The following is a 144,179-nucleotide window of genomic DNA, read 5'->3' as shown; positions in this document are numbered from 1 at the left end:
AAACTAGGTCACATTCACAGAATTTGGAGGTTAGGACATGAGTATTTTATTTTGGGCATCACTTACTCAACTCACTACAATGTTCATCATCTGTTTAAGTAAATTTGATTTGTTTTCACATTCAGTAGCTATAGACCACACCTTGGGATGTGAATAGGATGTGTATCTTCCATACAACCAAGAAGGAATGGAGTTTGCAGGAGCACTCACAGTAGGGAGGAAGTCCTCTCTAAACAGTGCGTTACTGGCCCACATGGTGTCTCCTCAGGATATTGTCATTTTTACCGTACAGTGAAAATATGGGAATTATATTTCATGCAAAGAAAGCTTCACACAAAGCATCATTTTCACCCTAGGATTTCAAGGTAACATAATACTTTCAAAAATATCTTTGATTAAAAACAGGTAAAGTACACTTGGGGAAAATAAGCATGCAAGGTCTGAATGATCTACCATCAAGGTATTAATGGATTTTGTTGAAAAACTTACTGAACCACTGTTGATGGTTATTTATGAAAATTTACTGAAAACTCGGAAATGACAGAATTGAATGCCAACACTGTATCAATTTTCCAGGATAGAATGAACTGCTGTCATGATAATTATGGTTCAGTAAACGTAACTTAAACCCTTCAATAATGATACAGCTATTAATAAGAGGAGCCTGTAAAAACCTCTCAAAGGTAACACAGTCGTGAACAATAAATAGAATTGCTTTATAAAAATTATGACAGATGGAATTTAATAGCTTTTTTGATAGGATTACCAAATTAATAGACTATGGAAAGGAAGTGATTATAATATATTTTTATTTTATTATATGTGATAGTGTCTTCTGAAATTTACATCAATTCAGATTTTCTGGAAAATGAGTAGTGCCTGGTGGGTTGAAAACTACTGAAGTTCTCAAACAGTGAGAAATCAACAGTAAAGGATGCAGTTAGGGGACAAGTAGGCGATTGTGACCCATTTGGGTTTAAAGTGAGGCTGCATGTTAATGACTCATTTGGGATCTTAAAGAGATAACTTTATTGCTAGAAACTTTATCAGTTTAGAAAAATGAAAAATTTAGTACATTAATGCATGCCAATGCAACCAGCAAACAATGCCCATTTTTCCCTTACTTTTTTAAAAATTTAAATTTGAAGAGAAATAGCAAGGTAATAGAATCTGGAAATAAGGTGTTTGGTAGCTAAAAGTAAGATAAAGAATTTGAACCTGGGCTTTAACTTAACTGTGAATACTGTCGGATGTAAGAGGCTTTCTGATACTTTGGGTTCTTTTTTCATTTTTCAAAGGAGATATTTTAAAAGATATTTCCTTGTTTTAGAGTATGTTTGATTCTTAAGAGAGGTTTCCAGGGAATACTTGACCCAATAGACAGGAAAGAGAGTTTTAAGTTTGAAAGAATGTGAATCACATTAGTGGGAGTTAGGAGTTTGGATAGGAAAGACAGAGAAATAGGATCATTGGTCTGAGAATTGCAATTGAGAAAATAATTATGTCAGAAGTATTGCATGAAAGATAGTATAGCATTAAGCATGAGATTCACCAAGATTTTATTTATTTTTATTTATTTTTAATGTTCATCCGAGGATGTGTTTATTGATTCTGGAAGGAAGGGAAGAAGAGGGAGAGAAAGAGAGAGACATTGATTGGTTGCCTCCCGTATGAGCTCAGACAGGGGATCAAACACACAACCTGTGTGTGTTGTCTGACCCGGGATTGAACCCACATCCTTTTGGTGTACAGGACAATTCTCCAACCAAATGAACCACCCAGTCAGGACCACCAAAATTTTAAAAGACATTGTATAATTATAAGATAAATAAAAAATAAAAATACCAAATTTTATGTATAGCACATGCTTCATATGTAGATAGCATGCAGGAAAGAGGTGAAGGGGATATTTTAAAATTATAACCACTATGATTTATTATTGTGTGTCATAATTATGAATGATCTTTATTTACTTTTTATGCTGGCTTTTAAAAATTTTTTATAAAGCAAATGTAATGCAACAATAATCAACCTTCTGAAAACCTATAATTTTTACATGCACCAATGAAGTTGCCTTAGGATAGGACATAAAATCACAGGAGTTAACAGCAAGCAATTTATAACTATTTATTTTGTGTTAAAAATGTAATAGAAACTCTATGTACCTTATTTTCTTTAATCTTTAAAACTATCTTTTGAGATAGATGTCAATTCTAATTGTCCCTTTGCAACATGACCTTGGGTTTTGGACGACACATTGATCAGAAAAAGTCAAATGAATAAATTGGAGAGACACTTCAGAAAAGAGAATGAATAAAGAGGTTTGGGTACCATTTTATGTTGAGTCAGAGGGTTCTGTCAGGCATAAATGTGGTCAAAAAGAGATAAAATAAGGACATACTGTGACACTTATTTAAAGAGCAGAGAGAGCAGGTAAAATTGGTGGAAGGTACTGAATTTTCATGAGACAGTGGGGCATTAAAAAAAAATTCCATCAGGGATTTCTATTTAAATCTGCTGAGGAGCCTATAGTTTGAAAACAAATATTTGGTATTTTAATATTTAATGTTAATACTTGTCAGTAAAGCTTTTGCTCTGTACTAGCAAGAGAACCTGAATGCATTCTAAGAACACATGTGGAAATACAGAAGTCAGAGCAATTTCCATGGTGACACTAGTTAAAATTGGGAGATAACCCTTGATAACGGATCAAGACAGTGAATGCTAAATCTATTGGAAGATAAACTAATACGGATGATTATCAGACTGACCATAGCCTATTTATCAGGATTAAGGTCACAAGGAGAGTCAACCAAAATTATGTCACTGGTTGGGATGCAATAACATACTAAACCACCTCTAAAATGTTCATGAAAAAAAAAATCAGATCTAAGTCTGATCACGCCTCTAGATTTAACATTCAATTCCAAGCAATAGAGGAGACAAAGGAAATCCACAAATAACACAGAACAAAAATCTAGTTTAACATATTCATTGCAAGGAAAGAAAAAGCAGGAAGAACGCATCGACTCAAAGACAATTAGGAGGAAAAATGCCAATTACTGGTAAGAATGTGCAGCAACAGGATCTCTTATTCATTGTTGGTGGAATTCAAAGTGTTACTACATTCATTTGGGAAGAGTCTGTCGGTTTCTTACAAAGCTAAATAAAGTCTTACTAGACAATGCCGTGAATGTGCCCCTAGGTATTTATTTACCCAACTGATTTCAAATTATGTGCACACATAAGTCCGCATGAAATCTTTAATAACAGCCTAATTTATAATCACCCCAAACTGAAAGCAATCAAAACGTCCTTCAGTAGGTGAATGCATAATTGAATGGTGGGACCTCCATGCAATGGGGTATTGTTCACTTAAATAAGTGATCTATCAAGTCGTGAAAGGCATGGATAATATTTGATGCTTATTTCTAAATGAAGAAGAAAGTTTCAAAAGCTTATATACCATACGATTCTAATTATTTGACATCCTGGAAAAGGCAAACTGTGGAAACAGTAAAAAGATCAGTGGTTGTCAGGAGAAAAGGAGAAATTTGGGAGGAGAAAGAACTTGAATAGGTGAAACAAGACTTTTTTAGGGTGGTTAAACTATTCTGTACAACACCATATGTGGGTATGTGACCGCAAGCATTTGTCAAAACTCACTGAACTTTATATCACAAAAAATGAGCCTTAATGTATACAAAGTTAAAAACTCATTTGGAAAGTGGAGGAATTCTGTGACAAAGTGCAAAATGTAACAAAGCATCTAACTCTATTACAAATATACGAAACAACTCACTGAAGGAAATGGGGGAAAAGGGTAATAACATTAAGTAAATTTAGAAATGAGCTGAGTTGGAAAAACAAAGATAAAAACTATACACAATATGCTATATGCCAGCTGATAAAGTTGTTTTCCATAGGGATACGGGCTAACAAATGTGCTACTAGAATACCTGGACCCTGGAACTGACGGCTTACATAAACAGATGGTAGATGATGTAAGCCAGGGTTCTTACTGCTGCAGTGGGAGTTTATAGACAAGTGGGAAAGTGGCTAGAAAAATGCATGTGTTAATGCATTAGTGTTAGTGACATCAGTAAAAATTAGTGTTTAGCTTAATATAGATATTGATGGTTACAAAGAAATTTATAGATGTATATATACGTGGATTGATATACATGTTTCTTTGCTCTGCCATTTGAGAAGCATAAAATAAGTGATGCCCTGTAACAATGAGCGCACCTAGTAGCCAGATCTTGGTTTCTCACACCACTCTCTCATAGAAGGAACAAGCACCCATAAGGAAATGGCTGATTCTACAACTACAAGAGAAGCATACAAGATAAGTCTGGAGCATCTTATAGTGCCTGGAAGTAAGGGAGTGCTTAAAAACATCAACGAAAATACAATGATATAGGTGTGTCAAAGGGACATAGAAGCCTACTGAAAGAATTCCCAAACACTCTCCATAGAACTCTTTCAGCAGCAAAATAAATAAAGTAGGACTGAATTATAAATACAAAGTGTTTGGGGTTGTGACCCAACATATAAACATTCAGGATTCCATATTGATATGAATCATTAAATAAATACATAAGTGGAGAAGTAAAAAATGGGCCACATGAAAGATTTTTAAATACTTATGTAGGTACTCTGCCCTAAGAAGGTGGAACATAATTACTACTCTTTCAGGGTGGGCTGCAAGTAGTGACTTCCTCCCCCCAGAGTGCTGCTGCATGGCAAAATGGGAGGTGAAACCGGACAAACACAGCCTCGGCAAGGTGGTCAAGGTCAACATTAACAGTGATAAGCCACGTAGATTGTATATACTTTTGATTCAATGTGATGAAAATGGCACATATCTCTGTGATCTTCTCCCCCAAATCCATAGCTCATTTTAATCATACGAAAATATCAGAAAAATCCCAGTAGAGGGACATTCTACAAAATGCCTGATTAGTGCTCTTCAAAACTGTTAAAGCCATGAACTAAAAGAAAAGTGAGATTTTGATGATGGTTTCTTTAGCTGCACAGATGCTTTTGAATTTGATGTGTTCCCATTTGTTTACGTTTTCCTTACTTTCCCTTACCCTAGGAGATGCAGCAGCAAAAATATTGCTATGCAAGATAACTGAAATTTTACCGCCTGAGTTTTCCTTTAGGATTTTTTACAGTGTTGTGACTTATATTTAAGTCTTTTATTCATTTTAAGTTTATCTGGTGTATGGTGTAAGATGGTAGTCTAGTTTCATTTTTTTTTCGCTTGTACCTGTCCAATTCTCCCAACATTATTGGTTCAAAAGGTTGTCTTCACCCCATTGTAAAGGGAACTCACTATGTAGGAAAACATACATCAGACAAGGGTTTAATCTCCAAAATATATAAAGAATTCATATGATTCAATCTCAGGAAGACAAACAATCCAATAAAAATGGGCAAAGGACCTGAATAGACACTTCTCCAAGGAGGACATAAAGATGGCCCATAGACATATGAAAAATGCTCAACATCACTAGTCATCAGAGAAATGCAAATTAAAACCACAGTGAGATACCATTTTATATGTGCCAAAATGGCCATCATTAATAAATCAACAAACCACAGTGTGAGCACGGATATGGAGAAAAGCAAACCCTACTGCACTGCTGGTAGGAATGCAGACTGGTATGGCCACTGTAAATAACAGTATGGAATTTCCTCAAAAAATTAAAATGGAACTGCCTTTTGACGCAGCCATTCCACTGCTGGTAATATATCCTAAGAATCCAAAACACGAATTCAAAAGAATACATGCACCCCTGTGTTCACAGCAGTGCTACTTATAATGTCCAAGACTTGGAAACAGTATAAATGCCCATCAATATATAAGTGGATGAAAATAATGTGATACTTTACACAATGGAATACTATGCAGCAGTAAAGAAGCAGAAATTCTCACCTTTTGTGATAGCATGGATGGAACTGGAGACTATTATATTAAGTAGGATAAACCAGTCAGTGAAAGACAAATACCATATAATCTCACTTATAAGTGGAATCTAATGAACAAAATAAAGTAACGAGCAAAATAGAACCAGAGGCATAGAAGCATGGAGCAGACTGACAGCTTTAAGAGGGGAGGGGGACGTGGGGGCTGGTTGGAAGAAGGTGAAGAGATTAGTCAAAGAACATGGATGAATGACCCCTGGACATGGACAGTGGTGCAGGGATCGACTGGGGGGCCGGGGCAGGCTGGGTGGGAGAACGCTAAAGGGGGAAATTGGAACAATTATAATAGCATAAACAATATAATATTTAAATTCTAAAACAGTGAAAAACTCTCACAGCCCAGAGGAGTCAAAGGGGACATGATGACTGAATGTGAGGTGGTATTTTGGATGAGATTCTGGAACAGAACAAGACCTTAGGAAAAAAACTAAGGAAATGTGAGTGAAGTATGGACTCTGCCTAATAATATTATATCAATATTGGTCACTAATTCTAACAAACGTATCATAGTAATGGAAGATGTTAATAATAGGGGGAACAGGGTGTGACACCTGAGAAATTTTGTACTGTGGCTGGTGGAAATAGGATTCTTTTGCCAAGTCATAGGAAATGCACTTTGGGGATCCAAGCACAGGAGGATTTGAAGCACAATGGTAACATTTATTGGAAAAACAAAGAACTACCTGCAGGTGCTCTATGTCTCATCCACAACCAGGTGACTCGGCTTTGTCCTAAGCCTGGTGAGCCCCACAGCACACCAGGAAGGTCAGAATCCTGAACTGTGATGCTGCCATCCTGGGCTTCGGTAATCCAGCATCGTCTCTGCTCCTGGCTGTGCTCCAGCCTGATGGCCTCCATGCTTGGGCCCCTACTTTGGTCTTTGTGAAACTTTGATTATATTACATTGGGCATGGACAGGAGTGAGATTTCTTTCAAACTAACAAATCTTGTTCTTATTCTTTAAGGGCTTGTGCTGGGTTCTCCCCCAACCACTCTCTTTCCTGAATCTTCCTGGGTTCAGCAAAGGAATTTTCCCTTTATTGTTTCTCCCTCCTCCCGTAATCCGAGCTAATGGGCCTATTGTCCCCCTGGGAGACTGGAAAACCAGTTCTTCTTTCCCACTGTGGGATTAAGTTCCTCCAGCAGAGGGTGAAGCTGGCCCCTGGGGAGTTTGTGAAGCTGTAGCTTCTTAGTCAGGCTTAATGTCTGATTCCATTTTCCTCCTTCCTTTATTAATAACTAACTAGTTACCTATGCTAACAGTAACAGTGTTATTTTCTCAAATTTTTGTACATGTAAAACTCTAAACATAAACTGCAAAAACATATATATTTTTTAATTTAAAGACAGTCTAAGATGTTTATACTAAATCTGTGGTACCTCTCTGGCTAGTGATTTAAATAAACCAACTCTACAAAACAGAAATAAAACAAAGGAATTTGAATAGTGACTAAATGATGTTACTACAGAGTTATGTTGGTTGTTTTAGGTATGATAATGGTATTATGATTTTGTTAGTGAAAAAAATCCTGATTTTTTTTTTCGAGTTGCATGAGGAAGTATTCACAGAGGAAATGACATTTATAATCTGGTTTGGAAGGAGGAAAGGGGATGAAGGAAGTTTGCATAAAGCAAGTTTGGCTATGTATTGATAATTATTTAAAGCAGATTCTGGTTTGGGGAGTTTATTACACTATTCTCTTTACTACTGTTTATATTTCAAATGTTTGATAATCAAAAAAATTTTACATGTATATGCAAGGAAATGGAAGAATTGGGAAGTCCTGAAAAACCACTGTCGCGGGTTACAGTCAGTGTGGTGCAAATCCATTTTGAGTTTTATTTCTAACGCTATCCAATTTTGACGGTGCTTATGTCCTAAATGGTTTTAGATGTCTAGAAAGAAACATACGGCTCACACTTAGAATGATTTCTGAGGGCGAAGGGAAGGTTAGTCTCTGGAAAATGTTTGATTTGACTACTGCTGAACCATTTCATCAAAAGCATTTTTGTCTCAAGCTCATCCATAGCACTGGTCCACCAAGCAATTCATAATCCCTTGAATAATTTTATAGAAACAGTTGCCATAAAAGTTTTTGTTCTATCTGTGAGCCTTAAGTTATTTCTTCAAAAACAGACATTAATCCTGTTAGTTTTTGTTTTTATAAACTTGCTCTTTCTTATTCACCTTGTACTTAAATATCTTTATGTATATATCTGCCTTTATGTGGAATGAAAGTATTTTTCTTTGAAAATTTCCACGTGATAAACAATCATATAAAACACTGCCATATGCATTTCGAAAGATACTAGATTCTGCTGCTAAAAACAAGGTAAATCCAGAGATGACCCTTACATTGTAAAAATAGTTCAGCCTTAATTTGGTAACGGTGTCACTGTTGTATGGGAATGCATAACAACCAATTGTGCCTAGTTGGTGTTTGCTTTGCTCTTTGTCATATTTTTGGTAACTGTAAACTGTAATGTTTTGCAGAGTGTTAGGGAGGATATGGCCACAGCAAGAGCAAAGGCTGAGTTTTTGGCAAACTCAAGGGATCATGATGCCAGCCAGATGATTTCAAATGTATTCTAGGAGCTCACTTGAGAATAGATATTTTATTACCTTACTGTTGGCTGAAGTAAGGTTTATTTATTGAAAAATGTCCAACTACACGTACTAATGTATAAAACCATTGCTTATGCTATGCAATTCTGCGAATATTAAGGTCTTCTCTCCCTCCCTTTCTGGCTCATTCTGTCTCTGCCTTTCTCTGCCTCTATTTATCTCTCTAAAAATTTGCTGGTTGAGTTGGAAGCAATTTTCCCAAGGTCACTGTTGATTAGTAGCAAAAATAAACTAAACTCTACGGCATTTTTCCACTAAATCTTAATGTCTCTACTAAGCTTTGAATATTTTTATTTCATTCTCTTAGCATGATCCCCTTCAGAGAAAACACCAGCGTATAGGAATTTTATTTCACTTCACACTACATCTGTTTCTTTTCTCATGTGTGTTTATGTGTATGTATTTGCTTTGCAAAAATATGTCAGAAGAGGCAGACAAAAAATGCTCGCGAATAGACAAAACCTAGACCCTGAATAAATGTCAAATTTTTTTCACATGGAGTCTATACACAGTTATCTCACCTTTGGCTAATTCCTTCCTCAGTAATTGATCTCAAAAATGTACTTATTTGTGGGTAGAGTTGCTGTTGTCCACCTTAATAAAGACGAAAACATCTTCACAAATTCATTATCTAACACCACGATCCGCTGCCTGGAGGATCAAACACTAGATGTTGACATTCAGTGCTCTGTTGTCCTCCACTGTCGGTATTATCGAGTACGATTCCTCAGCATAGACCACGTCTACTCGTTCTCAACCGTCTTAACCTTTTATTCCTGTTCACCTCACTTCAGTGAGTTCCTCCCTCCACCGTCGCTGTTTTCATCTCTAGTCTAACCCTAGCCACCCCTTATAGGGACCCCTTACAGTGGAATTTTCTGCCTTCAAAAGCCCCCACAACTTCTTTTTCCCTGAATACCTGCAGCAGGAATTCATACCAGTAAATATAAGGACCTCCAGATTGCTGGCACTATTTGCACAAAAGCGAGTACTATGTATCTTTGTATGTGAAAGCCAAAAGTAGATATGGTATAAATGTGAGTCCAGTAAACAGACAGTTTTCCAAGACACAGTGTTGCAACCCAAACCCCAAATGGTTAGTGGTTAACAAGAAAAAAAAGAAGTAAAATCATCAGCCTGCAGCAGTGTTCCCTAAAAGCTCATGAATCATGGATCAGCTGAAAGTGTTACATCATAATCCCTTTGGGAGCTTAAAAAATTATTCAGAGCACTACCCCAGCAGGTGTGATGCTGATTTGTGGATGTGCCTTGGAATTCGCAAATGTAGCCACAGACAGTCAGCACTGAGGAAGGCATTTGTGTTCGTATAAAATTGAAATTTTCTAGCTTTAGGCAGAGAATTCCCACCATAGCTGTGCATTGCAATCACCTCGGATGCTTTCAAATCAAGCCCATGCCAGGGCCTCACCTCTGGAGATGCTGGTATGATTAGTCTATGTTAGGCCCTGGTAGTGGCATTTTTAAAAGCTCCCAGGTAGTTCTGATGTGCAGACAAGGTTAGGAACCACTGAACAGACATTATTTTAAAATTCAGTTCAGTCTGTCCAAACCACTTGAAATGTATGACTCTGACCTATAATTTAAGCCATTTCTCATGCTTTTTCTCTTCCTTCTCTTATCGCATTCCACCTCCTATCCAACCAGGAGATACTTTCTTCTTTGCTGGAGCAATCCCCTCTGCCCCAACTTAGTTTTTAAGAATTTGTATTTGATGAAAATGGCTAGTGCAGTGATTTCACCCTGAATGCGGCCTTCAGGGAGAGGGGAGTGGGTGTTGGGGTTTTTGTTGCACAATTCCACCATCCTATTTATTTTCTTAATGAGCAAAGGAGCTGAAAGATTCTTTTAAAAAATGCTTTATATACCTGGATAACGAACTGCCTGTGGTTTAATGTTCGTGGGAACTAATTGTTTGCTCATGTCTCAAGTAGGGCAGCAGAGAAGAGAGTTTCAAAAATTAAAAAGAAAAACAAATACATATCAGATTGCCTGTCTCCTGGCAACCCAAGTTGCCTTGTCCCCTCAATCCATGATTGTCTCTCTCTCTCTTTTTTTAATGTGAAAACTTCATGCTCTCTTTCCTAAGAATTTATCACCTTTGCCAGTGTTGAGATTTAGCTTTGGAAATGTTTCAATGCTAGGTCAAAAGCTGCAACAAATGCTTGCTTTTGAATCATTCTGTCATATATTTGAGACCTGATTCTGATGCATAATTCATCATCTCCAAATGAAAGAGAGCAAAACATGTATTTATTTTTTAAAGCCAGCCGAACATCTGTCCCTTTGCCTCCTCACAGATGTGTGCAGGTAATAGGTATGGATCCACTCATCCCTGGGATGTAGCCGGTACATGCACTGCAGTCTCAGATAATTGCAATGGAGAAAAACAAAGAGAGGAATGGTCTATTCTGGTCTTTGATTAATTGGGTCCTCCAGGCACTAAGGACTAAGCCTTCTGGTTTTAGAAGCAAAAGAATGTAATGCCCAGAAGACAAAAGTCTAAGGATGCACACAACCTCCGTCCATGGGAGACTGTAGTACAATTTGTGGTTGTTATCTTTTACATTAGCCTACATGTAGGGCTTGCATTTGTATTCCTATTGCAGGGCCTTCTGGGTATCACCAAGGGGGTGTTGGTGAGTTTTGGCATGTCAGCATCAATTAACTGGCTGTTATTACACTGATATTCCTGAAGGAAGCAATGCCCAATGGGTATTGCAGCACAAAATGAGCCCCAGAAAGTGTCTCCTTTATTTTGTGGGTAGGTCTTTACATTTTAGGCCTTTGGCATGAGTTTTTGAGTTTGTAAGCAGCCGAAGAGCAGTGTGGTGGACAGACTCTTGGGCCGCACCCAGCTAGCCCTACTCTCTGGTGTCCTCACGCTTGTGTGATCCCTTTGCTCTGAGTATGGGAAGGACCTGTGGCTTTCTGCTAACCAATACAAATCACAAAGTCATGGGTGTCAGTCCCCTGGCCAGGTTACGTTTTACAGCAAAGATGGGGGGATGTTTCCCCAATTCCACATTACGACATCATGGGAGACTTCCTCTTAGCAGATGGATACTCTCTTTGTGGGTTTCATGAAGCGAGGGGCCATGCCGGAGAAGCCCAGGCTGCAAGGAATGACAATGGGCTTTTGGAAACCGTTAGTGACCCTTGGGAGACGAGGGGGGCTTCCAGCTGGCAGTCATCAAAAGTCCTGGACCCATCAGTCACATGACCACAAAGAAAAAAATTTGCCAACAAACTGAATGAGTTTAAAGCTGATCCTTTCCAATTAAGCCTTCAGATCAGAGTGCAGCCCATCTGAACTGTTGACTGGAGCTCTGTGAGGCCAAAGCATAGGACTGAACTAAACCACATCCAAAATTCCAACCTATAGAGTCTGTGAAAAAAGGTATTTGAAGCCACCAAATTTACAGTAGTTATGCAGCAAAAGAAGATTATAATATAATATAATATAATATAATATAATATAATATAATATAATATGTAAGAGACTTCCTGGGGACTTTAAAACTGGGGTAAATAAATTATCCTAGACAGCATTTGCTTACCTAAACCAGATAATTAAAAAGATGACAATTTAAATCTGCAAAAGATCATAACCTTCTAAGTTGGCCATGGGCTTTATTATTTTGGAGAACTTTCACTCATTCCTACCAAACACCAAACTTTGGGGAAAAACATAAACTTTTATGTTCTTACCTGTTCTCACCATAGCAAATTGGCTTTATGTGATTCCATTTTTTTGGTATTCTTTCTCATAAATTTTCATCACAGGGAAGAGAGAATAATGTTCATTTGTCATCAATGAAGGTATTGTTTCCCATTCTGCATTTCCAAAGGATCTCTTTTGAAAAGTAACAAAGGGCTTCATTACAGAAGCTGGGCTTCCGGGAGTGGATAATATATTCACTTTGTTATTCACTGTTCAGTTGTTATAGCTCTAGGCAGGTGTCCCCATCTTTAAAGTAGGACAGTCGTATAATGTATTTCTGATCAGAGGCTAGAAGGGAGGTTGCAGCCCACACAATGCAGAAATTAATTAGGCACGCTGGTTTGTGAAGGAGGCCAGCATTGTTGCACACACGTGTGGGTTACAAGGTTCTTAGAAAGATACTGCTTCATTTCCTTCTCTGTCCAGTCACATTTTTCTGTTTGTTTTACCTACCTTAAAAATGTAACTTAATTATTTTTTCTTTATATAATTACTAGTATACTACTAATTTTATTTCCTATATTCCTCTGGGCTATAATTGCAGAAAAGTTAATAAAACATAATTTAAACTGTCACATGATACCCAGACAGGAGAAAATGTAATTCTATAAATGATTGTAGCCGGACCAACATCGAGGTTTGTTTTTACCAAGTAGAGGCGTTGACAGCCTCTGGCAGGTCTGCTCTCCTTTTATATAAAATAACTAATATTGATATTTAGACGTATTTCTACCAGGTGGCCCTTGTTTTTCAGCCGTAGACTAAATCTGCATTTCAAAAATAATAGCACAGTATATTAAAAAACTGACAGTGCTACACGTTACTAGCACACACACACACACATGAAATGATGGATATGTGGATATGTATCTACCTACCTAGCTACTTATGAACTCTCAATTTAATTCCATTGATCTATACATGTCTCCATATTCCAATACTGCAGCTCTATGAACTACTGTGGCTTTGTAGTAACTTTTGAAATTAGGAAGAGCAAATCCTATAACTTTGTGGAGTTTTTTTTTTTTCAGTTTTGGCTATTCTAGTTCCATTGCACTTGCAAATGAATTTTAGAATCATCTAGTCAGTTTCTGCAGAAAAGGCAGTTGTAATCAACTCTAGTATCAACTCTGCAGAGAAGGCAGTTGTAATTTTGATAATCAACTTGAGGGATTTTGCCATTTTAACAATATTAAGTCTTCTAATTCATGAACAGACTATCTTTTCATTTATCTAGGCCTTCATTACTTTCTTTCAACAATGTTTTGGAGTTTTCAGTGCGTAAATCTTGTACTTCTCATCTCTTGCTGAAATAAATTTATAAATTTATTTATTAAATATTTTATTATTCCTGATGCTATTTTAGATGACATTAGTTTAACTTCATTTTCAGATTGTTCACTGCCAGTGTTTAGAAATACAATCAGATTTTATATATGCATCTTTTTTTTGTATATGCATATTCAACTTGGGGAACTTGTTTATCAGCTCTACTAGTTTTTTTTTTTTAAGATTTTATTTATTCATTTTTAGACAGAGGGGAAGAGGAGGAGAAAGAGGGAGAGAGAAACATCAGTGTGTGGTTGCCTCTTGTGCGTCCTCTACCAGGGACCTGTCCTACAACCCAGGCATGTGCCCTGACTGGGAATCGAACTGGCAACCCTTTGGTTCGCAGCCCGCACTATATCCACTGAGTTACACCAGTCAGGGCTCAGCTCTACTAGTTTTTGATGGATTCCTTTAGTATTTCTATATACAAATTCATGTTGTTTGCAAATAGAGATAATTTCCTGTTTCTTGTTCAAATAGTTATCCCCCTGCGGCCCCCCCACCACCACCGCCGTAATTTTCTGACCTGCAGGACAATATTAAATAGAAGTGGAGAGAATGGACACCCATACCTTGTTCCTGATTTTAAATGGAAAGTCTTCAGTCTTTGCCCATGCAGTCTGCAATTACTGTGGGCTTTCACAAATATCTTCATTGTGTTGAAGAAGTCTCTTCTATTCCTAGTTTGCTGAGTGGTTTCCTCCTGAAAGTGCGTTGGACTTTGTCAAATGATTTTTCTATGTCTATTGAGACTGGGTTTTGTCCTTTACTTCATTAATCATGTAGGTTTTCCCCTCTATTAATATGGTGTGTTCTGTTGATCGCTATTCCCATGCTGAATCATTCTGGAATTCCTCAGACAAATTCCGCATGGCCATGATATAGAATGTTTTCATAGGTTTCTGGACTAGTTTCTTAATATTTTGTTGAAGATTTTGTGGCAATATTCATGAGGAATGTTGCTGTTTAGTTTTTGTTTTCATTTAAAAATCTTTGTCTACTATTGTTACCAGGGTAACACTGGCCCTACAGCATGAATTAGGATTGTTTTCTCCTTGTCTAATTTTTGGCAGAGTTTGTGAAGAATTGATGCTAATTTTTCTTTAAATGTATGACAGAATTCACTAGTGAAGCTATCTGATACTTTTCCTTGTGGAGTTTTCTTTTTTTTTTTAATTACTAACTCAGTTTTTTTCATATGCCTAGCCAGAATTTTCATTTTTATGAATCCTATTTAATAGTTTTGTGTTTCTAGAAATTGGTTTATTTCATCTATGTTATTTTTCATCTAAGTTAATTATTGACGTTCAGTTGGTCATAGTAAATCAATAAAATCGTTTGACTTTCTCTAAGGTATGTTTATATCTGATTTTAGTAGTTTGAATTTCTCTTTCTTTTCATTTGGACAATCTGTCTAAAGGTTTGTCAATTTTGTTGATTATTTTTTAACAACATCTTTTTGTTCTATTGATGTTCTCTAGTTTTACTTTCTGTTTTCTATTCCACTAATTTGTTCTGTGATATTTATTAGTTGACACCTCTACTTGCTTTGTTGTTAGTCTGCTCTTCTTTCGCCAGCTTCCTAAGGCAGATTGATCTGAGAACTTTCTTTGGTTTTGATGTGGTATTTGTAATTATAATTTTCCATTAAAGACTACTTTTACTGCATTCAGTGAGGTTCGGTGTTTTGTGTTTCTGTCATCTCCCAGTGTTTTCTAATTTGTTGTGATTTCTTCTTTAAACAATTGGTTGTTTATGAGTGTATTGTTTAATTTCCACATTTATAAATATCCAACATCTCCTTTTTGCTTTACTCATTTCTGTGTCATTCCACTGTGGTCAGGGAACATATTTGGCATGATTTCAACTTTTAAAAATATGTTGAAACTTGTTTTATGGATGACTGTCCTTTCTGTCCTGGAGAATGCTACGTGTACTCGTGAGAGCCACACATATTTTGCTGCTGTTGAGTGGACTATTGTATTGGACCATTCTGCGTGGTGTGGTCCCAGCTCCCACTCAGAGATGCACAGGACCCACGCCCATGGATAGGTTCTCCTGTGGGGAATCAGGCCTGCAATGTATCTAGGCTGCTAGGAGTCTTACTTTTTGCTAAAACTCCCTCACCCTGAATTGAGGACATTTACTGCAAAGCAGCTTCCTAAAATCCATGCTAAACCTTCTAAGAATGAGTGTAACTGGTCCAACTACTTTTGCCTTTTCATTTGCAAATATCCCTCTTCTATGATGTGATTAGCAGCACTGGCTCCTTTGTTTTCTGTAAAAGGTAACCACCTAAAGCGAGCCTGTGCATAGTTAATGAGGATCTTCTTGAAATGTGCCCAGTAAGACAATAAAAGCTCATTGGAGCAAGGGCTGAGGTTTTTGCTCCCCTTGAAAGAGAAGCCATGCTGTCCCTTTTTCTCCACCAGACTCGGTAGTCCGTGTGAATGTCTCATTTCATCCATAATGACTCAGACACTGTGGGTCAGTGTCTGCATCAGACTATTGTATAGACATCTGTTAGGTCAACATGTTCTTGGTGACTCTTAAAGTGTTTTCTTGCAGGCCTTCTGTTTTGTTTTTCAGTACATTATAGAACTGTAATACTGAAATCTCTGACTCTGATGAATTGAATTATTCATTTTCCCCTTCACTTCTGCAATTCTGTCAGTTTTTGCTTCATGTATTTTGGGACTCTCTTGTTAAAGGCTTATAGGTTTATATTTGTTATATCTCTTAATAGGTAGCTGGATTTATCATTACTAAATGTCTTTCTTTTCTCCACTGAACAATTTTGTCTTCAAGTCTATTTGTCATATATTAGTATACCCCCTTGAAGATCCTTTGTTTGTGTTTCATGGTATGTCTATTTTTCATCTTTTTCACATGCTACCTATTTGTGTCTTTGAAGGAGTATAGAGTTGGATGATTTTAAAAAATTCTTTATAATAATTCCTTCATTATAATTGTAACATTTAATCCATTTAAATCTAATATAATTGCTTATAAAGCAAAATTTGCACCTGCCATTTGTTATTTGTTTTCTATGTGTCATATGCATTTTATTAGTCCATTGCTCCATTATTCCCTTATTTTGTATTAAATACATTGTTCTAGTGTACCATTTTAATTTTCTTTCACTTAGTTTACTATATTATCATTAAAATTACCTTTAATGGTTGCTCTGGGGGTTACAATTAACATCAAAATTTATAACAATCCATTTTGAATTAATACCAAATAATTACACTAATTAGACAAATAATTATACTAATTAGACAAATATGTCTAAACTACTTTTATAACCCCATTCTCTCCTCCCTTCTTTATGCTGTTATTGTATTGCAAATTACATATTTATACATTGAATATACATCATTCTAGATTCATGGTTCATACTTTATCCACTTTTCTTTTAATCAAATTGGTAAGAAATTGTTATAATCAAAAATATATTTTTCATTTATCTTTCATATTTACCTGTAAATTATCTTTAGTGGTGCTCTTTAATTCTTTTTTTTAAAGATTTTATTTATTTATTTCTAGAGAGGGGAAGAGAGGGAGGGAAACATTAATGTGTGGTTACCTCTCAAGCACCCCATGCTGAGGACCTGGCCTGCAACCCAAGCATGTGCCCTGACTGGGAATTGAACTGGTAACCCTTTGGTTCGAAGGCCAGCACTCCATCCACGGAGCCTCACCAGCCAGGGGTATATTTGATTCTTTTAAAAATAATTTCTATCTACTTCTTGATATCCTTTATTTGATTAGATATGACTTCAATGTTTTTCTTTATTTCTCTAGGCATGGTTTTCTTTAGGGCTTTAAACTTGCTTAATATAACTGATTTAAAGTCTTTGTCCTGAAAAATCCAATCTCTGGGCTTCCTCAAGTCCAGTTTCTATTGACTGCTTTATTTTTCTATGGGGCATACCTTCTTATTCCTTTTCATGACTTGCAATTCTTTTGTTGAAAAATGGACAATTTAAACAATATAATATGACAACTCTAGAAATTAGATTCTTCCCATTTCCCTGTGTTTGTTGCTGTTATTGTTTGTTTAGTGAATTTTCTGAATTAATGATGTGAAGTCTGTACTCTCTGTCATATGTGGCTATTAAATTCTCTGCTTAGTTAGCTTAGCAGTCACTTGATCAGGTAGGTATTTCTTTGATTCTTGGAACCAGTAAGTCTGCCTGTCTCTGTTGAGTGCTCTATGTGTGGGTTGGCTGTTTTGAGCACTCAGCCAGACAGTTTATAACTCTATATTAACTTTCAATTTCTGCTTTCAGTAAAGGTTCAAGGTTGATCAGAAGTGAGAGGTTAGGGCCTTCTCGGGTCTTTGATGAGCATATGCACTGCCCTATACATGTGCATAGCTCTCCACTTTCCCAGAAATATTTTTAATGTAAAATCTTTATTATATTTGTCTATTTCCATTTAGTTCCCCTACAACCCCCTACCCCCAGCAATCACAACACTATTGTCCATGTCCATGAGTCCCTATTCCTTTTTGCTCAATCTCTCCACCCACTAACCTCTTCCCCTCAACTAGCTGTCATCTTGTTCTCCATCTATAAGTCTATATCTGTTTTGCTTGTTAGTTCAGTTTGTTCGTTAGATTCCACATATGAGTGAAATCATATAGTGTTGGTCTTCCTCTGACTGGCTTATTTCACTTAGCATAATATCCTCCAGGTCTACCCATACTAGAACAAAGGGTAAATTTTTCTTTTTTTTTTTGTGGCCAAGTAGAATTCCATTGTATAAATGTTCCATAGTTGTTTTATCCACTCATCTACTGATGGACACTTGGGTTGCTTTCATTTTTTTTTTTGTGATTGTAAATAATGCTGCAACGAGCATAGGGGTACTTATGTTCTTTTGAATTAGTGTTTTGGGTTCCTTTGAAAATATTCCCAAAAGTAGGATTGCTGGGTCAAAAAGCAAACCCATTGTTTAACTTTTTGAGGTGTCTCCATACTGCTTTTCACAGTGGCTGCACCACTCTGCATTCCTACCAATAGTACAAAAGTGTTCCCCTTTCTCCACATTCTTCTTTGTCAGCAGTTGCTTTTTTTTGATTTATTGATGATAGCCATTATGACAGGTGTGAGATAGTATCTCATTGTGCTTTTTATTTGCATTTCTCTGATGACTAGTGATTTTGATCATCTTTTCATATGTCTATTGGCCATCTGTATGTCCTATTCAGGTTCTTTGCCCATTTTTTAATTGGGTTGTTGGGGTTTTTTTGGTATTGAGTTTTGTAAGTACTTTATAAATTTTGGATATTAACCCCTTATCATAATTATCAGCAAATTTATTCTCCCATTCTGTGGGTTGTCTTTTTATTTTGTTGATAATTTTTTTTTTTACTGTGCAAAAAGTTCTTAGTTTGATGTAGTCCCATTTGTTTTTCTTTTGTTTCCCTTGCCTGGAGACATATATTTGATAAAAAATTGCTACAAACAATGTTCAAGAATTTGATGGCTATGGTTTTTTTAGGATTTTTTTTTTTTTTTTGGTTTTAGGTCTAACATTTAAGTCTTTGATCCATTTTGAGTTTATTCTTGTGTGTGGTGTAATAATAAGGTGGTCTAGTTTCATTTTTTCCACATACATGTCCAATTTTCCAACACCATTTATTGAATAAACTATCTTTAGCCCAATGTATGTGCATGCTTCCTCTGTCAAATAGTAATTGGCTAAAAAGGTACAGGTTTACTTCTGCATTCTCTATTCTCTTCCATAGTCTATTTGTCTGTTTTTATGCCAGTACCAGGATCTTTTGATTACTATGGACTTGTAGTATAGTTTGATATTAGGTAGTAGGATTCTTTCAACTTTGTTCTTCTTTCCCAGGATCAATGTTGCTATTTGGGGCCTTTTCTGGTTCCATATAAATTTTTGGAATATTTGCTCTAATTCTGTGAAATACATCATTGGAATCTTGATAGGGATTGTGTTGAATCTTTAGAGTGCTTTGGGTAGTATGGACATTTTAAAGATGTTAGTTCATCCTACCCATGAACATGGTATGTGCTTCTACTTATTTGTATCTTCTTCAATTTCTTTCTGCAATATCTTATAATTTTACAAGTTCAGGTCTTTTACATCCTTGGTTAGGTATATTGCTAGGTATTTTATTCTTTTTGAAGCAATTTTGGATGGGATTGTTTCCTTAATTTTCCTTTTTGTTAGTTAGTTATTGGCATATAAAAATGCAACAGATTTCTGGATGTTAATTTTGTATTCTGCTACTTAGCTGAATTCATTTATCAATTCTCATAGTTTATTGGTGGAATCTTTGGGGTTCTCTATGTATGGTATGATGTCATCTGCATATAATGACAGTGTTACCTGTTCCTTTCCAATTTGGGTGTCTTTTATTTTTTTTCTTGTCTGATTGCTGTGGCTAGGACTTCCAGTACTATGTTGAATAATAGAGGTGAAAGCAGACATTCCTGTGCTGTTTCTGATCTTAAGGGGAATGCTTGTAGTTATTGCCCATTGAGTATGATGCTGTCAGTGAGTTTGTCAAATATTTTTGAGCTTTTCAAACCTACTTATGTATACCCCATTCCCCAGCTTTTCTTTCTTTTTTCCTTATGTCCCAACTTAATCTTTAATGTATTTTCCCCATTACCATTTAGTCTCCTTATAATCCCCTTTCCTTATACTGTTGTGGTGATTACAACAATAATCACCACACTCTTGTTCATGTCCATGAGTCATTTTTCCTTAGCGTTTTCTATTAATGTTTTTTGAGGCCAAGAGTTTGCCCTGTTCTATGGCACTTCAGTCTGCCACAATTTTAACAATTGCCTCTAGTTTCCAGTAAGTGCCTCAGAGCTAAGGCTTTTTGTGCTATGTGTGTTGAGTCAGGTTAAATAAAGTCAGCCCTGCAAATGTGGTGTTTTAGTAAGCCAACAGACGGATTAGATAATGAAAATTCCCTGGGAACTGTGCTCTGAGGAAGCTCTAGCCCCATTCTGCTTCCTTCAGTTGTTTATCGGTGTGCCTGCAGACTGTCAGTGTTCAAGGATACTGCAGACGTGAGGAGGGAAACCTGGGAAAAGTGAAAGTTAAATCGCCATGGATCTTGGAGTTCTTACTCTCAGTTGTTTTTCTTAAGCATTCTCTGGATTGCTCTGAACCTTTGATAAATTTAAAGAGTTCTAAGAAAGTTTTGATTCTGTTTTTGCTAATATTCTTGTTGCTTTAATGAAGGAGATGATTGGGTTTTAATTCAGTTCTTGCTCTATCACTTTTGCTGGCTTCTGCATCAGTGAATGAAGCACTTGTATAAGCTTCCACACACTTAATATGACTTTTCCATAAATTATACTAAATAATTACGGTATATTTTAGAAATGATAATTTTGAGAGATGGAGACAGAGAGCAGAGCTGTGTAAATGTATATAAGCCTTCATTAAACCCTTGAATGACATTTGCATGCTCTTTATTTAAGTTTATGACAATACTGAAACTTCTCTGGACTGTTTATATCTCAATATTTGGTTAAATGGTGACTTAGAAAGAGATGAACCTACTTACCCAAGAGGTTTGAACTAAAAATGAAAGCTTGGTTGCCATTCTTTTATTTAGACACTAAGAAAGAAAGTGCTGCCCTGGCTGGCCTGGCACAGTGGATTGAGCACGGGCTGCTAACCAAAGCATCGCAGGTTCACTTCCCAGTCAGGGCACATGCCTGGGTTGCAGACCACAGCCCCTAGCAACCGCACATTGATGTTTCTCTCTCTCTCTCTCTCTTTCCCCCTCCCTTCCCTCTCTAAAAGTAAGTAAATAAAATCTTTAAAAAAAAGAGAAAGAAAGTGATAACTACAAAGGATATCTTGTCTCAGAGAGCATCAGCAATATATTGCTTCTGCTAAAGCAATAACTTCCACATTACTCCTGTGGTCCCTATACATTATTTACTAATTAACTATTGACTCAAAAATTAATCAATCAACCAAATACCAATTAATAGTTAAAAATTTAAAGTATACAAGTAAAAATTGATAGATAGGAAAAAAACAACATATGAAGGGAAAAAAAATTAAACTAACTGATTCTACCACCAAGAGATGATCACTTCTAATACATTGTTATATATTTCCAGACTTTCCAAGGTACATACATATGTAGACATGTTAGGCAAATTAACATTTATGTAGAATGTACTCACTGAAATGTATTATATCTCATTTGTTACTGTTTCTAATGTAAAGTATATTCTCTATATGAGATGTACATTTGCATTGTTAATGGTTTATTATTAATTTAGACTCTACTGTGATTTAAAGAATCACAGCTCTTGGATATTAAGCTGTCTATATTAATCCCTATCATTAGCATTATGACAAGCAAAGAGCTTGAATACAACTTTGCATACTTGATCATTTATTTTTAATGACAAATTTACAGAGTTGGAATTCATGAATCAAATGCCTTCTATTAGGCTTTTGTTACATAGAACTAAATTTCCAGTATGTAGCATTGTTGGGAACCGCCCTGACTGGTATCAGAAACTGAAACCCCCGCCTAGGCTAAGGCTAAGGGAACGCCCTTGGAACCGTGAGCCGGCAAGGAGACAAAAGCTTATCTTCCTGGCAGGAATGCTGCTTCTGCTGCTTTGTTCATAACTGAACCCCCAAAAGCTTGGTCGGTTAGCCAAAGACGGGTAAGATTCCCCACGGGGGGAACAACCCAAGCCAGGCACGATCACTTTGGGAGGCCCCCCAAAAGAAGGACTTGGGGGGCTGGAGCAAAAGGGGGTGATGGACCCTCGCTCCTCGGCTTTGACATAGCCTGAGTTCTCAGCATCCGGAAGAAAATCTCCTTATCTCTCGGTGGCCTTAGTTCCCGCGCTCCACCTAAGCCTGAAACAATGACGGGGAAGTACAGCTCGGTACTGGGAAGTGCGGATTTCCCGGGGTGATCAGGCCTAAGAAAGGATATGTAAATTACTGTGAAACCTTCTTTGTTCAAGAATGCTCTCAGTTGAATGAGGAGGGTCTTAGGAGGAAGCTAGTTTGTTCCTCAGCCTTACAGCTCTTTGACCCCCCAACTCAATAGACCGGCAGAGCTCTTTGTTTTCTATATTCCTTACTTCCCCTAATGAGTACTGTACTTTGCCTGAATTATTATGCAAAATGAGCCTAATAAAAGCAGGTATGGACGGTGGATCAGCGCGCTCCCCACTAGGGGGGGTGGCCATTCTGTCCCTACTTCCCCACAGAAACTAGTTTGTCTCTGTGCATGTGTTGTTTTTTCTCGCGTGTTTTGTCGAGCCATCCACAGTGTTCCGTGGTCACTGCTGGCCGGTGACCCACGCGCAACATAGCATAGCGATTTGTATTCTAAAAGTAGATTTTGAATATTGATGATCCCTGACTGATGATCCTTTGACTTACTATTTTTATATTTTAGATAGTGAAAAAGCAATATGCATTCAATAGACACTGAACTTTGAATCTTGAAATTTGATCTTTCCCCAGGCTGCCAGTATGTGGTACAATGCTCTCTCATGGTGCTGGCAGTAGCAGCAAGCCCCAACTATGAGTCAGGCATGTGATCGTGAGGGTAAACGAATGATACTCTACAGTGTTCCATGTTGCCAGTGAATTTTGGGTATTTTGTTCTAAGCACATTTAAGGTAGGCAAGGCTAAGCCATGACATTTGTAAGTTAGGTGTATTAAATGCTTTTTCAACATATTTTCAATTCATGGTGCATTTATTGGGATGTAACCACATTGTAGGTTGTGAAACAAATGTACTGATATTTTTTAAAAGATTCAATTCATTTATTTTTAGAGAGAGGGGAAGGGAGAGATAAAGAGAGGGAAACATCAATGTGTAGTTGCATTCTCACATGCCCCCTACTGGGCACCTGTGCCCTGACTGGGAGTCGAACCTGTGACCCTTTGCTTCGCAGTCCAGTGCTCAATCCACTGAACCATGCCAACCAGGGCCATCTGTAGTGATTTTAACACAACAAACAATGTTGGATCTTACCATTAACTTTGATCTTTGCCAATCTTTCTTTTCTACTATTTTAAACAGCATCAATTTGAAAAAAAGAGCTTGTTTTTATCTGTTTTTTTTTGTTTTGTTTTTGGTATTGCCTTTTGTTTCCCTCCAATATTTTCCTGTTCATATTCTTTTTATCCCAAATGCTTTGCAACATTTTTTTAGGATATTTAGTGTTCTTGTTCTATAGGTTATAGTTGGTTTGGTCATTAAAGTTGTGCATTAATTTGGGGTTGTCCAGAAAAATAGAAGCAATAGTCTTTTGTTCTCTGCATACCTTCATGTATTTGGATAAGACTCACCCACATTATGGATGGCAATCTGCTTTACTCAGGGTCCACTGATTTCAATGTTACTCTCATCAAAATGCAGCATATCACAGAAACATCCAGAATATTGTTTGACCACATATCTGGACACCATTTCTGATGAACTTGACACATATAATTAACCTTCATGGATTTCTATATTGCTTCTGGCTTTTCTGTCATGCATAGTAAAGTTCCTTCCCTGGACAAAGATTTTATAAATACTGTTCTCACTTAAATTTTTAATCTACATGTGATTTACTGAGGTGGATAATGTGAGGTTTAGATATAATTTTATATTTTAAGTGGTTAAGCAATTTCCCTGGCATCATGTGGTAAACAGAATAAATACCACCTCCAAAATGTTCATATACTGAACATTTGAATGCGTGAATGTTATCTTACACAGTAAAAGGAATGTGGCAGATATGATCAATTGAAAGCTCTGAAGATGGTATACTATTCAGATTATTTGAATGGACACAATGTAATCACAAAAGTCCTGACAAAAGGGAGGCAAGCGGGTCAAAGTCAGAGAACCTCATGTGGTTACAGAGGCAGAGATTGGAGTCATCCGCTCTGAGGATGAAGAAAGGGCCCAGAGCCAAGGAGGGCAGGGGCCTTTCAGAAGCTGGAAAACGCAGGGAAATGGACTCCTAGAGCCTCCAGGAGGCACTCACCCTTCAGGCACCTGGATTTTAGTCCACAAAGGTTGACTGTGTGCTTCTGACTTACAAAATTGTAAGATAATAAATTTGTGTTCTTTTAAGGCACTGAATTTATGGTAATTTGTTACAGAAGAAATAGGAAACCAATACACACTATTTATTGAATAATTCATCATTTTACTCACTGATTTGATATTTGGCATTTATTATGGTTCTTCCAGGTATAATATTTAGCAAAGGACAAACTGGTGTATTTTCATCTCAAATCATGCTGCCTTGTAGCTTTCTATCTCAGAAGTGTCACTGTTAAGTGCCTCCTCCCACTGAATCCCCCTCCTCCACCACAGGAAAAATAGGCACGTCTTTAGAAAAAGAATCTGTTGTCTTTAACAAGACAACTGGAGTGACTTTTTTTTTTTAAAGAACAGAGTCCAGACTCAGAGTCTCCTATTTCTCTTCTCAGTGAAGAAGTATCCCTTTACCTATGATAGCTAGGCAGTCTTGCTACTAAACATCTGAATAATATGCCACAAAGGCCATAACCCTTTTCATCCCCAAAGAGAATTAAAAGGAAGGAAGGTAGAATAAAGAAGTAGAAAGAGAGGTGTTCCCACTTGTATCCTCGTTTACTCCTTGAGGTATGGGTGGAGGGAAAACCAGTAGCACAGGCGCTTTGTTCCACACTCTGGTAGAAACTTTTCTGCATGGACCCTATCCTCCCCAATAGTGGGAGAGACCGAGCAGAGCTAAGTGAGGACAGGGGTCACAAAGGAGAGAATGGATTTAGTAGCTTGCACTGATGGGCCTCGCTAGGCCTTCATATATTTTAATACAAGGTTGAGAGCCAGAAGATCTGCTTTGATGTTCTTCATGCTCCTCACATGAAGTGTGACAACCTAGGTTAGCCACTAAGAGAATACGGCAGGCTCCAGAGTTCCTGAGAGCAGATTCAGCAGAAGGAAGGGTACTTGAACAGGCAGGGTCTACTAGGTTAGGGGAGACCCAGTGAGTAGGTCTAAGAGCTGAAGAAGAATGGGCCAGCTATAACTTCATCTGAGCTGCCATATTTCTCACATCATCATTATAGTAGACTCATAACTCGTTTTCAGGTTTCCACTTGCATACCCTTATAATTTATTCTCCAGATAGTTGCTAACATTTGTTAACCCTCTGTCCAGGATCCCCCAAAAACAATGAGATGGTTTTCTATTTCAGTGAGAGTGAATGTCAACATCTTATGCCACCTAACTCCTACTCTTTCTCTTACCTTATCTCCCTACGACTTTTCTCCACCAGGTCTCTTCAGCCTCCATAGTCTCCTTTGTTTTTCCTCTACCATGCAAAGCACATTCACAGCACAGGGCCTTTGTACTTGCCTTTCCCCTCCTCGAGCAGGGGTGTCCAACCTGCAGCTCTTAGGCTGCAGGTGGCCCAGGATGGCTATGAATACAGTCCAACATGAAATCATAAATTTACTGAAACATTATGAGGGTTTTTTTGTTAGTGTTTGTGTATTTAATGTGTGGCCCAAGACAACTCTTCTTTCAGTGTGGCCAAGAGATGCCAACAGGTTGGATACCCCTGCCCTAGGTTGTGTCTCTTCCAAACATATGCTTTACTCTACTCACTCCCTCATTTCCTTCTAATCTCCGCTTAGATATTACTTTACTAGAGGATTATCTTCTATTACTGTGCTGTACAGTACCCATGCTATGCTTCACTCTCCATGTGCCTTCCCCAGCTTCATTTTTCTTCTCCTGTGCTACCACCTGACATATGATATATGTATTCCATTATTTTTTGTCTCTTTCCTCTTGAATATGGAAAGAACCATGCCTGGGGCATGACAGGAACTCAATACACATTAGATGATTTTAATGAATTAATTAGCCACAGTCAAAAGAACTGTAGTAGAGTAGTGAGAATATGTCTACTCTTTAATACTGAAGAATGAAGTGCGGACTTGGGATGCCTCTGTATTGGAATGAAATATTTTCCTGTTAACTTAAAATAAGGATCATATCTATGTAATTCAAATTGTGGCTTTGGATTCAATATTTAGGCAGTAGTCATCTATGAAGCTCAAAGGAAATATCAAATCATAAAATTCTACTTTAACCTCAGAACTTTTGGTAAAATTTAGGTGTGAGGTCAAAGAGAAAAGAGTTCTGTTGCTTTTTTTTTTAAAGCAACCAGAATTTTTTTAAAGATTTTATTTATTTATTTTTAGAGAGGGAAGGGAGGGAGAAAGAGAGAGAGAAACATCAATGTGCAGTTGCTGGGGGCTGTGGCCTGCAACCCATGCATGTGCCCTGACTGGGAATTGAACCTGCGACACTTTGATTCTCAGCCCACACTCAATCCACTGAGCTACACCAGCCAGAACTCTGTTGCTTTTTAGAGCAGGAATGTTTATTCCATTTGTCATTAAAAACCTTCCACAGATTTCATTCTCTAAAGGGTACTGTAAGGCTGATTCCCTTTCTCTCAGATGATACTTCCTTTGCCTCCAGTAGTATAATTAAGCATTGCATAAAAATGAATAGGGATGTTAGAGTACAGTTTTTTTCTCAAGAATATCACATAGGTCTGTGTGATACATTTAAATGTTATGATATATCTGATTCCATTTCACTAGTCCCCAAAACACACTGATGTCACACAGATTATTTGATTATTTTGATGTATTGGAAAATTCATAATGATTCTTTTTTTTTCAGTGTATTCATGCTGTACGTATATAATTAAATGATGCTATGAGGAAAGTTGCCCCCTAAAATGGACAACTCCTCCTGAGTCCTCAGAATCCCAATGCATTGACTGGATGCAGAGGATCTTCAAGCGTTTGATGTCTGAAAATTATTTCTCTTTGCTATCTGAATTGAATGGTGATCTAAATATAGAAAATACATTTTAGGACAAATGCTACATATAACATTAAGGCAAAATTGCTTAATCTCTTCCTATCTTTGTTTGCCCATGACAACGACTCTACACATCATAGATTCTCACAACCAGATCAAATTGCCCATCCGGGCAATGTGTCAGGGAAGGCTCAGCATGGCATGTTTTGTTTAGCTCAAGCTAGCAGGCATGTGTGCTGGGTGGGAAGAGTCTTGGTCTAGGAACAAGAGAACCCAGTGTTCCATTCCAATTAGATCAGTAGCTGTGGGATTTGGGTTCTTTATGAGCAAAACAGCAGGGTTGGATGAATGACATTGGAGGCCCATTTGGGGCCTTTTGATTAACTTGTATTTTCAAAACATCATGTTGTTTGGATTAACTTTAATTCACGGAGGGAGTGTGGTGACTAACAAGGTATTCAGCCAATCTGAGGTTACTATTTTATCATTAGTAATAGTAAAAAAAAAATGTGGCAATTTACCAAAGTGGACATAGTAGGAAAAAAAAAAACTAGTTGTACCATATGTGACCTTTATAGCCCACCTAAAATCATTTCCTTTTGGGGCATCATTTCTAGATTAAGAAAAGGAAAAAATTCTTTATGACTCCAAGTTTTAACTAACTAAATCCCAGCCTTCACAATATACTCCCTCACTAAAAAACTACCTGAAAAAGCATTATAAAATTATTTGCTAATATTTCCTCTTCTTTATTTTAGCAAAGTAATAAATATATGAACAGACTATCTATTTTTTTCTTTTTAATTTCATCAAGAGCCTAGTTTTGAGGTGAAGTTAAGAGTTTGTGCATTAAATAACTCACCATTTTATAACAATGAATCATGGACCCTGGAAGATCAGATTCTTGCTCTTCTAATTTAGCTAATAGCAGATTCCTCAAGTTTCTGCCTTAAACTCAACTATATTTCTGGGAATATGATGATAAAATGGAAAAATAATGATCATTGACTGATGAACTTATTGGAGGTGGTTTGTTTCACTTTGTTTTAGATTGTCCACATCTACTCTGTTAAAAGTATTGGACTTTTATTTGTAATATATTCGATGTATCTTCAAAACAAATGAGCACTGGAGACCATCAGTTTCTAACATAAGCTCCTTCATAGGAACATTTATACCACATGTTGCCTACAATTTATTTCTTCTCTGACATATTTAAACAGCTTTCCGAAGTCCAGATGATTCAGATCACGAATTTCTTGAGCCGTGAGAGTGTTGGCTGACCACATAGTGCGTCTTGTAAATCTAAGAAAGCCAGGAGTGTCCTGCCGTTTTCCATATGTAATTCCAGGACAGGGATCTTTCAGTTGCCCAGAATGTTACATGATCTAAGAGAATTCAGTGAAGATTAGCGCATGCTTATACAATATTGCTTCAGAACAAGGACAAATGATACATGTGTATGAAAGTCACTTTTACAAAAGCACACCTAATTCTGGTGCCAAATTTAAAATGCCCTGTGAGAAACCCCTTGAAATTAGAAAAATAACAGCTCAAAGACCCTCAAGTACATAGGTTTATCGAGCTGTTTTGTAGAAATTTTGCCTGCAAGTTAATTCATGATGCTCAAATAATAGTATTTCAGACAGAAGCTGTGCAAATCTACAGAGACTATAAGTCGTCAAAAGGCAGGTATGAGCCAGGAACTAGCTAGCTAAATATGAATAAGTGTAATGCATTTTCTTCTTTGTGTAATTTTTTTTAAAAGAGAGGTATTGTCCGAGGAAAGGAGTTCTGTATCTGGCAACATAGGCATGGCCCAGTATCTTACCAAGGGGAAGAGCAAGACGTTGGCAGTAATGAATAATTTTTTGGGGTCTACAATACCATCCATGCCTGGATTCATGTTCAATGTAAAGAGCATTCAGTTTGACGGAAAGTCTTCTTGTAAGAGCCCCAGTCGTTTTGGATTAGGACCCATTCTAATGATGTCATTTTAAATTAGTTACTTCTTTAAAGACCCTATTTCCAAATGGAGTCACATTCTGAAGTTCTGGGGCTTAGGGTGTCAACATCTGAACTTGGGGCTGAAGGCACAATTCAGCTTATAACACTGCACAAGAGGTGAAAAATATTGATTTTTAAAATAAGGAGATTTTTAAAATCTCACTCAAAAGGAGATACCTACCTAAACTTGAGATTCAAGTAGAATTGCTGAAGAACTATAGACTTTTTCAGACTACCTTCAATAGGCCACACCGAGAAACCACTAGTATGCAAATCTGGAACAGGTACTGGCCCTGCTTAGTTTGTTGCCTTCAAAGAGCTGTGATCACTGAACAGGTGCCATGCTCTGGGACAGTTTCATTATTACAGTCAGTTAGAATGGCTTCTCTCACCAGACTCCCTTAGCGCAGAGGACTCTTCATCTCCTAGTCTCCTGATTTGCTTCATACACTACAATATCCCCAGAAGAGTACGATAACTTCTCCAGTTTTACCCATCCATGTAATTTTACTTCTTCCTTACACACATAATAATATTTTCTCAAATAACTATTTGTTAAACATTTGCCTTCTCTGCTACATTATGGGAGACTTATTGACAGCTATCTGCCTAGTACAACCTCTGTGCTATAATAGGTGCTCAATGATTACTATCTGAATGAATGAATGAATGAATGAGTGAATACATATAAATTCACTTAAGATCCCTCAGTTTCTTGCTTTATGTTTAGCTTGATGGTTTTCCTGTGACAACTATGCTACATGATTTCCAACCCGAAGGAACAGAACACCTGATAGGAAGACAAAGGTAAAACTAGTGCAATGACACTGAATGCTGGAATGTATGGTGCTGAGTGAGACAATGGTCAGGGGAGAATATGTAATACCACATACGTTTCTTGAGGTGGGTGGGGTGTAAGCTAGACTTGGAAGGACAAGATACATATGGAGAGGGAGACAAGAAGGTGCATAGGACAGTGTCAAGGCAATCCATGGGACTTAGCAAGGCAAATGTTTTTGCATTTATTTTATGAATTAAGCCCTCTCTTTGTTCCTGAAATGAAGATCCTTAAAAAAAAGTAGAGGAGTTTGCTATTTCTTTACCACTACCATCATTATAAGCAGATGAGTCACTAAATGAACAAATACCACATACACACACACACAGTCTAGACCAGTGGCATCAAACTCATTTTTACTAGGGGCCACATCAGCCTTGCAGTTACCTCTAAAGGGCCGACATAATTTTAGGACTGTATAAATGTAAATACTCCCTAACTGTTAGAGTTGAAATTACATTTGGCCCTTTGAAGGGAACCTCAAAGGTGATGTGGCCCCCAGTGAAAATGAGTTTGACGCCCCTGGCCTAGAAGTAGGACTGGAGGAAGAGAACCCCAATCCTTGGTGCTGATGAAGGGCAAACTCCTAGACTAAGTAACACAGATGGATAAATTGTTTGTCTGTTTTACAGTGAGAGCCAGTTGGCAAAGTTTTACCAAGTTAACTATTATGCTGTTGTATTTTTTTAAATATTTTTTCTGTGTAAATTAACCAGTACATAAAAATAAAAGAAAACCCAAAATCAGTGTCAACTAGAACATGTAGAAAGCTCCAGGGAAGTTTTTACCAGGATCTAACAGGAATGAGGGGAGAGCAGATAAGAGTAGCAATGTTCTTAATAATTTGACAAGAATACAATAAGATCCATAAGGGTGGAGACACACTGGGTCTCTTTATGTCCCATGGTTTAACACAGTGGTTTGCACATAATTCCTGCTTAATAGATATTGAATTCATTAATACATGTATAATGACTATTTACCATCTAATAACTTTAAATTCCTATGTCCATAAACACATACTGAGAATTTGCTCCATCAAAAGCACAAATAAGACTCACATGTGAAATATTCAGGCATGGATCAAATTTGGTTATTCCAGGTAGTATGGAACTAAGGGCTTGAGTCCAGACAACTCAAAAGAGAAATTATCACGTGATTTTGAACCTAACTTCATGGACATCAAGCATAAACATCAAACAGTTTGGGGATGGAGGCTGACATTCCACCAGGATTCAGCTGCAGGGCTTTTTGACTTATGAGAACCTCCAGTCCACTGACTTTTATTCTGGTTGGCTCTACATTTTTCCTCCTTTATGCAACTCTTTGTAATAATTTTTGCTAATTCTTGAGAAAAAAATTATACTTTAAGTTGGTATCAATAGCTCAGTAAAGCAATATTGCTTTAAGATTTCAAGCATCTGTCCTTTTGGTTGGATGGAGTGTGTCATCTTGAAATCTGGCATCTTCCTTATGAGGCAGGGTTATATGGATGAGACTATTGATCAAACACCCAGAAAAGTAAAAAGGGAGAAACTAGGAATGAGGGTTTTTTTCCCCTTAAGTTGAGCCCATCAGGACTTTTAGAAACAAAAACTTTGAATGAATTGTATCCCAAGTCTCCCTCTCTGCCTTTGTCTATCTCTCCTGCCCCTGAACTGATCCAAGCCACCATTATCTTTAACTGGAACCACAGAAGATGCTTTCCAAAAAGTGTCCTGATTTCACTTTTGCTCCCTCTCAATGCTTTTATTCACACTGCAGTCAAAATTGTCTTCATAGAATTTAAGTTTCATACAGCAGTCCTCTAGTAAAAATCTGTAACTAATTTAAAATCAGTCTTAAAGACAAAAAAACAGGAGGGTGTTGTCTCTAGTCCCCACAATTATCTCCTGATATTCACATTTTTTTAGTCTTCCCACTCTGGAAGGGGTTGATCTGTGTTACTAATAAGGTTTTGTGGCAATGACAGGGTGCGACTCCTGAGGCTAGGTCATACAATGCATTGATGACTTTACCCTATTCCCTCTTGGATCACTTACTCTGGAGGAAGCTATTGAAGGCATTTGAGCAGTGTTGATGGAGTTCATGTGGTGAGGAGGAAAGGACTCCTGCCAACAAGCAGTACTTACTGCCCAAGCATGCCACAAGCCCCATATTAGCAGAGCCTCTAACTTCAGTCGGTCTTTCAGGTGCCTGGATGAGAGCTTGCCACCCTGGGACCAACCATGAGATGGAATCACCAAGCTAACCTAGATTTCTGACCCACAAAAATGTATGAGATAATAAAATGCTTAGAGTTTTCAGCTGCTAAATTTTGTGATAACTTGTTATTCTGTGGTAGATGAAGGACATACCATGTCTTACAAGAACTGGAATGACCTCTTTTATACCTCCCACTTTGGGTTCATCTTGTACCACTTTCCTCTTGACACACAAAACTTCCGCCATGCTGTCCTTTGTTCAGTCCCTGGAGTGCACCATGCTCCTTGCTGACTCACAGCCTTTGAATACACTGTTCCCTTCTTCAGTTGCCCAGAGAACTCTACTTCCATTTCTCTTCAAAGTAACTTTTTCAGAACATTCCCTAACTGCTCTGATGAAACAAGATTCCCTCGTATAGACAACACAGGATTTCTTCAAAGCGTTACAATTCTATTTTTAATGTTTAGGAGAGTATTTGTGCATTTTCTGTCTTCCACTAGAGAGCAAGTCCTGTTATCTCAGGTGCTGTGGCTGTCTTGTTCATTGCATCCCTGACACCTGGTGCAGTTTTCACCAGTAGGCAATCATTCCTTTTTGTGTTATAAAATGAAATAAAAGGAAAGCAAAATTTCCTTGATTTGTGAACTACAGTTATTTATACTAATTTATAAAAATGATAATATGGAAGAGCCCTTATGATTTATTTTAAAAGGGGAATGATCCAATAAAAAATGGACAAGGAAATGGATCAGAAATTTATAAAAGTATCAGGCTTCCAGCTGATTATTTTGTTTCAGACAAACATTTTCACTAAAAGCAGGAATATTAGCTAAATAAAATATTAAAAATGCATCTCTCTGAAGGAATGAGAGTGTTACTAAAGGCATTAATAATTTGCTGTGCCAATATCTCGGAGACAAGGGAATCCAAAAAAGTAGGGTTGGTATTTGGTGCAACCTTTTCTCTGGTAACTAAATGTTGGTTATTTCTGCCATTACTGAAAATGAATGTCATGACTGGAAAACTGAGCAGTGCTTCAAATAATCTTGCAATATCTAGGAGAACAAAGCATTGCAACTCATGGCCCTAATAAACAACCTAAGCTTGGAACCCCAATATGCTACATCCTAAGAATAAAGGTAAACTGAAAATTGAAAGCCCTCTCAAGGACTAAAGCAAAGCTTTGAATAATTCTAAACACAGATTGAATTAACATAATAGGTCTCTGGCCTAGCTACATATCCTGAAGCAAATGAAATTCTCTTGTCCTGAGGCTTGAAATTATCCTTCATAAAAATTTTTAAAGACTTTGTTTTTATAGCATTTTTATGTATACAGAATAACTAAGAGGAATGTGGAGAGATTTCTTATATACATCTGCCCATACACATACGTAGGCTTTCCCATTATCAACACCCTCCACTAGAGTGGTACATTTGTTACTGTTGACGAACCTACATTGACAAATTACGATCATCCAAAGCCCATGATTTATATACATCTGGTTCACTTCCGATGTTGTACCTTTGATGGGCATGTGCAAATGTATAATGACATGTATTTATTATTATAGTATCATAAGGAGTATTTTCACTGCCCTAAAATTCCCCTGTGCTCTTCCTAATCATCCTTCCCTTACTTTTCTGATCCCTGGCAACTATTGGCCTCTTCACTGTCTCCATAGTTGTGCCCGTCCAGATGTCATAGAGCTGGATTTATGGCATGTATCATTTTCCGATTGGCTTCTTCCACTTAATAATATGCATTTAAGTTTCTTCCATGTCTTTTTATGGTTTGATAGCTCATTTATTTTTGGTACTCAATAATATTCCATTTCGTGAATGTAGCTGCTATTTATTTTTCCATTTACCTACTGAAGGACATCTTGGTTTCCTCCAAGTTTGAAAGTAGAATTATAGATATAAACATTGGCATGTAGGTTTTTGCACAGACATAAGTCATCAGCTCCTTTGAGTAAATATCAAGGAGTGTAATTGCTGGATGATATAGTAAGAGTATATTTAGTTTTGTGGGAAACTGCCACACTGTCTTCCAAAGGAGCGGTACCATTCTGCACTCTCACCGGCAGTGAACGAGGGTTCCTGTTGCTCCACATCCTTGTCAGCTTTTGGTGTCGTCGGTGTTACATATTTTGGCCGTTCTCACAGGTCTCTCATTCTTATTTTATTTTGCCTCTTCCTGAGGATAGATGATGTGGAGCATCTTTTCATATGCTTACTTGTCATCTGTGTATCTTTGGCAAGGTGTCTTGTAAGCTTTTTGGCCCATTTTTTAATCTGGTGGTTTGTTTTCTTATTGTTGAGTTTTAAGAAGTTTCTGTGTATTAGAGATAATAATTGTTTATTAGATGTGTCTTTTGCAAACATTTTCCCTAGTCTGTGGCATGTGTACTTATCGTCTTGACATTGCATTTTACAGAGCAAAAGTTACTAATTTGAATGCAATCCTACTTGTCAATGGTTTCTTTTAGGATTGTGACTTTGGTGTATCTAAAAAGTCATCACCATACCCAAGGTCATCTAGGTTTTCTCCAATGTTATCTCCTAGGAGTTTTATAAGTTTGCATTTTACATATAGGGCTATGGTTTTTGAGGAGAAAGAACAGAGAGATTGAAGGTATTACATTGTGCAGAGAGAAAAGAAAAGATATGGGCAATTAAAGGAACTAGAGAAAGTGAAAGAATAAGGAAGAACAAAAGTATTGGAATATATTTATGTGTATGGAAGAATTGTCTTAAAATTAATGCTCTATCAGGATGATGGGATTTTAAGTCATTTTTCATTGATTCGCTATACTGTATTCTTTCATTCGCTATTTTAAAATGAGCATGCAATGTTTACATAAACAGGAAAACATAATAAATCTGAATTTAATGGATTGGAGAGATTTTTAGAAGAAAATTTTATGGTTAAAAATCTAATAGTGGCTGATTCCAAACTGACACACAAATCTTGCACCTGAAGAGGCTGTGAAGAATTTCAAAAGATGATCAGTCTGAAGACAAAAATCCATTTGATTTTTTTCTATTTCTATTTGAACCATAGTCTACTTTGAGAGATATTTTTTTTCTGGAAAATAACTTGGGGGAAAATGTAACACAAAGCACTTTTATTTTGAATATATACATTCTATTTTGAATATATGTGTTATCTGTTTAAAGAGCATCCCCTTGCTAAGTATTGGATGCCTTCGCTATTTTTCTTCCTCTGAGTAACAAAGCTGTTAGAAGCTACAATACAAACTATACATAATGCCTGTTGAAACAGTGAGCTGTGAGTTAAAGAACAATCATAATTTGTTAATTTTTCTAAAATGCATTTAAAAAATCCTTTCACATTAATCTCTGTGATTAATAAAGAAGAGAGGCAGGCTGGCAAAGTTTAAATGATTGAAAATGATGCCGATGGCCTTCTGCAAAATCTGATTACCACTTTGATGATTGATTACTTGCCATTAGCACAGAGTGGGGAAATGCCTAGAAAGTGAACCAAGTAAATCAAGCAAAATCTTTCCAGTTTATAGTGAACACTTAGACATGACTCAAAAATGTTTTATCCAAGATTTCATTTTCTGTAAATATATGTTGCCTTCACATATGAAGTATCCATTTCAGTGACTTTTCCCTGAACTGCCCTTTAATCTTGTCTTCAACAAAGTCCAACTTGCCCACCTCTGTTCACCAGGCTTCAAGGCTGGTGTGATTTACTTGAGTGACAGTGTAGCACTCTATCTGTATTCCTGTTTTTGTTTGGCAGCTTCTAGCAAATGCATGCTGCTGTTGCTGGGGAGATATGAACTTTGGAAAAATTCCAAAGGGAGTGAGTAGTGCAAAGGGTATCTGCCTTTGCTTGGAAACATCCTTGCATTGCTAAATGCTTCATGTCAATTTGAACATTTGTGCCTAGTTTGAGCATTTGTACATTGATTATACATTTGTACTTCTTTGCAACATCATGGACCTGAAAAGACAATTCATAGTATGCCACAGCTCCAAATGAGTTCTTCCAAAGGGGTATGACCAGAGGAAAACTATCATGGTAGGATTCCCTATCAGCTCACAGAGGATCTGTTGTAGCAAATTTAACAATAATCATTCAGATGAGTTATGGACACTTATGGAGAAAATATTTATATATTTGTATATCATCCTTGCATGTGTCTAAGATCCTTAGCACTGTTTGTAAGTATTGAGTGGCCCACCTTGTCTTTATTAGCCATGCTGGTAAATATTTACTGATATTTACCGTGTACCAGCATCCTAAGAAGTGACTAAATGTCATCATTATGGGCAGACACTATATATGACAGCACTGTAGGATCAAAATTAACAGAGAAGGTGAAGTGTGTAAGACTAAGCACTTTGGAGGTAGGGGCCATGCCTGTATTGTTCATCTTTTTTTATTATTTATCCTGAGAGTTTAACAAAATGCCTATATGCCTTTTTGCTATGCGTACATGCTACATGTGGGAATGTATATGTTTCCCACAAATAGCTTTTTAAATGAATGAACATATTGAGCTGTATAATTCTTAAGTTTCAATTGTCCTTAACTCCTAAAAGGTATCTGTAAAATAGGTGTTTTTCTGGACTACGTTTTAAAGAAATTAAGACCTGGAGAAGATAATTAACTTTCCATGAAGCCATACCTGATTAGTTGACTTAGAATATTGTTTTTAAGATATTTAAAAACTTGAAAGCATAGATAGTTATGGTATTTTTTTAATAAAGTGAAGTGGCCAGAAAAAATGTTCTAAGAATTAAGTCTAGGCATGGGTTAGTGAGCCCCTTTGACCCTCTAGATACTCACTATAGATCTTGTTAGAGTTACTGAGATTACTCTGCATTAGTTTCCTCTTGCTGCTCTAACAAATGGCCATAAGCTTTAAACAACACGAATCTACTATCTCACAGTCCTGAAGGTCAGAAGAACAAAATGAGTTTCACAAGGGTAAACGTGTGCCGACCAGACTATGCTCCTTCTGGAGACCCCATGAGAGAATCTGCTGCCTTGTGTTTTCCAGGTTCTAGAAACCACCCACATTTTTTGGTTTATGACTTGCCTTCCATCTTCAAAAACAGGAATAGCCAGTTGAGTCTTGTTCATTGCATCACTCTGACTCTAGCTTTCGTGATCACATCTCTTTCTCTGACTCTTCTTCCCTCATCTTGCATGCATTGGGCCCACTTGGATAGCCCAGCATAATCTCCCGCGTCAAGATCTTTGGCTAAACGGCTGCGATGGACCTTAATCACAGGTTCCAGGGATCAAAACTTGAACATCTTTGGGGGTCATTATTCTGCCTACTAGTGGTCTACATAGAGAATCCAAAGAAGTTGAAAAAATGCCTCAGAGGCTTTATTTGACATTCTTTAAGAAGTAAATCAATCAGTATGGTTTATCCAAAGCAATATGATATTAACATTGTTCAATGAGACATGTTTTGAGTAAAATCCAATGCTAATTTACTGTTTATTTCTGCCTGTGTTTGAGATTCTGGATTATAGGTAAAGCTATCAAGTACTAATGTACATTCACATCGTCCTGGATCTGAGGAAATCACTGTGGAGGAATAGCTGCATGCCTTTGATTTCATACACGAAAGTGTTCCCACTTCTAAAGGTGATAGGAAATAGAACTCTATTTCACTCTGTTTGGAAGGAAACACTCAGAGCTATATGCACATTTATGGCTAGATTTTTATTATAACTCAGACCATCTTGATTTCTCTACAAGAAGCTTTGGACTGCAATCAAACTAGGCTGTCATAATATTCAGTCAGCCAGTCACCTTCCAGGGAGTATTTTAGTTCCCTGAATCAGACTGATCTAAGTCAGGTGATTTTTCTCAATGTGACTTCCATTATATTATTTTCCTACTCAAATTCTTCACTCAATGTCTGCTGTATACAGGCTGACTCACACTTGTGTTCAAAATTCCCCTTACTCTAGTCTCAGCTGGAAGTTTAAACTTTCACTACTCTCTTAAGGAAGATTTTGTTTTTCTTTAGTTTACATTTCATTCCCAAAATCACGAAGGGATCTCTGCACATGCCCTGGAGCAAAAAGCAAGCTTGTGGAAAAAATCTCTGGACTTCTTTCTCCAGCTTCAGCCCAAACCCCTCAGTGTTGTCTGGTTTGTACATTGGGTTTCACTTCAAGACTATTGTTAGGGAAAATTTCCGTAAGCGTTTGAGGGGAATTCATAATAATGGCTGTTCTCTATGAACTGTTTATTTAACTCTTACTCACAAGGAAACATCTGACATATTCTGGCATCTTACATTTTGCTTCTGTCCTTTTTCCTCTTGTGAGATTTTTATTCCTTGCGTAGATCCTCCGTTCTTAAGGGTGAACTCGAGTTTCCTCCTGTGAGCAAGGGTGTCCCTGATCACTTCAGCACAGAATAATCTCTGTCTCTGGAACATTAACTATGGCACTTAATCATGTATTTATTGTATGTTTTGGTTATACCCCAGTGCTATCCAAACAGCATGGCATATACTGGCTACACCATATAGGACGCTGGATGGAAGGAAGGAAGGTAGGAAGGAAAGAAGCTGAGCAGAATGAAAGTCAGAAGGAAGAAAGGCATCTGATGTCGTATGCATTTATGTTAAGGTGTCCTTGAACTTCCACTTTTTTGGCTTAGCTTTTAATATAGAAATAACAATCGATGCAACTGGTTTGAAGAAAAAGGAGCCAACAGTAAGTTTAGTTAACATTTATCGACTACTCCAGGGGTGCATTATGTGAATGTTCTCCCTAACTTTACATTGATGGAAGTGCTGTGAAGTTTCACCAGAGGCCACTGGAGCTGGGGGAGATGAGCAGTGTTTCCCCTGTCACACGGCACCAGCAGTGTTGGAATCCAAACCCCAGAGTGTGGGTGTTATCCCCACATCATCTCTGGTTCCCATGAAGCCAGTTGCAGCTTTCTAAAAATCACCGAGTACCTGGCAGAAAGCGAATACCCACTTCACATTTCAGAATAAATAAACAAAATACAAAATACCTTATTAAAGGTCTTTACCTTATTTAAGGGTATTACAAAATACCTTATTAAAGTAGGATGATGTTAATGCCTTTTAATAAACTACTACATTTCTACAAGTCTTCTACCGCCAACTTCCCTGCAGCCCTAGCTGCTAAGAGTCCTGCCATTAGGCCATCTTGCCTTCCTTCAGTTCTAACTCCGCCACGAATCAGCTGTGTCTTCACAGTCCGCGTGCGTACTCAGTGCTCTGTGCCTCAGTCTTTTCATTTGCAATGAGAGGGAAATAATTGCACTCACTTCATAAGGTTGTTGGGCAGAGTCTATGCATTTAGCCCAGTTCCTAGTCCATAATAACAGCTAACATTTACTAAGCACTGGCTACTACCAGCAATTCCACCAATATTTACTGGGTTTCTAAAAAATGTCAGGCATTGTGCTTGCATTCTCACTATAAACCTTCTAACAGATCCATAAACTTGGTACCATTACTGCTCCCCTTAGAGATGAGCAAACTGAAGCTTAGAATAGAAATTGCTTGCCCAAGGTCACTCAACTAGTAAATGAAAGAGCTGGGCTCAAACGCAAGCCCGCCTGACTCTTGTGATCTAAATAACTAAGTCTCAGCTGCAAATATGGGCTTTTATCTGGTCTGCTCTTGCTGGGCTTTTTGTGTGCTCTCCTTCGTGTATAGCACCTCTCCCAATGCATGTGATGGACGGCAAGTCCCTTTCGTTATGTTCGTTAGTGTCCTAATTCATTGTTTACGGCTCTACTCCGTGAGTGACCCTGTGACTCCATTATTTTGTTACCAGATCTGAGTGTTGTTTTGGCTCTTCTGAAATCTGAGTGTGTGGGACTGTATCACACACACACGCGCGCGTGCACACACACACACACACACACACACACAGAGTCCTTCTACTCTGGGTTACTTAAAAAGAAAAAGAAAAGAGAAAATGACTGTTAGCAACATGGAATGACATCTGTTAGTGGCAGCTCTGTGGGGTTAAGTATCCTTATGGCTCTGGGGATATCGTCATCTCAAATAGTGCTCCCGGGAGAGTGCTATTTAATTTTCCCTCATAAAGGCAGCATACTGTAAGCAAGGTTGCAGGCTCTCTGCCAAGTGTGTTAATCTGCCTGGAAAGCACTTCAGCCTAAAAGGGGCCAATCTTCATTATTCTGGGACACTGTGACCCCCTGCAGGGAAAAACCCGTGATACGGGTTTGAAGCAAACTATCTTCTAAAAGGCTGTACTTTCACAGTTAAAGCAGTGAACTCTCTTACCAACTTTTCTTTTGTCTCTTTAGTATATATTTTTCCATTACTGTTTAGTCCCCTTATGCCCCTCTGTCCCCAGTAATCACCACACTGCTGTCCATGTCCATGAGTCCTTTTTCCTTTTTGCTCAGTCCCCCTACCCCCCAAACTCCTCCCCCTGCTGACTTCTTTTGCCCCTTTTTAATCCAATGTAAAGGGACAATCCATGGACTATTTTGCTGATCCCAAGGTTGTCTACTAGATGCTGTTCATTCCACATATATGCATTTAGCTTTCCCACAGAAAACCAGGAGCTGGGACTATAAATATACACATATTTTAAAGGAGATTGGAATCCAGTAATACCAGATAGAATACTTTGTGACTTGGCATAAATTTTCTCACTTAAACCTCATAATAGTCCTGAAAGAAACAAAGTATTGTTGCAATTTTTACACATGAGCAACAAGAGGCTCAGAGAGGCTCAGTATCTGGTATTTCAATTAAGGACGATTTGATTCTGAAATCCATCCATCTTGTAATGTATCACAGTGGCTGCTGTGGGGAACCTCTGTGGCCTTTTGTGCAGGAGACTCTGTTACTGGTCACTGATTACCTCCTTGACCCCACCTCCTACCACTCTGCTGTTCACGGTGCTCAGCCACTCCGGCTCTCTCATAGTTTCCTAAGCACGCCAAGCTTGTCTCTCCCTCAGCAGCGTGCTCCTCTGCTTCCCGGAACACTGTTCCGCCCCATCTTCCCAGGGCTTGCCTCTGCGCTTCATTCATATCTTTTAAAAATATTACCTCCTCTTCCTACAATGTTACCTCCTAAGGTTACCTTTAAAATAGTACCTTATCTGACTAGTGTAGCCAGAATGTCTACCTCCACTGCCTGTTACTCACCTACTAGTTACCATTCTTTATCTTCACCTGAAATTATATAGGCATATACCCATACATGTAAACATACAAATCCATATGTTAATTTATTTGAATCACTCTGGATATTTTCTTAGTATATTTTTGTGATTAAATGCTGTCTCCACTCAAGACTGTGAGCACCTCAAGATCTGGAACCATATCATTGCCTCCACCTAGTGCAGGGGTCAGCATGTAATAATTACTCAGTAAATTACATTGAATAGATATAATGCCCCTCATATTTATTAATCATTTTCTTGTATAGGTTTTTAAATTGACTAAAAGGTCCAACAGTCCACTTTTGAAGGTTCATACAAAACATTAATATAGTTAACATAGAGATAATAGGTTTATCTCTCTGGTTTAGGTTCAATGATAATCCTTGCTTGGAAGATTCATTGGGGCAGCTTACCTATGTAGGAGCACTTTGAGGGTGATACTGCATGAGTATTGTATTGTCAACTTAGAGTTAAGAAAACTGAAAATCTAGTGCATTTACTTTTATTTATTTTTATTGTATATTTTCTATTACCTTTTATTCCCTTTATATCCCCTCTTGATATAACCACTCTGTTATCCCATTGCTTGCAGCAATATTTTTTTTGATATCTCTCCTTGGGCAAGAGAAATAGAAAAAAAATAAGCAAATGAGACTACATCAAGCTAAAAAGGTTTTGCAGAGCAAAGGAAACCATCAACAAAATAAAAAGACAGCACACTGAATGGGAGAACATATTGGCTGAGACATCTGATAAGGGTTTAGTGTCCAAAATATATAAAGAATGTACTAAACTCAACACCATGACCAAAAACAATCCAATTAAAAACTGGGCAAGGGACCTGAACAGACATTTCTCCAAAGAGGATATTCAGAGGGCCAACAGACATATGAAAAATGCTCAAAATCACTAATCATCAGAGAAATGCAAATTAAAACCGCAGTGAGATACCACCTCGCATCAACAAATGCACAGACAACACGTGCTGGCAAGGATGTGGAGAAGGGGTAGAATGTGCATTGACTTTAATATCACATACGGTGAAAGCACAGAGATGGGCTAGAGATGAGCTAAATCCGCTTCGAGAAAAGCACACGGCAGCTAAGAAAAACTAACAGAATTCCCCCAAAGTCTTGTAGATGCTTAATGGACTAAAACACCAAAAAATGAAGTATGGGTAATGTTGGAATGAAGAATTTTGTTTACCTGATACATCTTTTGGAGTTTTTCCGTGGGTTGATCTGGTCTTTTGTTCTTCCTTGGGAAGATGACCTAGTGGGGGGAGGGAAACACTGTAGACCTTACGCTTCCGTCAAGGCATCCACTCAGACATCAAAGAGCAAGTTTCAGTGCATAGTGGATCTTGGCGGACATGACAATGTTTTTTTCCTCTCTCTGCCACCTTTCTTTCCAAGGTGCCAGGGTTTGCCATAATGTTTAATTGTGATGCAACTTATAAGGCACCCAGCTTGATACAGGGAGTGGGTTAAATCAACATTTTTTAGATAAATTGCTTATCGTGTTTTACCTTCTCTGACCATGAGAATCATGTCTAAAATAATCAGGTAGCATGTGTCAATTCCATTGAGTTATTTATTTTCAACATCCAGGACAGATCTTGGGTTTAGAGGTTCATGAACATAACAGAAAGATTAATTTAGACTAAATGAATCCACTCTACCTATCTATCTACCTATCTATCTATCTATCAATATAGATAGATATAGATGTATATACTGTGCTACATTGTTTATATTAGCATGTTTAAATATAGCAACTCTGAATGTTATACAGAGGGATACTGTGTTTCCATTCTTCCAAATTAAGTAGCTGGTGAAATTCTCAGGGACAGCTGAGGAAAGAGTCTGCTTTCAGAGAACCCGAATTTCTAGTTAATTTTTTCTTCATGTCCTGTGACTAAGCACATGGCAGTCCACACTGATCTTACTTCTTCACATTATCTTAGGTTTTTCAGGAGATTCTTGCCATTGCTTATATTCTTACTCATTGATCATCTTCAGCTCTCAGAATCTCTTTGTTTACAAATTGCAAAAACTCCCTCTCCAAACGCTTAGAACACAGAACACACCTTAGTGTAAGAATATAGGATTTTGTTCAGAAACCTACATATGGCGACTAGAATCAAGTCTCAGAGGTCTGAAAGCTGGGGCTGTAGAGCTCTCAAGAGTCAAAACAGATTAAAAAAAATCTCTTTCTAGGCATACAATGTCATCACTGCTTTTTGCAGAATTTTCTTTTTATTCTTTAGCACCTGGATTTACAGACCAAGCTCACATGACCAGTGGAAACTGATTAGCAGCAATCAATCCTGATTCAAATAATGGAGACTAAGTGGATTGACCCCCTTGGATGAGATAGATATCTATCCTTCTCTGCATGAATCAGCAATGATCATGGAGAAAAGACCATTAGGGCAAACAGGCTTCAGGAGCCCATTCCTTGGGTTGAGCAGGTGAAAATATCACAGGGGAATATTTGTGGGTGTGGCGGACACTGCAAAAGGTGCTCACTGCTGATACAGGTGTCAGGTCTCAGTAGATTTTCAAGAAGGATTTGTTCTCCTCGAATAGGTTAACTTTTAGTCCTGCTGGTTTCGAGTTACTTTCTGGGGGGGAAGTCTCTGCTTTGTGTGTTTGATCCAGCTTCCTGCCTTTGTCTCTGCTCTGAATGTTCCACGTTCTCTTGTCAGTGTCTTCTAGCTCTTGTGGTCAATATTGACACATTTTGTATCCTTCATTGAGCAAACAGTTCTTGTTTCATTCATGGCTAAATCTCTATGTTATAGAATTAACAGAGATAACTCAAAATACTAGGTTTTTTCTCTGCTTACGGGTAAAGCCAACGATTGATGAAGAAAAATCAAACAAAGTGATTTTCTTCAGTTTATGTCTATTTCCTCTCTCAAACATAGGCATAGCACTCCCCAGCAACACATGTCAATAATCTGTATTTCCCCCCCTTCCAACCGACTCTCCTCAAGAGTCCTCTATTTCAACTGTCTCTTACCTTCAGACGATAACTTCCTTCAAAATTTACTAAGCTAATACCAATAATAAATAGGTACTTGTTCATCTTTCCAACATTGTATTTATCAACCTCCTTGCATTTCTACTCATTGTGACTGCCCTTATCTTACAATGCCTGGATGTGTTCTTACTCCTAGACCAGGCTGCCCCTCCCATTGGGACCCCTGATACTATCCTCTCCTGTTCAAGAGCCTCACTCCTGCCTTATACACACCCTCAGGCATCATCTGTTTTTCTGTTTCTATTGGTAGGTAACCTATCACCATATGAGCATGTCTAAATATTTCTTATTCAAAACTGCATTCTGTTGACTCCATCAGAGTCCTTCTTGCCAATACTTTCTATTTCTATTCACCTATTTAATGAGATTCTTACAAGTGTGATATATGATTGCCATTTCTACTTTATCATTTCGTATTCTTTTATCATCCTGCTACTGAGCTAAGACAATTGTCAACGTTATCAATGACATCCATTTTGCTAACCCAATGATTACTTCTCTGTCTTTACTTAAACTCTTTATGTAGCAAATGTGGCTAATTATGCCATGGCTGTTCAAATATTTCTTCTCTTCGCTTTGGGATAGAACACTCTCCTGGATTTCTAACTACTTGGTGGCCACTTGTTCTGGGCTTGCTTCGCTCACTGCTCCTCCTCTGCTCAACCTTTCAGTGCTGCATAGCTGCATGGGTCAGGTGTGGGCCCCTCTCTTCCCTAACTATCCCTCTCCCTAGGTGAACTCAGTCAGCCTCTGCCTATAAATATTACCTGTATGCCCTTCATCCTCAAATTCAATACTCACAGAGTGACCTCCTCCTACAGCCCTACACTAGTACATGTCACTACTTACCATATTATTTGGATTTTAAAAAACACATTTAGATAGGTTTATTATTTAGCTTTTGTGGTGTAACACACCATCATAAAACCTAGTAGCTTAAAGTAGTCACTATGTGTCTTGTGATTCTGTGGGCTAGCAATTTGGGCTGTACTTGGATGGATGTTTCTTTTTGAAAATTTATTTATTTATTTACTTCTTTTCTTTCTTTTTTAAAAATTTTATTTATTTATTTTTAGACAGAGGGGAAGGGAGGGAGAAAGAGAGAGAAACATCCATGTGTGGTGCCCTCTCATGCACTTCCTACTGGGGGCCTGGCTGGCAACTTAGGCATGTGCCCTGACCAGGAATTGAACCGGCAACCCTTTGGTTCACAGTCTGGTGCTCAGTCCACTGAGCCATGCCAGCCAGGGCCTTACTTACTAATTTTTATTTATTTATTTATTTATTTATTTATGTATCTATTTACCTATTTATTTATTTATTTATTTATTTATTTTTACTGTTGTTCAAGTACAGTTGTCCCCATTTTCCCACCACCACTTTCCACTGCCCCACCCACCCCCACCTCCCACCCTCAATCTTACTCCTCTCTGGCTTTGCTCATGAGTCCTTTATACACGTTCCATGGTGATCCCTCTAACAGACATCTCAAACGTCAGAGACATGAGCTAGAATTCTAGAGCGCTACCCATTCTCACTCTACTCGTCCTGTATTCTGTGCCTCTCAAGTAACTATTAAAACCATCCATTCAGGCTCTTATGCCAGTCATCTAAGAGCAATATTTAGCTTAATATTTCACTCCTAAACCCACTCCCAATTTTTGACTCTTCTTTCAAAATATATTAGGTATACAACCACTTCTCTGTCTCTCTTCTGCTATAGATCTTACCCAAATCACCATCCTACCCGGGCTGGACTTCTTTAATAAATACCTGACTTTCTTTCTGGTTTTGTTTTTGCAAAACTATCCTTTGTCTCTATGACTTCCAGGTTAAGTATTTTTCAAAAATTACAAAGAGTTGATTCCCCCTGCTGAAATAAAACCCTCTAGTGGAACTTTACATTTTAATCTAACCCTTTACTCTGACTTGCAATATTTTGCATGACCAGGCCTCTGGCCCACTTTCCTAACTCATTTCATATCAGGCTTTCCTAAGTTTCTTGTAATCAAGAAAAACAAAACAAAATAACCACACACACACACACACACACACACACACACACAGAATATTCTCTTTCTGTTCTTAACATACCAACCTTATTCACATTTCAGGATCTTAGTTCCAGTGCTATAACAAAATACCAGAGATTTGGTAGATCAAATCATACTTGTTTTTTACAGTTATAGAAGCTAGAAAGTCTAGGATCACAGTGATAGGAGAGGTGGTACCTGTGAAGGGCCTTCTTCCTGGTTTGCAGACAGCGGACTTCCTTCCTCACCCTCACATACGCCCAGGCCATAGCAGGTTTTTGCACTGGGTGTCATGGAATGCTCTTTCCTTCTATTGATGCTTGCCTACTTTTCTTGTCATTCAGATTCAACATTATCACTGCCTTCTGAAAAAGTCTACTCTGACCATCCAGTTCTGTTTTAACGTGTTGCCCTAATGGTATCAACTGCAGAGCACTTATCTTTCGAGACCGAGACAGCATTTATTTTATGGTACATGCTCGATAAATATTTGTTGTTGCTCTTTTTGCACAATGCTACTGACATTTTGTAGGGCATGAATTTGCTTGTTTTTTTTTTACTGAAATAAAGAGCAACATCTAATTTGATTTGAATTATAGCAATTAAGACGTAATGCAGAGTGCAGCTTAAAATAAAGCAAGGAGAAAACTGAACACTAAATTGAATATTTTTGGAAGTAGCATGTAACTAACGAAAATGGAATAAACCTGCTTTTGAGAAAATGCGGTGGGGGTGAGACTCCATAATGACTGTAGCTCTAGGATCCTGTTTCCACATCGTATTGAAAAGAAAATGTTTACACTGCAACATTATCTTTAATTTTTACATGAACTTTTAAAGCTCTGTGGTATGTTGTTTGTAGGAAGCATGAAACCAGACTGGTAGTCTGTCCTTTTATCTCACGTCTGTCCCTATGACTAGCCCAGGAAGATGAACTTTGGAAATTCCAGCCGCATTGTTGAAAGATTTGGGGAAGTCAACAGGCCACTTAATGGGGAGCTCAGACAGCAAACTGTGGTATCCAAAGAATCATTCTTAATTGTACACAATATGCTTGTATTTCCTTCAGGAATTTAAAGAATATGTATGATGGGATAATTAAATGATTCCCATATCTGTAGATTTAAACATTAACCAACTTGTCATTTTCTACCTGTAGCAGAGACATGTGTTGTTTATATTGCCCAACAGCTGTTCACTCTTCTAGTGTCATTTGGGCTGTCCCCCGGGGAGCCGCCTGCTGTCCCACTTTCCCGCTACAGGTGTTCTGTGGAGTAGGCTAAGCTGTGAGCTTGAGGAGTCCGTACGTTTCTTAGCCTGACCAATCAGAACACCACACACCCTTGGCTGTAGTAACTGGTTCATTGACAGGTAGATCCTCAGACTCAATAAAGTGAAGTGAGATTAATTGTTAGAATTGCTGACAGAAAAGCATTCTTCTATGTGCCCAACATCTATCATCACAGAATGGAGGCCTGGCTCTGATGCTCGGTACTGCTGCCCCGAAGAGAGCGAGGCTGAGCTGGACAGGCCCAGCGACAAGGACAGGTCAGCGTGGGATAGCCAACCGGCCCCCTTCCTGGTCCTCTTCGTGTGGGAACTAGTAAGTATTTTGATTCATGTTTTCTCATATTTGGTATTGAAAGTGCTTCTCCTAAAATAGTCAAATTATAATTCATTTGCCTGTTTCCTAATATTTTGTTGTCCTTCTTTTTACCTTCCCTTGTAAATTGGACTCAAGAAAAACGTTCAATAGTCTGCTCATTTTGATGCCACAACATACGCTAACTTGTATTGATTTCTAAGCTGTGTTTGTGGTTGTCTTTGTTGTAGTGTGGCCGTGTCATGCTATCTTTTTGAAAGCACTCAGCATCGAGAAAATAATAAATATGCTTACATTGCAGAGAATTATCTTTTTATGCTACTTTGTGGGGATCATGGCTTTTGGTTTGGAAGAGAGTAACACATAGAAAAGATGGAATCTTGTCGTTTGTGATAACAGGAATGGATCTTGAAGATATCGTGCTAAGCAAAATACATCAGATGGAAAAGGACTAAAACTGTATGATCTCACTCATATGTGGAACATAAAACAAATGAAATAGCAAACAAACTGATAAAACAAATAAATAGAGACCCGTAGATACTGGAAGTAGAACAGTGGTTACCAGAAGGGAAGGAGGGAGGGGCGGGACGAGTTAGATAAAGGCCTTCAAATACGTGGTAATGGAAGGTAACTAGACTTTTGGTTCTGAGCATGTAACTGAATATACAGATGTCCAGTTATGTTGTACACCAATACTTTATATAATGTTATTAATCAATACAATATAAAAAACCAAACCAAAACAAAACAGGTCTTCTCACCCCAGGCTTTCGTTTCTGACTGGGAAGAGAAGGTGGGTTAAGTGAAGCAGTGGACTGGGGAAACACGGTGTTCTGTGGTTGTCAGAATGAGAGGTGCTGTTGAATTTGTTGGTTAGAAGAGGATGGATGAATCTGGTTTGGGGTATCCAAGGAGGGATTAGAGGAAGCCTGGAGCCTCACATTACGTCTTAAAGGTTAGGTAGGCTGTGTGTGTTTGGGGAAGCTTCGAGAGCCTATTTTTGGTGAGGGGCAAATAACAAAACCTTGGTGCCTTTGGAGAACAATGAAGCCAATGCAATTGAAGAACAGGATGTTCTTTAACAATAACAAGATATACTTATAAAGTGCCAAGTTAGTCATCCAAAAAATGTGGTCTGGTCAAATCTAGGCACAAATCTCCATGAGAAGGACTTACTTCCTGTCTCCGTCCCTGGGAATTGAGGTTTTTCACAGTTATGTGACTTGCCCAAATTAATCAGTTTATAGGTGGTAGTGTGAGAAGTCAACCTTACCACCTGTCTTAAAGTGGAGGCTGTGCCTTGAAGGTTGCCCTGGCAACGTGGAGCCAGTTCGCAGAGAGCCACCAACACCAGGCTGAGGAATCCGGTGAGAATTCTCTGGAAGGGTCTTTAAGGAATTTTCTGGATGCCCTATATGGCTTTAAGTTGAATCAGAATTTTGGTTCAGTTTGAAATGCCCTAAGCACTGAATCATCTTCATTTGGCTCCACGATGCTACTCGATTAAGGAAATAGGTCTTTTAAGCTGGAAGAAGGCTTCTTTGCTTCATTTCATCCCAGTTTCATTCCTGGATCTGTTCCCCTCCTTGTTTCCACAGGTAAGAGTAAAATGATAATCGGACCAGGAAGGTTAAAGCCTGTTTTCCTTAGATGTATTTAAAGCCTATTTGTAAATTTTTGAACAGCTGCAAAGTAGCTTTTTAACGTGTCCTGTAATTGAAATTATTTTGTAATGCAAGTCTTGTCATACATCATTAAGATCATGCTCCTACCTCTAGGCCAATTTCAGACTGCCCTGATAAATACATCGAATTTGTTTACAGCTATCAGAAATGCAACATTAGGTTTGGTGATTCCAGAGTGACTTCTATATTCAGATGTTCAAAGTCTCACCAACTTTCAAGTTGTTTTGCAGAATCTGTCCTTGTCTTACTTACCAAGGTGTGGGAATGCCAGTCTTTTCTTATTTATTATGGGAGATAATCTTTCCCCCTGAGATCTATGTCTCTTTCACCATTAATTTTAGAAATGGAGAATTGTCCTGTGTTGATACCAGTGCTTTGGCCTTTAAAATTCCCTTTTGGCCTCGCTTTGATGTTTCTGATTATTTCCATCATCTGTCACTGCTGTCAGAGCATCCTTCCTGCTCTTTTACATTCATAGGGGTGCTGAGAATCAGTAAGCTGGAAACCGTGTTTCGTTTAGTTCAGTTTTATTAGGAAAAATGGTTCCATAAACCTTTATCAATGTAAACATACTAGAATTAGGCAGATGCAGACCCCAGAGATATGCAAGCATGTCGTAGCCGGAAGCATGCACCACAGCACAGGCACACCTGAAATATTGCGGGTTTGGTTCCAGACCACTGCCATAAGGCAAGGTGTAATCGTTTTTGCTTGCGGAAGTTTTTGTCCGCATTTTGTGTAAAACACAACATCTGTGAAGCACAGCGAAGTGAAACAATGAAATGAGATATGGCTGTACTCATTTGTAGAAGTCCAAATCCGGACAGAAGAGTAGAGCCAGGTGATAGCCAGGACAGGAAGTAGGGACAAAGGGAAGGGCACGTCAGGGCTGAAGAGTAAGAGTAATTCAGGCCAAAGCAGGAGCTAGAACGTCAGTGTGGCTCAAAAGCCAGCACACATCAGGTGTTTCGTCAGGAGCGGAGAAACAGCGCCGAGGCAGAACTCTGCTGGGCTGGGCCCTGATGCAGCTGGATTTTATCTTTGCTGCTTGTTTTCACCCATTCCTCACTCAAGCTGCTACTTCCAGAGATTCTGTAAGACCCCAGGTGATCTGTACCACCCTTTGATTGAAAACTGACGCATGGTGCTTTGCATATATTATCTCTAATCCTCCAAGGACCCTCAAGGTAAGTATTTTTACTTCACTTTTACTGATGAGGAATTTTAACTCAGAGCGATTTAGTAAATCTGTCCGGGGTTGTACAGTTATGGTGTGGATGAGTCAGGATTCATAGCCAGTTGTGTCTGCCGCTAAAGCTGGGTTGGTTTTCTCTGAACTCACCTGCTTTCCTCTTATCCAGTGGAAGCCCAAGCCAGAACGTCACCTCTCCAGCTGGAATCAGAACTAGACATGGGCAGTAGACAAAGAGACAAAAGAAAATGTAGAATTAAAGTAGGTGAATTACCTTTTGAGATTAGCTCAGAGAATTCACCAAGGCAATTCATCTTCGTGCTGGGTTCCATTACTGAAACCCAGTCTCTGGGCTCCTGGGCCAGTACTATGCCCCAAGATCTTAGACCCTCTAGGGAACACTCCTGAGTGTAGAGGCTATGAGAATTTGAAGTCTTCACCATTCATATTCTCTCCTGTCTTCCCTGGCAGGCTGTACCCTTCAAATCCAGAAATACATTCCTTTAGTGACCAAACACTTGGACCTCATTAAGGCTCAAGACAAGTTTCATCCCAGTGAATAGCTCTGTAGCAATGAGTTCATATCAGAGAGGTCGTAGGTGAGTGCTTGTGTCAAAATTAACCCACCATACATGAAGGAACAGCGTGTGATTACATTTGTTGGTTGTTGTTGGTGCTAGCTAACAGTAAATAGTGGGGTCAACTGTAACAACATAAACAATAAAAATAAAATTAAAAATATTCCTTTAGCCCGAAGGGATTTGTTGCGGCTTGAGTTCAGCCAGGGAACATTTTATCAGTCGAGTAGCAATGAAGTACTGCTATGAAAGAGATGTTTGAATGATTTCTGATACTGAGAAAGCAACCCCCAGATCTAGTCATTTGCACTGAAGTAAGATGAAGTCTGGAGCTTAGCACATGGTTCGGCTCTGAACATCATCAGACAAGAGAAAACTTCGAAGATGCCAGATACCAAATAACACTTTTATTGACTCCGTTGTAATTCTAAAACTGACAAGAACAGTGAAACTAATATAAGGCTCTGTTCGGCAGGGTAGAATTATTCCATCCACCAAATTGCCATCTAAATTTTGTCTCTACAACAGTGGTTTCAAACTGTAGTTCCCAGAGCATCAGCTTCGGGAATTTTAGCCTCACCCATGAACTTGTTAGGAATCAGATTCTCAAGAGGCACCTTACATCCATTAAACTTTGGTGACCAGGAATTTGTGTTTTATCAAGCCTTCCAGAGGATGCCAGTGCTTACTAATGTTTGCGAACCTGTGCCCTAAAATCTAAACCTGTGTGTCACACTGGGTACATATATATATATCAGGGCCATGCTGTCTGTACATATCAGGAATGCAACTCAAATTAGATTAAACCAATAGGATTTTTATTGACTCCAGTGCCTTGGGAGCCAAAAGCTGTGCTCAAGTTCAAATGTGATGATCATAGCATTGTTTCTCTCTAGCACTTGCAGTTTCTTTATATGTAAAGAGAGACAGTGGTAGCTCTCGGCTTACATGAATTTCATGGGCCTTTTTCCTAATAGCTTCAGTCAAAGCACCAGGAAGCTTACTTGGCCTCTCCTGGGTCACTCGCCCATCCCTGATCTAACCACCAGTGTAGCCCATTGGAGGGAGCATCCCGATGAACCAGATTTGATTCATATGCTCTACCCAGAGCCTGTGAGTGGCTTCAGCACCACCTGAATGAAATCTACCAAAGTCATTTTCCCAAAGGAAGAAATGTAAACTACCAGCAATAACAACAAAAAAAAAGGAACAGGAAATCATTAGGAAATCATACCCCTTTAAGTATGCTGTGAGTTGAACATGTCCTCACGTAAGTTAAAGTCCTAACCCCACCACTCCTTACCCCAGAAGGTGAACTTATTTGGAAGTGGTGTCATAGTTGATACGGTTACTGTAGTGAGGCCTTACTGGAGTAGGGTACGCCTCTAATCCAATGTGGCTTGCGGCCTTGTAAAAGAAGTAAGTTCAACACCAACACATACATTGCGGTGTTACGAAAATTGATGTTAGGCTGCCATAAGCCAAGGAGGCCCCAGAAGCTAAGAGGGAGGCCTGGATTTGATCTTTCCCTTGTACCACCAGAGGGAGCATGGCCCTGCAATAGCTCGGTTTTGGACTTGTAACCTGTAGAATTGTGACACACTAAATTGATGTTGTTTAAGCCAGCCAGCTGTGACACTTTGTTATGGCAGACTTGGGAAGCTAACACAAAGGTCAAGTGCTTATTCCTTCTAATGGCATATACGTTTTATATCAGTACTTTTCAATACTGCATGCTTATAAGACCCATGTAGTGTATCATTCGCATTCTCAGGAGGCGTGACAGGCTCACCAGGAATAACTGAAGAGAATTTGATAAAGTTACTATTTAGAAAAGTGAGGACAGGGTAGTGGGAACCACCGAAGGGTGGCTGGTGAAGTATCCAGCACCAACAGCAGCATCAAGATGCTGCCAGAAACTCCGCTGAGCTGCCAGGTGTCGGAAGAGCCAACTAAAGCAGCAAGCCAAACCTGCAAGAGGGAAGCCTTTAAATCACTTGCTGCAAAGGTTAAAGCAAGCGAGAATCTAAAACTGGAGGAAGCCCAGACTCCCACTGTTCTGTTTGTCTCCCTGAAATGATGAGCTGGTCAGGGGTCGGTGGGTCAGCACAGATGTGGCAGCTGTCTCACTGCAGAGGGAGCCCTAAACAAAAGTCTCTGGCTGTTTAGTGATCCCTGAGTTTGGAGTCAGGGGCATGTGGTGAGGGGGTAGGGCTAGGAGGGAAAGGGTGGTGGCTGTTGAGAGGCGACAATGCCTTCAAAGTTTCTCTGTCCTTTCCATAAAGAGGTCTTGGCAGAGACACCTGAATAGGACCTCTGCCTGAGACCTCAGATTAAGAGACCCAGGAATGAAGGCTCCAGGGCTAGGAATGCAAATGTGTAAGTGAAAGATTTCCAGAGGGGTCTGAGTCGTGGGCTGCAACTCCTTTCAGAGAAGGCAATGCCCTGGCTGTTTACTAGGTCTAGTGTGGGGAAGGCTGCTTCCTACCCTGAGGTCTGGTAGGTAAAGCCTTTGTAACTGCCTGCCTAGGGGCCTGAGAAATCACACATAGGTTTTTAACCAGGAGCCAGATTCTTCAGATGCCATTACTACTCCAGACCAAAGGAGGCAAAAGATGAAAACAGCTCACCTTGAGCCCAGTGCAAGTCATTGCTATGGTCACAGAAGAAAACACTACCACACTTAGAATGGCAGCTAGAAAGAGAGCAAGGTGGGAGGAGCAAATCCTCCAACACCCTCTTCCTTCTGCTACTTCTTGCCAACCCCATTGTGTAAATCCAGTGGGAGGGCAGAGGGTGAGGAAGCTGGGGATTATGTGGCCCTTAGTAGTACAAATCAGAGAATGGCAGGGAGTGGGGAGGTGAAAACATGTGTAATTAGCACTCAGAGCTTTGAAAAAATGCCACTGTTTGGGCTGCATCTCTGGAGACTCGGACAGAATTGGTTACAAGGCTTAGGCACTTGTGTGTACTTCTCCAAGTTTTAAAAGGAAATCTAACCTGCACAAAAAGAAGTTCACAAATTACAAGTGTAAGACTCAACGAATGATCACAAAATGAATACACTCATGTCACCGTGATGCAGATTGAGAGCAGAAAGTTGTCGGCATTCTGAGATCCACTCCCCATCATCACTTTCCAGCTCCCCCCAAGGCAACCACCAGCCATCCTGACTTCCAGCACCACAGATAAGTGCTTGTTTTTAAACTTCGTAAACCTAGACTCATACAGGTTATGTCCTTTCGCATCATTCTTCTTTTACTGCAATAGAATCCATTTCATCAAGGTGTCTGTCCACATTCTGATGGAACAGAACTTAGAGCAGTGTCCCCGTGTGGCCCACCTATGATGCCAACACTTACCAATGGAGAGCTTTTATCTGGATACTTTCAAGGAAAGAGGCACTCCATGTTTGGGATCTTAGCTAAAACAGAGTTCCCATTTTGCAGTCTTCCAGCAGTTAGACAGCAAGTTGTCTAAAAGCTGTCATACACATCTCCTGGCAGAACTGATGTTGTTTCTTATTCCTTCAAGCCAACGATAGTGGAGCCTATACGAGGGATTCAAAGAATTCTATGCTGACATCTCTGAGATAAGATGGATGGGAATGATGGATTAGAATGATGGATTAGAGTGGTCCACGGAGAACAGCTCGTTCTGTCAGGCGGGGTAGGATGCATATGAGCAGAGCAGTGCTGATGGCAGAGGTATCACACGTGCTTGGGAAGACTTTACTCACAGAAGAGAGGCATAGTGTCTTCTCATTGCTGGGCAAGAGGTTCTGGGGAATTTTCTGTTTAGTGGTGAGGACAAGCCATTTACGTGAGTTGAGTACAAGGTGTGGGGTTGATTATTACTAATTAATGACCCTAATGAATGAATAATGCCATAAATGTGATTTTTGAGGGAAACAAAAGGTGCCACATCGATGCACAACTGGGACAGCAATGTCAAGTGATACATGGGAACTATTTACACCTTAAGAGATTCTAGAATCCACCTATATATTAAAAATGTGGCAAAGGATACGGAAGGTCTACAGTAAGGAAAGATGATTCATTAACATGCACATGCTATACATGGGGAATGAGATTATAGTGTAAAATTCAGTAAAGCCTTATTTAATTTCAGGTGATGGACAGTAATTTCAAGTTTAAAATCCAAATGAGACTTAGTTGGCTCTTATTTTTTATCAAGTCAGTGCTATGTAACTGGGGCCATAATGTCCTGCTCAGTGGTGAAAATCTAGTTAGTCCCTTTTTGCAGATAGCAAATATGTTTAGAACTTAGCTTGAAGAGAATGGTGTGTGACAGGGACTTCTCTGGGGAGACACGTATATTTTTAAAGAGAGGAATATCTATGAAATAAGATCCGCTCTGTCTCCAGAATTCTGCATCAATACCAGCCTGGCACAGTCATTAAAACTCAATGGGCATCGACAGTTCCTTCCTGGTAGAGGTCCTTAATGTAGCAAAACATCACCAATCCCTTTTGTTTAAATGGTGCTTCATAAACTATCTTGTTTTAATTGCACATGAAGTCATGCTGATGAAGAGAAATCCCAAGTGAAGCTCCCTCTGACTAGGAAATTAATTCAGTTAATATTTTCACTGGCAACTGAGATCTTGAGAGCCACACTTTGAACGATGCAATTTGCTATAAATCTTTCTTAAAGCAACTCTTTTCTTTGATTCAGAAATTTTTCTTAATTCCACAGCTCTGTGCTTTTATGTCATACTTAAAACATAAAACTTAACCTTTTCTGACTTTAAAACTGTATTGAGGTTTATTTTTCCAGGCAAAACCCTAATTTTGTAGCTACTATGACATTCAGGATTCTCTCACTATGGAGAATATTTCCACCTTGACAAAAACAAAACATCTCTAATGACTGAAATGGTTCTCAGGGATGTTGAAGGCAGGTGGATTCTCACAAATCTCCCTTGGACACGAAGTTGATGTTCTTTCCTGCCAACTGTGTCGCTCACATGGAGGACTGGGGAGGTAAGGGGGTAAGAGATTTACAAGATGTGTGAGAGGGGAGTTAAATGCATTGATTCGAGAATTGTTTCAAATGCATACAATTTGAGTGGCAGTAGTGACTTTTAATGAACTGTTCCATCCCCCAAAGAGAGGATGAGGGACAGAGGTCTGTCTGCTGTGCTCGATACATTTGGATAGGATAGTTTCCAGCTTTCTGAAGATGCTTGCTCTAGGCAGTCTGATTCTGAGTAGGAAAGAATGATATTTATATAGAAATTTTCCCGAGGTGCCTACTCTTTGTTTATTGCAAATCCATTGTTCTACTTTCATTGGTCTGTAGTGAAGTGAGGATGTTATCATTTTTTCTTAATGTTATTATTGACTATGACTGGTTGTTCTTCAATTTAATATTTTTCTTTACTATTATTTTGGTTTTAAAATTAGTATTTAAATGTAGGATTGGATGTAGACTTAGATTCGGGTATCATAACATTGGGTTGGCCAAAGAGTTTGCTTGGTTTTCTCTGTCAGATGCCTCTAGTAGCACTTAGTTGTCTTTAATTTCATTCAAAACGATTTTGTTAACCTGTATTGTGACAGCTGTCATATCAAAGTGCATTAAAAAACATCAAAATTGGTGAATTTTTGTGTAGCCATTTTAATATTGAAGATGGAAGAAAATACACAAGATTTTTGGCATATTATATATACTTTATTGTTTCAACAAGGTAAAAACCAACAGAAATGCAAAAAAAAAAAAGAAAAGATTTGTGCAGTGTATGGGGAAGGTGCTGCGACTGATCAAATGTATCAAAAATGGTTTGCAAAATTTCATGCTGGAGATTTCTCACTGGACAATGCTTTGTGGTCAGGTAGACTAGTTGAAGTTAATAGCGATCAAATCAAGACATTGAGAACAATCAATGTTATAGCACATAGGTGATAGACAACATACTCAAAATAGCCAAATCAATAAAGTTATTGGTAAAAATGAAAAATGTGCCTCTCATTTTATGGAAAAACTAAAAGAGCTTTTTTGGCAAACCGAATACATTGCTATTCTACTTCATGATACCACTGTTTCTTGTTTATATAACTATCCTGAGAAAATGGGAAGTACAGTTATATTCTAGGATAAAACTTGGGTATTTCTAGATTTTCCTGTCTATGGTTCACCTAATAAAAGCTCAAGAACACTTAAGGAAAATACTCAAGTATTGGGAGAAATGTTACCTCAGCTCTTTTGTTCTAAGGAGAGATTTCTATAAAGCTCAGAAGTTTCTGAGATTATTAATGGCTAGTGTTGTGCTGAATTTCCCTTACTAAACCCTTTTCTTACTCTATTAATCTGTTTATCTCTTCCTCTCCTAGACCACCATTTACCTAATAGATTTAATTCTCATAGGATATATTATGCTTCATTGCAAAATTTTTTGGAGATTTATGTCTTCTAAACGACAATAAATCCTTAGGTGTGAGGGCTGAACTCCATTTATCTTTGTATCTTTAGCACTTACCACTGTGCCTGGCATGTGGTAAATATTCACAATTTGTTGAATGAGGACAGGAAGAAATAAATGAGTGATTTAATTAATTTTATCAAGTTTGATGCTCATGTAATTGTAATAAATATCTAATTATTATCAGCACAGATAATCAGTGCTTTATCATTCAATTCCTTCCAACCCTAGTCTGATCGACTGATAATAGACACTTCCTTTTCCCACCCCGATTGAGGACACAGATTGAGTTTTCTTTTGTTCGGGAGCCTCTGGCATAGCCATCAAAATGTCAGTCATTTCCTTTGAATAAGGCTACCACCAATACTTTCTCCTGTTATTATGAAAATATATGACATTTGTGTTTTGTATTTCAGTTTGACAGACACGGACTAATTAACAGCTTCATGGGGTCTGATTGACTTTGGTAGTGACAGTAAGCTCTTACTCTGACACACAGGTTCATTGACATTACCCCGGAATCCAGTATCGTGCAGTATAATGTCACTTCTATAATAAGCACTGCTAACAGTGAAGTTTTCTTTGTGTGCACGTGTGTTCTCTAGCACATCTGTGTGTGTTCTGCAGGCATTCTTTGTGTTTAGTCAGTTCCATGAGCATCATTGTTTCTTCAGAGAAAAAAACTTCAGCACACAGAGAAATGTATCTGACTTTCTGGTGTCTATAAATAGCTATATTGTACTTTTTAAATAGTAAAAGTGAGGGAAGAAATCTGGAAATGGTCACCTGTTTGTCATCAACAACTACAGTTTTATTCATGCAGAATGGAGTGGCAGTGAGACTTGCTCATTTTGATTATTTGATTTCTTTGTTTCTGCTATATTTGCTAGTGCTACAATTTAATGAAGTTTAAATAATTGCTTGAGACAATCAACTGTGTTTTTTTTCCAAAAATAAATCAGCCCTTCCTATTTCTCATTCCGCAAACCCATAGATTTGGTATGTTCCTGCAAACTTATATGTGAAATACATAAAGTTACCCTCCTGGGACCTAAATTCTGGTCTGAAAAATAAAGATTTTGTCTACAATTTTCTCTAACTCAAATACACTATGAATCTATGGATACTTTTTTTTTAATAATCCCAATTAGTTCATTTAAGACACTGATTCACTTGTGTATTTTATTAACAACACCCTCAATTTATATCACTGCAAACTTGATAAATATGTCCCCTAAAAACTTTAGCAAAATACTTATTATTTTGCTGACGAAAATATTGCTCAAGATAGGCTGGGGACCAAGTCCTCCAGGGCACCGATACATTAGTTCTTACTCTTTAGAAATGTTACTTCAATCAGTTATTTATCTACTGAATTTTATTAATTTTAAACTTATTTTATGCTTTATACATAGATACTAAGAGAGGATTTTCAAACCACGGCTGCAATCCAGCTGTACCGTATGTACCTTAATGTCTGACTTAGCCACTTTTCGACTCCATGAAAAATGGAATGTGATTAGTTTGGTATTGTTCATTTTCAGTTATGCCTGTCTTTAACAAACCCGTTTTTGCCTCTTCATGCCCACAAGCTACTTCATTATAACATCATTCTAGAAGTCTTCCTGGGAATTACAGAAAGTTTGCCCGTCAGAAGTTGGTAAAATATGCCTGTTTCATTTTGAGTCTCACAAAGATACCAGCCCATCTCCGGTTTCTTTGTATCGCTCCTGTTCTATCTGATTCTTCCAAGAACCCAAATGTAGCTCAGAGAGACACACTTGTTCCCCCTCAGCAGACCAGGATGCAGACCTTCTAAAGTCGAGCCTGGAATTGTTGCTCTTCTGCCACCTTAGACTCCTGTAACCATTTACCATAATTATTTGCATATCATTTTCTTCATCAGAGAACACAAACATAACATAGGAGTTGAATAGTTCAAGTTTACTTTTGCCGACAACCACCATTAAAGCAGTTACTTCTTTCTGGAACTTGCATTCCCTTAACACTTTCTACAAAGGAGCTTTAGATTTGCTGACAAAATGATCACCGTGGTTTATCACTACATCCTTCATTATGTCACTCACCTTGAGTTCATCACAGATCTTGTCACAAAACTGCCTTAATTTTTCTTTTCTACCTCACTGATACCTTACAATGATGTGGTCAGAATTCTATTTCTTTGAAACTTACAACCCTCTCAAGTTATTGGCCTTCCAGAGTGAATGCCATGAAATCACTCTATGACCTGGATACAAACAACAACAACAACAACAACAACAACAACAACAACAAAACCCCCCAAAACAAAAAACAAAAAAAACCCCACATGTGCCTACATAAAAATCAGTGCTAGTCACTTGACAGCCAGGTTTCACACCCATTTATGTTACAGCTTAATAAGTCAAGTTGTTAATTTTATTCTTAATTGATTGTCATTTCAAAGTCTATCCACAATTCTACCGCTCTCACTTCACCAATCATTATTCTTTTGTTTAGGCGGGGTCACAGTTTCTCAATATTAAAGTTCTTCAACGTCTGTATTAACAAACTGGGGGCTGCATAGCTCTTTGTTGGCTATGCTGTCCTGTGCTTTATTGTAGGGTGTTTAGTATCATCCGTGGTTTCCATCTACGAGCACCTTCCCCCAGTTATGACAATGTCTCCAGACATGGGCCAATGTCCTATTAGTAGTTAAATTGCCCTCATTGAAAACCACTCCCCTACCAGATTCCTTTACTAGGAGATGAAATATTCAGTCAAAATCCTTTCATTCTTCTGGCTGGCATAGCTCAGTGGATTGAGCGTGGGCTGCGAACCAAAGTGTCGCAGGTTCTATTCCCAGTCAGGGTACATGCCTGGGTTGCAGGCCATGACCCCCAGCAACTGCACATTGATGTTTCTCTCTCTCTTTCTTCCTCCCTTCTCTCTCTAATAATAAAATAAAAAAAAAATCCTTTCATTCTCTTTATTATTTCCTAAGCAAGTCTTCGAGCCACCCCACTCCTCCTCTGTGACTAGAGCATAATGTACAGTTGTAAGTAATTTATCACCCTTTTTTCCTTCTGGTCAAGTAGCTGGAATAAAATATTTTTCCTCTCATTTTTTACTGTTTAAATACCTGATTTTTTAAATTAAACCCCTGTCCTCAGGTGAATGGGTTTTGTAGCAAATGCATATATTATCTAAATACAGAGCTACTCTACATCCTTTTAGGGAATACTCTCGATTTTAAATGGTTATGAAGTAGTATTTGCTTTTTAAAATGTATCTTTTGGAAGAGTTATATACTGAAGAAATTACTAACAATATAAACTTATAAGTAAAGGTAGAATGAATGGTGAATACATTGCTGAGGAAGTTTGAATAACATGTCCACAACCTTTGGTATGCTATGAACAGGGTGAATAAAGAAAGTAGAACTTTGACTGGCTTTGAAGGGAATGTAGGATCAAATGGAGAGGCCAAGAGAATGAGAAAGTCACAAGTGATAAAACATGAGCAAAAGCATAAAACTCGAGAAAGCAAAATATTGTGTAGAGGTATACAAAATTTACCCATTGAGCTGGAGAAGAGTTTAACGGAAAAATGATGAACATTTCACTGGGTGGTGTATTCGTTTTCTTCAGCTGCTATAATAAATTACCACAATCTTAGAGGTTTGTTTCTTTAAAGATTGTTTTCATTTATTTTTAGAGAGAAGGGAAAAGGAGGGAGAAAGAGAGGGAAACATCAATGTGTGGTTGCCTCTCAAGTGCCCCCTCTGGGAGACCTGGCCCGCAATCCAGGCATGTGCCCTGACTGGGAATCGAACTGGCAACCCTTTGGTTCTCAGGCCAATGCTCAATCCACTAAATCACACTAGCCAGGGCCACAAGCTCGGGGGTTTAAAGTGACATAAATTTATGTTTTTATAATTCTTTAGGTTAAAAGTCTTCATTGGACTGAAATAAAGCCATTGACAGGACTGTGTTTTTCCTAGGGGTTCTAGGGAAGACTCTCTCCTTGCTTTTTCCAGCTTCTAGAGGTCAGTGGCATTGCTTGGCATGTGGTCCCCTCCCTTCATTTTCAAACCCAACAGCAGTAGACAAAGTCCTTTTTATGCTGCTGTCTCCTGGTTCTCTCTCTCCTGGAAAGGTACTCCAGTTTTAAGGACCCACATGATTACCTGGACATACCCAGATAATCCGGAAAAATCTTTCTAGTCCAAGATTCTTAATCTCACCTACAAAGCCTCTTTTGCCATATGAAGTAACATCTTTACAGGTTGTAGGATTATGAAGGCACTTTGGAGGAGGGACACTATCCTACCTACTCCAGATAATTTGGCTAAATGCAGAAAGCATGAAGTAATTATTCAAAGGGATTTTCTTAAGTTAATAGAGAAGGAGGAGCTGTTGAATGAGATCACGTTTCATACAGAAACTCAGATCAGCACCACACAAAAGAAAGTATATTTTCATCACGCTGGTAGGTTTCAAGTTTATTTCTATTTTTCCTTTAGTTCTAACATTTCTGTGTCACTGACTTGACCCTCCGACACATGGGACTAGCATTTAACACCTATACTTCCAGTTACAATGCAGCCAAGATCCCACAAGTGCCAAATAATGTACTGGACATTTTCCCATCCTCCTTGTTTATGTGCTGGGAGTCAAGGTGGAGAGCAAGTCAGCCAGGGCTAGAATACTCAAGGGCAGGCCTGAAACAAAATTATGAGCTCTATATCACCTGGAACATGTTAGCCACGGGTAGAGCAGTGAAATGGGTTTGGGCTGCTATAACAGTATATCATAGACTGAGTGGCTTATTAAACAATGGGCATTTATGTCTCACAGTTCTGGAGGATGCTAAGTCCAAGATCAAGGAGCCAGCAGATTTGGTGTCTGTCGAGAGCCCACTCCCTTCATTAATAACACTGTGTCCTCACTTGGAGGGAGGAGTGAGGGAATTCTCCAGGGTTCTTTCATAAATGAGCTCATCTAATCCCATTTATAAGGTCTCCGCCCTTAAGACCTAAGCACTTTCCATAAGCCACACCTCCGAATAATATCACATTGGGGATTAGGTTTCAACATACAAATTTTAGGGGGGGATACAAACATTTTGTCTATCACATGGTTAAGAAAAAGTAGAGCAATTACAACACACTACGTAAAAAAAAGAGTTTAAAATTGAGGCTGCCTGGCTGCTGTGGCTCAGCGGGTTGAGTGCTGGCCTGCAAACCAAAGGATAGATTCCCCAGATCAGGGCACATGCCTGGGCTGTGGGCCAGGTCCCCGCTAGGGGGTGTGAGAGAGGCAACTACACATTGCTGTTTCTCTTTCTCCCTCCTTCTCCTCTGTCTAAAATAAATTCTTTTAAAAAATAAATCAATCAAATAAAATAAAATTGAGGCAAAGTCTGCCTCAGCCAGCTATCCTCTCATACTCTCCTCCTTGCAGTGAGAGCCAGTAATTTACTTTTCCAAATCAAGTTAACCTAGGGCTCAGACTCTCTTGATTAGCATTTCTCCTTAAGACCTGTAAGACCTGGAACTCTGCTGAGAGCAGAATCATAGAATATTGGCTGCAAAGCATACTTAATGATCAGCAGTTTCTAAGCCTGCATTACAGTCTCCTGGGGGGAAATTTTTCCAATATATGTTCTCAGACCAGCCTGCGATGTCAGAACTTCCAGCGGAGAGAGATCAGGGGATCTGTCTTTTTAAACAAGATCCCCCAGTGACGTCTTTAAAGATAGCCTGGCACAGATAAGTGGGCTGACTGTGGAAATGACAGGCATGTATCCTCATCTCACAGAGTTACATCAGGCTCTAAAGGAGTTACAGTATTTTTACCAAAGTCATATTTAATGCACTAGAAGTCTTCAGTCTAAATGTCTGCAGGCCAGTCACCGGGATGTGACAGTTAGGAGTCTAGACAAGCCTGCCACGTATATCTTGTGGCCAGTAAAATTTCATGCGCATTGCTTCTCCTTTGCCCCAGACAGTTTTGGGCTTGGCTTTGCAAACAGACCTAAGTGTGACACTGGAAGGACTGATATTCTATGCCCACATAGATTTCATCTGCTGCAAAACATGTATGGACAACTGCTTGGCTCCATCACGGGGAAGGTAAAGGCACTTGATCTGAACGCTCTGGCCTCTAGTTTTCTCCCCACCTATTTCACCAAGTCAGTCCCTTGTGCTTAAAAGGCACTCAGGTCTTTCCCTGGGCCTGTGATACATTCTCTGAAATCATTCTAGAGAATGGGGACTTGATTAGGGTGATGCATCTGAAATGTCAGAGGTCTTTCTGCCTCATCTGAAAGAAATTGGGAACGCTGATAGATGTGCTCAGAGGTAATAGGAACTGAAGAAAATCTGTAGAAAGTTCTTATAAACTACCTCAGTTATTCAATATTTCACTCTTCAATTTTTTCTCTATTAAACAATGTAATTAATGCAGATACATAGATAAGGAATCACAGTTTTTTAAATCAATCAAACCTAAGTTCTAATTTCACGTTATGTTTAATGCCTCCATCCTCTCCCCTCTCACCTAACTTTGCATGTAACAGCTAGAACACTTCTCACCCCAGTGTGGTTTTACATCTGAAGAACAAGTGGCAATGCCAGAGTTTTCTGAGGGGCAGCATTGATTCACTTCTTCAATAAATATTTACTCTACCTCATGTGGCAGACTGACGTTAAGGTGGCCCCATGATCTTCACATCCTGCTGTTTATGTCCTCACGTGATTACCTTTGCATGCATGTGGGCAGAACCTGTAACCTGCTTCTAACCAACAGATTATGGCAAAGGTGATGAAATGTATGTGATTGCCTATGTAATTACATGGTGGTGTTCACCTCACTGGCATCTCTCTCACTCTCACTGTGAGAAAGCAGGTGATCACTTTGGAGAATTTTACATGGCAAGGAACTGTGGGCAGATCCCTAGAACCTAGAGCAGCTTCAGCCAATAGCCAGCAAGAAACTGAAGTCCATTTTCTTGCAACTGCATGGAACTAAATTCTGCCAACGACATGAGTATTTGTTATCTACTGGAGATGCAGTGGCTGCCAGGAGTGTCTTGCTGGTTTGCTCAAAAGAAAAAATATTTTTGTCAGAGGTAACATAGAGTCTGTTGACCTCAATAGCACTGCTTTCAAGATTGCTCTGGAATTGGATAAAAACAGATTGGTCATACCTCAACATCATTAATGCAAATTGAGCTCTTTTTTAAACAATAACTAAAATTAATAACTAAAGTAGGTTTATGGTTGTGATTATGCAAAACACAGAGATTACTCTTGTATTTTTATTTATTAATGAATTAGTATATTATTCATTATTATTACTCTATTTTTGCCCACTACTGTATATAATATTTTTACAAATAAATGTGTAACAGAGTACATTTGAATGCAGAAAATTATGTACCTCTAATTGCTTAATTTTGCAAATTGCTTATTGGAGGATTAGTTCTTTTTACTCAGGTAAGTAGCTCCATTGTTTTTACTTTCTGAAAATAAAGTGTTAACTCTTGAAATAAATTAATCTCACAACAAATAAAGAATGTACATCAACATAATAAATGCCATAAACGATGAGCCCAGACCCAATATCATGTTCAGTGATGAGAAGCTGGGGTTGTTTCCTTTGAGATCAGGAAAAAGACAAGTATACATACTCCTGGCACTTCTGTTTAACATAGTACTAAAAGTTCTAGCTAAAGCAATTAGGAAATAAAAAGCATCTGTATCAGAAAGGAAGAAGTAACATCATCTCCACAGATGGCATGATTTTATATATAAAATCCTAAAGAGCCTATCAAAAAAAGCAACCCAATAATTCACATGGAACTACAAAGACTCTGAACAATCAAAACAATTTTGAGCAAGATAAACAAAGAGAAGGTATCACACTTCCTGATTTCAAACTATATTACAAAGCTCTAATAATCAAAACCATATAGATACATAAACCAATGGGAAAGAATAGGGATCTCAGAAATGAAACCATACATATAGTCAACCTTCAACAGGTTGCCAAGAATATCAAAAAGTAAAAAGATAGTCTCTTCAATAAACGATGTTAGTAAAACTGTAAATTCACATGCAAAACAATAAAATTATACTCATCTTACTACATACACAAAAATAAACTTAAAATGATTTAAAGACAAGTGCAAAACACAACATTGTAACAATACAGGAAAAAACCTAGGGGAGAGAAATCACCTTGACATTGCGCTTGGCATAGATTTTTTTGGATATAGCACCAGAAGTACAGTGGTGAAAATAAAAAATAAACAAGGTGGGATCATATCAAGCTAAAAATCTTCAGTAAAGTAAAAGAAATTATTGAAAAAATGAAAATGCAACCTATAAAATGGTACAAAAAACATTTGCAAACCATATATGTGATAAGGGATGGATATTCAAAAGGTATAAGCAACCCATATAACTCAATAGCAAAAATACAAATAACCTAATTAAAAGATGGACAAAGGACTTGAATAGACATTTCTCCAAAGAAGACACACAAATGGCCAAAAGGTATGGGAAAAGGTGCATGCCATCACTAATCAACAAAGAAATGCAAATCAAAATCACAGTGAGATATCATCTTACACTGTTAGGATAGCTTTTATTAATAAAATGAAAGATGGGAAGTGTTGGCCAGGATGTGGAGAAGAGGAAACTCTGGGGCACAGTTGGTGGCAAAGTAAATTGGTACAGCCATTATGGAAAACAAGTATGGTGGTTCCTCAAAACATTAAAAATAAAGCTAACACAATCACTTCCATGGTTTACATTTAGTATTTTTAATCCATCTTTATTTCTTTATATGCTGTGAAGTAAAGGAAACAAATTTATTTTTTCTCAAAAGGAAACAATTTTATTTTTTTCTCAAATCAACAAACTGTCCTACAAAAACTTTTAAAATAACTTATAAAAAATGCATAAATCTTTCCTTCCTGTATGCTTAAAATTACCATTTTTTCATATGCTAAATTCCTCTCTGGAAAATTTCAATAATCTCTCATTAATATGTTTACCACTGATATTGCTATTTTTTAATATATGAAAGCACAATAAACTTTTATTAACTCTTATTTCAAAACAACCTTGTTCAGTCTAACTTAATTTTCCATATAGATTTGGTAAATATGTGATTTGATAGGTCCTGGGCATTTATCTTTAAAATTTGTTCCTAGTTATATTATATAAATGAATTAATAAATGATATTTTCCCAATATGAGTGCATACATTTTTAGTAAATTACTGAAAGTAGATAGAAAAACTATTGCCATAAAAATCTCATGTAACAATCACCTTAAAGCACTCTTACTTATTCTAATATGACTTTTCCGTTAACTGTTTTTTAATTCTTGTGATACATCTTTATTTCTAAATATCTTTCTTTGGATTCTAAGTGCTTCATTTTATTGTTGTTTTTATGTTGCAGAATGATTCATACACTGCCTCGCATGTTTCCCACTGACTATTCATCCTTGTTTGAATCCAGGTTTATGCAGTCCTTTAATTTGCACAAAGTAAAATTTTGAGTATTTTCCTTAATTTTCTTCATTGTCCAAACTGGTGCTGCTGAAGGCAATGTGAGTTGTGCTGTCTGCTCAGTCATCTGAAGGCCCAGCTGCTGAAGAAGGGCGGGGAGCTGCAGTGTGGGCACTCACATCCACAGACCACACTAAATCACGGGTTTGGTTAACTCCATATGTCTGGTGCTTACTCTCTGCATATCATGTGACTCTATCTTTTCTCTTACCATATTCTAGGTAAGGTTTCTTCTTGATAAGGGTACATCTAGACACTGCTGGCTTTTTACTTAAGGTAGCTTCAGTACTCTCCATGTTCCCACTGCGGCTGCTTGTAAGCAACATTCAATGCATAGTCATAGCAAACAGGCTCTTGCCTGTGTGCCCCCATCTCATCCATGAACAGCCTCCCCTGTTGCTTCTCCCTTTAGAGCTGGAGTGTATTAGTGGGTTTTATCTCACCCTTTTCTATATGATTCACCAGCTGTGAATACACTCGATGTCTTCCTTCGATCTGGTTGCACCACCAGGTGAATAAATTCTTCTTTTTCTTCTCAGTTGATGGCACGGGGAATGGTCATGTGGAGGCCTATGCTAAAGCTGACATCTAATCTTTACTTTCTTAGAGGATACCTTTTCTGTTTCCTTTACTGCTCTCATGTATTAAATAACTAAATGCCCTATGTTTTCAACATTTTGCCCTAATACTTCCACAAGCACGCAAGCATTTAGCATGTTACATGGACTTAGAGAATGTGTTTGCTATGTTCTCCCTCTTCATCTAGCTGTGCAGTGGCTTTTGTAGCCTAGTATCATACCCATCATCACTACCACCACAATTACTATATGTTAGAAATAATCCAGTGTTTCTCAGCCTTCCTTTTTTTTTTTTTACTATCATTCCACTCTAAGAAGCATTTTTAAACATATTTTCCTAATTGGGAAGCCCCCAGTATGAAGTTTTAATACAAGAAATATATGATTATATATTCTGACATTCTGAAGGGTCACAATTCACTGTGATTTCTAGATTTATTTTGCTCCTCACAAACCAGTTGTAACTCCCTTGGTCACAATAGTGCCCTTGTTGAGAACAGGTGTAATTTTTATTCCAGACAATTGATTACATAATTTATATTTATAATATCTTGTGTTTAATGGATTATTTCTGGATTTCTGGCCATTTTTTGATGATGAATTAACATAAGGCTATTTCTTATGCAACTCAGCTTCTGCATTTCATCTTCCAAACATTTAGACATCCAATATGGTTGTCTTCTCGGCCTTTCTCATGCTCTATTTCCCCTGTCAACTCCTTCACCACACCTACTTCTGCAGAGCCCAAACCATGAGAAATGAGTAGTGTCAGGATACTGGAGGACTGATACTACATTATACCCTGTGACAAGAGCAGTGTCTGCCGTTGTATTGAGATTTTCAAGTGTTCATCAACTTTTGTTTTTCTAACTGTGTGATACCTCTTGAACCAGGCTCAAACAAGTATTGAAGCCTCTCTCTTTTGTGGGAGGGGTGCGGTTTGGGGCTCCTGGTCTTCATGCATTCTATAATATTATTTGTTTACAAACCAGTAGTCATTGTATACATGTGGTTTTCATTCTAAACATGTGGTTTGGTACTTGCTTCAAAAAGTGTAATCACAAGAGACATATCTGTAATACATGATCCTATCCTCAGTGACCACTATTAATTAGACCATGAATGATTGGGATTCATTTGTAGGTTGGTTGATTAAATTACCTATTGAGAATATGTGCTAAGAGACCAGAGTCAGGCAGTATTGGAGGAGAAGGAGGAGGGATAGGGGAAGAAAGAAAAAAGAAGGAGGAAGAGGAGGAAAAGAAGGGGGAGGAGAAGGAGAAGGGGAAGGAGAAGGAGGAGGGGAAGAGGAAGGTGGGAGAGGGAAGGGGCGGGGAGGAGAAACAGGAGAAGAGGGTGAAGGGGAAGAAGGGGGAGCAGAAGAAGAGGAAGGGAGAGGGGAGGAGGATAAAAAGGAGAAGAAAGACTTGCTATCAGCATTATTTTGCAGGCAAGAAAATTGGTATTAACAAAAATAAGTGGAAAGAATGCAATTTCACAATAAGACACTTTAAAATTAGCACACTTGATATAATATAAAAACTCACTACATGTTTCACTGTTTTATTTCATAGTGATCTATGAAAAACTTCAACTCTTACAAGAGTGAGCTCTTCCTAGTCTTTGGTCCAAGATTAATAAGTGTTGATAGACTCTCACATATTTCAAGACCTGAGATACAGATAATTGAAAGACCAATTATTTGGCTCTTACTTTGACTTGACATAGATGAATTTATTCCAGGAACCAGTGATGGTTTCATACAGATGAATCATATTGATTGGCAATTACATATGCCTTTGTAATAAACAACAGTCGTATTAAGAATTAATAGATGCCACTTGGTTGATTGACACAATCTTTCAAAACATGAGTCTCATGAGAGAGATTGCTGTCATTTATTTTATTTTATTATTAAAAAGCACCTGCTTGGCAAACGGAATTGGCAGTTAAGTCAGTGCTGATGGGACTGACATGGACAGTTCAACCTCATTTGGCTTTATCTTCTTGACCCTCCTTGTACTTGATGTGTGATGCGGCAGTACAGGAGAAGACGCTCCTGGGGGCCTGGGAGGGTAGCGGAGGGGGATCTAGGCCAGAGAGTGAATAATAATGCATGTAACATTATCCACACACATAGTTGCTTCTCTATCAAATGCATTTTCTTCCACTAAGTTTTCAGCCATGAATCTGCATGCACTAAGTGAAACTCCCGGCCACTTAAGATACTTACCTCCCAGGAGACATAAATTATGACTTATAAAAAGTCCAATGTATGCAAATTCATTTTGCCGTTAATGTGAAATGAATTCTTGCCCAGATTTTCTCCCTTTTTTCAGGGTCAGACCTCATGGAAGTTGAGATTTGGTTGAACTGCTGTAAAAATTTAATCAAGTGTTACCTCAGCAGGCAACAGATGGAGGAAAAGCCATTCGATATTAGATCACTTGCAGTGTGCCCAGCACACGATATGAAGCACAGATGTTTATCTGCGATGGCCAAAAAGTTGGAAAATGAAAACTTGGAAGAAAGCAATTGAGTTTCAAAACCTCTCCAATGCCATATTGTAAACAGGCAGGGCGGCCTCTAAGGGGTGGTGTTAATACCTGATTCTCTTACAATCTTCTCATAGTAGGTGATACTCAATGGTGCTTGTGTTCAGCAATAAAACCTCAAGTCAGAGATGTCTTTTTAATTTTGTTATCTCTGAACAATATTTACAATTAACGTGTTTCTGTGAAAATTTTCTTTTCTTTCCCCCCAGTGTCTCTTTTGAGTTTTACACAACATTTTATTGTCTCTCTCATCCCTTATAAGAGTCAAACAAATGTCCACACATATTTAACCCCCTGTGAAAACATATAATTTAAAGCATTTAAGTGTATCAGGTATCTTAGTCATAGTAACCCTACAGAAAACCTCTTTTTCCCCTGAAAAATTGTGAGTTTTATCATGTATTTGCTCTTATTGATGAGGTAGCATTTTGTATTCTAACTTCCCTAGAAGTTTGTTCCTTATTCAACAGGGAGAAAATATTTGAGTGGGATGTCCCTTGACACCATTGGCAGGTTATCTGCTTAAAGTGGGATTTTTATTTTCAATATGTAAATAGGCTCACCTCCGGCACTGCAGGACCTGGGACAAAGGGCAAATAGAGAGTCCTCCAGCCAATGCACACCTCTTCAATTCCCTTGCGGGTCCCAGTCTGTACTGCAGAGATCCAGAGCATGTGTGTAGACACCTCAGGTCATAAGTCTCAGTCCTGTCAGCCAAATCTTTCTTGCAAATTGCTCCCCTCGAACCTCTGCCCTAGGACTGAAAGGCACGTACGCCAGCAGCATGCTTTGCCCTTAGGAAAACAGACTGAGGGTTGCATGTTGCAAGAAGGTGGCATGGGCTCTTTGGACAGGGAGTGCTGAAAACTAAAGCATCCAGAGGACAGCATAAAAGTAGAGGCATATGGACTCCACTTGGGCTTATTTCTTTGGCTCCACAGACCCCTTGTCCTATATAGAGGGACACAACTCAAAAAGTACCATAATGGGGATCTACAGCAAAAAGCCCAGGACAGCAGTCCAGTTGCCTCTAAGGTTGTTACCATGTATAAATCTTATTCCTTTGTAAACATAAGAAAAAAAGAAAATGAATTATGATCATTTGTACTTGGACAAAAACAAGAGCCCAGTCTGTACCTTTTATCAATATCATGCGAGTCCCATAAGTTCATTTTCTTAATTTTCTTTTGGGGGGCACACCCAAAGGTGACCCCAAGGGGCCCCTACTTTTGGATAGTACCCTCTTCTTGACATGGATGGGGTTACAACTAACCAACAGAACATTACAAAGGTGACTGGATGTCACTAGTTATGTTGCATGGCATAGGTGATAGAGTGCTTACATAAGACTCAGTCTCGGGAGGCTGGAGAGAGATGCTCTTGCTAGTCTTGAAAAAGCAGCTACTATGTTGGGAACTGCCCATGTAGAGGGCCACATGGTAAGAAACTGGGTAAGCCCTCAGTCCTGCAACCACAAGGAACTCAATTTTGCCAATAACCACTAGAGCTCAGAAAACGACCTCCAGCTCCAGAAAAGATCACAGATTGCCTGACACCCTGATTGCAGACTTGGAAGACCCTGAGCACAGAAACCTAGACCCCAGACTCCTAAAACTATGAGGACATAAATATATGTTGTTTGAAGCTCCTAGGTTTGCGATAACTTATTACATAGCATAAGGAAATTACTAGATCAGGTCTTTGGAGTTTAAACATTTATTCTGTTTTGTCTTGTCACTCTTGTCCTCAGCCTTTCCCACAGATTTTATGGCCTAGTAATCATTCTATGCTTGTACACAGACCCTTGTGTTGGCTTGGATAACATCCGTGGGGAATGCCAGATTTCACTATATTTGTTTAGTAATTTTTAAATTTTTTATTTATTTGATTTACTGTGACTGAACAAAGATGACTGTGTTCAAGATTTTTGAAGACTTGGCCGATGACCTGTCCCCTTTCCTTTCCTTTCTAATGTATTCTTCAAATACATTCCTCTCACATCTTTCTCATTTCTCCCTTTGTCTCTTGACACTGGCAGAAATACAATACTTTCTCTTCTCATTTGATACATAAACCACTTTCTTTGATCTCCTTTTAATATTTTTTAACTTAATCTTTTACTTAGTAATTACATGTGAGGCTGTCCTTTCTTAATTAAATTGTATTCTTTGGTGGAGGTGGGTGAGAAGGGCAGGGGCAGAAGCAGAGATAAATCATTCATGTCTTCATAGTCTTTCTTTAAATCCAGTGGTGCCTTGCTCTCTGCCTTGGATAGGGTGAGCTCTGTCTAGCTATTTTCTTGTATAAATGGAAGAGATGTTGTTGAACTGCATAGTTTTTAGCCCTCGATTTCTCAATCAACTCACTTTTTTTTAATCTAGCACAATTGATCAATGATTCATGTCTCTTTAAGGCTTAAGCAATCCTTTCCCTCCTGAAAGGAGGGAACATATATAGGACAGTACCTTATTGATAGACTTTGGGATTTTGATTCAGCAAATCCTCATGCGCTTGGGAATCTGGGTGTCATTAGTAATAGCAGCTTTGGAGGGCAGTTGAAGTGAACGGTGTGATTTGATCTATCATGTACCTAAGAAAACTACTACAGGTACTTTTAGAAGAACAGATAAAGGGTAAAGTCATCTGGGAAAGACTAATGAGTTGCTTGTATTTCTGCTCCACTTCTTTCCTTGGCTGGCAACAGCCAAATGGGGCCTCCTGCGGGTTCTTGTCATTCTTGGTTGAAACCCTGAATGTGGGCAGACTGTCCCCACAGGCAAGGTAGAAGACAGAATTGAGACAATAATCAGGGTAATTCAGGCATTGTGTGTACTAATGAAGAAAAGACGGTGCTTGGGGCTTGGTTGACTCAGCGTGGAATGAATGCTCTGTGTAAATGACCTCCACACTGCTTTCCATACGTGAATAGAGGCAGCTTGAAATCTCTGTCCTGTTGATGTCCCTGAAAATAAAGCATATGTTCTCCTTAGAAAAAGTGCCCAGGTTTCTTTAAAGCTCAACCTACTTGCAGAGAGATTATAAACCTCAGCCATAATTGCAACATTCCCCATTAAAATCTGGGCAGTCACTTTAAATAATGATGATAATCTAAGAGTTGAACAATTACACAAGGTATGGTTTGTGGACTCAAATGTCACAATAGGGAAAAAACAGCAGAAATGCTATGGGTAGAGGAAATAATGTTACCATAGATTTGAGTTGCAGTTTTAAGAGCCTTTTTCCTTTGAATTTCAGCATTAACCATTAATGTTTTGGGGGGGGCCGGAAGTGTACCCTTTATGCTAGCCTTCTGTGCAGATGTAGGAAAAAAGAGTGGCTGACTCTAGATACTACCGCCTCCTTTTATACAGCAGTTGTGTTTACTCTGTGAAGTAGATTTTGACATCATCTCCCCAAGGTTAATGGAGATAATCCAACCAATTTTTTTCTGCAGAAGTTCCTTAGAATGAAAAGCAATATCTGAAAAGACTCATGTGGTATCCTCATTTGGTATTAATACATATTTCTGAAGTCTGATCAACAGAACAACATGTGATGGCAGGGTCCTAAGAGGTCACTCACAGGGCCTACAGGTGGAAGACCTCCTGGCTGAACTAGTCAGAGGGTGGAGGAGGGAGGGAGAGGCCACCTGGGATCGATCTAGTTACAATCAGCATTAACTCTAACAGAGTTCCAGAGGATTAGCTCCATGTAGGGACTGGCTTGAAATGACAATGGATAAATCACGCAGACCCGTCTCACAGTCACTGTGATTTTTTTCCCCTTCTCTCTGCTTTTAAATGAAGCTGTTGATTTCATTTGAGGCTGTGACAAAAACGTTTTAGTTTTCTTTTAGTTTTTCCATTTTTTAAATGTAAAAATTGATGCTTTTTGGTTATCTAACTTCTATAAGGTCTGATTTCTACATTTTCTTTTCAGGAAATTTCTGTACTTCCTTAAAAAATTATTTTGCTACTTCATGGCAATTGAAAAAATTCAAAAGAATATAAAGAATTTAACAATACCCACCCTCTGATCCCCACAATTCTATTTTGTGCAGGCTACAGAAGAGAAGCAATTGAGCCCTACTCGCCTGAGATGAAATTGATACTAAAAGCCTTCACTCCTTCCAGGAGCTTAATGCCATCATTGTCATTGCAAATACAGACAAACTTTCTAAAGTACTTTTATGTATTCTCAAAGTTTCCAGTTATGTCCCTTTATTCTCCAAGTTACAAAAAAAAAACACATCCTAATTAATTCTACCAATTAAAAATGGATTATGGTTTAATTCCAATAGTACAAAGAAAAGTTAATGAGTTAAAAGGGGCAGAACACAGAGTTTGAATTAGGAGGTGGGGGGTGAAGATTCTTGTGTAAAAACCTTACTAATCATTGACTGATGGGTCAATTGGTTGATTGATTCATCTTTGAACATATTTATTGATCCTCTATGTCCCAAACATGGTGACAAGAACTAATAATAACTATGGCATACTATTAGACGTGCCCTGGCTGGTCTAGGCCAGCTTCTGGTCTAGTGGATAAAATGACATTCAGCAAATAATAATGTACCTTAAAACAAGCACATAATTATACACTGAGATAAATTCTATGAAGGAGGGGAACACCACTCTTCAACATAGTATTTACAAAAGAGTTTGGCTTTCCTGAGAAAGGGATACTTGCAATATTAGTAAGTGGCAAATAAATAAGGAGGAGAGTGATGAAGACGCATTGCTTGCTTCCAGAGCAGCATGTACAAAGGAGTGTGGGTTGTATGACCAGCTAACAATCGTTGACATGAGAGTGTGAGGAAAGTGTTGGGAAGGGTGAGAAGTAACCAGATTACATTGCTCTGAAGGCTGTGTTAAGGATTTACTTCGTTTTATGTGCAATGAAAAGCTTTTGGAGCCTTTTCAGCCTGCGTTGCCATAATTAGATCTAAGCTTTGACAGTTCAACTTGAAGATGAAAACTCCAATAGGTATCACAGGATCTACTTTGGAGCTCTTGGCCATTTCCTAGAGGCAATGCCTTCTTTCATACCCAGAGAATGTATCTGATGTTGTCTGAAATGTGTGTGTGTAGAAATTAAACTGTGCCTTTAGTTTTTGAGAAGCGTTCTAAGAGAGCGCAATGAATTATAAAGTCTCCAATTTTTATTTAGATACTGTATCTGTCAACATATATTTAGAATGTGCATTCTTTTTCTTCATTTCATCTTAAATAATAACAGCATGTGACAGAGACTAAATATGTAACAATTTCTAACTTTGTATTGAATCAATAAACCTACTAGTTATCAGTAATTTCAGCATATTTTTAAGTGTTTAACCTTTTCATAAGAAGTGCAAAATACAATGGATTATTCATATTATTACTTTAGTTTGTAGTGATTATAGGAAATGGACTCTTTGGTAGGTCTAAAGATCTCCTCTTCCTGGTTCTCATGCTGTGGCGTGGCCCCCTATCCGAGTCTGAACAATACCTGTGATTTTTTTTTCTAAGCAGTAACATATAGCAAAAGTGACAAGCTATATATGATTATTTGTATGTGATTTTATGATTTAGTTACACGAGCCTGTAGGGATTCTCTTGCTGGAGCCTGTCTCTATCCCGCTAACTTTGAGGAGATTGTTGGCCATCTGGGGAACTCCATGCTGCAAGGAATTGTGGGTGGCTTCTAGCAGTTGAAACTCTGCTCCATAATAGCCAGAAACTGAAACCTTTACTCCTGTAACTGCGAGAAGCTGAATTTTGCACACAATATGAGTGAGCTTGGAAAGCAGAAACATCCCCAGTTGAATTTAAGGTGAGATTACAACCCCAGACAAATTAGCTTTTATTGCATCCTTGTGAGATCCTAAACAGAGGACCCATTTTCACCGTGTTTAGATTCTTGACCTACAGACAGTGTGCGTTATTTAATGTGTTTTGTTTCAGCTTCTGAATTTTTGATAATATTGTTATGTAGCAAAAAGTAACTAATACACTGATGGTGCCAAAACTCTACTGTGTATAGCAGAAAGTCTCACCACTCAACAGATACATTGTTACTGGTCAGCATATGCATGGGAGACTGAATTCAACCTGGGAGACTTGATTTAGGAGCATCTATGCATTTCTCAGAAGAGTTTGTTCTCAAAAAGTCAATTGTATCAATGTAGAATAATGGTTTCATATTAACTTGGGAAAATTACAACTTCTTCAAGTGTTTGTTTTCTCATCTCTAGAAAGATAATATTTGCCCTTTTACATGAGGGATTATTCTAAGATTAAATTGAGATCATTTTAATTAAATAATTAGTAGGTTTGTAATTGTATAATACTTTCATAAGTAATAGATAGAATCCAATGATAAATGTAAAATGCTGGCTATTTAAGTGGAAGTATTAACATAGTGTTAGTGAGTTCTCCTTCACTCTCTGAAACCTACCGTTAATTATACATCCAGCTTAAACAGATTCTCAGAGTTCTTGGTTTACTCTTTGATTTAAGAAGAGATTGGTTGTTACTGTCTTTAATAGCACTCACAGTGTAGCCCATCACTTTAGCAGGGGCAGGTGTGTTATTCCAGGTCCAAATTATAAGAATTCTTGTGGATGAGTTACCGCTTACCCTTAAATTGTGTTCTTGGATACAGAGCTACTTGAAATTCTTTTGTTCTGTAAAAATTCAGTGCTTTACATATGTTCATGCCTTGCCATTAATATTTGCCTTCACATTTGCAAGCTTGTCACAAAAAATGAATTTATTTTCAATTTTTTACCATTTGTGCAAATACTGTTGTCACCGAAGGGTGAAGCTATAGAAAGAATTTAAATGTATAATATCACAAATGTTTTTAAAACTCTTTTATTAATGCAGTTCACAGCACAATTAACATAAATAATGTTGTTTTTAGTTCACTGGTTCCCAGAAGCATTAAGATGCGAGAGTAGATAATACAGAGAAGGAATCTCAGTATAGTTAGAAAACGAATGTCAGCGACTGGGGGGAAAATGTGCTTCAGCTGCTCCTGTAAAGCTACTAATAACAGTTTTAAAAAGAAGATATGAATTGCGAGAGACATTTTTTGTTGTGCGATTTCCCTATTGACTGATTTTTCAGCTCACAAAGTACCCTTCCTCTCTGGGTGCCCCACTAGTGATATCTCCATTGTGGCTGATTTGTGTGTGTGTATGTGTGTGTCAGTGGCAACCCACATGGGGAAGGACTAAACATCACGGGCAAAAGTTCATCTTGAGGGGGTCTCATCATTTCATTGAAGCAAGGGAAATCACAAATCACTTTATTTAAATTAAGACGTGTCCCTCAAAATGGCGGTCCCCAGAAAATGAGTTCGTTTCACATTCACTGAGGACAAGCTGTAGCATCTGCTGTAGCTATTCCGGAGAAGAAATGAACGTAATCGCAAAATCGCTGGGTTAAATGTCTTAGCTACAGTTTTAAGACTTAGCTGTCCCAAGGTAAGTAGAAATTAATGACAAAGAAAATACATATTTATTTAATGAAAATATCTTATTTCCTTAAGATTAAAAGGTTTAACAAAACACCACAACTCAGATAGGTACTGAGAAGTAATTCAAAGGAAAATGTAATCTTTAAAAATTTTTTTTAAATTTTCATTGTTGTTCAAGTACAGTTTTCTGCCTTTTACCCCCATCCCAGCCCCACCCCCCCAGTCCTCCCCACCTCCCTCCCGTTTCCATCCCCCCCTTGTTATTGTCCATGTGGCCTTTATGCTTGTTCCTGCAAACCCTTCCCCTTTTCCCCTGAAGTTTCCTCCCCTCTCCCCTCTGGTCACTGTCAACCTGTTCTCTATTTCAGTGTCTTTGGTTATATTTTGCTTGTTTATTTGTCTTGTTGTTTAGGTTCCTGTTAAAGGTGAGATCATGTGGTATTTGTCTTTGACCAGCTTGGATAACATTCATTGGGTGCTTACTGTGTGGCAGTCTCTAGTCTGTTGTTTCTACACAGGTTATACATTTTATTCCTTATTACTAATCCTATCAGGTGTGTACTTGTACTGTCTCCATTCTACAGGTGAGGGATGTGAGACAATGAGAGATCAAGCAGTTTCGCCAAGGGCCAGAAAGTTGAGAATCCAGACAGTGAAGGAGCTACAAATCAAATGTAGGCAGGTAAATTACAACCTGACCCAACCAAGTATCTTTGATGTAGTGGAGGTAGGGCAGGCGTTGCAACCAGTGAGAAGCGAAAGAGACCTGCTTCTGCTACCCAGGAAAGGTCTTATCTTCACTACTTAGTCCCTTCTGAGTGAGACAGTGCATTTTAAAATGAAACAATCTAGAAGTATAACATGAACAAGATTCAAGTTTTTCCTCAGGTTTTGGAACAACACAAGGAAAAGTGTACCTCATGAAAGAATAATTTTCTGAAACCTCTCCAAGGAACCTCCTGTCTTTTTCCCTACTCTCATTCTTCAAATGCAAGAGATTGGCAGAGGGAGAGGGATATTGAAGAGAGCCCAGCCAAAATTCTTAATGAGCAAAGGGAGAGATATAGTTTGTGGCTATATACATTACTAGCTCTTGTTCGGTTACAACGTTATTGACATGTGTTTAAAGGCATTGATGGAATGTACTTGGAGACTCCAGAGTTTGAACGTGTCAGATGCTAGAGGTTGGCCAGCTGGTACTGAAAACAGAAATGCACAATCTCATAATGGCTTTGTAGCCCCCCCCCGCCACCATATTATCTAATCCCTTCAGAATGAACTGTAGTAATGTTATATTTACCCGTGTGCATAGGCAGGGATGAAGGCAAATCAGGACACAATTTCGAAGAGATTAATTGACAGTTATCTGCTAAACTGTACAGATGGTGTGTTGGTTGAAACAGGAATGCTGGTCTATTGTATCGAGGTTTATATGTAGTTTGTAGATGGTTCTCTGTGAGAAATATTAATTATTAATACCATTTTACTGGGGAATAGCACTTCACTAAATTTGGAACTGAAGTACAATCCCAGTGTTACTCTTAAGTGACTGAAATGAACATTCAGGAGCGGGCAGTTTCATTTTCACTGTGTGTTTCGTGATGTTGTCACTTTAAGCCACATACATTGAGGAGGGGCAGCTGGAAACCAAGGTATGAAAGACAGCTTGCTCTTATGCTTTACCAAAGAGAAGTCAACTTCCAACCAACCTACACTTTCGCTAACAAGAATTTTATATTTGATCGAATCCACATCAAACTGAACCACAGTTGGGGAAGCCCAGGATTAAAGTTCAGCCTTCCATAATTATTTCATTTTATATTATCCCCTTTATACAATATAGTAATCAATTAGCTTCTGTAGACCAAAACTCAAATATTCACAGAGACAAAAGAATATCAGAAATTTGTATTAAGTTCCAGAATTCTCCAGGGCATTATGATAGAACCTAGCAGTAGAGCCTTCATATATGTTAATTTAATCTTTGTAACAGTCTTCTAGACAAGGGATCAACCCCATTTTAAAGACAGGAAACTGAACTCTTGCCCTTCATTTACAAAGAAGTGATGGAACACAGCTCAAACTCAGGCAGATTTAAACATCTGGGTTTTTTTTTTTAACAAAACTATTTTACCCTCTACCCATAATCCCTATTATTAACATGTTACATTAGTTTGTTCATTTGGCACTGCTAAAACCAATATTGAAACATTGTTAATTCCATGTTTTTTTCAGATAGCTAAGTTTTTATTTAATGTCACATGACAGCCACACTTAAGGAGTGGGGAGTTATGTTCTATCTCCTTAAAAACAGATACGTTATTTGTTTAAATGATCTATTTATCAAGTTTTGAATAATGATCTATTATCTGGATATATTATTTGGAATTATTCTGCATGAGAGATTTGTCCCTTCTCTCCCATTTGTTTCCCTTATTAACTTACTTATATTAATATATACTCATGAATACTTATTATATATATTGGATATATATTTTATTTTGTTGCCACAAATCTGAAATCCACGTGTTGACAAGACCATGTTCCCCCCAAAGCCTCTAGAGGAGGGTCCTTTCTTGCCTCATCAGCTTCTAATAACCTCAGATATAGTCCCTGGTTTGTGGCAGTGTAACTCTAATCTCTGCCTCTGTCTTCCTGTGGCCGCCCTTCCCTCTCTCTCTCTCTTTCTCCCCTCTCTCTCTCTCTGGGTCTCTTCTCCTCTTCTTATAAGGACACCAATTATATTGATTAGGGCCTGTCCTAATGACCTCATTTTAACTTAATTACATCTGAAAAACCCTATTTATACATAAAAACACAATCACAGATATTTGGGACCAGGAGTTCATTTAAATTTTTTGGAGGAACACAAATAAAACTGTAACAAGAAGTATCATGGTTTCAGAATTGCTAATCCATAGCTCTGAGGGAAACAACTTGTTCAAGGAGAGTACAGTTTTTATGTAAAGTTTCTTTTGTCTTTAGTCATACAGACTTCATTCATGTCCTTAATCAAATCAGCACCTTTTCCTCCATCTTCTTCAATAAAGTTGTTTCATACATTTTCAGTACAGTTAAATGATACTTCCATATTCAGCATTTTATACTTATGTCCCTTGATCTCTTAAATTGTTTTTTAACATTTGCATATATGAAGGTTCATTATTTGTTCTTTAAAATTGTATGGGTCTTGTTGAATGCATAATGTCATGTATCCACCATTGCCATATCATCCAGAACAGTTTTACTGACTCCAAAAATAATGCGAACTTCACCTCTTTAAACTATTCCCACCCGACCTCTGTCAGTCACGGATCTGTTTACCACCTCTACCATTTTGCCTTTTCTGGAATGTCGTCTAAATGTAGCACTTTCAGACTGGCTTTTTCTACTTAGCAGTATGCATTTGAAATTCATCCAAGCATTTGGTGGCTTGAGTTATTCTGTTGGTTAGATGCACCACCATTTGTTTACCCACTCACCTTTTGAAGGACATACTGGCTGCTTCCTGTTTTAGGTGAATTTGTATAAAGCTGCTGTAAACATTCATATGTAAGTTTTTGTGTGAACACAACTTTCAAATTAGCTAGGTAAATAACTCGAAGTACAATTGCCAGATCATATGGTGAGGCTGTATTTATCTTGGTAAGAAAGGGCCAACAGTTCTCCAAACTGGGTGTACCGTTTTGCCTTCTCCTCGACAGTGAATGAGAGCTCCTGTTGCTCTGCATCTTCCTCGGGAGTTGGTGCTGTCCTTTTTTTTTTCTTTTGTTTTTGGGATTTGAGGCATTTTAATAGGCATACGGTGATATCTAATTGTTGATTTGGTTTTTATTTCACTAAGGACAAGTGATGTCCAGCATCTTCTCATATATTTACTTCCCATTTGTGAATCTTCCTTGGTGAGATGTACATTTCCAACTCTTACCCATATTAAAAATTGGGATTTTCGTGTTCTTATTTTGGAGTGAATATTTGTTTTAATGTATAACGTCAAACTATGAGGTTGGAAGGGCATATATGGACTGGGCGCTCTGGCATGCATTATTCATTTCAGCCTAAGTCTCTTCCTATAAGATACATATTGTGATACTTTTTTAAACACATGAAATATGTAAGGATAAGAGATTAAAGCTAATGACTCAAAGCCATACAACCAGTAAAAGGTATGATGGCCTTTTTCTAATGCAGTCTAAAAAGTGGTTTGTAGACCTTTCAGACCTAACAGCTCCTTTTTTGTTATAAATATGTTTATATCTCAGAATGATATTCATAAATTATATAACCAACTTAAATATATGATAAAATAATATAAAAGATGGAGAAAAAGATGGAGTAATATGGAGAAAAACAAAATGAAGAAAACAATAAAATATGTTTATAAATATAAATACATGTATATAATTATATTAGATTATAATACTAATACCAGTAGTAGCACCTACTTATAATTAATACATTTAGATGTAAAAGAGCAAAAGACTTTCTATACAAGACTCTTGGATAATTAAGAGAGAATTTATATAAGTAGACTGCAATATAAAGACAAATGTCAGATTAAGTATTAGTTAATGAGATTTATTTGAGTATGGGAAAAAGATGAGCGATAATGTTTATGTGAAATAAGGAAAACAAGACAGGATAAATTGTAAAATCTAAAAGTGGAGAAATGAGGAAGCATACTTTTTTTTTGCAAATAAGATGTATCCAAAAGTCAGGCAAGATGTGAAAAAAATTACAGAGTGAAACCGTCATGCATTGCAAGGAATGACCCGTCCCTGGTACCCAACCACTACAATACATTCCAGTCATAGCCTGCATTTACTGTGATAACCCAAAACATATTCCAGATTACTGTAGTGCCCCCTCATTCTAAATCCACACATTAATCATTCTCACTTATTGTAATTTGAGAATTAATCTGACTCATCATGGAAAATTTTGAAGCATTTCAGAATATTTTGGATATTTTAATTGATGGCAGAGAAAGTGTCAGAGATCAGTAAGGCACAGAGATTAAATCTGTACAACTCATGGCCTTGAATCGAATGGATTTTTTCTTGGATAGCACATGAGCTGTATAAAAATTAATACAATATATCATATAGAATAAAGTCAAATCCTTTTGATTTTGTCCAAAACTGGCCAAAAAGTTCTTAAGATCATCCATCTGGTTCTGCCTCATGCACTTTGCAGCTTCGGCAGCTCTCTCTGATTGCAGCACTGAAGGATGGGCTATGAAAAATCATTGCCTTCCTTTTAGTAAGCATCCATTATGTTTTTTCTTGTTACTAAGGATGGTGCTAGGTAGGAATGGAGGATACCTGTATAATGGAAAGAAGTCCCCCCTTTTGACTTTTAAAGCTCCTTGACTCTCATCTCAAAGGTAAAGGATATATGACAATCAAAGTCATAATAAACCAGTATGGCCTTGTCATCTTTGAATTTATTTGAATTCTCTTGACATCAATATATGTTTTACATCAGGGATTCTGGTAATAAATTTTATAGATTTACTCCTTGTTCTCTGAAACAAGTCTTGTTTTATTAGTTCACAGTTTCATTCTTTACTCTTTGTTTTTTGTTTTTTTTTTTTAAGGAGAAACTTCATATATACTAGCCCAACCAGCAATTAAAAGAGTAGCCAAACTAGAGTAGAAATGTAGGGAGTTCAAAGGATTTGGGAACCGATCAAAGAAAAAGATAGGATCAGTAGGTGGCAGTGGCACACACAAGGTTTATTTGGGTGAGCCTCTTAGAGGTTTGCATGTGGAGAAACACCTCACAGCATGAGACCATCTAGAGGTTACAGGATGGGAGGATACCATCTAGATATCAACTTTCATGGGACATGCAAATTAGGCTGGCTTTCAAAGGCCAAAAATCTGCTTATTTGGTTTATGCTATTTAAAACAACTGGATGTGTAAAGAAATTGACTTTGGTGTCAGCAGGCTTTTCAGCCATTGGTCTCAATCCACTCTGAAGAAATAAACAAGCTAAAAATAAATGGCCGAAGTGAGAGGTTGCAAGAGTTTATTTGAGATCCAAAAGAATAGCTATTTTAAAAGCACTGATTCAGGAAAAAACCCAAACAGCATTCTGGTTAGTTGGTGAAGGCAAAGTATTTTTAAAAAAGGAAAGGGAATAATTACAGGAATAAAGGAAAGAAATTTTTTATAGGTGCAGATAAGCTAACATAAAGTGCTAATTCTAAAGAATGTCTTTAACTTTCAGTAAATTTGTCATAATGTCTGCTTTCCTATTACCTTAGCAAACAGTTTTTTGGAATTCAGTGTTTCTGTAGGCCCAATCCAAAGGATATTTTGGCCAATTTTAACATTCCAAAGGTTTAAAGAGTAATGCAATGAGGTAATTTCTTTGGGATGGCAGCTCTGATTTCATTTTGAAGTGGCTCTGTTTAACAGCAAAGTTAGACCTCAGTCCTTGAGTTCAGCTAAGAAAGAACTTAGAGGCAAGAACTTTTGCATAAAAAATGTATTTAGAAAGTCACAGGGGTAGGAGAAGCGAGGCAGCTGGGCTGCAGGGACTCAGGAAACAGGCTACAGAAGCACAAGGAGTGTCTCTGGAGCTTAGGAGAAAGAAAGCCAAGGTAACATGCCTGAGGGAAGGGTGGGGGAAAGGCTTGGGGCAGGAGAGAGAGAGAAGGGTGGGGGAGAGAGAGAGAGAGAGAGAGAGAGAGAGAGAGAGAGAGAGAGGGAGAGAGAGAGAGAGAGGGAGAGGCAGAGAGAGAGAGAGAGAGAGGGAGAGGGAGGGAGGGAGAGGCAGAGAGAGAGAGAGAGAGACAATGACCACAAGCACTAGGTCCTTTGTTTTAGCAGGGGTGTCCAACCCAAGGCCCAAGGACCACATGTGGTCCAGGATGGCTCTGAATGCAGCCCGACACAAAACCATGTTTACTTAAACAATTATGAGGGTTTTTTGTGTGTGATTATGTGTTGCAATGTAGTTAATGTGTGGCCCAAGACAACCGTTCTTCCAGTGTGACCCAGAGATGCCAAAAGTTTGGACACCCCTATCTTAAAGAATTTTATCTGTTTCTTTAGGGGCAGTCTCAGAGGAGGATCTCAATAGATATTCATCAGCTTTTCAGATGTACCCTTTCATGGCCATGGTATTTACTGATTGGTCAGCAATAGGGTAGAGTCATTGGCCATTACATCTGGTCCTGGTGTCAGCCATGGTATCACTTCATTTGGTTTTGCTGCTTTTCTGGGCCTGGAACTGAAACACAACTGGCACCTCCATGTTGTCTCCAGTTTGACCAAAACTCTGTCTCTGTGGTCAACAGACTCAAGGCTTTGTTCCTAAGATTATTTGATGTGGGTCAGAACATTACTGTCCTAAGGGCTGAATGCTAAAAGGACTGGTCCTGTGAGGGCTTGTATGGGATTATACAAGGCTACTCTCTGGCCCCCTTGTTCCTCCTCTAAGGGGGTCTAAACCACATGCCTAGTAATAAGAAAGGTCAGAGGATCTAAACTTCATGAGTAGCTACATGGTGGGGTGGAAAGGTCATGCTGAGGGCAAGGTCTTGGCCTATAATACTTATTTTCCCAGTTTTGTCAGTTGCTAGGCACCCAAGACTTTCCACTCTGGTGACATCCCATACCTAGCTTATGATTCCTACTCAATTCATGGCTGTCTAAGTGCCTCCTCTTTCAACTCCATTTACATTATTTTTATATAGAGCCAATATATGGAGGACAAACTTGGCTCACTTACATAATAGGGAGATTCCGTTTGCAATCTTGTGACTTGGTCATTCAGATGAAAATAATTTCTGATATATGTTTGGTTGTTGTACAGAACTCCTCACTGACAGCCCCCTGACCTCTTGGAATTTCCCCTTGGAGTGTCCTAAGTGTTGATAGTGATATAGTTGTCTGATTTTTTCTCATGTGAATGAGATGACTTTTGGAAGCACCTAAAGGATGGTTGCCAGGAGAATCAACCATGTTATTAGAAGGTTGAAACTCCCAGTCTCACCCCACTTCTGGGGAGGGTAAATGAGCTGGAGATTAAATCAATCACCAGTGGCCAATGATTTAATCCATCATATCTAGGTAATGAAGCCTCCATTAAAACACAACAGAGAAGGGATTGGAGGACTTCTGGGTTGGTGAACACATGGAAGTATTGGGAGAGTTGTTCACCTAGAGGGGGCATGGAAGCTTCACACTCCTTTCCACAGCCTTGCCCTATGCATCTCTTCCATCTGGTTGTTCTTGAGTTATATCCTTTTTTAATAAACCCATGATCTAGTCAGTAAAATGTTTCTCAGAGTTCTGGATCTGCTCTAGCAAATTAATAGGACCAAAGAAGGGGACCATGGAAACCTCTGATTTATAGCCAGTTAGAAGCACAAGTAAGAACCAACCTGGACTTGTGACTGGTATCATGTGGGAGGAGGGGGGAGCATTCCCGTAGCACTGAGCACTTAACCTGATGATGTCTTCAGGTAGTTAGTGTCAGAGTTGAGTTGAATGATCAGGCACCCTTCTGGTATGCAATAATTTTTTTGCTGGTGTGGGGGAACCATATGGAATTGGTATTAGAACCTATTTATCACTGTGTGGTGAGTAGAAGGTTGAATTTGGAATCACAGATCAGGATTGGAAGTCATGTTTTCTCTTATTAGTTGTGTAGCCTCCATAAATTCTATTATATCTGTTATCAGACTAATGGGGTCTGTTTGCCTGCACACATCAAAGCCCAATAAGACAAAAAGAGGAGCTTGCAACCAAGAAAGTAAAGATTTATTAAGGAGATGGAGCCATGCCCAGAGTCACAAGTAGTTCATGCTCAAAGACCTGGCTCCCTGATGACTTGTAGGGGAAACCACTATGGCGACTAAGGGAGTTAGGGTCATGGTCAGGGTCCTGGTCTCTAATGATTGGTCAGTGCTAGGATAGAGGGGTTGATCAATGCGTCTGATCCTGATGGCAGCCATGGGGTCACTTCGTCTGGTTTCTCAAGGATGCAGTCAGTGGGGTGGTTCTGAAGCTGGAACAAAACCGAAGTCTATATGTTCTCTCTAGTTTGACTGAAACTGTGTCTGTGGTCAACAGACCCAAGACATTGTTCTAAGATGACTGGATGCTGACCAGAAACTCATTTTCCTGAAAGCTTACTGGTTAAGTAAGGGAGATGGAGGTGTGTGAGTTAGGGCACTAGGTGAGGACAGTTTGAATCAAAGGAAAAAAATAAAAATAAAAGGCCAGTTTAAAGGCCTACTGTTACAAGGTCTGCCCAGAAAGTAACCAGCCAAGTACTATGAAAAATAGAGACATTTATTGAAGAAGATCTTTGTCGCTGATCTTTGTTGATTGCAGCCTGTACACATTCAACATTCTCAGGTGTTCTGCTTATTCTTGGCCTTCTAGAACATGGATCACTTTCAACAGATTTTCAATCATCTTCGAAGCATTCGTGCCACAGTTTTATTTGTGCTACATGCATTGCATTGTCCCCGAACTCCTTTGAATCATCCAAATAGTTTCTGTGGATGAATGTGCAAGCTTGATGCAAAATTTGATGCAGATTTGTTGCTCAACTCGCTTAGTCATTATAAATGTGATGGCCACACAGTACACATGCTCACTTAATGGGGTCTACTATCCCCACTGACTAGTACAGTGAAGTTATCATTGCTCATACAAGTGCATTTCAGTCCACTCTCCTTGGCTGCCAGGTTACACTGATATCCATGCAAACTGTTCTCCTTATATTAACAATGGCTTGACATTTTTTGGACAGACGTTGTATACATTTAAGGAACTCTAGCCAACTAAGAAGACTAGGATGAAAATTAATTGAGATAACACATGCTGAACACTAGGTACACAGTATAAACTTTAATAACTATTAGTTGTCTTTATGATTCTTCCCCATCCTTGGTGTATGTCTTAATCTGAGTACTCTTGGATAACAGAGCATCACCCAAGAACTTGCATGAGGTAGTTTGTTTTGGAAAGTAATCTCAGGAAACTGGAGGGGGGCTGGAGGGAGAGAATCCAGGAAAGAGGGAATGTTTTTATGCAGGTGTGCTCCAGGGTGTGTTTTCACAGTGGCCAGGTATGGTCTGAGCAGTTTACTGAATGTGCCTCAGGATTACTGTGGAGGCTAAAAAAATACTAATATTTTTCCTCTCACCTTCTAAGTTCTTCTAGCTAGGCTAATCATGAGATTAACAGAGACAGCCCTAACCAGTGTGGCTCAGGGGGGTTGGTCATCATCCTGCAACGTGAAAGGTTGCCGATTCCGTTCCTGGTCAGGGATCATGCCTGGGTGTGGATTTAGTCCCCAGCTGGGGCACGTACCAAAGGCAACCAATGAATGTTCTCACACATCGAGGTTTCTCACCCTTTCTTTTTTCCTCCCTTCCACTCTCTCTAAAATTAAATAAATAGAATCTTTTAAAAAAAGAAATAGATTGATAGGAGAAAATCAAATTTTAATACATGAGCATGGGGAATTCACATTGGCATAAAAATCCCAACGACAGCAAGGCAACACTGGGTATATGAGACATTTTTGAACAAAGGAGAAAGGAGGGGAATGGAGTATTAGATTTTAGAAATGAAAATAGGTGGTTTTCAGATAGTTGAGGAATTGTAGAACATACACTTACTAGGCAACTCAGAAACATTAGGACACAATGGGTATCTAGCTAACAGGCCCCTGCTTGAAACCTTTCTACTTACTATACTTATTTCAGATTAAGCTAAGCTGACACACTGAGATCTCCTTACTGAAACAGGTTTTCCTGTCTGAATCTCTTGCCCGGAAAGGGGGGAGTCAAACGCTCCCTCTGATTTTATTTCTTAATAAACCACTTAAAATCAATATTCCCAAAGGCAAACTTCAGGGTGGCAAAACTTTGCTTCCCTTCCTTGCTCACCAGAGGAAGAGGAGAAAGGAGAATTTACCTTCAGGCACTTTCCTGTATCTCACCCAGCTGCATGTTAACCCCTTCTCACTTCCAGTTTGTACCTGTGGGAGGCTGCTAGGTTCCCAGCAACTACCCAGTAACACCGTCATTGCAAACTCATGGGGTGAGACACTCTGCAGCTACACCTATATCAGGCTGGTTACTGCAGGAGTGGTTGGAATACATAAGGGGGGAGCACATGGTGTTTTCAACAGAGAATGTTACATGAAACAAAATAGAGATGACTATCCAATAATGGGAAAATCCATCATGGAAAGAAGGTTTTTTTTTTTTAATAAAACCATGAGCTAGCTTGTTGATTTTTTTATCTTGGGAATGTAACATTTTTGTAGACTACATACTCTGTCGTTCTCCTCGATGATTCTTGAACAGAGCTAATTTTAGATATTTGTGATTATGTTTCTCTATGAGAAGATTAAAGTGGTAACATACCTGGTTTTCCCTTTCTGTTAAGTTCTTTTGTTTGCAAGGGACTGAAGTTTGCTTATTTTACTTAAAGAATCAGTGATAATTTGGGAAGCTACACATGCACAAAAGCCAGGGTGCATCTTGAGATAAACATTGTTAATTCATGCCAATTCCTTTGTAGAGTATGGGCTTTTCTGACAGTGGAGAGGGATGAAACATGTAAAATGTGTGGGGCATTCCTGTGACTCTTCCATTAGTTAAACACGTCCAGGAGTGAGCATCAGCTGGAAGATGGGAATTTTGTTCGTTGGTCACTCTCTCATAGCAAAAACATTATATGAAACCCTGCAGGATTATTGTTTTTAAAGAAGCATGTTTTTCACACAAAATGTCTCCCAAACGCAAGACAGTCCCTTCATCTGGTACTCAAGACCTATGGCTCAACTCCAGGCCTGGAACTTTGCTATGATCCTAATCCCTTTCAGTCTCATAGTCCCAAAATTCTCTGACCCCCTTCCAATCAGTCAAGTGGTAGGACAATGCACCTTCCTTTCAGGTCTGGGCAGCTTATGACTCTTCTACTGAAAGAGGTAGCTCTGGTGACTCTCAAGGCTCAGTCATAAAGGATGACCAGCTTCTGCCTTGGTGGTTAAAGCACTTGCACTTGGAACCCTGAGCCAGTCTTCCAACACTGAGGTCAGCGTGCTGTGAGGAAGCCCAGCCACTCAGTCATCTTGGTTTTCACTGTGGAGCCTGGCACAAGAATGAAGGAGACCCCAGCTCATTCCGTCTTCCAATCCTTGAGTTTTCCCAGCCTACAAGCCTCCCCAGAATTGATCCCAGACTTTGTGGAGCCATGAAAAGCCATCACCATAAGTAATAAGATATAAAATGAATAATACAATAGCTTTAGTTTTATGCCACTGAACTTGGGGGTAGTTTATTTAGCAATGACAAAAAAACTGTTCCATCATCTGCAACCTGAAAGCAATAGTAATAAATGTCATACAACTGTGTTAGGAAGACTAAATGAAATAATAAGTAAAATGCCTTATCTATAATAAGCAATATGTTATAGCTATTAATATACAGTTGCTGAAAATGATTCTTTAATTCTAATGTTTTAACTGTGATGGGTTCTGTATTCCTTTTATCCTTTCTCAGCAGCACCCACACACCCAGCCTCACTGCCGGTAAGACAGAAATTGTAGATTTAAAAATTCCTACTCAGACATTTAATAAAGCAGACGGCTTGTGATATTGGGTTGGACATAAAGTTCATGTGTTTCTTTTCTGTAAAATAAGAGACACATTTTTTATTTTCACCAATAACTATTGACTTGGATAGTTTGAGTGTGTCGGCTATCCCCTGCATGGTATAACTTTGTTCTCAATTAATGTCTCAATTTGATCCCTATCAACTTCAGCTGGTCTACCAGACTGTGAAACGTTGTCCAGTGAGAAATCGCCAGCATGAAACTTTGCAAACCACTTTTGGCACATTTGATCACTCACAGCACCTTTTCCATATGCTGCACTATTTTATTTTATTTTATTTTATTTATTTTATTTTATTTTATTTTATTGCATTTTAGTTATGGGGTTTTTTTTTAGACAACTTGAAATTTTTATTTATCTTTTTTCTAGAAGCCATTGTTATTGGTTTTATTTTTTTCCAATGTGTAGGATAGTATTGACATTTCATTTTTGGGTTAAGTTGATTTGTTTTCAGATTTTTTATTGCTGTTCACGTGTAGTCGTCTCCATTTCCCCCCAACCACTCCCTTTTTTGCAGTTATAAATTCAGCATATTATGCTGAAAATGTGTGTTTTCTTCTGTGTTCAGTATTAAAATGGCTACACAAAAATTCACTAATTTTGATAAGTTTTTTTTAAATGTATGCTGATATGACAGCTTTTACAAAACAATCTGACAAAATTGTTTTGTATGAAGTTAAAGACAACTACGCGCTACTAGAGCCATCTTATGGAAAAAAACAAACTTTTTGGCCAACCCAATTGTTAGGTACCCTCTTCAAAAAAATAAGATCCAGATGAGAAATCCATAGTAGTTATTTGTTTAGTTGCCCACTTATCAAATGTGTAATGTGTCAGAATCTCTGATAGAGCCCATGATAATCAGCCATAGGGAAAATGTCTGTTTTGCTTCTCGCCCAGCAAAATAGGTATTACAGTTCTTGATTAAGTGGCACTGTCCTTTCCAGCAAGGAGTTTGCTATCTCACTTGCACCTTCTCAGATCACACAGACACTTGCAAACACAGAGAGACAACAATCACCAGATCTCAGCATTTTCTCACATTCAGGAGTTAGACTCCGAGAGCGTCTCCTCTGAGTTGACCCTGCTCTTTTGTTTTGTCAGGAGATAAGGAGCTGTAGACTTTGCCTGGCAGAAAGGACAAGGGAGCAGTGTGAGATTTAAATGCACAGATGACTGAAGGGACATTTTTTATCCAGAGCAGTTCCATTCAAAGCCACGTCGCTGGTGAAGGGCACCAGTACTGACGAGAACAACTGAGCCTTGAGATGACTCTGTGCAGACAAACTACCCTGCTCTTAAGCCTACAGACAAGCACTCTGGTGAACAGTTCTTTGCTTCAGTCATAATTCAACCTGCTATTTGTTTCTTTGGAAGGCATTCATCCCGGCTTTGTTAAATTTGGTAGTAATTCTTCAATTACATGGTGTCATCCTAATGGTTATGGTCTTTTGCAGAACTCTTAACAAATTGCAGTGGGAAAGGAGTGCCAAGAGGTACTAGAGACCCAAGGGAAGGCTGAACTCAGCAGCAAGTTGTTGGCCAAGATGCTTCTGTCTTCTTTCTGCAGACATTAGCAGACACAGAAGAGAATGTGGGATAGTGAGGTGTTGTAGTGGTTTGTGGTCAATGAGGTGCCAAGCGTTGACACAGGCACTCCATGCTCATTGCCCCATTGAATCCCCATGATATACCCTTCGAGAGAAAAATTTATTCTACATTATCCAGAAAGAGAAAGTGAGGCCTAAGTGAAATAACTTGCTTAATGTCAAACAATTGGAGACATTTTGAAGTATGAAGATGGAGCTATCTCTTGGGGGTCAGGGGTGCTGTTTGAGCCCATAAACCCAATGGTAATAATCTTTTTACCACATTATTTTAGAGTATTTATACATGATTTAAATGCTAGAGAAGGGTACTGGGTTTTGAGCCTAGGTTTTCTGACTTTATACCGTGGTCTAGAAATCATAATATTTTCATCTTCTAGATCAAAAGTTGGAATTGTATGCTACCTACCCAAATTCAAGTCTCTTTTTTGTCCCTTTTTATCCCCTTTTTGCTCACTTCTACCTCTCCCCACTGCAGTTTCCCTTTGGCTATCCCCATACTGTTGCCTGTGTCTGTGTGTCACGTATATGAAGTCTGTCTAGAGGTATCCAGCCATGGACTATGAAAAATAGACATTTATTGAGGAAGATACAAGATACAAGACACATTATACATAGGACAATCATGCCTCAGTCACATTCAAAGTAGGTACCTTGGGACCTTACACAGTTCTCCCAGTCTCCATCAGCTGCCCAATTGTATTTTCCTGAATCTCATCCAGGGTCTGAAATCTCTTCCTGTTCAAAGAGGATTTTAATTTTGGGAAAAGTCAGAAGTCACAGGGTACCAACTCTGGGCTGTGGCAGGGCTGAGTTACCTGGGTGATTTGATGTTTCACCAAAAAACTCTACATAAGACATGATGTGTGAGTGAGTATGTTGTCATGATGAAGCTGCCAATCACTAGTCGACCACAGCTGCGGCTTTCTGCATCATTCAAATAGTTTCCATGGATGATTGTTCAAGCTTAACGCAAAATTGATGCAGATTTGTTGTTCTACTTGCTTAGTCATTTTGAATGCAATGGCCACACAGCATACATCGTCACTCAATAATGTCTACTGCCCCCACTGAGTAGAACAATGAAGTTGTCATTATTCACACATGTGCATTCCAGTCCACTCTCCTTGGCTGCCAGGTTACAATGATGTCGCTCAAACCATTGCCGTTATATTAACAATGGCTGGACTCTTTCTGGACATATATGTGTAATATATACATACATACATATATATATATATAAAAATAAAATCCTTTTGCAGTTTTCACCCAGTCTTCCCCAACCTTCTTTCCCTCTGACAGTTGTCAGCCTGTTCTGTGTACCTATGCTTCTGTTTCTATTTTGTTTCTTAAATTACTTTGTTCTTAAATTCTGCATATAAGTGAGATCGTGTGGTATTGGTGAGCGCACAATGCAGTGTGCACATAGTGTCTTATTGAGTTGTACACTTTAAACCTGTATGGTTTCACTAACCAATGCCAAACCAATACATTCAATTAAAAAGTTGGGATTATAACTTAGTTATTGACTAAATAGATTAGTAATAGCACCACAAGACACAAATACATAGATTTGCCGCACTCTAGAAAATGAAAGAGAACGCACACACAAAAAGCCTCTTATTTCACTTTCTTTTTTCCCCTGTGGAGAAGATGAGGGTTAGAATAAGCAACACCCAAAGACAAAGGCTCACGTGCACATTTCAAGCTTAATCGTAGATAGGTCTTTCTTTGTGTAAGTCACCTGACCTTGCCAAGCCTTATTTATCTTATTTTTAAAATAGGGATAATAATAGTCCCTATATGGGGTTAATGTGAGGGTAAAATGTGATCATTTAAATAAATGCCAGGCTCATCATATGTGCTCAATAAATGATAATTATCTAAATTCCTGCCAGTTTGTGAACTTAAGCACTACAGATCAGGAAGTACTCACCAAATATCCATCCTATTCCTACAGTCATCTACTGAAAGCAACTCTGAAATATAGGTTGCTTACCACAAGTCTTCATTTCAATTTCCCTGAATGTTAGGACTTTAATTACAGAAAGTAATTTTTTGTTCATGTTTCTGAAGAATTGTGGAAAGACAGATGCAGAGGGAGAGGAAGCACACACAGAGACCATTTTAGGATATGCCTGTCCCAAGTTTAAATCACTTAAATCTGTACTAGATTGTCTCTCCCCTTAGAATTTCTATGTGCAACTCCTTCACTGTAAGTGTTTTACACAGATTTATGGATTGCTTTATTTTCCTGAGTATTTTCTGGGTAGAGTCCCACTTTTCTAAAGTATAAGAAAGAAGATATGCTCTTGTCTTCATCATTGTTATCCGAGGTCAGAATTACTGTGCTCTTACCTCCTGCTGTTATGACATTCTGCAGTTTCAATTAATTTTACAATACAAATGGCATTGCCCTGCTTTCTCAATTACAGAAACTATTGGCATGTGTTGATGTATTGATGATAAATAATTGTTGCTTTCAGTTTTGTCCACAAATAGTAAAAGAAAGAAGAAATAATGCAGAAATCATTTCTAAGTACATTTAAAAAAATATTTCATTGTTGTTCAGGTACAGTTATCTGGATTTACTCGCCACCACTCCCCCTGTAAGTCATCCCCATCTCCCTCCCTTGTTTCCACCCCCTCTTGGTTTTGTCCATGTGTCCTTTATAGTTGTTCCTGAAAACCCTCCCCTTCCCCTCATTGTCTCCTCCCACCTCCCCTCTGCTTACTGTCAGATTGTCCTTAGTACATTCTTAAAAGGCCAGTTAATTGTTATGTTCTGAGTTTTCATAAGTCTTTTGTTAAGTCTTGAGTTTTCTCTCAAAATGTTCCTTGGTGATTCAGACAATAAGATATACTTCTGAATATTAGAAATTTATGAAAATAAATCCACTTGCTTCTGTTCTATCAGTGATTAGCATATTCATTAAACAAGGTTAAGGGACTGAGAGTTGACATTGTAACACTATTTCCTCTGCCCAAAATATTAAATGTCTTCCAGTACGTATGATAAAATATTCCAGGTGCCTGATTTGTGCCACATTGATAGTGTTAGACTCTTTCAGGTGAGAAGGACAAAGATTGACTAAGGGTGAAGTTAAGTTTGAGAAAATGTAAGAATATAAGGATGCTCAGGAACCTACCTTAGCAACTCACTCGTGATTCCTCAGGGTATCCTTGTGACCCAGAATGTGTCACAGGCTTTTACAATGTGTCTTTCTCATCAATCAGCTTGTCTTTGCCTCTGTGCTACCTAAACTGTGCCTACAGACACTCCTACCACTAGTTTATTAATAGTCCCTGTGTCCTGTACTTTGTGGGAAGCTATGTAATCTTGTCTTCAGGTACCCCAAGAACTTCTGGCGGGGTCGGGTTAAATGTTCAGTAAGCAATACAGAATGTCCTTCTGGGCTGAGTTCTTATCCAAGGATTAATCTGCTATCTGTAGATGACTTCCTTTGGCTAAGGATTTGCATCAGTAGGTAACTGCATATCTGTCTGTATGACAAAGTTTAAAACATTTATCCTTTAGGCCAAGGAAATTCCTTGGCTACTTCATTGTAAAGGAGCCATATAACAAGTATTGAAAGTTTGGTTTAAGGTGAAGATGGAAAAAGTATAGTTACTATTACTGGTAGTAGTAGAGTTATTAAAGTTGGAATTATATCAATCACCTCACCTTATAATAAAAGCTTTATGTAAATGAGACTTGCTGATGTACATTTTTGTCATTCTGTATCTTTGCAAGAAAATAGTGTTCTTTGTTCAGCATCCAAGGGGGGATTTATGCTGGCTTTAGACATGTAGATAAGGAGGTTGGGCTTTAGGAAATGCCCTGGTGGTTTATTTAGAAGCTCACTTACAAGAGAGCTGTCCTACTTTCAGGCAGACAGACACATGAATGGCTTAAACTGCATTTGAAGATAAAATATTAATTGGAGCACATAGTCCCAGGACTTGTATTTTGCTATTTATTAACTCTGGTTTATCACAAAAATTCTTCTTTCTGAAAAAAATGTAGAATTATTTTTCTTATTTTTTGTCTAGATCTCTTGGAAGCTTCTATTCCTTTGGATGTCAAATGCCTCAATTAGTGTAAGTTGATGTGTGAATGTCATTTCTTTTTTTAAGTCAAGAAGGGAAAAGTCTTATTTATATGAGTTTTAGCACTGTAAATTTATAGCACAGTTAAAAATAATCATCATGTATCTTAACTAAAGTAAATGTATTTGTGGACTGAAAGATAAAGTTGAGCGTTCTTTTTTCTTTTAATACAACTATCTGTGTGATATAATGAAAAATATCTTTAAATATTAGTCACCTATATCTGAATGCTGGTTCAAAATATGCCACTGTTTCTGTGATATTGGGCAAATTATTTAACATTTCTTTAGTTAAGTTAATCTTAGTTAATCTTAAGTTAATCTTAAGTTATCTTAGTTAAGTTAACTTAGTTTAGTTAAGTTTCCTTATCTGAAAAATAAGGTATCTGTAACATTTTACCTATTACCTCCCAAGAGATTTGGGGATATATAATATTTTACATAGATTATATATATATATATATTCAGGGGTGGACAAAAGTAGGTTTATAAAGAACCCTGTGCCAAAATGTGCTTGAGTATAGCAAGTAGACAACGGGAATGTGTGAATAATGAAGACCCACAATCTGAGCACTTACAGGCACAGAGCACCTAAGTGCACTGTGCCAGTGTGTCATTCCTTTGAGTTACTAAAGCTGCTGTAATAATCATAACCTGCATATCTTTTTCCATATGAATAACTGCAACCTATTTTTGCCCACCCCTTTATTATACATCTTTGATGTCCCTCTCCTATTACCATTAAAATGCTATCAGATACCATTAAAACTTATTGAAGCCATTTAGATTCCTCATCGAGAATATTTATTTTATGATTGTATGTATTCAGACATTCTTATGGATTTAGGGATATGTTCTGTTCCTGGTAGATCTTAGTGTCTTTCTGATACTTTCAAGTTTCTTTCTGGTAGGCTTTCTTTAAATACTGGGCCTCTTAACTGAGTTTTGAAATAAAAATACTCTTTAGTCTACTAAATCAGAAAATAACATTCTCCCCTACAAATTCTGTCCCGGGTACATTTATGATCTTTCTACCCTTGCTCCACATTAACCCTCATCAACTCAGCTCACCAACATACAGAAGCATTTGTAGCAACATTAAGTGCTGAAGATCAGCTCTCACAGGGCTAAGTTTCGAGCATTTTGCAAATTTTATCTAGAAGGGAAAAAACAAAAACTTTAGCAAGTGCTTTGCTCTCTTAGGGGTGAACATGACAGCTGTTTTAACATCTGGAAGTTATGTCTCTCGTCAGCTCAGCAAAAGAGCTGTAGACTGCTGAACATATCAGAAAGAAAGTGTGCATGAGCAAAGTGTCTTAGAACTTCTACAAGACAAATCTGATATAACAGCTTTGCTCCTCTGAACAGTTTCTAACCACAAGCTGTCAGCAGGTTGGATCTGAGACCTGGGAATGTTTCCAGCTTTCCATTATTCAAGGTCTCTGAATAATGCTTTAAGGAGAGTGAAAGCTCCTACTTGATAATTAGTATTAGTGATCTAAAATAATGTTACCCAAGTATTTGGATGTTATAAATGCTGATTGAAATACCACATGGGCAGCAGAAGGACAAAGGCTCTTAGAAGTTTTGATGGAATAATTTGTGGACTAGGAAGCAATAATACACATAGAGTTAACCATTAATAAGAGCAATATGAATGGTTTTGCCCCTTTTCTATCATGGAACTACACTGTATTTGGAACTACACTATATCATGGAACTACACAGATTTATAAATATACCTTCTAAAATATCATTCATATATTCATTCATTAAGTTATTCATCATTCCTTAAAGCATTCATGCCTTACACATGTTTATTGCATACTCGTTATATAAGTTATCTACTGTATGTTAACCCTGAGTCAAGCACTGTAATATATATTACCTCTCCTCCCTTCATGGAACCTGTTGGGGAGATAATTATTAAACAAAGAGTTCCAGGCAAAGATAACAGCATGTGCCAATGTCCTTAAGCAGAAAGAACATCAGGACTTGAAAGATAGAACAGTGGTGCTGCACTGGACAGGCAAAATCAAACCAAGACTTTGCAGGCTACGTTAACTTTAGGTTTTATCCTAAACATATTGTGAATTTTTGGAAGCTTAAACAGGAGAAAGAAAGAGATAAATTAGATTTTTATTTACTACAGGCCATTTTGGCAAATGAATGGAGATTTGTATGCGGGCTTGTGGGACAAGGTGGCAAGTTGACTTCAGGGATGTAATTTAGAAAGCTGTTGCGGTGGTCGAGAAAGGAGATGATGTGAGGACATGACCAGGTGTGAGACAAAGAGGAATAAACACATTTTAAAGACAGGAAGTCTTTAAGTCTAGAAAGAATGGGACTTGGCTGTCCATTTGGTTATTGTGCATAAGAAATAATATAAATTATTAAATTTGTCAAGTATGGAATAATTTTAAAGCAATACTTTCATTAAGTGTCAGTACAAATGGCAATGAAGTATTATTAATTTCTTTGATACTTACTTTCATATACATGAAATATTACTCTGAAATATCACTTAGTAATGCCTGGCTCTGAATAAAAGCTTATAGTTTTCATAAGATGATAAAAATTGCCTTTAAAACATATTTAATGTGAACCACCTTTTTTTCCAGTATAGTACAGGTTTGCAAACTATGGCCATGGGCCAAATTCAGTTCATGATCTGTTTTTATAAATAAAGTCTTATTAGAACACAAATATACCCCTTTATTTTTACATCTTGTCTATGGCTGGTTTTGAGCTATAACAGCAGTGTTGAATAATTATAATGCAGACTGTGTGGCTCATAGAGCCTAAACTATTTACTATTTGGCTCTTTAAAGAGAACGTTTGTCAATTTCTACTCTATTACTATAGAAACTGATCTTACAATATTCATTAATTTAGTTGATTAGAATCCTGTCTACTGGATATTTTACAGCATAGAATATGAATCACATTGTGGAATTATGAATTTTTAATGCTTATCAAAATTTTCATTATATTAAAGGATTTAAAAACATATGCTTACCACTGAGAAAGGAAAGAATTATGTTAGCAAGATTAATTTTTTAAAAATGCAATTACTTTCAAAGATCTCAAAAAGTAGAGAATTTGTATAGAATTTGATGTTACTTTTGAATGCCAAATTGTATAAAGAAGTCCATCTATCTTATTTTTAACAATTTCAAAGACTGTGTTAAGTGTGGCAAATTGAGATGTTAAAACACATAAATTAAGTCAAATGAATGTTTAAGGGTGTTCTGCTTGTGGAGCAGTGAATGTGGTTATATAAATGTACAGGCTTTACCCACCTCCCTGCCCGCACGCCCACCTAGCTGAAATTGAATTATATGTTTTCTATATATTGGTAGTTGCTCAAGTTTTTCTGATGCTACCTAGATATCACATAGCAAAAAAAGAGAAACAAAATTTTCCCTAAAGGCCTCTCATCTTCATTGCTTATTATAAAACCATTAGCCAATGTCAAATCAATTTCACTGGATTCCTACAAAATAAAGTTTAGATTTGAATTAACTTTTCACCCAATGGTTTTCACAGAGCATGAAATTATCTCAGTGCCGAGAATCACCAATTGAAATTACACCCTTGTCAAAATGTTCCTAATTAGCCATTACTCATGGCAACTGGCTCGTTTTCCCTTTGCACAACTGGGGCTATCTGCATTTAGAGAGGATGATGCTTCTGCTCACCAATAGTTATTGGAAACTGGCCTTATGAAGGCTCTTCTTGTAGCCCAAAAATTCCTGGCGGAATGTGTCGAGCATATCCTTGACAATGACAGTGGTGATAGCCACAAGCCCATGCTAGTAAGTGCCATAACAGCATCATTAGAAGTATAGCATTAAATGGTAACATGCATCCTAGGACTATACTCTATATAACAATGACCTCACTTATAGTTTAAAAAGTCATCTTCATAATTGTATATATTTTCCTTATCTAAAGGTTTATTTATTTATATGTTTTATTGTGTTTTTTCAGTTACCATTTACCCCCTTATACCCTGCTCCCCTTGGCATCACCACACTATTGTCCATGTTCATGAGTCCTTTTTCTTTTTGATTCCTCCACCCCCTAATGCTTTCCTCCAATAGCTGTCATCCTGTTCTCTGAGTTTGTCTCTATTTTGCTTATTAGTTCAGTTAGTTCATTAGAGTCCATATATGAGTGAAGTCATATGGTATTTGTCTTTCTCTGACTGGCTTAATTCACTTAGCACAATGCTCTCCAGGTCCATCCATGTTGTCGCAAAGGGTAACATTTTCTCTTTTTTATGTCTGAGTAGTATTCTGTTGTGTAAATGTCCCCTAGTTGTTTTATCCACTCATCTACTGAGGGACACTTGGGCAATTTCCATATCTTGGTGATTGTAAATAAGGCTTCAGTTAACATAGGGATTCTTCTGTTCTTTCAAATTAGTGCTTTTGGGTTTCTTTGGATATATTCCTAGAAGTGGGATTACTGGGTCAAAAGGCAGATCCATTTTTAATTTTTTGAGGTAACTCCTTATTGATTTCCATGGTGGCTTCACTAAGCTGCATTCCTTCCAATAGTGCAAAATGAGTCCTCTTTCTTCACATCCTCACCAGCACTTGTTTTTGTTGATTTACTGACAATAGCCATCTGACCGGTGTAAGGTGATCTCACTGTGGTTTTAATTTGTGTTTCTCTGATGATTAGTGATGTTGAGCATCTTTTCATTTGTCTATTGGCCATCTTGACAAAACTTTAGCAAGACTAATCAAGAAAAAAAGAGAGAGGACCCAAATAAATGAAATCAGAAATGAAAGAGGAAAAATAACAACTGACACTAATGAAATACAAAGGATTTTAAGAAAATATTGTGCATAACTGTATGTCAACAAATGGAACAACTTGGATGAAATGGATAAATTCCTAGAAGCCTACAATCTTCCAAAACTAAATCAGGAAGAATAAGAGAATCTGAACAGACACATTTCACCTAGTGAAATTGAAGCAGTAATTAAAAAACTCCCAACAAACAATAGCCCTGGACTGGATGACTTCACAGGTGAATTTTGTCTGTGGAGTTCTTCACAGGTGAAGAACTAACACTGCTCGTTTTCAAACTATTTCAAAAAATTCAAGAGGAGGGAAGACTCCCAAGCTTGTTTTATGAGTCCGGCATTATCCTAATTCTAAAACCATATAAAGACACTACAAAAAAAACCTTATATGCCAATATCCCTGATGAACATAGATGCCAAAATCCTCAACAAAATATTACCAAACCAAATACAGAAATACATCAAGAAGGTCACATACAATGATCAAGTGGGAATTATTCTGGGAATCACACAAATCAATACATGTGATACACCACATAATTGTGTCTTCATTGGCATTTCCCTTCAGTATCCTTAGTGATCTACTGAAAACAATTTTTTTTCACATTATGAAACTAAAAAGATATATACTTGCAAAAAGAATGGGGTGGATCAAGACCAAAATATTGATTTTAAATACCAAGGTCAGTAGGCCTTGACAATTTTACAGGTGAAGGATATATACTTTGCGTATATTTTTCAAAAGAGGCAAGTAAGATTCCTTCCTCAAACTTGAGTTAATTCTCTCCTGTTACATCAGATCTTAATATTATTTGCTCTATTCTCATTGTCATTAAAAAGAGATGATTTCACAATGTATCAGAAGTCTTATTAAGCACAAGGGTGGTCTGCATGTTTTCATTATTTTCTTCAATCATTAAATGCCTAATATAAGCCATCCCTGAAAATACAAAAGTGAGTTCAGGCCCTGTCTCTGATACCAGTGACTAAAAATCAGGCAGGCAGAGGGAGAGCAGGTCAAGCAGAGGAGACCACAAGTGCAAAATGTTGGCATGAGAAGGAGTACAAAGCATATTACTTATGCATTGAATAAAATCCATGTTCTTAGTAAGGGCCTACAAAGCTCTGTGTTGTTGAGCCCTTCCCTCCATACTAACTGATACTATTCTTTTTCTGGATGCATTCAACTAACTTATACCTCATGACCTTTACTTTAGCAGGTCCCTAAGTGTGGGGAAAATTGACTTTTTTCAGACTCTTAGCAAGGCAAGTTCTTTCTTAAACTTCAGATATCTGCTTAAATATTGCTTCCTTTATGAGTCCTATGCTTATCTCTGGTCAAACTCACACTTCATTATTTGATTACCATACCACCTTTATTTGATCACTGTCCATATGCCAAATTTATTTAGTTACTAGTTTACTTATTATTTTTCTCCCCTACTAGCCTTTAAATGCCATGAAGACAGTGAGTGTGTCTCTTTGACTTATAATCATGCTTGTAGGGCCTAATACAGTGCCTGGTTCATGCAAGAAGCATGATAAATATTTGATGAATGCCTGTTTAAAGAATCTACTGGATAAAACTCCATGAAGATGCTAGATAGTCCATCAAAAGTCAAATCAAGTAGACCATGAAGATCTTATTAATAAGGACTTCAAAGTTTATCTTGAGAGCAGTAGGGAGCCATGTAGGGCATTAAGCTGGAGAATTAAACTAGTAAGCTTCATGGGCCCTCTTTTCTTTTCTTCTTCAACTTGTTAATTTTTTTTTTGTAGCTTCATAGCAGCTTCCTGCTGTTGAAGTTCCATGGATTTCCAACCAGGGACAGACTGCTTTTTTATGTGTTTCTCTGTTATAACAGTTTTCTATCACTATAGGTATTTATTTTTCTTAGATGTGCTACCGGGAGATTCTGAACAACTAGGAGGTAAAGGTCATTTTATTCTCTGTGTTTTACCTAGTGTTTGCTATAGAATAGGTGTTTAACAAATATTTACAAAATGATAATTGAATATAATTAGGAGAATTTGGATACATTATTATATAGGTGTGGGTGGGTAGAAGGACTACAAGTTTTGGCTGCAGTGTCTTAGTAGATTTTAGAACCTCTGTCCTGGCATGACACATTTTAACACTTTGTGTACTACTGATCTGGTGAAGGTTAGTTCAAGGTACAAGGTCATTGCTGAGGAAGTGAAGACTTTGTAGTAAAGCACAATATCACCTTCTTAGCTGCATACACAGAGACAATCAAAACGAGAACTCCATTTCGTTTATTATTTCTATGCTAGTAAATTCTGCCCTAATTCTCATCAACATGTGCTGACATTTGATCTTCGAGTGAGATAGGGCTGGATCACCTTAATTCACTGCTGGGTATTGTAGCCTCTCATCTCTCATCTGTGTATTGAAGAGGACAAAGGCCTCTTTATTTCCATAGGAATATGTGACTTAGCCTACTTGTGTGCTACAGTAGCGTAACCACAAATCAGGACAATATTGAGTGGGTCTGGGTTACTCAGACTCATGAAGATGGTCTTATAAAAGCAAAGATTGGTAACTAGTAGGGTATTTGGCTGGCTCAGAAGAATCTGTGGTTCTTATTACATAATATGACTGTAGCAAGAAGACAAGCTTTATTGTTGATGGTTTAAGGGACATATATATGCACATGCATAAAACCTTAGCCAAAGGAAATCACTTGAATATGGGTTAAATCTTAAATATCACAGAAAACATATTTTTTAAAAAACTAGATATTGCAAGTCTCCTCTAATTAACATTAAAAACTTCTATTGAACTATTTATTTTCAATTTTTTAAATATAAATCATCAGAAGATTCCTATAATTATTTTTAGGACAGATTCTTATGAGCTAATCTGTTCGGCAATCCAGAGAGGAATGTGATTTTTAAAAATAATGCTTTTCCCCCTACTGTTAGGAGGTATAATCATTTAAGGAGTGAGTCTAATTTTATTTCCATTTTTGTTTTTAGACTGCTTTTACAACATTCAGTCTCAGGGTAATTACAGTCATGCAAACCTTAGAAACAACTTCAGCATGACTTTCAAGGACAAACTGTACCCACTTTTATTATTGAAACTAAACAGTGTTCTCCCTCCTTTAAATTGATCTTGGGGGGGGGACATGTTTCTACAGCAAATTTTGTGACATAATTTGCATAATGTTGGCTTTGTGGACTGAGAAAACAATGATTTCTTGTCCTTGATTACATTAAAGTCATTTCAGTGTAGCTGCATTCTCAGATCCACGGCGATTAGGATGGTGAGATAATTGACATTTTACCTAAAGATTTTAAGTCACTAAAGCCCATTTTCCTCTTGATAAACACACTATTTCTGGTTTTAGAAGTGAACAATAACCAACTAAATAAAAAAATATTGAATGCCTCTGGGTACAAAGCATCCGACTTTGACAATGTAGGTGAGGCAGAGATAAAGGAAAGGTAGTTTCTGCCATTTAGGAAATAAGTATCTGGTTGGAAAATAGCAAAGACACAAATCTAAAAAGTTCTGCCCTCATCAATTTTTTTACTAGAGGTTAAAAAATGCATCTGTGTATTGGAACATGAGTCAGAAAGCATAGTGCTACCTACATGACTATGTGGTATGGGTGGCATAAAGAATTTTAAAAGTGAAACAGGTTTTCTCCCTTTGTCAAAAATCTCTTAAGAAAAGTAGAGACAGATCTCACGAGAAATAGGGCTTTATTTGCTGCTCCCGAAAGGTACCAAGTGTGGCTGAAATACCTGTCTTTACATCCGAGCATCATGAGAAGACTCTGGCCCTGAAATGACAGATTGCATCACGTGTCCATCTGGTTCAGTGGCCATGGAAGCTTGACACTAGCTGACACCCTCTTCTTTCCCTTAAGGAGGTAGGCAGAATATACACAGGTGGGGAAAATAGGCTTACAGATGTCCGTATGGAAACATAATCAAATAATGAAGAATAATAATATGAGAATAAACTGCATTTTGCGTACTCACAGCTGTAAACCTACTTTGCCCACCCTGTGTTGTACGATCTCAGATGGTCCCTGGGAGAAGGAGGGCGCAGACAATTTTCTTCTTGACCTTTATTACTCATGTGACTAGGTAATGTGCAACTTTATGTGCAACTCATGTGCAACATTATTACTCATGTAACTAGGTAATGACAAGGAAGAAAAATACATTAAAGATACCTATTTGTGTGAATTAAGTTGGTTTTTTTTTGGTCATTGGTAATTACATAGCATATTTTTCTTTCACCCCTAATTGACAGGGATTTTGAAGTTTGCAAATTACAGCTCTGGTTAGAAAATTAAGCAATGTCACTAAAAGCTAAAATATACTATGAAATGTTTGAAGGCCCATCATCTTAATATAATGATTTGAAGCAAACTTTCTTTTCAGTAACTTGATTTTCTTTATGGGAATACTCACTGTAAAGTGGAAAATATCTGTGTTTATCCTAAATAAAATCAAGAGTTGGTTGAAATACAATTTTCTCAGCCAAACCCTGAAATGACCCAGCAAAAGGATGAAACATCATCAGTGATCTCTATAGCATCTGAGAACATATCAGTAATATTTATGGATAATGAGAAATAAAGAGGAGAGATCTGTGCTACTTTGAGAGGTTTTAATGGTGTTAGTCACACCATTTTGTCATCCTGAGAATCTAAAAGCTTACTTCTCATTCTATACCAAGTATGGGGTGCTGGACGCCTGCCCCCAAAACATCTTTTCTATTTTATTCTAATCCAGTTGGGTTAACCTAGATGTTAAACCAACCCACGTGGGGTTGATCAAGGTTTTACATAGCAATAAAAAAAGTCTTTTCAAGACTACCAAATTTCCTATCTCATATCTGAAACCCTACTGAAGTAGGAGTATGACAAAAATAAAAATAACTAAAACAAACATCTACTCTGTGACAGGCAACTTAGTACATGCTTTATACATGTTAACCTCTGACATGTACTACAATCTCATGGGGTATTATACTTCTATTTTACTGATAAATGAGGAATAGGGGTGCTTTATAATGGCTCAAAGACCCACAGCTAGTATGTGGCAAATCCAGGGTTCAGATGAAGACAGTTTGTCTCTAATGCACATGCTCTTAACCATGATGACATACTGCTTATAAAAGAATTTTTAAAAAATCCCTGATTGTCAGTGCAAAATAATTATATGGATTCAGGGGTGTCCAACTTGTAGCTCACTGGCTGCATCCCTTCCAGGGACACTAGCTCACTGGCTGTCCCTTCCAGGGACATCCTTCCAGGATGGCTATGAATGCAACCCAACACAAAATCATAAATTTACTTAAAACATTCTGAAATTTTTTTGTGATTACATGTCACAATGTATATATGTATGTATGTATGTACTTACTTATTCATTCATTTACATTATACATATACATTTGTATTTTACAAAGTTGAGCATTGTATTTTACATTTTAGCTACCATTTTTTAACTTCAGAACATGTCATGTCAGTACATATGAGTTTAACATATCTTTTTAGTGCCTGCACAGTGCACCATAATAAATGATGTTATTTATTTGATCACTTCCTTTATTCATTATTAAAATATATATATTCATGGGCAATGGATTTTTTATATATATATATATTCTTGAGTGTTTTAATGAATTAGAATCTTGAAACTGAGATTGATGATTAAGATGACATGGGTTTAATAATAGTTCATGATAATCTCTGACCTCAAAGTTTATTTGAAAATCATATATGGAAGAAACATTTGATGCATTACAATGTATTTAATGTGTGGCCCACAACAACTCTTCTTCCAGTGTGATGCCGAGATGCCAAAATGTTGGACACCCCGATTCTAAATGGTCTCTTCTGTGGTTTACTTAAAATAAACATTCTATATTTCTTCTTCTTAGCAAGTCTATTTGTTCAGTTTTTTGTTTCAGGGGGCTCGTCTTTATTAAAGATAAAAAATCACTTTTACATTTTCTAAAACACTAGGGAAGACTTTATTCCAGACTATGGGCAAAAAAAATCAGGTTCAATTTTAAATACAGCAAGGAAGCTGGAGATTAATATGAGAGGAGCAGAGTGAGGGGGTCAGTGAGTGAAAACTGCTAAGAGGACACAAAAAGGTAGAAGGATTCTTGCTAAACTGACCTACTTAGTAAAAGTAGGTCAGGAGGAGGAACTTGATCAGTTATTAAGGTTGACAAGATATCAAGAGTGAGGAGTATTCTTGCTAAGCCTGGTTCTTAGTTTCTTTATCTGTAAAATGGCACTGACACATATAAAGATTTCATAGAAATATTGTGAGAATTAAAATTATGTATATAAATAATTCAAAACAATACCTCACTTATAACAAGCATTCCATAACCCTTAAACATCAACAACATCCTCATCCTGACCTATAAGCAATATACTAGTACTACATGGTAAGTGTTCTCATGTGGTTGTCAGTCTGCAAACTGTTTCTAATCCAGGATGAGATAAATACTGAAAGTGAGACTAAGCATGTGTATATTTTATAGCAATTTAATGGAGTAATCTTATACCTATCGAGTCTGTGATAAAAAGGAGCTATGTCTTATAGGCTTTTCATATTTCTAATCCATATTTACTGTATTTTATAAAAACTATCCATCTTCGGTAGATTTGAAAGGGGGGAAAAAAAAGGAACATTTTTACCATAAATGTTTTGGCAAATGCTGGCTTGACTAGCAAAAGAAATGAGGGACTCATTTGCATATTAATTTTGAAACTGACTAAGAATGTGGTATCCTTCTTAAAACACCAGACCTGCTTAAACATCACAGCAGCACAGCTACACTCTACCCTGTCTTGTCCATTCTGGGTTTCTCTTCTCTCTTTACAGTGTTTGTTTTATCCTTGTACAGGATGTGTATATATGTATATGTAACTAAGGTAGACTGTGAGCAGTGTTTCTTAATTGTTTTCATTCATTCATTAGTCACGTGATTTGATGAGGTAGCCCTGAGTTTCCTTTGTTGTTGACCTGACTCACGCTGTGTATTTTGCACACCTATACTTGGTAGAGAACATTTATGGCAGATTATAGCTTTCTGGATCTTAAGCAGATGAGTGAATAGAGATATAAACTCTACCTATGACATCATTGAAAATTAAATTCTGAGTCAATCCACTGTTATTTCTTTTCTAAAGCAGTAACAGTGAGTTTGCCTTTTTGCCTCTTTACTTAATGAACTGGTAGTTAAGGCATCCTGAATACACAGTCTTAATAACTTGTTTGTGGGTATAAGTAATCAGAGCTGTGTATTGATTAAATTTCAATTATAATAAAACAAGATTTTAAGGAATCTAAAGGGAGGTTACTTTAAATTATACCAATTAAGGATTTTATTGAACTTAAGGGATTTAAACTATTCCGCCCTGCCTCCTTTCTCCTGAGTGATTGATGTTCCTTGCAATTTAGAAGGGAAACAAAGGGAATATGCTTTTGCAATGTGCAATAAGCTATAATTTTACTTGTATTAAATTATCTCCTTTCAAGACAGGTTTTTTTTTCCTTTCCACTATGAGTTTATGGATTTTCCTATGTGGTGCTTTAATGTCTTTACACTTGTGTTTTCTTAACATATTTTTTCTGATACAAACTTGAAAATACCTTTTAATCTCAGGTTCATAATCATCCATCAAAACCTCTTAGTTCTTTTTTTTTTTTTTTTTTTACAACACAGCAGTTTCTTACATGAGACAGTAAGGACTGATATGTTTAGCAGAAAGCTACAAAGTCCTTGAGGAATTTAACATGACCTTAAGCATTTAACAAAACTTTTGTGTTTAATTTCCCTTTTACATATATGGGAATAAGGCTGACACTACTGATTTCACTAGTAAAGAACCACATGAAAAATAAAGTCAGTTTAGACATGTATTAAATGTATTCAAAATGTATTAGCTCATCGAAGCGACTCTGAGGAGACTGTTCCTTTATTTTTTTTCCTTGTAAGGAATTTATAAATCACTGCTGTGTAAGCAGTGTAAGTTTTGATGACCTTGTGACAGCACTGAGATTCTGTTCAACGATTGGGTCTTTGGTTCCATTATACTTTTCCAGCCTTGAAGCATGTGCCATCCTTTGCTTCAGTCCTTGTCCCCAAGGCTGTAATCTGGGATCTTTTCCAAAGTTAACCCTCCCCCTACTCTGCAACTCTTACTTTCATGCCCGGAGAGGTAAGGGGGATACATTGTATTTATTATAAAAATTCAACTTCCCTAAATAGAAATTTTTATTTAGGGATCTACATTTAATGGAAATTTACTTATATTTGCCTAAGTGGATGCCAGTTTGCACCTTCTCAGCAGTATCTGTGGTTCGTCAAAACATAATCAGGCCAATCAGAGGACACAGAACGTGGGAGTGGGGCAGGGGAGGGAGGGTTGCAATTTTAAATCAGGCAGTTAGAAAAGAGTAGACGTTGAACATGTAGCGCGGAGGAAAATGCAGACAGAGCGGTGTGTTTCTGCAGCATTCCTGCTGAAGGTAGATGTGAGAAGGGATGGCCAAGGGTGGATGGGTGCCTGGTCTGCCCTAGAAAGGGCCAGGAGACCAGTGGGTTGGAGCAAAGGGAGTAAGGGGAATAGAGGAAGAGATGAAAGGGGTGGAAAGAAAGCAAAACATTTTTTACAGGTTTTATTTATTTATTTTTAGAGAGAGGGAAAAGGAAGGAGAAAGCCAGGGAGAGAAACATCAATGTGTGGTTGCCTCTCACATGCCCTCTACTGGGGACCTGGCCCACAACCCAGGCATGTGCCCTGACTGGAAAGCCAACCGGTGACCCCTTGGTTTGCAGGCCAGCACTCAATTCACTGAGCCACTCCAGCCAGGGCTGAAAGAAAGCAAATTGTATAGGGAATTGTAGACAAAGATTTGCAGGAGGTTGATTTGGGGAGGACAGCCTCTCTCAGTCATTAAATCTGGAAGAAAGTGAGGGAAGTGGGATTTAGCAAAGGGAGAAGTTGAACTATGATATAATTGCAACAGAACCTCAGGAGGAGCTCTAGAGCTATGTTGATGCTTCCAGGAGTTGTTTCCCATTGAGGCAAGGAGACTGAACCTTTTTACTCCTGCATCCCCCAGGTACCTTTGGGAAGTGATGCCATCCTTGGGTGAGGCTACTTCCTTTGGCTAAGAGCTATTGCGGGACAGAGACACAGTTATAAGGTAATAGCAGCTCACATTCCCAGCAGCTGGGGGAATGAGCATCCTTTTACTGCAGAAGATGTGTATCAGAGGGGTGACTTATGACATTTAGGGAGGTATTGGGGATTTTTGAGCAAAGTGTTGAAGTTTTCTTACTGTCTCATAATCTCATTCTGGATCTGTATGTATATAAAAGGTATCAAAAATAGAAATAGGGAGATACACTTCAGAGGTCCTTCCAATAATCAAGGCGAGAGTGATGGTGGTTTAGATGAATATACTAGTAATAGAAGTGGTGAGAAATGGTAAGAGCCTGGGTACACTTGAATGTGGAGCCAGTAGGATCTGAAGATTGGGCAAGTGAATGAAATGTTATGAATGACTCCAAAGTTAATAAAGCAACTCAAAAGATGGAGTTACTGTTATCTGAAAATATAGGGACTACAGGAACAGCATACTTAAGGGGAAAAAAAGTTCAGGAATCCTATTTGAGACATTTAGAGTAAAACATTCAAGTGCAGATGTAAGGAAGACAGCCCCCTATGTAAGTTCAAAAACTAGATCAGGGTTGATCACATTCATATTTATTTGCAGTAACTGAGGTGTTTTTGCTGTTGAGCTTAGAAAAGTAACTTTGGCTACTTTATGATTTAAAAGCCTTCCTATTACATGGTTCAAGTTCAAACATTTTATCCTAGAAAATTTTGATGATTTTGAGTCAACTATTAATTTTAGTGAATAGTTTCAAGTAGAAGAAAAAGTAATATTACTAACACCTGTGCCAATCACCTGATTTTTAAAAATCTTACATATTTCTATTTTAAATTTAACTGGTACTTTTGTTCTTAATTTTGCTGTCTTTACAGCTACAGTTGATTCTGCCTTTGTCTGTTTTTCCAATATTATTTTTCCTTACTCCAAAGGTAACAATTATTTGGATTTGTTGTTTATCACCCTCATAAATATTTTTATCATTAATCAATAATACACATGCAACTGAAAACCAAATGTATATATACAAACATTTAACTATACATTGTATACTATATAGAGTATAGCAATATATTCTCCATGTTGTTACATTTTATATGATTAGTATCGCAATATTTTTTCAGTCTGTAACTTTCTTTATTTACCTAACATTGCTTTTCTGAGATTTATCTGGACCAATTGGTAGCGATAGAGGTATGGATACAGATATAACTCCAGGTCATTTGAATTGTATGGCTTTATCACTGTGTATTTATTCATTCTTCTATGATGGATATTTGGGTTGTTTCTAATTTTTCACTCTTACAAAAAATTATGTGAAATATATTATTTCATATGTCTCCCTGAATATTCCTTGGAGTTTTTCAAAGGTGAATACATAAGAGAGTGCTTGGCAGAAGGAAGATGGACATCTTCTGCTCTATATGGTATTGCCAGAATTCTTTTTAATAACAGTTGGACTGATGCACACTCCTTCCAATAGGGTTGAGAAGTTCAGTTCTCATGTGATTTTGCTAACACTTGGCATTTGTAGCCTTAAAGAGAATTGAAAGACTATGGTTATGATATAATATATTATTGTTTATATTTTCACTTTGTGGACATCTTGTGAAATTGAGCATTTGTCTATTTTCATTGGCTTTTTGTGTTTTCTGTGAATTGTCTATTCATCTACATTGTCTCTTATGTTCCTTATTGATTTATAAGATATGAGGGAGAAAGGGAGGTCTGTATGTTCTGAACAGAAAACTGTCAATTTTGTGCATTGCTAAATTGTTTCTTTTAACATTGTTTCAGTCGCTTATTTATTTATCTATTATGTAGAAGTTTTACCTTTACATAATCATTTTAACACATCAGTTTTTACTTTTATAGCTTATATTTTTCTGCCTTTCTACTTCATTCTTAATGTTCTGGTTATTAAATGTGTTCCTATATTTTTTTAAAACTTGGCTTTTTACATTTAGGTGTTTAACATGTTTGGAAATTATTTTTGTGTATTATTTAAAGTACAGATTTACCTGCATTTTTATACCCTTACCCATTTGTTGCACTCCCTTTTCTATGAAATAAGTGAAGGATAATAAAAGTTGTTGACTTTAAAAAAATTAAAAGTAAAGTACAGATTCATTTGAAATGCTTAATGCTTAAACTAGCCATTTAAGCATTATGTATTAAAAAGCACTATCTCTAAATAATAAATAATTTGGTATTATTTATTAAATAATGTCAAGTTTTCATATATTTGTGAGTCATTTTTCTGTGATTGGTAGTCTGGTTACTGGTCATATTGTCTATCTTTGTGATGAGACCATTCTATTTTAATTACAATGATGATAAATTTTGGTATATAGTAGGGTAGCATTTCTTTCTCCACCCTTTTTCATCAAATTTGTCTTTTTATCCTTGGTTTAGAGAGTGAGCCAGATAAATAGATAGACGGATAGGTAGATAAATAGATGGACATATCAAGTTTTATGAAATACTCTGCTTGTATTTTAATACAATTTACCATGGTTTAACACAATAATGCAATTAGGAAAAGCACCAGTAACTAATGTTTTGCAATTATCTCTATAAAGGCTTGTGCATTTTTTTCTTAGGTTTGTTCATTGATACTTTATTTTCATTGCTTTTGGTGTTACTCTGTATGTGGTCTTTTTTTAAAAGAAGTCGTAACTACACTTCCAAAAATCTTTTTAACATTATCATTAGATGTTTACATATCTATACTCCAGTAAATTATAGACTCTATGGGTGCCATATACTTGTATGCTGATTGCCTTCAATAAATGTCAGATGGCTGGAAGAGTGACTGAATGACTGCATTTCAATTACTCTTGCTGTATATCATTAAGAAGTCCTTTGTGGTCCATTTCTCTCTGCTGTTACCTAATCTATCAAATGAGATTGGTGAGAAATTAAAGTTCTCAGGGTCTGTGATGGGCTATAGATTCTTTTGTTTCTGCAACATGGACTTAACTGGCTGAACCTAAGAATGGTATATGAGCCTTAACCACAACACTTAGAATTTACTGCTTAAACCTGATTCAGGCCTCCAGTTTTGAGGCATTAATAGTAACTGCTGCCTGGATGGGTTCCTCATGCTGACTTACATTTTCCTGAGATAAAAATGTTCAGAGGTGGCCCCACTGCCAATCAAGGACAAGCTGTGAAACAGAAATGATCTGAACTTGAACATGTGAACACTAAATCTTTAGATGTTTCTCCAGATCTTTTGCACAAGTGGATTGCTCTCAGATTTATTCTGCTCTGGCTCTGTTGCAAGTAACCTCTAGGGAGGTCTGTCTACCTGTCAGGTAAAGTATTTTTGACTCATGAATTCTCTTGCGGAGGCAAGGATAACATTAACAAATAGAAGAAAAACACAATAGGGAAGAGAGAGTTGAATCTGCAATTTAAATAAAATTGCAGGAACAGGCATTGATTTATTCTGAATGTCCTTTCAAGGTTGGACAAAGACCTTCTCAGGTTCCAGGACTTGTGATTTTTATGACACCTTCACATTTAAATAGTATATATTTTTTGAGTATTGGCAACAATTCACCAAGTGACTAAAGAGACTGCTTACTAAGATCTTATAATGCTTTTTAGAAAAGATCCTTTTGTTTCCCTTTTAATGTTCCCTATTTCAGGAAATTTAGCTGGTGTGAGTGTTCTTCACTAATCCTGTCTCTGATGAATTTGATTTGTATATTTCTTATTTTATTCATCTATTTCACTCCAAGAGATAATTAAAAGAGCTCTAATGCAGATAAGGAAAGGCAGCAACAGTACAGAAACTTTTGTTCCCCAAAGTGAATATTTTCTTTTTTTAAAATCAACATGGAAAAAGAAAATATTAAAGTAGTTGTAGTGTGTGAGCTTGTAGCTAAGGACCTCCCTATTGTCTTTAAATACTTCAATATACTTACCTAGTAAGCAAAGTTAACTTCTTGTGGGTAATGCAAATCATTTTCAGTAATGATAAATATGCTACTATCAATGCCATAATCATAATAATTACAAGTAACATTGGACAGATCCCTTTCATAAACTATCTACATTATCTCACTTATTCACAACTATTTTTATTTTTTCTTCATTCTCCTTCCTTCCTTCCTTCCTTCCTTCCTTCCTTCCTTCCTTCCTTCCTCCCTTACTACTCTTACCTGAGGACATGCTTATTGATTTTTAGAGAGCGAGAGAGAGCATGCACATGAGAGTGATGTGAGAGAGAAACATCAACCCATTGCCTTTCTTAGGTGCCCTGACTGGGGACCGAAGCTGCAGCTTAGTCAAATGCCCTGATCAGGAATAGAATCCATGACCTTCCGGCTTACATGAGCACACTCCAGCCTGAACATCACTGAACCACACCAGCCAGAACATCACAACTACTTTTAAATAGATGTTATTGTCATTATTGTACAGATGGGAAAACTAAAGCATAAAAAAGCCATATTGTTTTCCTAAGATCACATGACTATAAATAAATGATTTGGGCATCAAACTGATGTTCTTCAGACTTTCAAGCCAATCCTTTTATTTACTGCAGGAAATTTTTCTTCCTCACTAAAATAGAGGTAACACTATGTAGAAATGGAACAAAAATGTATTACTATATATAGGATATCTTTACTATATATAGGACATCATGGGTGATGTATTATACAAATAATGGTGACACAATATATTATATAAATAATACTTTTTTCCCCATGAGATAATTAGAACAATTTGGATTCATTTTAGTTTATTTTTTGCAGACCCTGAGATGCACTTACAAGTTAAGCACAAAACAAAATGCATTTTGGTGTTTTTTATGGCCAGATTGGAATTTTCCATTCAGAGCACCCTAAAGCCCCTTGAAAAATGATGTTCTGTGTGTTAATCATGAAATTGTTTATCAGGTTTTAAAAAGTCCGCTTCCTCCCTCCCTCCCTCCCTCCCTCCCTCCCTCCCTCCCTCCCTCCCTCCCTCCCTCCCTCCCTCCCTTCCTTCCTTCCTTCCTTCCTTCCTTCCTTCCTTCCTTCCTTCCTTCTTTCCTTCCTTCCCTAGCTAGGGCTACTATAGATTTATCTTACAAATGACAGTTCTGGTTACAGAGGGTCGTGGTTCCATTCTTGATCGACTAAAGGAAATTTATTCACGGTATCCAAAATTCAGAATTTTGTTCTTTCGGAATTCAGAATTTATCGTCTTCCTGTTTGACTCTTTCTATGTTTACTCTTTACAAAGCTTTTTAAGTTTATGACTTACAAAGCTTCAATTTACTGAGCTGGCTGGGTTGTATTCTAAACTAGATGCTTGCACCACACTGGCCTCTCCAGAGGGCATAAAATAAAGGGTACAGCTGAAAGAAGCCTTCCAAGGAGGATCGGTGGGTCTGGAGTGCAGGAAACATGTGCTTAAATCTTCCTCTTTCTGTCTCTGCCTTCCCTCCCCCCGGGATGATTGTTTGCTATAGTGGAGAAGGATGTCGCTGGCAGAGAAACTTGATTTAATGAAAGGATTTAACACAAATCTTCCCTTTGGTAGGATTAGCTGCACCGGCAACATTGGCAGAAAAGTCACCCTGAAATACCTGTGCTATCGGTAGAAGGGCCCATACCACGGGAGAAAGCTCAGTTTTTCAACTGAGTATTTGAAAAGGATACCTCCAGTTATAATTTATGCTTAGAAGCATTTTTAAGACAAGCGAATGATTTTAGTGTTTTACTAAACACTAAAGTGATTAGTAAGGAATTTATAGTTAACTTCAGTTATAACCATACTCACTAGGACATGGAGAACTCAAAGCCATCTTTCTCAACGTGGTTGGCTTCAGTTGCCTTGCTAAGTGCTGTTCTCAGAATTTAACATAATCATCACATCCAATGTTCAATAGTGAAGAAAGAGAATGCATCATACTGGAATATATATATGTATGTGTATATGTGTGTGTGTGTGTGTGTGTGTGACACTTTGTTGTTAGAACTTCTATAAGGCACTAGTACTTTAATGCATGTTCTTGATTTCTGAAGTCAAATTAAAGTGCTATGGTGGACCATCCTGTCATTTCACATCAAGCTAAAAATCACAATGCTGGCTAATGCTTCCAAGATTAGATCAAATCCTCATTCTGTAAGTTCACTTGTCTAAGGACCTGTTCTTGATATAAAATTCTATATTTCAATTAAAACATTTCATAAAGGATAAAGTCTTTTCAAGTCTTTGGGTGAAAAGTTTCCATGACTACCAAGGTCTGTTATTTTCCTTTTCACCCTGAGTTCTTGACCTTCTTTGACTAGTCAATCTTTAATTCCTAATTCCTAATTCTGTAAGCATTATTTGGCAACTTTCTTTAACATCTAATATCTCTTCTTCTGCAATAGCTTCCTGATATTTACTCTGGCTTTTTTCCTTTGTGTACTCATAAATCTCTCATTTTATTTTTATATAGAATATTTAACATGCTCAAAACTCATGCATACATTACTCAGTTGCCAAAAAAGTAAGAAAACCTTAGAGATTTAGATGACATTAGTTTTATGAAGAATCTTTTTTCACTTTCAGAAACACCATCAGTTATTTAATCTATGTTGTCTTTGCAGTGTTGAGCTGTTAAACAATCCTTTTTTGTGTGTACTGCAAACAATTTTTTAGATGAACAGCAAAAGGTTTTAAAAAGATTTTATTTATTTATTTTTAGGGAAGCACAGGGAGAGAGAAAGAGAGGGAGAGAAGCGTCAATCTGTGTTTGCTTCTTGCGTGCCCTCTACTCGGGACCTGACCCACAATCCAGGCACTTGCTCTAGACAGGGAATCGAACCTGTGACCTTTTGGTTCACAGGCCGGCACTCAACCCCTGAACCACATGAAGCAGTGCACAGATGTTTAATTACATATGTGTATCATACTATGAACACACATATACCATAAGACAAATATATACATTTGTATTATGGGCTGTGTTAATCTTTAAGGTCCTTCTTACCATGGAAATAACCTGAATAATATTTTTACTATTATCAGCACTGAGCATTAAAGTGTTCAATTATTTACAGTTTTGTGAACTGTTTAGGTAATCAGCATGTGTGCATTTGTAATTATTCTACAAAAGATTTATTAAATGTGAAAAAAGTGGCCAGTTTGACAAGCATCATGAAGTTCATTTCAGCCTCATTACCTGGACTATTAAATTGCAAGTAAAGAGTATTTAAATACCTATTTATTAACTAATTTCTAAAGAAGTCTGATAAATGTAAGTTACTGGCACACTAAAAAAAATTAGATAAATTGAGAAGTAACTGAATGATTGATTCATCTCCTCTGGGGAAAAAAATAAAACATAAATGTGTCAAATCCAGTTACAGAGAATTGATGTTTTATGTAACTCCTTTTGAAGTAGAAATTAAATTTCCTTAAAAGGTTATATTAAGAAGGAGATGGGATGGAACCATGAACCAACACACCACTACTCTAATAAATCTGGGGGAAATTGCATTTTGAAAACTTTTCTGAAGTATGGTATTAAATTGATTTATTCAGTCCTAAGCAGTAATTATGGAATGTGCTTATCTAGAAACCTTCTACTTCTATTGATCCTCATGTCTTCTGATGAAAAGCTCATAATTCACTACATTCTGGAAGTTTAGAATTGTTAGAATTATTTATGATGTGTGGCCCGCGGGGCTGGTAACTAAGGCAGCCGGAATGACAATTTTCCACTGCAGCACGCTGGCTGTTTCCTGGAGCGAAATGGGTCCGGGCAGCATGTACACAGAGAACTCTGGTTTCTTTGGGGAATTTATCATTTTGAGAAACAAATGAATCTGTGAGGGGGTTACTTTTATAATGACCTGCATTTCCTCTCAAGTACTTTTTCAGTTAAGGAAGGATAGCCCTCGTTGTATTTGTTTGCTTCAAATTTGTAAAATGCCATGGTTTTCAGGAAACAGAGCTCCATAGATCTTTGTTCCTTAATGTCTCTAAAAATTATAATAGGTGTCAGCAGCATTATACCCTTTACTCATTCAAATGTACATTTACAGAGGCCATACCCTGTGCCTTAATTCTAGAATAGCTGTTGTCCTTCATTTAGAATTACTGTTTCATTTGCAGTCACCCCCAAATCTGTGTCTTCTTTACTGTTTGCTGTTTCTGTTGATGGCGCCTGAGTGTATGGGGTTGCCTAGCACTCAACCATAGCACCTTCTTCGATTTGTCCTGGTCTCTCATCGCTCCCATTCGGTTAATCACAGGTTCCTGTCGAGCCTGACTCCACATCGGTCCCCCATCTGTTCTTGTCTCCCCACTCCCATGGTCACCATCAGTTTCAGGACTTTATTTCCTCTCATTTGGACAATGGCAATCTCCTCCTGAATGATATCTCTGCTTCTCGTCTTTTCCTCAGACAGTCCTCTCTGCAGCAAAATTAATCTTCCTGAAGCACAGTTCTAATTATGTCACCCTCTACCTCAAAGACTTTTGATGACTCCCCGTTGACTTATAAATTAAATGTAAAGTTTTCCACTTGGTCATCACGATGCTGAGTGATTTGAACATACCAAATTAACTTTTGAACCTCTTCAATCACTACTATTCTACTACATGAACCCAGTGATCTTGCCAACCAGATCAGTAGATACCAGACTTTGGAATTCATTTATTATTTATTATTATTATTAATTATATTAATGCTAGGCTTTGGACAAACCTTAAATATAAAATTATAATATATAAGATTAATATAAAAATTAAAAATACAAAAATACCATCTATTATATTTGTATGATAGTATTTTATAAAATAATGACTGGTTTAACTTAAAAATAGAATGATTTCAAATTTGAAATAATTGTTTTTAAAGTGAAATAACTTGTCTTCCTTTATAAAACACTCATAATTATGTACTCATTTTCCTCAGTTAAAAAATTAAAGTTATTGGGGTGACATTGGTTAATAAAATTACATGCGTTTCAAGGGTACAATTCTATGATACATCATCTGTGTATTGCATTGTATATTTACCACCCAAACAAAACCAACTCTCCTTCTGTCATCATATATTTGACTTCTACCCTTTCCTACCTCCCCCCACTTCTCTTTCCCCGCCGATAACCACTCTACTGTTGTCTGGGTCTATACTGTGTTGGTCTTCTTTGTTTATTTGTCTCTTTCAGCTTCATATCCCATACGTAAGTGAAATCATATGTGTCTTGACATTTTCTGTCCGACTTATTTCACTTAACATGATATTCTCAAGATCCATCCGTGTTGTCATAATAGCAGTATTTCATTTTTTCTTGTGGCTGAGTAGTATTCCATCATGTATACATGCTACATCTTCTTTATCCAATCCTCTATCAAAGGACACTTAGGTCGTGTCCATGTCTTGGCCACTGTAAATAATGCTACAGAGGACATAAAGGGTACATATATCTTTACAAGTAAATGTTTTCAAATTCTGGAGGTAAATACCCAGAGGTGGGGCTGCTGCATCAGACAGTAACTCTATTCTTATTTTTTTGAGGAACCTTTTCCATAGCGGCTGTATCAGTTCACATTCCTATCAGCAGTAAATGAGGGTTCCTTTTTTTTTGTCCACTATCTCTCCAACACTTCTTATTACTTGTCTTATTGATAATAGCCACTTTGGCAGGTGTGAAGTGGTATCTTATTGTAGTTTTGATGTGCATTTTCCTAATAGCTAGTGAAATTGAGCATCTTTTATTTTCCTCACTTTTCAACAACTTGTAAAAAACTTGCATAATAGTATAGAAACCACAGAGCCAGTTTATTTTCAAAATGTCATTTATGCCTTAGGGGATGTTTTTCTGTATGTTGAAAGTTTTCTGAGGGTAGAGATTATATCTTTCTCTTTTGCATTGCCAAAGCCATGACCGTGAGAACCTGGATAACTTCCTAAGTATGACAGCTGGCTCACCCCAGGTGTAATTATTGAATGCAGTGACTCCCATGTCACCTTTAAGGGTGTTTTACTATGATCCTACAGCCATTTTGTATTGAATAAATATGGGATAAATTGTGGACTATTTTCTAGGTTGTGCATGAGAAACAAGGACTCAGGGAATAACAAACCAGTGTTCCAAGTGTCTGTTTCATATCATGGCCTTGATCATCTTGAGAGTCAAGTGTTTTATACCATTCAAATGGAGATTCCTAGCTAGCACCTTTTATTGAATAATTAAGATGCATACATTCACCATGGAACATAATGTTTGAAATTAGTTTTGCCCCTGAAGGTGAAAATTGTAGTAGGTTGAGGATCAGTTAACTTTTATCCTAACGTCGGATAGTAAATATTTCAGGCTTGGTTGTTGTAGGGTGAAAGCAGCCGTGGACGATACATAAATTAGTGAACACAGCTGTGTTACAATAAGACTTCATTTAGGTACATTGACATAGAATTTCATATAATTTTACTATATACACTATAAAATACTCTTCTTTTGAATAATTTTCAACCATCAAAAACATAAAAACCATTCTTAGTTTATGGATCATACAAAAGTAGTCTGCAGGTCAGATGCGGTCCTTGCGTCACAGTTCATCAATGCCAGATGGTGAAACACAGTGATGTAAATAAAAAGGGCTTAAATAAGAATTATCTTTCAGTGTCATCAGTTTTAAATGAGGGTGTTATCCCTATTCTTAGAGACTAGGGTTCTAATCAAACGTTTCTGTATCTGAAGCTATTTCCGAAACAGTTACTAAATATAAGGACTCCATTCAGGAACCGACTATCTGCAGGGTCGAGTTGGTAGGGAGCAGTTGATTTTCTCCTTGTGAGTCAATATTTTGATATCTGATTTGTTTTTTATGGACTGGGGAATAAGTTCATCTGTGGAGACCTTTGGAGACTAACTTTGGGCTGTAGGAGAAGACATTGCTTTTTAAATTATTATTTGGTTTTGTTTGGTCCCGTGTTTTATATGCAAAGGCTCTCAAGTGATTTGGTAGCACATTTCCAAAAGGAATAATATATCCTATCTAGATTTTAAGTATTCACATTAGGCAGAAGGGATATGGACAAAAAACTCTATGACATTTTCTCAGGGAAAGAGTTGGCAGCATTTTCCTTTCCGGTTGAAGCTTTCCACATTTTTTTAATGACACCTTTTCAGGCTGTCTCCTGTCTTCTTACACAACCTTCTCTTGACAATGTTTTCCTTGGGGTGTTCTATTCCATCTCTGGTGAGCAGATCTAATTCAGCTTGAAATATAATTATAGTGTCTGGTGAGAGGATAAATTCTAATGCCTTAAGGATATCTGTAAAGATACATGCACAAAAGGTGAACCTCATTACTGTCCTGTAGGGTTCAGCTCTCACAGCTTCCAAGTTCTTAGACATGAAAGAAAACATTCTCTTTGGTTTTAGATTATGGCTAAGGCTAACACTTCTATATCATTGAATGTTTAAATCCTTGGGCTATTTAAAAACTATCACCAGCTCCTTCATATTGTAGAACATACATACAATATTTAATGAAACAAGAAATAGGTTACAGAAGCAAATTAAGCTACCTCATTCATATTTTCTAAAATACCATTTTCCATGCTCGTTTTTCTTCCATTACTACCTTTCCCTAAATGTGTGTGTGTGTGTCTAAACTCCTGCATTTGGAACAGCCATCCTTGGATTTCTGTCCTTTCCAAATAATTCACCTTCTTAAAGTACTCTCTAATGTGATGCAGTAAGGAAAACATTCAAATATAACAAAACTCAGGAATTTCCCTTTACATGAGGGTTCTAGCTCCTAATACTAATTTCCTATATTTAAATAGAATTTCATCCCTTTGAAGGTAAAATGTAAAACCTATTTTAGGAGGTGGATGGTGTGGAAAACAAATATTTACTAAGCACATGATATAAGCCAGTCATTTTGCAGGCTCTGAATAATACAAAAATAAATAGGAGAAGGGGTCTGCTTTTATCCAATATATAACCCAGTGAACAGAGAGTGCAAGATGGAAAGATGTGTTCTGGACTAAAATTGAGGGAGTTTGAAGTCCAAGTTCAGACAGTTACTAGTTTTGTAATCTTGAAACTATTATTTATCTTCTCAACACCTCAGCTTCCTTATCTGTAAATGGATGAAAATGACTGAAGTATTATAGCATGCTTTGAGGAACAAGTATGATGATAGGTGAAATGTACTCATTATAAAGCTCATAGAATAAGTCCTGAAAGATGAATTTTTTCCCTTTCTATTATCCCATTTATTGCTGTCAATGTTAGGAAAGAGCAGGTAACCGCAGAAGCACTGAACCTTATTCACAGCATGGGGGTGTAAAAGCATCTTGTAAAGCTTTTTGGAAGGAATGATGCCTAGACTGAACCGAATTCATAGGCCCTCAAACAAGTTACTTAATCAAGTTCTTCGCATATGAAAATGGGGTTAATGAGTCCCACCTGGCCATATACTCTACAGAGCAATGCTCATTTTCCTTTCTCTCTTCCACTCTCACAGCAATTTAATAGGTATGGCCCGTATCTGTACAGGTGTGCCCACCATTTTGGCTAGACTCGGAAATCCTATTCCCTGTGTAGACATTTGGAATGCAGGATTAAAATAGAAATGTCAAAATAAACTAGAAATGAAACTTGTGACAAAACCAACAATCTTTTCAAGTTTGAATACTCTTCAGAAATTTTGAAGTCTCATGAAGATTATAACATAGGGAGATGAGGTGTACTTTCTAATAACAGACAAAATGCACATTATAAGAGGTATCGATAACTGTCAGTGTACAGGTTACCCAAATGGACATTCTGGTCATCAGGTGTTCACCATGCACTTTTCGATGAGGACACAGCTCTAGACAAGGCACAGGCGAGGTTCTTGGATGTCCTTGGGTGGCAGAGATCAGCTGTGTAACTGAGCCTCTGATTCCTCATTGATATTGGTAAATGTTATTTTTGTCTAGTGAAAATGACAGGGGGATCCTTCCTACTGGGAGAGGTGAGATGAGTCAGAATGAAACCTATAATTCATATGATTATAGTCACTGCAAATGAAAGAATCTGATTTACCAGGAAACCTAATAATAGGCAAGACCATGGGGGCAAAGTAACAATCAGAGATTAGTGAAACATTTTCTACACTGATGGAGAAAAATCTGTGTTTCTTTTATTCCTGCTCAGAGCCATGCAGAGAAGCTAATGTTTCTACTCAATCTATAATACCTACCACCCCTATGCAGACACATATTTGCCTAGATACGGTTCTCACTTCTAAAGGTTGATTGTGTTAATAATTCTGATATTTCCCTTTTATTCTCAGTTTTCTCTTCAGTTCAATTTTGTTTTCTTAAACTTGATTAGTAATTGCTTCACTACTCTCTCTTTTGTCCTGACCATGCATACTGAAAGACAATTTTCTCTTCGGGCATCAGTGACCTATCTGTAAAACACAGGTGGCCAAGATCCTTTGTAAATTAATACCCATGACTTCCTTCTGTAATTCTCAAAGCACCAGTGGACACTGGCTTCATCTTTATGCTAGAAGCCACTTGCTGCCAAAAAAAGAGACCAAAAATTAATTTTATATCCTAAACTTAAGTATTTTTTCTAGAACAGAACAGTTAGCACAGGGCATATGTAAATTCTCAAAACAATAACTGTTAATAGCTTATTCAACTGTGAGGCAGTAGACCATAATTCTAGAGAACTCATTCTAAATGATTCATTTTTAGATTAAAAAGTAATGAAAATATATTATTTATATTGCTAAAATCTTGTAAAAATGTATCATAGGTTAAATTCCATGAGTTTAGAGTTTTAGAGTAGGTTGGAAAAGCACCCAGAAATTTAATGAATATTTGTTATTGTTTTAACTCACAGATCATCTTTTAAATCTTGACAAAAACTACTATTTAGCTATGCCATTTATGTTTAGTCTGTTAATTATTTTCTCCTCTAACTTTAGAAAAATGACATTGTTCACTGTTGATTTCTCTGCTTCTTTTTTTTTCTAATTTCTACTGTGGTTCTGGCCATTCCTCAAATAAATTCTCTTTCTCCAAAACTTTTCAGAAATAAAATCTTTTCAAAACATAATGTCTTTGTTATAAAACTCCAAGCAAGCTTTTATTGTGTTTCTTTTCCTGGGGTCTTAGAAAGGTCAAAAACAAAAATAATAAAAATTGTGATCCTTGGTTTTTCACATGGAAAGTTTTTCCCCATATCTTCATTCATTAGCATCCCTAATACAAACCAGTATTCTTAAAACCGATGAAAACATGCTTGGGGTACCAGAGCAGTGTAAAATGCAATACCAGGGAGTAAATTACTGAGCTGCTATAATGAGACCATGTTCTAGACGGACCATGTGACGTTTGTTATCTCATGGGCAATGAAAATATTTTGAGCCCTGGCTGGTGTAGCTCAGTGGATTGAGTGCCAACCTGCCTGTGAACCAAAGGGTTGCTGGTTCAATTCCTAGTCAGGACACCTGCCTGGGTTGCGGGCCAGGTCCCCAGTAGGGGCACATGAGAGGCAACAACACATTGATGTTTCTCTCCCTCTCTTTCTCCATCCCTTCCCCCTCTGTCTAAAAATAAATAAATAAAATATTTTTAAAAACCCTGTTAATTAAAAAAAAATATTTTGAGAAGGCATTGTTATCTTCATGTTACCACAACACAATAAAATACTAGAAGTTTCAGCACAGCTCCCAGGGTAAAGGCATTATTTACCTGGTAATGGTTGGAATAATAGAAAGGTGTAACTAGTAAACCAGGTGTAGGTGACCCCACAACACAGGGGCTGTCCATCAACATTTCTGATTCTGACAAGCCCAAGTATCAATATATCAATGAAGTGAGGAAAGATTTCTTAAATCCCAAAGCAAAACATCTACAGTGACTGAAAATCACTCTTTAGCAGTCTAAAAATTATCTCCGGCTCTTCTTTGTCATCAGAGGTGGTTCACTTATGGGACAAAGGACTCTCATGCCCTTTTGTGATTACCTAAAAATCACAAAAATAACTGATGCCCTGAATGCAGTTTTAATTTAATGGTAGGGCCCTGAGACTCTACCTCCACACGACAAACCTTTGTCCTTTTTAAAAAATCCTCACCCAAGGATATGGTTACTGATTTTAGAGAGAGAGGAAAGGAGAGAGAGAAAGAGGAGGCATCACTTGGCTGCCTCCAACACACGCCCCGACCTGGAATGGAACCTGCCGCCTTTCGGTTTCTGGGGTGACGCTGCCACTAACTGAGCCACCTGGTCAGGGCACGCTTGTACTTTCTTGTCTTGCACATTTATCACCAAATTACTAATCTGCAAGTAAACATTCCTTCCTTGTTCTTTACCTTGTAGCAGAATTACTTTACTACTTCAGTGTATCACAACCTTGGGAAGAATTCTACTTTCCCCCAGATTATAATATCACCATCCACCGTGTCCTAGGAAAAAAAAAATACAACTTAACTCTCCCCTCAGCTACACCGATTTCGTTAAACATTACTCTCTGTAATCTGTGAAATGAACACCATTGTCTTTTTTATTCAGATCTAAAATTATATGTTTATGTTTGATTATTTGCGTTCTGAAACTCTCTTCCTAAATCCCTCCAGGAACAAGGGAAATAATTGCTACACCTGAGTCTGTATACGAGTTTTGGGAAATACATAGGATTCTTTTTTTATTGCTGATGTTATGTTGAAAAACAGTAGAGGAGGCAGTTTGAGACTTGTAAAGAAAAAGAAGGTACTGGTAAGGCTGTTTCCAGGCAAGCCAGGATTGAAGATGCGAGTGATGTGAAGGTCACAGTCTGGAAGGACGGGAGGCGTCCCCACTGCCTGTGCTGTGGCTGAGCCACGTCACTTGTCATCTTTACTTGAAAGGCACAGGAAACCTATCTTATCTGAGAGTTGTGTGGAATAAAACTCAATCACTGAGTTATCTTTTTTTTTTTTACTTATTGGTGTTCATTTACAGTTGTCCTGCTCCTTTCTCCATTGCTCCCTTCTACTCCCACTACTCCCACAGTAGTTATCTTTTACACCTTGTATTTTGAAGGGAAAGCGTATCATCAAAACCTCGGGTGGACTGTGGTGTGGCTTCTCCTTTAAAGCTGGAATGGTTTCCCTGCCTATATGGGTGAAATTGTTATGACACTGTCTCCATTGATATCTCCATTGATTGGGTCTGGCTTTGATAAGAGATCTGTAGCCATGTGAATTAAGCAGTGTCTGTATATGATTATGAGGGTTCTTTATTCCCACAAGACTCAGTCCAAGATTATAGACGTCTATGAAACAAAAGCCGTCATGAATACAAAATGGTTTGCGTCAGAAAATTTATCCAATTCTTTTTTTTTTCTCACTTTTGCTTTCCAACTTTCTGCTCCTCACCTACCAGTATGCCACCAGTTAGCTTCATTTTCTCACTCTCATCACTTACCTCTTGGCTTCTTCCCACACCCTGTCCTGACTTGGATGATTATTTTCTCAGACCCAGGTGATTCCTGACAAGGAACCTGCACACTGTATAAAAACGGGAAGCAGGCATTTGTAACCTCATCTCATTTACTGACCACAGTAGATGTTGGCCCTGAATCAATTGTTACAAAATTATAGAACACCTCATAAAAGACTTGGCATGTGTGTGGAGCCTCAAGTGTATGTGGTTAGTAAGTACATATTTTTATTTTGTTGTGGAAAGTGGTCCCACAAATCTGCAGGCAACTTCAACATTAGCTAAATAAAAATAGTAGCTCAGCTGCTAGTTCAGAACAGAGGATACTGGCTAACATAAAGTACAGGTTCATCAAATGTCTGTGTGAATGCCTTTGTGTGAAGAGAATCATTTTTTTTTATTTTTCCATGTTCTTGCTTCTTTATTTTTAAGGTTTGATTTATTTATTTTTAGAGAGGGAAGGGAGGGAGATAGAGAGAGAGAGAGAAACATCAATGTGTGGTTGCTGGGGGTCATGGCCTGCAACCCAGGCATGTACCCTGACTGGGAATCGAACCTGTGACACTTTGGTTCGCAGCCCGCACTCAATCCACTGAGCTACGCCAGCCAGGGCCAAGAGAATCATTTTTAATAAGGGGGCACAGTTCCCTCAAATTCTTCTTAACTGAAAGAAACATATTAGCCAAATTGTAAAGGAGATAATGTTATTGAAGGGACAATGTCAAAAAATCAAAAAGTGAATCAACATTTTATTTTCTGCTAACAGAAAGTACTTGGAATTTAAAAAATTTGATCTTAGAAATATAGATAAATAGATAGATAAGGAAAGTAGGACTCAGAGAAGTTATGCATCATGTCTCAATTCTTATAGTTAAAAAAATGGACTGGTATGTAAAAGTTAACATCAGAATTTGAACTCAGGTCCATAAAACGCTCGAAGCCACTTGGCACTGCATCATATATTCTGAGAGAAAATTTTAATGGAGAGTCTGACAGGATTTTCCAGATTTCTGATGAAATGAAAAAAAATGATGAAAAGGACATTAGAGCAAATCCCTTCAAAAAATAATCAAAAATCCATTTTAATTTAGCCAACTAAAAGGCTGCCAAAATAATGATATACTTAATAGAGTAGGAAAGTCTGAAGTAGCCAAGTGGTGAGGTATGTTTGGGATCCTCTGAACAGGTGGGATAGCATTAAATGCTTAAACTATTTTACCAGAATTAAAATGCAGTCAGATTTATTTCCCCCTGAAATTGAATGTTCTTAATTAGTATCCTTTCACATTATTTAATTACATGTTATTAAAATTAATAATGAGGATGATAATAAGTACTTTGACCCTTGTGGACTCGAGTGGGGAGAAAGATATAAACTGGCTAGGAATAATGTGAAACCATTGAATTTGTGGCACCCAAGGAGTCTCCAACATACCCCAGGAACAGATGGTAATGATAAAATCAGTCTTCTGAACTGGCTGCATATAATTTGGGATCAGAAACCATTACTGTTCTGAGGGCAATAGGAAAGATATTTTGTAAGTTTTTCACATTACACTTAAAAGTCAATACTGCAATTTCTACTTCATTGTTCCACCTCACCAACATCAATGGGTAATCTAAATAAAACTGGTTCGTTTGGTTCTAACGGTAGAAATGATGTGGTATCATCACAGTGATACAAATAAGTGGCCACATAATAAGTCCAAAGGGTTTGAAAAGATCATGTACATCTTTACAGAAGATTTTCCTAAGGGGGCATCCAAAGGAATTTACACATCGTAGCAGAAAGTAAAAACATCCTGAAAAATTCTCATCGTGAAGTAATCATTCCAAAATAATGTCCATCGAGAAACAGCTGCCTTGTAAGACACAACTCTAACTAAAATTCCCAATCCTCGCACAGGTTCACTTAGCACTCTTTTCAGAGATGGCAAGTCCCTTCATACTTTCACCACTAACTGAATATTGACTCACCAGTTAATCATGGGTGAGTCAATTCTCTGTGTTTCCTTTTAAATGTTGTGATCGCATACATAGTATAGTTTCTTTTTAATGGAAATGGATATCCTGACCACACAATAGTTCTCTTATCTTTTGTGATTCCATCCTCATTCCCCACCTTGCTCAGCATCACAGTGTCTCAGACCATTAACCTTATCCCCTGAGATACGCAAACATGACCATGAACTCTAACACTGCAATGCAAGCAGTCTAGGTCTGTTTATGATATCCACACAAGGAGAAGTTCATTTAATGACTGTGTGGATATTGTACGTTTAGCCACACGGGCATTCTGAGCTGTAAAAAATTGAAGGTGGCATCTAAGTGTGTGAACAAAAGACAGATTGTAGGTTTCCGTGTGTGGAAGTGGAGCTGTTGTGCTCTGGAACACAGGGCGTTTGCGTGGCAGCAGTATGCAGGATGCAGTCCCTTGTTCAGACTTCATTGGCCGTTTTCCTAGCCAGATGTCAAAGGGCATGTGGTGCTTTCCCTTCTTTTCTTTCTAAGTTGACCCGATAGTGTCCAGGATTTTAAGGGAAGGCATTAAATATATTTATGAGGTTATTAACAGAAAGTGCCATTACCATTGCTGCACTTACTCCTAAAGACGTCAGAGGACTCTCAGAGGGCCCATAACAGCACTGAAAACTTCTCAGTTCACAGGGACAAGCTCAAAAGAAACTAGAAATTCTACCTTCTAGATAAAACTACTGTTAACATATACATTTACATACATCCAGAGTTTTCCTTTGTATATACACATATATTCTTGCTTTTGAAAAATAAAATGGTAAAATACTAACTTCTTTTAAACCCTCCATTGCTTGGGGCCCTTTCTCTTTACTCTCTAATTTCACTAATCTGTGAACTTCTTGTTTTGATAATCATCCATTTGTATGGGAGCATTAATGTAGCTATTTATCCTGAATTAGGCAGATATTCTAAACTAAGCCTTGACTTCATAAAAAACTACACTTTGTATGTAAACACACAAGTGTGTGTGGCTGCTTCACATTTTTATTTCCAATTAAGCATTTCTAGTGAGGTGGATATTAAAATAGAATTGCAAGTTCAACATTTGAAAAAGGAAGGTCAGGATTAAGAGTGAAAAGAAATCTTGGAATTAAACATTTCCTTGCCCCCCCAACCCCAGTCAACTATAGTGTGAAATCAACTATAGCTGAATATGACAGAATTTTGATGACAAAGGAAGATTCCTTATTTGGTGACAAAGCAGACAAGGTAAGACTGCTCAATGACTTGGACGCAAAGCAGCTTTCAGGTAAGAAAATGAATTTACTAATAAGTGATATCAGACTTTCAATGAGGGGACCACTGAGGGAGGGGGTACCTTGATGAGTCTTTCCACGTCTTTGGAGCAAAGGAGAAAAAATGATCACCTGCTATATTCAGGAAACCATGCCAGATGTTTTAAAGCTGCTCTATCTAATATGGTAACTACTAGGCACGTGAACCTGTTCATATTTAAATTATTTAAAAATAAATACAATTAAACCTAAGTTGCACCAGTAATTTTTCAAGTGCCTATTAAACCATCTGTGTCCAATCGTCACTATGTAGGAGAGTCGAAATTTAAAACATTCCCTCATTGCAGAGAGCTCTGCTAGACAGAGAGTTCTCTACTGGAGAACACCAAACTCCTATCTTCTATATTGCAACTGGGGAAAGAGGACACAATTACTTGAAGTTAAATAATAGTAGGAGAGCTATCACAAGATCATGCATATTGCCAAAGGCATGAGAACAATGAAGAGTAGAAAATAAGGTGACGTTTTCACACTTCAGGCCCCAAAAAGGAGACTCACACTAAATATAAAGGGAGTGTGTTTGCCATTTTCTTGTTGTCTGCGTGTGCTTATATTATAAATAGTTTTTCAATCCACAATGACTTTCTATGATTTTTTTGAGCCATACAGATATTTTGTGAGGGTTAGTAAAGTTACTTAATTTTGCCAACTGTCTTAACTGTGCAAACATAAATGCATTAAGTTGCATAACACTGAACATAAATAAGGACTTTAGGATGCTGTTATGAAACCCTTTGGCTTTGAAAGCCACCGCTTCTATCAGGACTCCTGTTATTGCATATGGTGAACAGCTACAATGACAACCACAAAAGCAGTTACAGGAGCATTGCAAATATTAGTAAATCTTACTTTTTAGTTTTTCAATAAAAATAAATACACATAAATTATTTCTAATATGTTCACTCTTTATCCCTGTGAATTATCGTGCACAACTCAGGTTGAGGACTACCGCTAAGAAACCAGATCAGAGCCATCGCCCTATTCATGACACAAGTAAACATTTGCTGCAGTAAAATGGCGCATGCCATCTATACCATGGTGGAATTTAATTACCCTTTGTTCCTAGCAAAGAAACTTGACATTGAATTGGCTTGCCTAAGAGCTCAGAGAAGCAAATGAAACATAGGATGAAATTATTGCTTGTGAAACCTTTCGTTCAAGGGAACTAATCGCTATAATTGAAACATATCAAAACATTTGATTTGCTTTTGCCCTACAACCAAATGTTTCAATTAAACTCATTTGTATTAGTGAAGCAGAGATCATTTCCAATGCTTTGTCCAGATTGTTGCAAGCTTCAGCCTGGAATCTCAAACTCAGACTTTAGAGGACACAGCCTGGGCTCTGGGGAGCCTGTGACCCAGATGTAACAGGGATCTCTCAGTCCCATGTGGGGTTACTCATTAGTGACTATAAGCATTTTTTGCTTATACTTGAAACAAAAATTATTCTATGGAGAGCTAATCAGTATCCATAGCCAACAAACAGAATTCCAAAGCACTTTTCCTATTTAAAGAGCTGTCTTATCTTACGCATGGCAATAGAAGATGAAAATACTCTTTCCACCTGCTTTTGATCTATTCAAAATATTGAAATGTTGTATATGCAAAGATGAAGTTGAAGTTCAGCTCTCCCTTGGAGAACTCTTATCAGTGCTTGCCCTAGTTCTACCTTTCTCGACAGCATGGAGGGAACTGGAGACTAATATATTCAGTAAAATAAGCCAGTTGGTGAAAGACAAATACCATATAACCTCACTTATAACTGGGATCTGATGAACAAAATAAACTCACAAGGCAAACAGAACCAGAGACGTTGAAACATGGAACAGACTGATAGCTGTGGGAGGGGAGGAATGAGGGGGTCACAGTGGAAGGAAAGGGAAGGGACTAGTCAAAGAACATGCATGAGTGACTCGCGGACATGGACAGCGGAGAGGGGACTGACGGTGGGCGACAGACATGGGCTGGGTGGAGGGGGGCAAAAGGGAAAAAAGGAATTGGGACAACTGTAATGGAATAAATAATAAAAATAAATAAAAGGATAATAAACAAACAAACAAAATAAATAATGAGGACTAAATTCTGATTAGGTGTCTAATTATTCTGAAATCCAGAACTGTAGCCATTAACATGATTTAAAATTTAATCACCTTGGATGTTGTGGAACACAAAGGGATCCTAAACTGCATCTAAACCATGAAGGAATTGTCCCCCTCCAACAAGTCGTCCCGATTTGGGAAACTGGTAAATCAATGACATGAAAAGACCTCAGTGGAATGTGGTACCCTGGATATTGACCAATATTCATTGTCTTCTGTCACCATGAATCCACCTTCAGAATTCAGAGAAGGTAAAAAACATAATCTGTGTCTCCATATGGAACATTCTGAGGCCAAGGGGAAAGAAGAGGCTTGGTTTAAGGTCATACAGCTATTCTGGAACAAAACCAAGACTAGAATCATGATCTCAGGGACCTCAATATCATTTTGTCAATGTAACTCAAAGCCAGTTTGCATACCAAAGTTTGGAATCAGCATCTGTTATCATTAGTGATTCTATTGTCTGAAAATGTAGTGATTTCTCTTACCTACCTTCCAATTTAATGCAAATATATATACATATATAAATATATATATATTTATAGTTGTTTTAATATAGTTGTTATATATAAATTTATATATATATATAAAACAACTTGACCACAAAGTGTTTTTTGCCTTTATCATAATAAAGGTTTAAAAAGTTTGAAATATATATATATATAAAATATATATATTCTCCAAAATATATATAATATATATTATATATATATTATATATATATATTCTCCAAAATTATCATACACTTTCTGAGGCCAGGGAGAGCATTTCATTTCCTGTGATTCTGCCCAGATGGTGCAAGTCTAGCCTCAGTGTAGGCACCCAGCAAACACTTGTTCATTCATAAAGATAGAAGGATCTACCACCCTCCCCCACAGCCCTGCCCATAAGAAAATGTGAAATAAATTACAGTGCTTGACATAGAATGTCTGAGTAGTAGAGCTTACATCTACTTTTGAAAGGATGCATTTAAAACTGCTTTTCTTTCTTTTGTTTCTGTTTCTCTCCCTGTCCCTGCTGTGAAACACCATGGAGGATTTTGGAACGTTTGCACATTTTGGTTCCCTGAGAGGGAGAAGAATTTGAGAGCCTGACCCTCACCTGCGGTGCCCCAAAACCTATTAAGCAAGGATTGATTTTGTTTTTGAAGTTTATAAAGATTCCTTGTCTGAGCCAGAATCTTCTGTCTTTAATAAGTAACAGTTCTGTGGGAAAACAATTCTTAGATACTTAGAGCTAGTTACCTACTTGGCAAAAATCTTAGGACAATTCTGTTGCCATTTACAAAAAATATTAAATTTATTGGTGTGGCATTGGTTAATAAGATCCATCATGTATACAATTTTGTAGTATATCATCTATATATTTCATTGGGTATTCACCACCCAAAGTCAAGTCTCCTTCTGTTACCATATATTTGACCCCCTTTACCCTTTACTACCTCCCCCCATCCCTCTTTCCTTCTGGTAATCACCATACTGTTGTCTGTGTCTATGAGTTTTTGTTTGTCTTGTTTGTTCATTTGTTTGCAGTTTTACATCCCACATGTAAGTGAAACCATATGGCTCTTGACTTTTTCTGTCTGACTTATTTTACTTAGCGTGATACTCTCAAGATCCATCCCTGTTGTCACAAATGGCAGTATTTAATCTTATCTTATGGCTGAGTAGTATTCCATTGTATATATGTACCATGTCTTCTTTATCCAGCCCTTGAAGGACACTTAGGTTGTTCCCACGTATTGGCCACTGGATAACACCGCAGGGAACATAGGGGTGCATATATCTTCATAAATAAATGTTTTTATAGTTTTTATTACAGATACCTAGAAGACGGATTGCTGGGTCATATAGTGGCTTTATTCTTAGGTTTTTCATTTCTTAAAAAAAATTGGACAGGATCATCCACCTGGCCTCTTTCCTACTAAATAATAATTTTTCTCTACTATGGGTACCTGACCAATTCTTCCACGATTCCAGAGAGTATTTGATAATTATTATTCTCATACAGGAGTGATCATTTGAAAGAAGACAAATGTAGAGGTAGAATATGGTTGGAGCATCATTTTCAGCTGGCCAAACTAGATTAAAAAGGTGGTTGTTCCCAACACGTGAAGAGAGACCAAAGTCTAAGCAAATGAGAAAAGCTATGATTGAAATAAACAAAATAACACTATAGAAGGCATAAATTGTGGTTGTTTCTATGGTTTCTGTATCATCCCTTGCTGATTCATGAAATACGAATGCATGGCTGACCATCTAAATAAATTTAATCACCAAAGATAAGCAAAGGAACCATAACTGAAGGTTGTGAAATATGATAGTAAAAACTATTAGCTAAAATAATTTAAGGTCATGGTAAAAAGTCAAATGGGGATATTTTAAAAGGTAAATCTAATTTCTATATTGGTGTACTTACACACTTCTCCCCCACCCCAGTTCTGTTCAAAATAGTCTTAACAATAAAACTGATGTCATCAAACCCATTGATTCAAGCTGCATCAGGGTTTTATGAATCTTGCTACAGCACAAAACTAACATTAAAAAAATGTGTTCTCTTTTATGGCTGAATAGTATTCCATTGTATATATAAATGTCCCATAGTTGTTTTATTCACTCATCTACTGGTAGACACTTGGGCTGCTTCCAAGTGTTGGAGATTGTAAATAACACTGTAGTGAACATAGAGGTGCTTATCTTTTTTTGAATTAGTGTTTCTGATTTCTTTGGATAAATTCCCAGAAGTGGAATCACTGGGTCAAAAGGCAGACCTGTTTTTCGAGTTATCTCTATACTGCCTTCCACCATGGCTATCCCAATCTATACTCCCACCAACAGTGCAAAAGCATTCTCCTTTCTCCACATCCTCGCCAGCACTTGTTATTTGTTAATTTATTGATGATAGCCATTCTGACCAGTGTGAGGTGAGGAAAATTTTACCTTTTGTGACAGCATGAATAAACCTGGATAACCTTATATTAAGTGAAGAAAGCAAGTTAGAGAAAGAAAAATACCATGTGATTTCACTCATATGTGGAATCCAATGAACAAACTGAGTCCACAAGCAAAATAGAGACGGACTCAGAGATAGAGAGCAGGATGCCACCTGTTGTGGTCAGGGATCAGGGGGTGGAGGGATTGGGCAAAAAAGAAAAAGGGCTTGTGGACATGGACAACAGTGTGATGATGCAGGAGGAGTGGTTGATTGGAGGCAGAAGAGTGCATAAAGGGGGTAAGTGGTAATGAAAAGAATACAATAAAAAGTTTGTTTTCCAAAAGCAAAAATAACTAGTTGGCTTGGCAAGGGATCCTTGTTTCCTAAAGTCTAAGAAAGCAGCAAGGATCAGCATGGTTAGTCTTCCTTGCAAATCGGATCATTTGTGAAGAGAAACCATGTGCAGAACTCTGGTGAGACAAAACAGTAATGACTACTAGTTTGTAGTTTGGGTTAAATAGATATTGATGGAAGGAAAACTCAGCTGCTATAGTTTTTAGACTTTGTTTTTCAAATTGTAAGACCATCTAAGGCATTCTGACTGTACTAGTAAAGCACAAAATTTACAGAGAGCTTAAGGACAAAACTGAGGAAACAAATAATTTTCCCCAAGGCTTTTCTGATGTTTATATTCATAAGTCATTGCTAAATTTGCACAAATGACTATGGAGAATAAAACAAAGAAACAAAGTCCTAGGAGCATAGTAGATGGAAAAAGGGAATTGTTGGTCTGTGTATACACAGCACTCTCCCTTCGATTGTCTCATCTGATATTCTGTATTATAAGGAAAGTCAGCAATGCCTATCACCATTTTACCGACTGGCAACTAGGGCCTCAGAGAAGGTAAAGCCATTTATTAAAGGCATGTGGTAGCCAAGAGGAAGAATTAATATTCTAACATGGAACAGTCTCTTTCAGTTTGACACAATCCAACACCAACCCTTCTATTATAATTCCAATTAGAATTGAATTCTAATTTATTTGTTGTCAGTCAAATTCAATCAATCAATTTATTGGAGGAACTCCACTTCTGGGAATATATCTGAAGTAGTCCAAAACACTAATTTAAAAGCATCTATGCTCCCCTATGTTCATTGTAACTTTATTTAAATAGTCAAGATTTGGAAGCAGTCCAAGTGCCCATCAGTAGATGAGTGGATAAAAAGGAAGTGGTACATTTATACAATGGAATGCTGCTTGGCCATAAAGAGAAGGAAATTTTCCCTTTTGCAACATCATTAATGGACCTGGAGAGTATTATGCTAAGTGAGATAAGCCAGTAATAAAAAGACAAATACCATATGATTTCACTTGCATGTGGAATCTAATAAACAAAATAGGAACAGATGCACAGATACAGAGAACAGATTGGCAGCTGCCACAGGGGAGGAATTCGAGGGACTGGATTAAAAAGGTAAAGGAATTAAGCAAAAAAAAAAAAAAAAACCTTCATAGTCATACAATAGTATGGTGATTGCCAAAGGGAAAAGTGGGTAGAGGAAGGTAGGAAAAGGCAGAGGGGGGATAAATGGTGATGAATGGTGATGAAAGGAGACTTGACTTGGGATGGTGAACACACGGTACCATACATACATGGTGTGTTACAGAATCATACACCTGAAACCTATATAATTTATTAACCAAATGTCACCCCAATAAATTCAATTTAAAAAGAAAATAAAAAATAAAAAGCATTACATTTTGTGGACTTTTTCCACATCATTAAGTGTTTTAGAAAATATATTTTGAGTGAATTCAAAAAAAGAAAAAGAAAGAAAGAAAGCAGAGCAAGATAGAAGCCATGGTCTTTTTGTAACCTAATCAGGAAGTGACATCCCATCACTTCTCTGTCTTCTAGTTGTTAGAAGTGAATCTTTAGGTGCAGCATGCACTCAAGGGGAGGGAGTTTCAAGGGCATGAACACCAAGAGGTGGGATCATTGGGACCTCAGAGATCACCATACTTGGGTGGAGAGGCTGTAAAAAAAAAGGAAAAGAAAAAAAATATTGGATGACTCTCATCGGCTGGTACAATGTTAGGGACTAGTAGTGAAGTGATGGACAGCTCTGTCTTTGACAACCATGGAGTTTAATGGAGGAAGATAGGCAAGCACAAAGTCCAAACCATGGGAATATAGAGCATTAAGAAAACTGTGTCATTGTAGCACTTAAAAGGTATTAAATTTAAGATCACCTTCTGTCCTGACGTGCTGGGACAATTCTGGCTTACTTCTGCTGTTCTTGAATAATTATTCATGGCACCCAATTTCACCCTGGAAAGCATCCTGTTGGGATTATAAATTATATGGCAGCCTATATTGGGAGATGAGGAAAAGCATTTTGGATTATGTTGCCCTAAATTGATCATGTTCCCTAATAGTTTTCCAACTAACTTCTCAAACTCCTGTCTAACCCACATCTAATGTATCATCTGTATTGTCACCAAATGATCTTTCTAAAAACCAAATCTAGTAATGCCATACTCTAACTTTAAAAAACCCTTCCATGGTCCCTCACTTTCTGTAGGATAAATTTCAAACACTTTCATATGATATATAAGGTTCTCCATATATAAGGTTCTCCTGGCCATGAACCATCTGTTTGTATACGTTCAACACAGGCAGATAAACCCATATGTCTCTTACTTCTTCAGCTATTGGAACTACTTGAAAACCTCAAGTGTGCCGTGCTGTCAGATGCCTGTGCCTTTTTTTACATGTTGCTCCCAGTGACTGCAATGCCGTTGGCCAACATTGATCCACCTGGCAAATATGTAGCCCTCTCCTAAGAAGCTTTCCTTCTGTCTCAGAAGCTGAAATTTTCCTCTTCATTCCACTATTGTCCACTCTCTGCATTGGTAGTCATCACCCCACATTACATGTTTTGTTTACATGTCTGCCTCCCTGCCTTAGCTGTAAATTCTTGAGAGTTATAATCAAGTATCTCCATGCCTCATCAGGCCTGTCCTCATTCAGTAAATTCTTAATGAGCTGGACTTGCTAAAAATTAGGCGGGCAGGAAAGGAGGTGGTGTAGGAGAAGCTTTCCAAACAAAGAAGATAGAATTTGTGAGGCAGATATAAACAAAAATATCAATACTGGGCTGTCCCTGGGAACTGCAAATTGTTTTTTTATCTGAGGCATGGCTAACTATGGGTGAAGAGAGTAGGGAAGGAGAATATTTCTGTGTAATTTTAATTTAGAAGCACATATTCTGTGGATTATCTATCTTTCTAGAAAGTGTATATGTGTGTGTGTGTGTGTGTGTGTGTGTGTATAAACATGCCCTCACCAGAGGACATGCTTATGGATTTTAGAGAGAGGGAAAGGGAGGGAAAGAGGGGAGAAACACTGATGTGAAAAAGAAACACTGATCAGTCACCTCTCATATGTGCCCCAACTAGGGACAGAACCCACAACCTAGCAATATGCCCTGACTGGGAATCGAACCTGCAACATTTTGGTTTATGAGCTAATGCTCCAACCAACTGAGCCACACTGGCTAAGAAAATATATATTAAGAGGGGCAAACAGGATAAAAGATTCACTCATGCGCTTTCCTAATGGGTGATGATTGTGTAACTACCATGGAGCAGGCATTGTGCAAAGCAGCACTGTGTACTCTGGCTCTAAGGGCAGCCATCAACACTGGTTCCTCACTCATGCACTGCTCAGCATTCCCATTAGAGACTCCAAGAAGAAAGGTCTTGATGACGAAGGGGCAAGGAGACTAACTTTTCATGAGCATCTATTCTGCTCATACCTCATTTTATAGTAAAGGAAACCAAGGATAAAGTCACAGAGGATATGCATGAGTGGCAGCACCAGCATGACTCAGAACACACTCAGACATGATGCTGGGGCTAGAGGACTCAGGGCTCAGTCAGCTTAGTTGACAAACTAGAGTAGAAGACACCTCATGGGCTCTTGGGAACCATTCGCTGACGGCCTCTTGGGTGTGCAGATCCTCACACAGCTTCCAGCACTAACAGGATTTTAGTGAATGCCAGAAAGAATGAAGATGATCAAGATTTTTAAAAAGTGAATTCATTCACGCAGACTTCAAACACAGTGAACTTGAAATGAACCCCGGCCTGTCCCCAGTAGAGGGATTCACAACCTTAGGTTCTGTACATTCCTGGAGCTATTCTGGACCAGTAGGTTTAGGACTTGAGAAGTTTGGGGAAGGGGGGTTCTGGTAAGGAGGTCTGCATTCTAGGAGATATTTTCTGGCTGACTGCCCTGGGAAATTTTCTGGCACTTTGGTGAGGAAGGGGGATTAAGTTACGACAATTTCAAAGAGGCTTAGAAGTTACAACAGAGATTGCTAGATCTCTGCAGGCTAATTCTAAGGGAAGTACAACGATAGAATAAGTCCAAAGACTTTTCTAATATTGCTTACTTCTTGGTGATAGTTTCTTTTAAGTATTAATTTTTTTCTCAGAAGGTACATGCCAGTCACAGCTAATCCTGTATGGTGTAGTTTAGCATTTCCTCCTTCTGTAGGGATTTGGGCAGTAGGGCAGATCATACACACCTGCCTGAGGTGACACATGACAAAGTGGATTTTCACTCTCTCCCATAATGAGTTTGTAGGAGAATTGTGTAGTTCTGCAAGGGAAAACAAAGAAAAATATGTATATTATGTATTTTATATATTGATATATATAACTTCTGAAATTATAAGAAAAACTTTATGAAAGAATATGGATATGTAAAATTATATATATGAGAAACAGATTTAGAATATTTGCTATAGATAGTTTTTAAATTATTTACTTTCTAATTAAGATGCATAGAATCTGGGGTTATGGAAAAGACACTAATATTTCATCATAGCCCCACCAAAGAGCTCTGGGAGGAAGGCAATGCTTTTAAACAAAGAAGTTATCTTGTTTAGACAGAAAGGCTGCTCTGCATGCTTCCAGGATGCATCAGCCACCATTGAGCAGGCTATAGACAACGATATCTAGTAGCTGGTCTTGTGAACTCATCTCTTCACTACTAAGGTCAAGAAGTAACTTGTTTGAGATGAAGGGGAGTACTTTGAAAATAAATGGCTCTCTTTCTAGCTGGAGTTCATGCTTCAATAGGCCAATGACACATTGATGCATGATAATAGGCTTTGAGTTGTGTTCAATGGTAATTGTAGCATAAAAATTGGAGCATTTTAAGAGCCACATGGTGCCTAGTGCAGCAAGCGGTTGTTTCCCTTAACCATGGATCCCCCGGGTCATACTTTATGCTGTGTTCTAATGAAGAAAGTTGCCCCATGTGTGGGGCCATCTTGTGAACTGAAGTAGTAATGCCTGTGAAAGCCTGTAACCCGTCTGAACAATGACCCTTAACTCCATCAGACCAAAAGTACTTGGCACAGCCTTATTGTGGTTCCCAAGATTTTGTGTCTTTTTGTTTTCCCGTCCCTCCAACTTCCTCTGCTCCAGCTGTGTTGGTTTCTCTTCATTCCTGGAACACATCATCTTTTCTGTGTCTCAAGCCCTTTTAGATGCGACATTCTTTCTACCTACAGCATCCACCCTCCAGATTTTTCATGTCAGACTCCTTTTCAATACTCAAATTTCAATACTCAAATTTCAGCTCATGTATCACCTTCTCAGAAAGCGTTTTCATGATTAACTCTATTTAGCCTACTCTCTGCACCCCAACACCAGCAATCTCTATCACATTTGCCAGGTTTATTATTTGTAACATTTACTAATATTGAACATTTCTAATTTTTAATTTTCTGAGTTATGAGCCATCTTCAACTGCTAGAATTTAAATTTTATTAAAACAGAGACCTGCATATCTTATTTATGGTTATATTTCCCAGAACTCAACACAGTGGCTGGCATATAGTAGATGATCAACATTTGAATGATTGTATGCCTAATGAAATGAACTATAGTTAGTATCATTGCCACAAGTGGCCTAGATTCTGCCACATACTCTGCCTAGGAATAGTTAAAGCCATCAAGTAGGGACTATGCTTTCTCTCTAGGCTCATTATTTATCTTATACCCTTTTGACACAATTGAACACATCTAGGTTTCAGAAAGAGATGAACTCAGTAGGATATAGCCATGAAAGCAATATTATTCTTCCTGTCTTTTCCCACAAAATTTGCCTTATGGATCCATTTCCACAGAACCTGGATCAATTTCAGGTAGGTTCCTTTGCTTTTCCACTCATTCTTAGACAATGCAGAGAACTTCATCCCTGTTTAGTGATTAATGATGTGACATAACAACTCTAACTCATTCAAAATTAAAATATTTCCCTTCCTCAGAGTAGAGTTGGAGTTTGATCAAGTGGGACCCAAATTCTCACCAAAGCTGAACCTCACACTTACCACCATGTCAATGGAGCTCCTTGATTTTTTTTATATATATAATTTAAAATACATTAGCAGCAACTTACTACTCTAGTACTTTGGAAATTTTCTCTTCATTTGAATTCATGGTATACATAACCTGTGCTTCTCATTGGGCACTAATCTTCAGTTCAATGAGCATCATCTTTTATATTATCTATAAAAGTATGTCTTGTTTTCACGATTATTTTCAATGTAAAGGGCAAGGATATGTCTTTGTCTTCTCTTATCTTTAACTTCAACTTACCAGTAGTAGGTGCTCGATTGGTAATGATTGATGACTAGCTTTCCTTTCTTTGTTTGTTAGGTTCTTATTATGTAAACAATACTGTGAGGGATCTTATTATACTAAAATAGCAAGAGTAAAGTCACTGTTACCCAGGAGTCAACTTGAAGAGGCTCCTGCTGGTCAGTGATATGGACATTTGATAATCTAACAGTGGTGTCCAACCCATGGCCTGTGGGCAACAAGCGGTCCAGGATGGCTGTGAGTGTGGCCCAACACAAAATTGTAAATTTATTAAAACCTTTATTTTGCTCATCAGTTTTCATTAGAGTTTGTGTATTTAATGTGTGACCCAAGACAACTCTTCTTCCAGTGTGGCCCAGAGACACCAAAAGTTTGGACACCCAAGATCAACAGCAATAATAAATTTAGTGGGAACTACTAAATAAAAGGAAAGAGTCAAGTACTTACCCTACTTTTTCTATACTGATTATTTCATTGAGTAACCAAGTAGTAGGGGAGACATATGAGTAAAAAGTAATATTAATGTTAACATTACCTCCATTTTAATCTCTAATCAAATGGAAATAGTCATTCAACATCAAAGACTGCTTACATAAAAAAAGATATATCCCTTATGAAGTTATTTTTAAAAGGACTTAAAACTGAAAAGCTTGTAGATCCAAATTCCAACTTACAGAAGAAACAGAGGACAGAAGAGCAATATTAGGAGTGGAGTCAACAAAATCTTGGTTTTATAATACTTCACAAGGAAGTATTTGACTAATATATTAGAGGAGAGGGACAGGGGAAAGGTAGACAGAGAGAGAACACATAGGAGGAAGGAGCCTGAAAACACATGCCAACCAATCCCAACATGTGGGCATTATTTGAATCCTAATTTAAATAAATCAGTGGTGTCAAACTCATTTTCACTGGGGGCCACATTAGCCTTGCAATTGCCTTCAAAGGGATGAATGTAATTTTAAGACTGTATAAATGTAACTACTCCTTAACAGTTAAGTGAGAGCTCAGAGCTACTGCTGGGTAGAAACAAGGTACCGGGCCGGATAAAACAAGGTGGAGGGCCGGATTTGGCCCACGGGCCTTGTGTTTGTCACCTGTGCAGTAAGTAATAAAAATAAGTGAGACTCCTGCAACACAGTAGAAAATTTGAACACTAGATGTAAATTTAACTATACTAATAAATAGTTGTTACATTATTTTTGGTGTAACAGTATAATTCTTATACCTAAAAAAGGTTCTTATCTTTTGGAGATGCACACTAAAATACTTATGAATAAAATTACATGGTGGGTGAGGTATGCTTCAAAATACTGTGGGAGAGGAGATGGTAGATGGGGCAGAGATTCAAGGTGAATCACTATAGGTTCACAACCGCTGAAGCTGCATGATGGGTGTATGGGAGTTTATGTATACTACTACTCTCTTTTCCTATTGGTTTCACGTTTTTCATAAAAAATCTAGAGGGAAATACAGTATATTACTTAATGCTAATCTTCCTTTATCAACCTAGCATTTTAGTTCTCAGACAGATAATTTTGTGAATATTTTTAAATAGAAAATGTGTACTACAGAGTAGCAGTGTGGGCACTTTCAGCCTGGTGTATGGGTTCAAGAGGGACCCAGAAAATTCATAATGACCCAGAACTACATCAAATTTAACTCTAAATGTGTGTCTTTTTGCATTTAGAAGTTCAAAAGACTATGAAACAAAAGATTGTGAGTACAAACA

This window comes from Phyllostomus hastatus, unplaced genomic scaffold (assembly GCF_019186645.2).
Source record: "Phyllostomus hastatus isolate PE091 unplaced genomic scaffold, TTU_PhHast_1.1 phas_scaffold_1066, whole genome shotgun sequence".
NCBI classification, from domain to species: Eukaryota; Metazoa; Chordata; class Mammalia; order Chiroptera; family Phyllostomidae; genus Phyllostomus; species Phyllostomus hastatus.
Note: the sequence above shows the minus strand (reverse complement) of the source record.